Source organism: Lontra canadensis, unplaced genomic scaffold, assembly GCF_010015895.1.
Source record: "Lontra canadensis isolate GAN:19392208 unplaced genomic scaffold, GSC_riverotter_1.0 scaffold91, whole genome shotgun sequence".
NCBI classification, from domain to species: domain Eukaryota; kingdom Metazoa; phylum Chordata; class Mammalia; order Carnivora; family Mustelidae; genus Lontra; species Lontra canadensis.
Window position 1 is genome coordinate 7196718 of NW_022631085.1, and position 143797 is coordinate 7340514.

Genomic DNA, 143797 nt, shown 5'->3' on the forward strand with positions numbered 1-143797 from the left:
GTTGGCCAGAGCTGTCCTTGGTTTTTTAGCCCACGGGCCTCTCTAACGTGTTCCTTGCTTCACGGAAGCATGCAAGCTTAGAAGGCAAGAGACCCGTCTGCTAGCAGGACGGAAGTCACCCTTCTTCTAACCTACTCACAGAAGTGACATCCATTGTGTTGGTCTTATCAAGCCACCTGTGTGTCCCCCCGGCTCTCCAGGGGAGGGGATTACACAGGGGGTTTGAGCTCCCAGGGGAGGTCGGATCATGTGGGGCTGTCCTAGCAGCCTATCCACCAGTTTGTTTTCGAAGGAAATATTGATTGATTGGGAGCTAGAGACCCGCCCGCCATCCATCAAATTTAAACAGACCCGCCAACCAAAAGCAGGTTTCGATGGTCAGATCACATGCGTATTTGATCCATTTCCATCCTAACTTTCTGGATTGAGGTAATTTTCTTTCAGGTGTTGATCCTTCTTGACAAAAGCCCACACGTTCTCCATGACCTAGCCCGCTGCAGCCCCTAGTCATTCCTTGTAAGAACAGAGTCAACAGAAGTGGCAGAACCTTAAAACCTTCCAGCCAGAAAGGACACACAAGAGATGACAGAGTTCTCAGGAGACCTTGTCTCCTCTACCCCGACCCCCCACCCCCAGCCTTTTCTCACTCAGTTACTGCTATGAAACGACCAACCATGAGGCTTCGATGCACACAACAGCAGAGAGGCGTTTCTCATTCACGTGTCTGCAGCTTGGCTGGAGGAGCTCTGTGTCCAGGATGGAAGTTCTGCAGGTCATCGAGGGGAGCTCTGCTCCCCAAGTTTTTCATTTTTCTGGGAATAGTGGGCTCCTGGATGTATATTCTGCTTATGGAAAGGGCAGGAACATAAGAAGGCAAGCCCAGGTGCCTAAGCACATTCCCAGCCTTTGTGTGCATGTCCTGTCTGCTAAGAATCCCTTTGGCCAAAGCCTGTCAGTGGTGTAGCTCAAGGTCAAGTGGGGGGATGTATGCTCTGCTGGCTGTGAGGCTGGGGAAGTCAATGGAGCAGACGCTTATTTCCCTCCCCATCCCTCCCTGTACCGCATTGAGGTTTCAAGCTTATGGAAGCACCCAGAATGGAAACATTTATACTTTACAAGTGGGTAAAGGCAGGTCTCTGCCTCGAGTCTCACTGGAGAGAAAGGACTGTATTTAGAGAAACTAACAATGTGGCACAGGCAACAGGTGATCACAGGCAGGCTAGGTGGGGCTCTGGAGTGGCTTTGGGAACAATAGAGAGGAGCAGTGGATCCACTCCTTTCTCTGGGTCCTGGAGAGGCTCTCTGGTGTCTGGCCAGGTTCTTCCCACGGGGAGGCACGCCCCACCGGCAGGCGCAGGGGAGGTGGTTTGGATGATAACGATATGGGGAGGAGGCACCTCCTACCTTTGAATCAAAGTGAGAGCCAGTTTCCCTTTCCTGGTGATCTTGCAACGATTCTGATGACAAGGGGGGTCTCCTTCTGGGCTAGAGAGTCCCCGATACCTCCCAGGCTGGCTGATAGATCCAAACCTCGGGTTCACGGACCCTTTCAAACAACAGGATTTGGCTAGGATATACTAACACTGGTTTTTTTTTTGGGGGGGGGGGTAATGTTTGTGTCTGTTAAGTTTGTCCTCTCTGGTGAATGGCACTGGTGTCCTGTTTACTGGGATGTTATAGGGCTTCCTTTTGAAATAAATATAGCTAAATAAACAGAGTTGATTTAAAGAAAAAACAAAAGTGAATGCTTGTCCACGTGCCATGTCTGATAGGGCAACAGGGCAGGAATGATGGCTTGGCCATGGTTAGTGTTTGGTAAATAGTGATGTGGTGGGAACAGAAGAGTGGGGCTTGCCCCTGTCTGTCTGGGTTCAAATCCACCCTCCATGTGTCCCAAGGGGCTCTTGGCAAGTGCTTTTAAGTAGCTTCTCTCCTTCAGTTTCTTCATGTGTTATATCGAAGGTAATGTTTGCAAAGTGATGGGACACAGTAAACACTCCCCAAAGGGTAGAAACCCACCTGCCCCAGCCCTTACCTGGACTGTCCATTCTGGGAGAGGCTTCTGAGTTCCCTCTGTCCTCCAGGGGGCCATGGGACAGCAGGTTGCGCTGCCCCTGCTGGTGCGGGGGCCCCTGACCTGGGCCTCTTCTGCAACAGCCAGACCCCATTCCCCTTCCCTTTTAAAGGCAGGGTCTCAGTTCACATGACTGTCTTTCTGGCCTGCTCCAGCCCTCCAGAAAGTCCCCTGCCTCGGGGAGGGTCGTCTTGAGCAGCCAGTAAATTCCAGAATTCAGAGAGATAGCAGATGAGCCACTGGAGCAGCTGGGAAACCTCAGGACCTTGGGGGGTGGGGTGGCCCTTTAGAGGGGGACCTGGATAGCCTAAGGATCTCTAATTTTCACCCAGGGAGGCTTTTCCCATGCAGAGCTTCCCAGCAGGATTGAAAAAAGACAGGCATCAGACTGTTTATTTTTAAAGATTTTAATTATTTGTCCGAGAGAGTAGAGAGCACAAACAAGCAGGGACAGAGTGGCAGGGTGAGGGAGAAGAAGGCTCCCCCGCAGAGCAAGGAGCCGAATGCAGGGCTCGATCCCAGGACCCTGGGTCAGGACCTGAGCGGAAGGCAACCACCCAGCCATCTGAGCCGCCCCGGTGTCCTGCACCAGCCAATTTAAACATGGCATTCCAGCCCCACCAGCTAGCGCACAATGAATTAGTGCTTCCTAAAGGTGTTTCTGATTCTCTCTTCTGTAGCACAATCTTCTGCCTTGTATTTTGGGGTGTATCCAGATAGCATTAGCCTGTTAAATTAAAAGCTTAAAATACACTGTCCCGTTGTGGCCCGGTTTTGGAATTTCTTCACTTTTTCCATATACTGACCGCGGCCTCCCCTCCACGGATGGGGCTTGGGTCCCTCTGGCCTCCTTCCCCATCCTCCCCACCGCCCCCCCAGAACCTCCAGAGCACATGAGTCCTCTCGGTTTCCAAATGGGGAAACTGAGGCGGGACACGTGAAAGACAGGGTCACGAAGAAGAGCGCCCGAGAAGGGGTTCTGAAGCAGGGAGTCGGATTCCAGAACCCTCGTTCTTCACCCTTACGGGAAGGAAGGGAAGAGAAGAAAGGGGGAGCCTTGGGACCAGGGAGGGGAGGGAGTGGAAACCCGTCAAAGAGGGCGCGGGGGGAGAGACTCCTGGCTCGAAGGAGCGGCGCTTTTCTCCCTCTTTCCCCAACCCCGCGACAGACTCCGCCCCAAACTTGGCCCGAGGAACGCGGGGAGGCGGCAAGGGGGGACCGGGGGCGCTCCCGGGGCTGCGGCCTTTCCAGCCGGCGTCCCCCTCCCGCCTGCCGCCGTCCCTCCCACTCGGCTCTCCCTGCCCCTGACATCACGCCCCGGGAGGCGGGATCCGGGAAGGAGGGGACTCGGGGAGGAGGCTCCGCGCCACGGCAAGGGAGGAGGGCGAGCGCGCAGTCCCAGCCCAGAGCTTCAAAACAGCCCGGTGGCCGCGCGTCGCGCCCCAGCCCGTCCGTCCGTCCAGCCGCCAGCGCCTGGTGAGTGGGGTTCGCCCTCCCCGCGTGGCGCGCGCAGGACGCGGGGCGCCGGGGCCACGTCGGGGGGTTGCGAGCAGCGTGTGCCCTGGGGAGCGGGCCGCGAGCCCCCGCACCCACGGAGGGGCGTCTCTGCCGTGGGTGGGGGGGTAGGGAGGAGCCGAAGCCCATCCGTACCGAAAACCCGCCGCTCCTCCGCCAGACGACCCGGGCGCGGACGTCCCCCGACCACTGCGCCGAGTTCGCCCCGGACCCCGAATTCCACCTCCCCACCCCCGGACTGCTTCCTGCGCCTTTTGCGCCGAGGCGGGCGGGAAAAGTTTGGGGAGGAGTCAGGGCGGCTCCCCTCGCCCCCGCCAGCCGCGCTCCCAGGGCTCTCGGAGTCCAGGGCAGTCCGGCGTCGCGGAAAGGTCCCGGGCGCCTCGACGCAGGGTCCCCAGCCTCACCGAGCGGACGGGACCGGCGGGTCCCCTCCTCGGCCCCGGCGGCGGCTCCGTTGCGCCCCCCAGCGATGAGGAGCAACTTCCTTAGGTCTGGAGCGCTGGAGGAGCCTGGGGGCGCCGCTGGGATGATTGATTCTCGCTCCCCACTCTGGTTGGGGTTGGGGGGGGTGTTTGAAGACCCCAGCGTGGATTCCAGAGAAAGGGGAGGCCAGAGCTCGTGTATAGAGGGACTATACACTCTCCAAATCCAGGGTCCTAAACTTCACCCCCAGGGAGGTCCTAATTTGGGGCTGGCAGGGGAACATAACCAGGGGCCAGTGAAGGGTACTTGGATAGGACAGACACCTCGCAGGGCAAAGAACCCAACACCTTATTTTGGAATGAGGCAGACAGCCCAGTTTCAGGTTTGGGAAAAGCTTCACTACATCCTCCCAAAGATGTGTGTGTAGGGCGGCGGGGGGGGCGGGGATCTTTACCCTTGGCTGTGTCTGCTGTGGAGAGACCAGCCTGAAAAGGGACGGACAGAGGAGAAGTGAAGGGTTTGAGAAACGCAGCCCAGATCCTGTGTGATCCCGCTGATGGCACTGAGGAGGGCACATTTGTAGGGACAGAAACAGAAAGTACAGGTTACCAGGGCCTGGGGCAGGGGGTGGGGAGTTATTGCTTACTGGGTCTGGAGTTTTTGTTGGGTGAGAACATTTGGGATGTAGAGAGTGATGATGGTTACGTGACATTTTCGATGTATTTAATATACGTGAAATCTACAATTACAGGTGGTTAAATGATTGATAGGAGGTTATGTATATTATACCACAATTTAAGAAAAAAAGAAGTGCCGTCCCTGCTTCCGTCTGAATTAGTAAGGAGTCCCAGAGGTACTGACTGCTGCAGGTCACCTCTGCCCAGAATTTGGCCTCAGTATAAGGAAGTGGAAGGAGGCTGAGGATGGGGCAGGAGCCCAGGTTTCCCCAGGAGTCGAGAAGGGACCAAGATGAGAACCAAAGCTAATGGAGCATTTGCAGAGCACCTGGCAGTGTTCAGGGCGCCCACGCTCTCCCCTTCTGGAAGCCTCACCCAGCTGCCTCCATCCCCACTCCCAGGTGGCAGGTGGGGAGAGCCAGGCCAGAGACATGAAGTCAGTTTCTCAAGATCACTGAGCCAGTAAGTACCAAGAGCCAGACTTTGAACCCCCATGAGCCTCTCCCCAAGCCTTCCCTTTATTCACCTGGCAATGCCCTGGTGGGTTTCCTGGAATGCGGGGGAGAAACTTCTGGAGAAACCAGGGCCCAGATGCCCAGGGGGGCCTTGGCAGATGCCAAGCCCACAGTGGAGGGAGGGGCATGGGGGTGGCAGGAAGGCGCCAAACCTGTTTTCCCACTGAGGGATTTGTGATCCTCGGCCTCCACCCCCGCCAGGAACTGGGGAGTGGGAGTGAGAGTCTGAGAGCGGGCCACATAGCCTGGAGCCCCCTCTGCCCCCAAAGTGGGGAAACTGAGATCCACGTAAGACCTGGGGACCGGTGTTGGTGGTGGAAGGCACAGAGGTGGCCAGCCTGGTGGGGATGCTCTGGGGCGGCCGCTGCAGCACCCCACCCAGGGGGAGAGGTGGCACTGTGTTTGGCTGGCGTGGTCCCGTGTCCATGGCACAGCTCACGAGGGGCTAGCAGGGGCCCCGGCATGTGACTGTAAGCACAGGACATATCCGCTTGGTCACCCCGCCCCGCACACACGTGTGTTTTATAAGGCCCTCTCTTCCTGGAGTGGAAGCAAAAGTTTCGCCTAGGTTTCCTTTCTCTGCCTCGCCTGTGCTATTCCAGGCAGAAGCTCAACCCACGTGTGTGTGCGCACAGACTCTCCATTTTACGGCAACAGGTGATTCAGAGGTTGACTCGACCGCCCGATTTTCATCCCTGGGGACTCTCCTGTCCGGCTCTGCCGCCTTCCGGGTGGATGGGGAGCCCAGCAAAGGCCAGCCCTATGCCATAATAAACTCGGCCAGACACGACCAGGAGGGGAAGTCTGTCGAGACAAAAATATAGAAATGCCCTTCCAGGCCAGATGGGATGGCGTTGGATTGTGGCCACTGTCCAGCTCCGTGGACAGCTGGGGCCTCTGACACAGGCCACGGGGAGCTGCAGAGCAGGGTGGTGGCAGCCATCCCTCAAAGGGGTGACAAAGGGAGGTTGGGGTCCCAGGCGCTGGGATGGGGAGTAGAACCCTCCCAGAAGAGGCAGGTGAAAGTCCATGACGAGCCTCCTGGGAGGAAAAACTGGCTCTGGACGCATGACAGGGCTTAGGAAAGTAGGCAGTTGGCATGAGCAGCTAGAATTGGGGACAGGAGGCAGCTGGTGCTGTGGACAGACTAGAGGCCTGACTCTTGGAGGTTGGCTTCAGCTCGTCCTGGGAAAGGATGGGGGTGGGGTTTGGGATGGCGGGAAGACGAGGCTCCCCTCCTTGCCCCAGGAGGGATGGAGTCTGGCTTCCTGCAGGAGTTACCCAAAGAGGGCAAAGAGTGGAATCGTGTTCAGACGCATCTGGCTTTCGTTAGGGACAGGCCAAGGGGGGAGTCTAAAAATATCAGAGCCCGAGCTGCCACCCAGGGAGAGAAAGTGCTGCGCTAGTAACTTGATACCCGGGTGGGGGCTGAGGGGGTGTCTCTGACGCAGGAGAACCAGCGGAGCTCTGTTCCAGTCACTTGGGCTCTTCCAGGCAGCCAAGCCTTGGGCGGAGGCCTGGGGTGAGGCCTGGCGGTGAGAGCTCTCTGCATTCAGGCCAGCCATGGGCTAAGACTGGGGGGATTTCAAGGGCATGAGAACCTTAGGAAGTCCCAGTCTGACAATGAGAGACCCACAGTGGGGGGGGGGTGTCACCCAAGATCACCCACGACTTTGGCAGTGGAACCAGGACTATATCTGGATGTAGGGACTCAGTGCCCAGGAGCCCAGTGGCTTAGGACTGGTCCTTGGGATTCCAGGCCAGGTCCCCAGGGTCAGGGTCCCACTTGGGATGCTGGGTTTCCACGCTTACGTACTAATGGGAGCAAGGTGGGCAGGAAGCCATGCTTAGGCAGTGGGTCACTTCCCACTGGGCACTGGGTCACTCTCGGGCACAGACTCTCTGCAGACTCTGGAGATGTTGGCCCATCCTGGGGTAGGATGTAGCGAGGAGGGGGGCTGGAGGCGAACCGGCTAAATGAGTCCCTCCCTCTTTCCCATTTGAAGACACTGTTGGTTTTGTTCACGCAGTATCTCGTCTACCTAATGAGTCGTCATTAACCAGAATAATTGAATTGCTCTGGCCCTCACCGTCCTTGGGAAGCAGGGCTTCTGTTGATCTAAAAGGGAACTGAAGGTGAAGAGGTGGCCCACACTCCCGCCCCCCTGTGGACGGGTTGGATGACCTCGGCTTCTAGAAGCTTCCTCGCACTCCTACGTCTAGAGCTGGGGGAAGGGTCACCAGCGTGACATTCAGCATCAAGGTGATCTGGAGAAATACACGCGTGACTTGGTCAGCTGTCGCTATGGAGGATGGAGGGATGGACAGTTCCGTCCGTCAGTGCAGACTCCCTTAGAGAAGAGGCACTTTGGAGATTTCGTGTTCTGAAGCTTCTGATCACCAGCTTATGTGGCAAACGGCCTCCCCTCAAAAATAAAATAATAATAATAATAATAATAATTAATTTTAAAAATTTGCAGTGGAGGGCGCCTGGGTGGCTCAGCGGGTTAAAGCCTCTGCCTTCGGCTCAGGTCATGATCCCAGGGTCCTGGGATGGAGCCCCACATCGGGCTCTCTGCTCAGTGGGGAGCCTGCTTCCCCCTCTCTCTCTCTGCCTCTCTGCCTACTTGTGATCAATTAATGTCTTTTTCTCAGTTGCTATTTTGAAAAAAACATAAATTGCGCCCAGACCCATAATATCCCAGATACTTTTGGGTAGAGTGAAACTAAAGTGGATGCTTTCAACTTTAAAAGTTTTTAATTTTTAAATCCTTCTTTTTTTTTTTTTTTTTTTTTTTTTTTTTTAAGGTAGGCTCCATGCCCAGTGTGGAGCCAAACACAGGGCTTGAACTCATGACCCTGAGATCAAGACCTGAGCTGAGATCAAGAGTCGGACTCTCGACCGACTGAACCGCCCAGGTGTCCCAACTTTAAAACCCTTTTTTAAGTAATCGGGGGATTTCATGAATCAGCGTGGTGACCCGGGGCAAAAATCTTAGGTCTGGAGTGAAGGACATTTCGGAGTCAGCATACGGGACGGAACAGTTCACACTTAACGCGTCCGATCCAGGAGCAGCTGTGAGCTCTCTGCCCAAGCTTCTCCTTTGCAGAGACGCCCCTGTGTTCCGCTCCTAGCCCCTCAGCTTCCCAGGGAGTGTCTCCATCTTTAGTGAGGGTCATTTTGCTGCTGGGATGACCTTGGACGTTGTTCTAGGTATTGGAGACGTTGGTGCATTGATGAAGACAGAAGCGGCTTGCTTGAACTTGGGGAAGGCCGAGGGAGAGGCTGGCTAGCCCGCTTTCATCTCGATGGGTATTTTGAAGAGCTCTGTGCAGGGAGCAAAGGGCGATCTCCCTCTCTTTAAAGGAGGCTGCCGTCTAGTGAGGGGACGATGAGTGCAAGGACACGCGTGTCAGGAGCTGGGTTGAGAGATGAGGTTTCGGGGAAGCCCATGGTCGTGCGGCAGGCGAGGCTTTCCTGCAGCCCGTAGGACCGGAGGTGGGCTGGGAAGAGTCCACCAGCGATGGCTGTGGGTGTGCAGCCGGGCACAGAGAAGAGAGGCAGAAGATGCTGGCGGGCGCAGTGCAGGGCACGCGTGGGGGAGGAACAGCAGTGGAAGGTGGGCACAGAGGGACTCCAGCCCCGTCCATGCCACAGAGACTAGACTCACGAGCTTCCCCCATACCTGAAATTCAAGAATAGTAAAATGTTCTCCCCTGAATTCCGCAAGCCGCTTGCGTTCTGCAGCTTTGGGGGAGGGGAGCTTTAGGAGCTGGGGGGTGGCCTGCTGGAGGCTCTGCGGACAGAGGGCGGGGTGGGGGCTGGGCGGTCAGCTGGGGGCTGAGGTCATGGGGACTTAGCCCTTGAGGTACCCTCCAGCCCCTAGGGAGCGTGCCCCTGGGACATCCTGCTATGAACACCACGTGGGTGGGGTGGGTTTCCTGCCTGGGAGCTGGGAACAGCATAGGGGGCCACAGGGAGGACAGTGGCTGCAGTAGGGCCATTCTGAGAATGCCAGCGAGGTGTCCAGGACACCGTGGGGGATGGGAGTCTGGAGCCGAGAAGAGCATTCAGAGACACACAAGGACCCAGGTCTGGACCTGTGTCTTCAGCTGGAATTTGAGGGTAGGAGAAAATGACTTCCATGCTGCCAGTGTTGTCAGGAGCAAGAATAATAATTAGCAGTGCTGTTATTACAGGATTTGTAGGACGCAAAGCAGTCTCCTGGGCCGTGGGCTTCATAGCCTTTATCTTGTTTAAAATGAACAACAACCTATGAGGTAGAGACTGTCATTATTCCCGTTTATAGATGGAAGAGTGGAGCCTTAACATTTTTGCTTAAAACCACCAGTGGCCGTGTTTGGCTTTGAATCCAAGCCTCGTGGACCCCACAGACCATGTTACAATGGATGTATCCCATCCCTTCCCTCTCTGTACTGCATCTGTGTCCTCCTCTTGAAGTAATCCCGGCCTCTGGGGCCAGGAAATTTCCTTTGTTACGGATGTTCTGCTGGGTGTCTGGGAGGTGGGCGCTCCTCCTCCAAGGTCAGCCATCTATGCCCCCAGGGTCCCGGGCATGAGCTTGCTGCCCTCCAACCTGTCTCATGGAGGACAGACCCCTCTGTCTTAAGGGAGGTGACAGTTAGTGGATGCAGGGACCGCCATCTGTTGAGTTCACCGGGTACCCCCGGCATCCAGCCCAGAGCTAAGTACGCAGTAGGGACCCGGTAAGCTCTGTCCCATGAGAGAGGGAGGCACCCGGCCTCTTGGGCTCCCTGCATCTCAGCTGGCCCCAGGGGGAGGAGTCCCAGCAGGAGGGCCCCCTGGGTGGGCAGGGAGCCAGCTAGAGGCTGCAGGGAGTGAGAAGGGAAGGGAGAGATTGGGAGGGTGTGAGGGATAACTGGGGCCGGGCAGCTGTTCTCTCTCCCTCCTGCAGCTGGCTTTGCCTGGAGCCAGGTCAGGCCCGGGTGGCACGGTCAGCGTCCATTTATATCGATGTGACACGGGATCACATTCTTCCAGGCCCGAGCCCGAAAGTGGCTTCATCACCGCCACGCCCAGAGTATGGTCTGCTCACCCACGGGCCTCTGGCGACGGTTTCTACAAGCACGTGAGCAGGCGTTCAAAACTGGGGTGTGCTCACGTTTATTTCAAAGTGGATTACTGACATGTCAGTCCCTTGGCAAGGGGTACTGATTTCCCTTTTATGGAGTAATACCCATTTAAAGATTCAATCGATTTAAGCTAATGGTTGTAAAGACAGTGACGGGGCACGTGGAGTACAGGTGTTGACACACAGGGCAGGAACGAGAGCGGCGGTGTCCTTGCACCGTGGGTATGCATGCACGTGCCCTTTCCTCCGTGGTAGGCATCCCCCCTCCACCCCGATGCCATGAGCTTTGGCTGCTGATGATACACAGCTTCCCTTGCTCCGGAGAATTTCAAGAACCCGCACCCCCACCCCTCTGGAGGCACCCAGAAAGTCATGCTCCTGGCCTCAGGGCTGGTGGACCGCACCCCAGGGCATCCCCCCGCCATGTCCCCAAGCTTGGAATGAGCCCCGGCCCAGCCTGTCCCATGTGGGCTGCTCCCATCTCTTGGGCATTGCGAATAATGCGGCTGTCAAAATTCACGTCCCCATCTGGGCATGGGTTTTCCCTTCTTTTGGGTAAAACCCTGGGAGTGGAATTGCGGGGTCCCATGGTAACCGTAGTTGCATGAAGAGCCACCAGACTGTCATGCAAAGTGGCACCAAGTGGCTTCATCTTGTCATGTCCCTGCCAGCTGGCTCCTTAGGAGCCTGTGCTGGTGAGGCTCCTATCCATCTCCAGCAGGTTCCCGGAGGCTGGGGCCCCTTATCGAAGGCTCTGGAACCGGCTGGTCCAGCTGAGTGGGTGGAGGGGGGACGTGTATGGAAGGAAGGGGGGGCGCATGCTCTGCCGTCCCCTGGGTAGGGGCTACCCGAGCATTTCTGTGTGACTTCGGGTGGCTCTGGATACAACGTTCAATGGCATTAAAGCACTTTGTGAGAACGTGGTCCCCTTTTCAGTTCTCTTTCAACGGTTCTGATTCCACCGCAAGCACATCTTAGCTGGGGCTGACATGTTTCGTGCCTTTCCGACCTCATGTGCCTTCTTCAATCAGACAGAGCAGGTCTCCAGCTCAGCCCTTTGACAGACAGCAGCATCGAAGCCGGAACTTGTGGGCTTTTGTGGGGGGCGGGGGGAGAGGTATTTATTTCCACAATCAATCTCTATTTGTGGCAAATGATGCTGATTTTCCGCTTCAGCTTTTAAGAACACACTTATTTCTGTTAGAGAGTGGGTTTATTTAAGGACCAATAGGTGGTAGAATCCCACTGCCCACCTCGAGAAGGGGACAGGCAAATGAAGTCTCGGAAAAGCTTGTTCTGAATTGTAGGACCCAGTAATCAGATGCGGGGTCGGGAAGCAGTGAGGTCCCCAGTCCCGGGACATGTGCGGATGGGAACTGGACGCTGGGAGAAGAATGCAGGAGGGGGCAGGCGGAGGCTGCGTGATGACCCAGCGCCTTTCCACTGAGACTGCGTGAGTTCGCGATTCTCATCGTGTGGGGTCATTTTCCCAATTCCACGGCTCGACGGTGTCATAGCTGCAGACGCCACGTCATCAAAGGTGCCCCAGTCAGAAGGGAAAGGGATTTGGGGGATGGCCTTTCCTTCACAGCCCATCCTCTGCCCCCCGTCACCAGGCATCCTGGCGGGGAAATGGTACTCTGCCATTCCAAGTTCATGGCCATGGCTCATTCCCCAGTTGGCTCAGCATCTACCCTGATCTTGAGTCTTTCACGGAGGGACTCTCTTCCTGTCCTTCCCCCTCTCCCCACCTCCCGACCCCCCAGTTAAGGGGCTGGCCTGCCAGCTCTCAGGTTAGTGAATCTGTATGGGTGGGGAACCGAGATGGGGAGATGCAGTGCTGGTCAGGGTTTTCCAAGAAACAGAACGAATTCAGGACGTGCGTCTGGAGAGAGAGTTATTTTAAGGAATTGGCTTACATCGTTATAGAGGTTGGTGAGTGCAAAGTCTGCACAGTGGGCTGGTGGGCTGGAGACCTGGGGAAGAGCTGATGCTGCAGCTCGAGTCTGAAGGCCATCTATGGACTGAATGCCTTCTTGCTTGGAGAAAGTCAGCCTTTCTGTTCTATTCACGCCTTCACCTGATGGGATGAGGCCCACCGTGGGAGGAGGATAATCTGCTTTTCTCAAAGCCCCCCAGTTTAGATGTCAATCCCTTGCAAAGAACACCGTCACACAAATAATGGTGGCTCAACCAGGTGGACACACACAACTGATGATCACAGTTGCTTTAGGGAAAATAGACACATAGCATGACATAAAATAGAACCCCTTTAAAATCATCCCCTTTTGAGTTGCTTCCCAGCCTTCCAAGGAGAAAGTCTCAGTGCTGGCTGGCATGTCTTTAACACTTCCTAAACACATGTGACATCCTGTTTCAGCAAGAAGAGACAGCTGGCCTTGGTCATGAGCTTTCAGCGGCCACTGTTTCTAGCTGGGCATCTGATCACGTTTTGTTTTCATTGTAGTTCTTTTTCCCGGCACCCTCGATTAATGGCAGGCAAGGATGACTTTCCATGTGAGTCTTGATCCCGGGTCTCCTTTTATAAAGATATGAGCTTAAAAGGTGAGGAAGCCTGTCGGAGCAAGGGTGGTATGGAGATACCCCTGAGATTCTGAAGGCGGGAATAGGAGTGATGGATTTGGGAAAATGGATGTAAGCCTGGTGGGTTGGGATGGTGCCTGAAATACCCCCTATTGGTCTAAGGTTCCTCCGGCCTGGTGAAGTTGTAGGAAGTGATTTCTGGTCCCGGACTTGCCAGCAGAATGCACTTATGGAAAGGACAGCTCCTGGTCACTTAGGAGAGATGACAAGGCTGTGATCATGAGCGCCACTGATCCCCCAGGGATTGCTTGAAAGGCACTGATACAGAGTGTTCTGTGAAGGAGAACACAGCCGCAGCCTAATGGCTGTGAGGACGGGTGACTCCCTGTGTTTGACACCTGCTTCACCCCTAGCCACCGAATCCAAATCCGCCTCACCCCCAGGCTGACACGTGAGCCCACAGGGACACCACCAACCCTCTGTGGGCTGGGGTGTGGGTTTGCCGGGTGGCGTAATTATAAGGAGCTCCTCAGATGACAGCAGCCAGCAGGGAGATCTTTAACTGAGGGCTCAGGCACGGTCATCAGCAGAATGGTGGCTATTAGCTCTTCCGCAAAAGCTGCCCAAACTAGCAGACATTCAACAAATATTTGCTGAGTAGCCTTGGGCTCTGGGCGTAGGAACATGGGTAAGGCCTGATCTCTGTCCTTGAGAATGGAATCTGTTAAAGCGCTGTACCGGTTAGCTGTTGCCGTGTAACAAGCCACTCTGGAACATACTAGCTTAAAACAGAAAACGCTGATTTAGCTCACGATTCTGCAGGCGGGCCATGCGGGCTGGGCTCAGCTGGGCTCCCTCACGTGTCTGGGGTCAGCTGGCAGTCGGCCCGGGGGCTGGCTGGTCCAGCGTGGTCTTTGAACCTGCAGTCACTGAGCGGAGAGATTAGAAGCGTGTGACGCCTCTTGGCTTCAAGTCATTTCCACTGCCTTTTATTGATAGAAGAACTGACGAGGGCAGCCAGGGTTCAGTGGGTGGGGAAATAGATTCCACCCCCCTTTTGGGGGGGATTAAGATTTATTTACTTATTTAAGAGAGAGAGAGCTTGAGCAGGAGGGTCAGAGGGAGAGAGAATGTGGGAGCACGACACAGGGCTCCATCCCATGACCCCGAGATCGCCACTGGAGCCAAAGCCCGAGAGTTGGATACTCCAACTGACTGTGCCCGCCAGGCACCCCTGGATTCTCTTTCTTAAAAGGAGGGTTCGATTTGCGAAAATTTTGTTAAAATCTTTTGTGCCCGTGAACCTGAGGGATGTTGGTCGGCATTCTTCTTTTCTTGTGATATCTTGCCTGCTTCTGGAATCAGGGTCATGCCGGCCTCGTAGAATGAGAGCAGGTGTGTGGGTGTGGTGGGGGAGAACCCTCCCCTTCGATTTTATGGAGGTGTTTTTTGTATAGAGTTGGTATTATTCTTCCTTGAATGTTTGTCAGGATTCACCAGTGAAGCCATCTGGGCCCGGAGTTTTATCTTTGGGAAGGGGCTCCCGGCCCTCGATAAGTATCTCTTTCTCCTTCCAGTACCAAACTGGAGAGAAACATCTAGCTCTGTTTCTTCTTCTTAGCTCTCCAACTCCTTGAAATCTGGCTCAATGAGCTGTCCCTTGGACACATATTTATTGGGCACCGTTTACAAACTGGGCACTGTTCCGACTACTGGGAGGACTGTCTGTGCATCATACAAGGAGTCGGTCGCAGGGGAAACGAGAACACGCAGGTAAACAATGACAGCGACAGCGTAACATCAGGCCAGGACAGGTGCTATGGGAGAAGAGTAGAGAAAGGCTTCAGTTCACGTCAGTAAGATTCTCATCAGCAAGTTTGCTCAACGCCGCCTTCTCTGATCTCTCCTCTCGAGGCTTCTGCTTCTGCATCCCATTGTCTGTTCTAGGCTTTCTCCCCATCTGGTGCCCCCTTCCCCAGTCTTCTTCCAGGTGCGACTGCATACCCCACCTGCATGCCCGTGATGGGGGGCTCTGCTGGCCGCTCCTATTCTCGCTGGAGGGAAGGTCCTGCCCATATTCCCATTGCCGGGGCACATTTCCACATTGTTACCAGACTTGGCTCTCCCAGTGGGCCGTCGCCCTCACCCTTGCCCGGCAAATGTGTTCCTCCTGCTACAACCCACACACATCAGGGGAACCAGCATCCGCTGTGCTCATGCCGGGGCCCCCGATCCCCAAACCCAGTGCCAGGCTTTGTGACTCTTCTGGAGAGCTCCTGCTCTTGTATCTCACCAGGGACCTGTCCCTTTCCTGCCTGCTTCTCCTCCTTTTTTTTTTCCTAAGATTTTATTTATTTATTTGTAAGAGAGGGTACACAAGGAGGGGGAGGGGCAGAGGGAGAGGTAGGCTCCCCGCTGAGCAAGAAGCCTGATGTGGGACTCGATCCCAGGACCCTGGGATCACGACCTGAGCCTAAGGCAGATGCTGAGCTGACTGAGCCACCCAGGCGCCCCCCTTTGCCTCCTTCTAACCCATCTTCTGACTGTGGAATGCGTTTCTTCCCGAGGTAGGTCTCACTATGTTCCTCCTCGAGAGCCTTCTGCCCCTCCCAGCGGGCCCTAGGACGATGTGCAAGCTTCCAAGGCCTATGACGCTTCTGGCCCAGCCCTAGGCCATGCCCTGCACACACCCTACTCACCCTTGTGCTGCGCGGCCTCCCAGCACGCCCGTCCCCATGGCTCTCCTGCCAACCCCCCCGTGCTCCCGCCCTCCCCTTGGAGACCCAGCTCAGATGTCACTTCCTCCGTGAAGACTCGGATGCTGTCCCCGCGGGGCCGCTCCCGCTTCCTCTGTGTTCTCACAGCATGCCTGGCATCATGTCACATCGGCTTATGTACCTACCCGCCCTGGTGTTCTTCACTGACCCGGCCGCGCCCAGGGTACACAGGCCTGCCTGACTCTTCTGTGCATCACCGGGGCCCCGGACATGGTGGGTTCTCGATACGTGCTCGTTGTGGGAGTCATCGCTCCATTTTAAAAACAGTGAGCGGAAGGCTGGGGTTTGAGCCCGCTTCTGCCACCTGCTAATTTCATGATCTGGGAAAATCCTCCAAGTTCAACTTCTAGGCTGCAAAGGGGATCATAGCCCTTGCCCACCCTTCTGACGGGGGGCTGTCACCTCACTGACACGTGTTGACCCTGCGTGCCGTGAAGAGAGGTGCTTTTAGCCTGGGGGACTCTGGGTGACCTGTGCCTCACTTTGTGGGGCCTAGAGTAAAGCTGTGCAGTGCTGGCCAGCATCCAGAGCCACCTGTGGCCCCGGGATCTCGGACCCGTCTGATCAGACCTTAAAGGACTAGGACCCCAGGACAGAAAAGAAATTCAGATTTCGGGTGGGCAACATGGTAGTTTCTCTAGTGCCAGATTGCCTGGGTTCAAGTCCCAGATCCAGCCTTTACTAGCTGTGTGACCTTGGGGACGTTGCATAACCTCTCTGAGCCTTTTCTTCACCTATTCACTGAGGCTCATTGTAGCACGGACATCAGAGTGTTGTGGTGAGGAATGAGTAGGAGCTTCGGAGGCACTGAATGTTGGCTGCTGTGCTGCTGTGGTCATGATTATTCCAGTAGACGGAAAGACTCGGGCCTGCACAGGCAGGGTCAGCCTCAGTGGTTTCTGCCCCGGAGCGTTGCTAAATCCCAGCGTCCCGCCTGTTGCCCTTTCTGCCGCCAGCCCAGCGTTGGCGCTGTGCCCAGAAGCCCCAGCCACAGTGAGCGCAAAGCTGGGCCGCCCAGGGCAAAGGGGCTTCTGCCAGCCCGAGGGCATCTGGGACGCCTGGATATCCCAGTATGGCTGGTGTCCAGATACCAGGCCAGGAGGCCGAGCTGACCTCTGCCTTCCTGAAAACCAAGGCCAAAGCCGCTGCCCCTCGGAGCACTGTGGGTGGTAGGAGGAGCCTGGCTCCCTGCCAGCCAGCCCATGGGGAGCACCTCCAGCTCTGCAGCGGGCCTCCTGGCCTCCTCCCGGGGTTCAACCCAGAGCCTCCTCAGCCTTTCAAGTCAGAGCTGTGGGTGGAGTGCTTCTGGGTCGAGGGAACGACCCCAGGCCTCCAGACGCCAGACTTCTCAGGTCTGTTTTGACAAGTTCCACCCCTCAGGATGGTCCCGTGCTTACAATTCCAGGAACGGGCTCCAACTCAGCCTGAGAATGGGCCGTGGTTTAAATTGTAGGAAGAACTCCCGAGGGTGGGAGTGGAAGCGGGTGGGCCGCGTGGTTGTCCCCGCGGGAGGCTGGCCGGTGGGCTCTCTGGTTCCCTAGCACGGAATCAAGCAAGGGCTAGAGCCCCTTCCTTTGAGCCTCAGAGGCCAGGGCTGCAGTGGGGAGCGGTGTTTTTACAGAGGGGAGGAGAGGAGGGTCCCTGGGCAGGCCCCATAACCTCCTTGTCACCTGCGAGACCTCATGGTGATATCCCACCATCAGCAGCAAACCAGGTGTCGCTCCCAGGGGAGGGAGGGCTGGTGAGTCACCAGCAAGGGCTTGTCCCCACCTGGAACTAGACATGCATAGTATACACACACACACACACACACACACACACACGGTCAGGCAAACATCGGGCCGAGGCAAAGCAGGACAGCATCTCTCCCTAGAGCCAGCAAGGAGATGCCAATTTTTGGTCCCTGAGGTCTGGACATTTCGGGGAGTGCTGTCCCTCATCCTGTCCACCGTCCACACTTAAAACTCACCGAGCTGCAGATACTCCGTTCTGCGCGCGGAATTCCCAGAGTCCCACCGTCACCTCCCAGTGCTTCACCCCCCACCTCAACTCCAGGTCCCCCTAGAGGGGCTGGCCAATGGAGACCCATTTGCTGCTCCTCCTCTGCCCGTTCCTGATTCTTTTTCCTTTTGAAAAAAAAAAAATTCTTTTGCACCTTAAGTTCTCTCGTGTCCTGGGTTCGCTTTTATTTTATGTGATTATTTTTGTGGGTATTTTCTACAATGGAGAGTGTGTAGGCCTTCAGTCTCAAGACACTGTCTCGTGGTTCTCCCAGTGCATCTTTTAAATCGAGGCTGAGGGGTCTGCGAGACCCACCTGAGTTTCCAGGTGCAACGGGCTGTGTTGGGATAAATGTAGCAAATAGAGCCGAGTCTGTGTACTTTCTGAATGAATCCTTTCAGTGACCAAGGAAAAGCTCTCTCCAAGATCCAGACCCATATCCCGAGCAGATCAATAAAGACAACGCTGGCTTCAGTGGGCCCATGAGCTACTGGGATCAAAAATGCAGGAAGTGCTATTTTTAAGGCAAATGGAGACCTATGTGCGGTTCTCCATCAGGCGCCCTTGAATAACGCCCTGGTCATATCCCAGCCTGGGCTCACGGGCAAGTGCAGAGAGACGCTGCCTCCCCAGATCCCTCTGGCCTGCTACAGAGCTTGGGGGAAGTCCCGCCGAAGGTCAAGGGTGCCACACTGCCTGTGACCTCTCGCCTGAAGCAGATTGGGCCCCCGTGTGATTTTCATTAGCCGTAAACATGGGAGCAGGAGGGAGGGTAGCAGAAAATGTCCCGGAGTCCGAGTTGGAAAATCCGGGGGTTGGAATCCATCTCTGCCAACCTTGACAAATCACCTGACGCCTTTGTGAGCCTCAGCCTTTCATCTGTAAAGTGGGGATAATGATACCTTGCCCCGCCAGCCTCACAGGGTTGATGTGAAGGTCTGACACCAGACATGCCATGATTAACTGCCGCTCCGCCTTTAATCCTGGAGATCCTGTGGGGTGAGCCCTCGGAGCACCCCCTTCCTGCCGCTGGGACCTGCTTTCCGTCCTCCATGTCTCAGGGACATCCGACCGAGACAGTGCGTTTGCTTAGCACCTGCTGTGCAGCCACTGAGGGCTCAGAGTGCTACAATTTTGCAGAGAGCTAAAGATGTGTGGACAGCCCACGGAGCCCCTGCGGGGTGGGAGAGGCAGCTAGCCACGCCAAGGACAAGAAGGGTTCTTCGGGGAAGAGAAGCAGCCTTCACAGCCCCCCGATGTGCTCCGTAGTTTACAACAGTTGCATCGTCATAGGATGTCAAGGGCGGTGATCCACGTGGGGATGGCCAGACTGTGCGGGGATTGAGGGAGTGGGCAGGTGTGGGGGTTGGGGTGACGGTGACAAAGAAACTCCCCCTGAGGGCAGGAAATCACTGTTTAAGGCAGAGGAATCAGGAAATAGAAGTACAGGAATATTGTCTGGAAATATGGAACTCTGGGGAAAAGCCCAGCTGAAGGGGTTAAAAGTGACTGTGTCTGGAGGCCTGAACTGGGGTGTAGGCAGAGGCTGTGGTTTTTCACTACGTGCTTTTGGTTCTTTTATCTTTGGGTTTTTTTTCCCCCCCTTTGTCATCACATGTATTATGTAGATCGAAACGTATTTTTTTTTAAACGATTTTGTTCGTTCATTTGAGAGAGAGACAGAGAGAGCACAAGCAGGGGGAGAAACGAGGGAGAAGCAGTCTCCCTGCTGAGCTGGGAGCCCGATGCGGGGCTCCATCCCAGGACCTGGAGATCACAACCTGAGCTGAAGGCAGAAGCTTAACCATCTGAGCCACCCAGGTGCCCCTCAACATATATGTTTAAGAGAGAAGTCCTGTAAGTCTTAAGACCTTGATTTCTAGGAGCCCCTGGGGGGCTCATTCGTTAAGTATCTGCCTTTGGCTTGGGTCATGATCCCGGGGTCCTGGGATGGAGCCCTACATCGGGCTTCCCCACTCAACGGGAAGCCTGCTCTTCTCCCTCTCCCACTCCCCTTGCTTGTGTTCCCTCTCTCGCTGTGTCTCTCTCTGTCAAATAAATAAATAAAATCTGTTAAAAAAAAAAAAGACTTTGATTTCTAGACAGGAGCTTGGAAGGCTCACTGAACGCAGTCAGGTCCGTGCCCAAATCCAGGCGGCCTTTCTGAACCGGGGCTGGCTCGGCCCCTGAAGAAATGGCCCAAGGATGGCACGGCGGCTGGTCTGCCTGGTGAGGGTTGGGGGGCACAGGGCAGGGGCCACTGGGAAATGCTCACTGACATTGGCAGACTGTCTCCTGTCCTCTGAGGGGTCCCCCAGTGAGGTCGAAAGAGCCACTGGAGGGAGAGATCAGGACACGCTCCCATTCTGACCTTGCTCCTGCTTCGCTGTGGGATGGCAGCAAGCTGTGGCCCTCTCTGGTCTCAGGTCCCGCCTCTGGTCTATCAGGGCTTTGAGCTTCTCAAGAGCAGGCACAGTTACGTGTTTTTTTAAAACTACGAATGATGAGAAATAGCTTTCCGTGCACCGAGCACGGCAGCAAACGGGGAGAGAGAGAGGAATGTGGGAACAAAGGAGATACTTTGAGCCCATGGAAGTCCCTGGAAGAAAATAAGCCAGGGGGACAGGAGAGACCATATGGGGGGGGCACGTGGGTGCTTCACAGCAGGTGATCTGGGTGCCTCTCTGAGAAGGGGGTGTGGACCTGAGACCTAGACCGTGCAAGGGAGAGCCAGCTGAGGGTGGCAAGGAGGGAGTCCTCCAGGGAACTCTGCTCTGGGGAACTGAGACCGCACCTGAAGCCCACAAGGACAAGGGGACCAAGAGGGATGGGCATTTAGTGTGTCATTTTTTGGGGAGGGAAAAGAAATCTTTGTGAACGGCAGGGCTCAGTTCCGTGCCGCCTTGGGTTTGGTGGGCCTGTGTTCATGCCGCCCCCCAGCCCAGGACTCAGTGTATCTTCGGGGTCTGCAGAGAGGGTGCACAGGGGTGGGGGTGGTGTCGTGGGAAGGGGTGCTCCGCTGGGAAGGGCCCAGGAGATGGCGGAGGCTGGTGTGTAGACGCGAGGATTACGCTTCCTGCGGAACTCCGGGCGGGAATGGGTCAAAGAGGTGGCGTGGGTGCACTAGGTCACCTCTGAGAACGGAGATGGCACAGCACCGCCCTGTGAGGGTGCGCCGAGTACAAAAAGGGTAAAAGCAAAGTCAGCTGCAGGTGCACGTCCTTCCGCCCAGCACCCCCGCTTCTAGGACTCTGCCCCTCAGATACACTGACGCGAGTGTGCAGGGGCGTGAGTGGAAGCGGGGGAGCCCGGCGGGCTCAGTCGGTGGAGCTGCGACCTCTGCCCTCGGGGTCCTGAGTTCGAGCCCCACCTTGGGAGCAGAGAATAAAGGTAAAACGTGAAAGAAAGAAAGAAAGAAAGAAACGTAAGGATGTCCACTGGCAGTGCAGCTTGAAGTCGAAGAATGTTCGGAGAAGACCGCAGGGGCCATCAGTGGGAACCAGCGAGCCGCCGACCGCGGCTTCGGCCTCACAGGCCGGCGCCAGGCCGGCGGCCATTCCGGCGAGGCGGTGCAGCGGCTGAAAGGGAGTGATGCTGGAGGGTACCGGTGCGGGGAGAAGCCGGGCTGGAGCACGGGCTCTCGGCTCCACACCCCGGCCCCCACCAGCCCAGGGGGACACCCCGCCCCAAGAAAGGGAGACGCGGGGCTCCCCGTGAGCAAACGCTCCCACTACCCTCAGCGAGGGAGGAGGCGTGGGGGAGAGCACAGCCGGCAGCGCGCCCTTTAACCCCCGAGCTCCACCAATCCAGAAAGTGGACGCTGGGGCCCCCTCCAATCAGGAGCGAAGGGCGGGGCATGAGGCCAGAAGTGCTACTCTGGTGCTGTTCCCTCCACACGGAAACCTCAAGAGTGGAGAATAAGTGTTCCCACCCAGCCCCTATTCCTGGTGGGACGCACAGCAAACCTGCAGACTGGTTCCCCGGAGGAAGGGAAGTGGGACAGTGGCCTCAGGGATAGTAGCTTAAGAGAGGCCTGGTGTAAAGACGCAGGAGCAAAGGGTCCCTCTTAAAGGTTTAGGGGATCTCTTCTACTTATGAATGATATCCTCCAAAGACCCTGATGAGGTCACGAGCAATGTCCTAGCTGCACAAGTTCTTTTTACCCCCATTTTGTTTTTACAGGAGGTCCAGACGTCATCATGGGGGAGCACTAAGCTGGCATTTGCTTCTCTATGCCCTCATTTTTCTGGACATCTACCAGTTCAAACCAATCTGTGGCCACCCTTGTATGCCCCCTCGATCTTTCTCTTACACTGGACTCAAGACCTCTTGTAAAAACTTAACTCTTTTCTCTGCAGAAGCTCCTTGCTAATGTCTGGAATTCCAGGTGTTAAAGCTGTGCCTCCCAGAATTAGGCGTTTGAGAACCAGCCTCAGGACTTTTGTTAATGTTAAAGGCCACCATTCCTTTTATTTACATATTTTTCTTAAATGACTCACTTTCAAAACTTCAAATTTGTCTATAAATAGCTTTACTTTTTATAAAAAGAACCTTAAAAATGAACGTATTAAAATCTAAACGACATTGTTAAATTCTAGCTATACTGGCTTACCTAAAGTTCTGCTTTTTCTTTTCCTTCCTTCCTTCTTCTTTCTTTCTCTCTCCTTCTCTCTTCTCCTCTTCTCTTTTTTTTTCTTTTTCAAATGGCAGGTGTTTGAGACAGGCTAGCACCAAACTGGGTCTTTTTCTTTGGTGGACTCAGAAGGATTAGAAGAGGACTTTCTCACTCCGTGGTTCAGTGTTATTTAATGCCTTATCAACCAATGTTCCAACCAAAAATCATGCCCTATAGCATTTGAGTTCCACACTTTGGAGAAAACTGAGTTACAGCCTTTCCCCCTTCTTCTGGAAAGTTTTAGTTATGTGTCCATATGCTTTTATGTCATCTGAAGTGGATAACATACGAGGTCTGTTATCACCTTGGCATGTATAGCCCTTCCCGATGAGGTTGGCTTTTTGACAAAGGTCAGAAATCTGTTTGGGAGCAGCCTATGATGATATTTAAGAATGATGCAGGTGTGGGGCACCTGGGTGGCTCAGTTGGTTAAGCATCTGCCTTCAGCTCAGGTCATGATCTCAGGGTCCTGGGATTGAGTCCCCATGTTGGCTCCACACTCAGCAGGGAGTCTGCCTCTCCCTCTCCTTCTGCCCCTCCCCCCACTCATTCTCTCTAATAAAATTTTTTTTTTTTTTAAAGAATGATGCAGGCATCAATAAAAGAGTATTTGTCCTTTTAAGAAGAACTGGAAAAATCTCTGAGCTGGTTTGTTGGGTTCTTCTTATTGATGACGTGCAGAATCACAGCTGGGACCGCCCAGACTGAGCTCTGCAGCCAAGGCTCCTGGTTGGGTGTTGGGGAGTCCTGGGTCTTATGCAGTCACTCTGTGTGAGCCCACAAGAGTCCATCCCCATGAAGGAATAATAACGAGTTCCGTGAGTGAGAATAAGCATGGCCATACATGGGACAAGCCCTCATGGATGAATGCCTTTGGCACCCTTTGAAGAGCCCTCCGGCATCACTTCTAAAAACCAGCTACAACCCCAGTTGTTTTGCCAGATTTCCAATTTCACTTTGCAGTCCCTTCCTATTGCATATTATTCAGACTGTCTAGCCATAGTAAAAAAAAAATAGTAAAAGAATAAAAAAAAAATTACCCCCAAATCTCAGTGGTTTAACATCCAGAGGAATTATTTGTCCATCACTCTATCTGTCCAAAGTGGGAGACTTCAAGGAATTGGGGCTGCACCATGCTAACGATGTCATAGGGGAGGGATGTGGGAGAACTCACACCTGCTCTTCAGCCTGGAAACGACATCTGCCTGCCTTGCTTGCAGCCCATTGGCCAGAGTTAGTCACAAGGCTCCACCCTCCCCGCAGGGGAAGCTGGGAAATGCAGTCCTTTTAGGAGGCATAGGGTCGCTCTTTCCTGCCCTGGCACCTTTACGAAGCATGCTGCTCTGAAGAGGTGCGATGCTTTTCTGAATTCCAGATCCCAATTGGTCCTCACCTGTCCTCCACCACGAGGAATACTTGGCATCTAGATGCAACCAGGAGCAGCTCCCCCTGCCAGATTTTGTGTAGTAAATCCTCCCTAGACGAGGAATGATGAGAAGAGTGGTTTTCGCCTTTTTTTTTTTTTAAAGATTTTATTTATTGAGAGATCGAGAAAGAGTTCGAGGGTGGGGAGAGGTAGAGAGAGAGAGAGAGACACTCCCAAGCAGACTCCCTCCTGAGGGAGGAGCCCTACACGGCGCTCGGTCTCATGACCCTGAGATCACCACCTGGGCCGAAATCAAGAGTCGGTTGGATGCTTAACAGACTGAGTCACCCAGGTGCCCCATTTTTTGATTTTCTAAAACCCCACTAAAAATTGCCTGTTTTTCATTTAATTCTGTTCTGTCATTGACGAATGTATTTCTCTTTTGCACCCCCTTTAGTGCGTCTCTCTCTGTCTCTCTGGGCTCTAAGCGCGACTCCTCGCCCCGCCGTGCCCGGTGAAAATGTTGGTGCTTCTGGCTTTCATCATCATCTTCCACATCACCTCTGCCGCGCTGCTGTTCATCGCCACCATCGACAATGTGAGTTCCTTTTCCTTCCGGTCATCCCACAACCCCTGGATCCTGCAGTCCATAGAAGCAGGATGGAGAATTTCCCCTAGTTGATTAGGATATGGGGTTGTCCTCCTTACGGCGACATCTCTGCTCAGGCCCAAGGACTCATCCTCCGTGTGGAGGTTGGGAGCATCTCATGATCAAGTGTGGGTGTGCAGGGACCTGGCTTCCCTCATCCCTGATGCCCCCCCTTCCCCCGCAGAGCCTGGCATGGTGGCTGGGGCGTAGGGAGCTCTTTGAGGATGCTGCTTGGATTGAACCCTCCTCTAGATACATTTTTCAACTTCAGCCATTTGGGGCTGGATCATTCTTTGCTCTGGGGCCATCCTGTGGACTGTAGGATGCTTAGCAGCATCTTTGGTCCCTGCTCACTGGATGGCAAGCACTCCCACCCCTACTTGTGACAGCCGAAAATGCCTTTGGACATGGCCAGATGTCCTGAGGGGGAACAAAACCACCCTCAATGGAGGACCGCTGCCCTGGATCCCCTAGGTGACACATGCTAGGTGATCTCTGCCCCTCCTGCCCTTGCAAATCAGGAACCCAATTGAGAGCCACTGAGCTATGCCCTTCCTAGCAAAGCTCATGCTTGGAACTTTCCCGGTGGCCCAGGCTCCCCTGAAAAATGGAACTTTTTAAAGTACCGAGCTTGCAGCCATATGGCAAGGATGCATTTGATAAATGAACTATTGGTATAGATTACTGTCTGTCCCAGCAGGAAATGAAACTTTGTACTGAGGTTCTCAGTGGCCCACACCTTGATCCAAAAGCCTGGCTTCAATCCCAATCAGTTCAGCCTCAGGGGCATTTAGAGTCAGAAACATGGCTCCCAGAGCCCCCAGATGCACCTCACGAGTGGCCACCAGCTCTGCTTACGTCTGGGACCCCTGTTAATTTATCATCACATAACAAACAGACCATCACAACACCTGCCCTGTAGGAAGTGAGCCCTGTAGAGTGCAGGCGGCCGTAAGCGGCAGAGCTGGCATTCAAACCGCTCCCCACCCTCAATCTCATCAGGCAGGTAAATGCAGTGATCAGTTTCGGTTCCTGAAGGTTCTGGAAGTGAGTGTCCAGGGCAGAGCTCTCACGTTGATACTGTGGCTTGAGGCACTGGGCCTGCCATTACCCAGAGGACCCCACGGTCTGCGACATAAATTCACTACCGTGAATGTTCTTTCCGAGCCTCCTTTCAGTGTCCCTTGCCTCTACCCCTGTGGGATCCTGAAAGGGTCCCAGACACGGTGAAAGGGACGGACAGACCTTAGGGGCCAAAAAGCATCAGCCCAGGCCCCCGTTAATCCTTCGGGTGCCCTTGGGTGTTTGTGCTGCTTTGCACTCCTGAGAAGACACAGCCTTGTTTTTGCCTCTCAGGGAGTCAGCGGGTGTCGTTAGGAGTTAGGAATTGCACTTGACATGTAGCCGGCACACGGTGGGAGTTCAGCGACCGTTAGTGGACGGGAGGATGGGAGAGGGAGATTCCCGTGTTTGGGTGGGTGGAAGGCGTACAGAGGGCCCACTGGGCAGGGAGCCGCAGAAGCACAAAGAGGAAGCAGGCACTTGGACAGAAAGAGGAGGGCTTTGTCTGATCATTCCTTCTGTACCAGGCCTTGCCCCTAGATTTCAGCCTCTCTGACCACGGCCCCCCGCGACTTCACCCCTGTAGTTCTTTGGATTAACTGCGGTGCATGCCTGTGACCCTCCCTGAGCGTTGTCTGTGCTCCTGTGCCCTGCGAGGGCCCGGTCCCCGGCCCGCGTCTTACTTTTCTGCCACCCCACGCATAGGGGAACCTGTCGGAAATGCAGAACCCTGGCCCCACCCCAGAGCTCTCAGTCAGAATCTGCATTTTAACCTGACTCCCGGTGACTCGCATGCACAGGGCAGACACAGAAGCGCGGGTCCCGAGTACTGACCGGCCACTGTGCCTCGAAGCCGAGTAGGAGGAGCGTTTTCCTGGTTAACCAACAGCCCATACTGTGTTTCCGTTTGTGTTTACAGGCCTGGTGGGTAGGAGAAGAGTTTTTTGCAGACGTCTGGAGAGTGTGTGTCAACAACACGAATTGTACAGAAATCGATGCGAGATATCAGGGTGAGTGGCGAGCCGGTGCAGCGCACCTTAGCTATTCCCTGTGAATAGTGAACTCCTGTTCGCTGCTTTCATGCCCTTCCTTGCACTCTCGGGGTCCCCCAGAGGGGCCTGGCCGAGGGCTCTGTGCAAGCTGGAGACAGGAGGGGTGTGCAGAACCCAGAGGCTGGGGGCGTGCTGGGCCCAGCGGAGTTGGGGGCACCCTTCCCTTCCCTGTTCCTGGACCCAGGAGAGCTTCTGCGTCTCTCCAGGAGCCGGCAGATCAGGCGTCCGGTGAGGCCTCTCTTCTTGGCTGGTGTGCGGCCGCCCTCTCCTCGTGGCCTCACAGGGCAGAGGGGCAGAGAGCCGAACTGGTCCTCCGCCCTCACAACCTGATTTACCCCCTAGAGGCTCCATGTCCCGGGGCCATCCTGTCGGGGGGTTAGGATTTCGATATCGGCATTTTAAGGAGATGGAAATGATCTGCAGCTTCTGTATTTGGACTGCCCCTGGGGATTCCAAATACGGATTCCTGGTAGCCGCCCTGGAAGCACTGTGCCCTCATCTCAGGGAGAGGGGTCTAGGAGTCTGGTTTTTGTTTTGTTTTGTTTTTTTGTTTTTTTAGGAATCTGTATTTTTAACAAGCCTCCAGGTGATTTCTGAGATTGGGCCAATTTGGGAAACACCACTCTTAGCCAGAGGGTCACAGCCTTGGCCCCACGTTGGACTTGCCTGGGGGAACCTTACCCACCTCACCCCTGTGCCTGGTTCCAACACCAGAGATTCTGACTCACATCCTCTCCGTGTAGTGTGCTGGATTTGTATTTTTCATGCAGCTATAATTTAGAAACAAAAAATGTACTTCTTAAGGGCTCAGCTTATAGAGTTTGGACAATTACATATATGCCCACATAAGACCATCCAAAGCAAGATAGAGAATTTTCCTGCTACCTTAGAAAGTTCCCCTGGGCCTATTTCCACTGGTTTCCCACAGGCCCTGTCCCAAAGGCAACTGCTTCTGACTTCTGTCACCCTAGTCTCCTTCCGTCTGTTCTTGGACTTTGTGTAGACAGAGTCATCCGTTGTGTGTGTGTTGGGGGGAGGTGGTCAAGCTTCTTTCCTCAGCGTAAGGAATGGGCCAAGGGCCTGGGTGCCCTGTGGGTGATCCCCACATGTGGCCAGGGTGAACGAGTACCCGTTGCTCCAGCATTTCGTGAAGGATTTAGGAATCACGCTTCCCTCCTGTCAATTTCAGGCAAACGTCGGAAAAAAGGAGAAGGCTCTTTCTTAGGTTTTCCTGGGCAACTTCAGCCACTGTCCCCTCAGCTCTCTTAGCTGCGTCCTGGTGATAACCTTCAGCCCTTAACCGGGGACTCCCCTCTTGGCAGCACACCCTAAAATCCTTGCATGGATGAATTCCTTCCACTTCTCCTGCCTGAAGCGGGGGGAGCTGCTCTCATCCCTGTTTTCCAGAGGAGGAAACTGAGAACCATGCAGGTGGTTCCAGTCTGTGTCCTTGACCTTTTCTCTACACCCGCAGTGTGGGGCCTCCACTGTGTCCTCCCTGGGTGCCGTGGCCTCCATCCGAGACCAGCTCCTTTCTCTGATGAGATTTCCCTCTGCAGACCCCTGCTCTCCAAAAGGGAGCGCCTCCCTTTCTCTTTTTCCTAAATAGTGGTCACAAGGGTAACTCTCTTCTTTTCAGGGTGTATTAGGTAGTTCCCAGAGCACTTCTGAAGGTCACTCAACCCTGTGAGCCCTAGATTCCCCAGAGTCCCTCTGGAGACCCCTAATCCTGACCCGTCCATCCTGACTTCCCAAACCAGTTTGCCAGGTTGGAACCCGAGGGTTTGTACTTTAAAAAAAAAAAACAAAAAACCAAAAAACCCCAACCATGTGCTGAGAAGAATGACAGAGCAGGTGGTTCTCACTCCCTTTTCCAGAAAAAGACGTTGGGGACCCTCTGGTCCAGTGCACAGATGGACACTGGGGGAGGGGACATTGGGACGACCCCTTGGCTGTTCTTGTGCTCATACTGTGCAAACGTACTTCTGCCTCCCATCGTCCCCGACTCTGGAGCTGTCCCATCAGTCTGCCCACCGGAGGGGCCCAGGGGTCTGCGGTCCTCAGTCCCGCTGTCTTGCCCTCTCCCCACAGATTACCCCACAATGCAGGCAGTCCAGGCCACCATGATCCTGTCCACCATTCTCTGCTGCATCGCCTTCCTCATCTTTGTGCTCCAACTCTTCCGCCTCAAGCAGGGAGAGAGGTTCGTGCTGACCTCCATCATCCAGCTCATGTCATGTAAGTACAGCGACGGGCTTCCTGGAATAAGCATTCCCTTCCCGGCCACTGTGAGCAGGAGCCAGGAGCCGTGCAGCGGGTGAGGCTTTGGAAAGAAGCCGGACGCCATGCTGTGGCCTAACATTTTATACCTCAGAGTCGGGATTTAGACAGAGGGTCAGAGCAGCCGTGCCAGAGACAGGAAGCCTCAGCCAAGATCTGCAGGGTAAGTAGGAGCTGCCGTCAAGAATGTCCTATCTTGGTACGGAGGGAAGAGGCACAGGTTCCCCAGGGAAGATCAGGGTACTTGACCTCATCCTGCCACTAACGTCCGTTGATGATTCACTCAGGATGCTTTTGACTTCAAGTAAGAGGAAAATCCAACTAACAATGACTTCAGCCCCAAAGACTGTTGCTTTTCTGAAACAACAAAAAGCTTGAAGGTGGAAGGTGCCATTGTGGGTCTGGCAGCCCAGCAGCTGCAGCAAGAACCTCCACTTGATCCTTTGATGCTTTCATCCTCAGAGTGTCAGCGATGACCTCCTCATGGCCCCCAAAAGGCTGCTGTAGCTCCAAACATTCCTCCTGACCTAACAGTATCTGAAGCAGTTAATAAGGAAAAGCACGGCAACCAAAAAAAAAAGTGCTTTATCCTCCCTGTCTCTTTCCAGGGAGTAATATTTTTCACTGAAGCATTTCTCTGTGGCCAGAACTGCAACATATTAGAAGTAAACAGGAACAGGATTGCCTGGGTGCGGGGGGGACAGTTGGCAGAGTATGGTGCGCAGGCCAAATCTGGTTCACTGCCTGGTCTTGTAACATTTTACTGGACTGTAGCCCCGCCCATTCATGTGCATACTGCCTGTGGCTATGTCCACGCAGCCACCGCAACCATGGCTGAGCTGAGTAGTTGGAACAGAGGTTGTATGTGGCGCACAGACCCTGAACTATTCTGTCTGGCTGACCCGTGGCCTTAGACCAGTGATGGGCTGGGTTTCCAGCTGCCCAGGCAAAATCGGGCTCAGCTAGCCGCAAGCGGGAAGTGAAGCCATACAGAGTGGGCAGCCATGACCTGCAATGAAACAGCAGCAGTGCTCTTTCCCCTGGACTAAAATAAACACCCGCCAATAATCAGAGCTTAAGTGTGCTTCCTCTCTGGCCATGGTCCCCTCGGGTCCATGGCCCATGCTTTGACGTGGTCTGTGTCTGATTTATTTGCTTGCTTTCGGCAGGCCTCTGTGTCATGATTGCGGCTTCCATATACACAGACCGGCGTGAAGACCTTCACAAGAGCAACTTCGAATTCTACCACCAAGTTCAGGAAGGCAGCTACGGCTACTCCTTCATCCTGGCGTGGGTGGCCTTCGCCTTCACCTTCATCAGCGGCCTCATGTACCTGATCCTGAGGAAACGCAAATAGAAGCCCGGGAGCGAGGTCGCTTTTGCTGCAGTACAAAAATCTACGTTCAGATAACCGTTTTGTATATAATCAATTTTTTGTGTGCGGTTTTTCTAGCAAACATATTGTTTCCTTTAAAAGCCAAAAAGAAAAAAAAAAAAAAAGAGAGAGAAGAATTTTGCATTCTTGAGATCAGAGAATAGACGATGAAGGTTGGGATGCGGAATTCCTGCCCATCTGAAAGTCTCAACGAGACCAAACCCCCAATCCAGCGATGCTCAAGTCCAAAAACATTCAGCAGGAGGTTTCTTAACCCCGGGGATGTGATGTGATGTGACAAGAGACCAAGAACTCCAGGTCTCAGGGAGACATCCTTCCCTAGGTGTGAGCTGCGCTGAGCCCCTCCTCCCCCAGCTCAGCCTCCCCTCCCCCTTCTGTCTGTGTCAGGGTTGGAGGTGGGGTGAGGGGTGAAGCCTGCTCAGATGTTTAGCCAAGTTCCATGTGATAAACAGGTGTCACCCCTGTGTTGTGTCTATATCCAGACCAAAGCCTCCTGTGCTGGGCTGGGTCAAGAAAGTGCCACCCACCTTTGGTGACACTGTTACCAGCTTGCCTTAGGGGAGGCAATCTTTAACTTGGGGTCGGATTTAGGCTCACCTTCCTAAGGCAAAGAATCTCAGTGTGATCCCCAGCAAACAGTAGTAATGGGGGCCCTCCCTAGACCTGTGGAATCAGAGGCTTCAGGGATGGGGCCTGGGCACCTGCATTTCTAACAAGCTCCTTGGGGACACGAAGCTCCTTGAAGCTGAGGACCACGGCCCTGGGGCCAGGCGAGCAGAGCCACCTCATAAATGTTAAAGATCTTGTGTCCAGATGGTGAATGCCGGCCTCTGCTGGCCTCCATCACCCCGGCCTTCCCCATCTGTCCCGCAGCTGCTCACAGGTGGGCCTTCCCAACAGCGGCCCAGCCCTGCACCCCCACAGCCAGCCAGACAGCCTAGGGGTGCTGCTGCCTCCCTTCTCCTCTCAGTAGGAAGGCCCCGCCCTCCTCCCCCTGCCCTGCCTTCTAAGGCTTGCTGGCCTCAGTGGACCCACCCACCGTTCCTTCAACAGCATAAATTGCAGAGGGTTTGGTGCCTGCCCAGCACCAGGGATGCCATGTGGGCAGGCTCTTCTGGGGCTCGCCGTCCCGTGGAGAGGGCAGCTGGAAACTTAGGAACAGTAATCGCACAGTGAGGAAGGCGGCAGAGAACACAACCAGGGGTTCAAAAGCGAAGTTCTTGGGTTGGGGGAAGCCTGCTCTGTCCCTGCCCTTCCCAGAGGCACTTAGATGGGCTGAAATACCACTCCAGCCAGCCACGCAGAGTGCCTTCACTGGGCGGTGTGGTCTGGGTTACCCCCAGAGGACACTTCTCGGATCTGGAGGGGCCCGGCGTCCGACTGCAAACGAAGCCAGTGAGAAGCTTCCAGATGGCCGTGGCTTTCCACTTCGGTGCGCACACTGCCCCCCAGGGAACGTGCTTTGGCAGGGTCTGGGTGAAGGGCGCTCTGGGCGATTCTGAGACCGTCTTACGGGGTGCCAGGGTGGTGGTGGCGGGGCGGAGGGGGGGATAGTTTGCCCTCAAGTGTGGGGGCACTGTTTCCGTGTGCGGCCAGGCAGGTGACCCCAGGAAGGGCCCGTGGAGAAGCTCTCTGCACCTTGCTGTCTATAGCCTCCCAGTTGTTGAGTGTGCTGCTGGGGCCGTGTGGGGGACCCACCCACCCCCTCTCTGTGCTGGTGCCATATACGTGCTTTTGCCCTGGACCTTCATCAGCCTGGGTCCCGTGGAGCTGGGAAGATGTCTGGTTTGAGTGATTTAGGGTCACCACGGACACCAGAGCAGGACTGGGTTCTCTCTCCATCCACTCATTCACTCGCTCGTTCATTTTCAACAGACTAGTCAGTGCTTACTATGTGCCAGGCACTGGGTGAGGCTCTCAAAACACAGGGCAAGCAAATTTAGACAGCCTCTCTGAGACAGGACCCCAACACTGTGCAGGGTGACATAGGGACAGAGACAGGACCAGTGGCCACCTTGTGCCTCCACGGAAAACACCCGTTAGCCCTGCTGTGGGTAGGGAGGGTCGGTCACACCCCTGGGGTTTGCAAGATGCTACGTGAGCCTCAAGGAGGAAGGTGGGGCAACGTGCCCCAGGGCTTCTCACCCGGGTGGCTTTTCTAGATTTTTCTTGTAGCCACAGTGGAAACAAACAAAAAGTCTTAGAGCCAGGAATCTGGAAAGCCTACTCTGCCAGGCAGTGTGTGAATATCATTCCCCCAAACTTGAGCATCTGTGACGACCCCATGGATTTTTCTAGCTGGTCGCCACATCCATCTGTGACACCAAGGTTTTGTGAAATATGAGAGCTGCTTTCCCCCGCGAGCCCCCGACCCCGCCGGTGGCGTGACCTGCACCGGGAAAGCGGGGAGGACAAAACTGTCCGAACTTCTGACCTGTTGGTAGAACCAGCCCTCCCTCGGTGCTTGTTCTCAGTTACCCAACACAGCAAATTAGCTGAGACACCCAAGAAGCAAATATTAGGACCAAACATGTTACTCATAACAACCATATTTGAAGGAACTGTAGTTTGCGCCTTTTAGAACATTTTTATAAAGTACTGTAATTCTCGCGTGGAGGGGCTACGGATGGAGACAGACTAACTTGTTTTGTTACTTGCATTAAAATTACTTTGGGTCTCTGTTCAGATGAGTTTGGAGGACTGATTTGTTGCCCTGAGTGAATGTGTATATTCAGACCTGAATACAGGAGAATTGGGGATGTCCCCCACCCCCTACACTCCCCTCTCCCCCATCCCGCCCTCAACACCACATCCTCTCTGCTGTAGGTTGTGTGCCTGTGCATATGGGAGTCCTGGGATGCTCTGTATTTACTGGTGATGGAGAAACCCTGATCCCGAGGCCATAGGCACACACACTAAACATAGCTGGAAAAGCCACAGGAGCTGTGGCTTCGTTTAAAATCTGTCTGGGTTGGGGTGCCTCGGTGGCTCAGTCCTTAAGCATCTGCCTTCGGCTCAGGTCATGATCCCCAGGGTCATGGAATTGAGCCCTGCATCGGGCTCCCTTCTCCATAGGAGGCCTGCTTCTCCCTCTTCACTCCCCCTGCTTGTGTTCCCTCTTGCTGTGTCTCTGTCAAATGATTAAGTAAAATCTTTATAAAAAAAATTCTGCCTGGATGGGGAAATGACTTGCTAATAGTTGAGAGGTTACTTCATAATACGACAGGTGACAGTTTTGTGTACTGGGGGGGGTAGTGGTTTTGGGGGGAAATGTGAGGGAAAGGCCTCAGAGATAAATTTGAATCTTGGTTTGGGGACAAACTGTGATTTTAGGATAGTTGGGTACGTTCTGTTTCATGTGCCTTTAAAGTAGTCTATTTTCTATATTTTATATAATGTGAAACTGTATGTGACAAAGTTTGGAACCAGATCACCTAGGCCATCAGCCTCTAGTGTTCCAACCGTCCCAACAGTCAGGGGACAATGCTGCCATTTCGAGTGACAAGGTGCCATGTGATTTCTCATCAAGACAATCGTGTGAGGTCTTTGCAGGGAGCAACTGATGTCTGACAACTCATCACAGGACAGCCTCCAGCGCCCTCTGCCTCTCATGGAACCGGATTCCTGGAAGAAGGACCCGCAGGGGTTCGGGACCCCATGCTTGGTTAGTGATCTGGTAGTACCATCTGAAAGTTCTCCACGATAGCAGAGCCAGCAGCCCCCCATTTTGTATTTGCAGTGGTCTCCAAGGATTGCAGAGCCAGCCCTGTTCTCCAGTTTGCTTGATAAAGACTGTTGCTTTAAAGGGGTTGAGTGATGATGAAAATCAGACTATCTTCACGGAACACTCTGCTACAAAAATGAAAAATGCAGCCAGAAAGAAGATGATGCTGGATACATAGGTAGATAAGTAGGTTGGTAGGAAGGTAGGTCGGTAGGTAGGTACATAGATAAATGAGGAGAGAGAGAGAGAGATCTTGAATTTTTACCTAAGGAATGCCAAAGGTAGTAAAAGCAATCTATCTGGGGAACCTACGTTCCCTTGTCTCTACACGGGAGTTGCAAACTAAAACCTTCAGTGGTTACTGTCTGTATTCTTGGTGTTTCTAGGGTTTCCTGTTGCTTGGCTTGGCTTGGGATTTGGTCCACGTGGCAGGTAGATGGTGGTCTCCCCAGAGAACTCAATTTTATCTATTTCTTCCATTTGGAAGAAAGCTTGTCATTCATTCATTCACAAAATCTTGGTGACCTAGCCTGATTCATTCTGGAGAATGTTCCACACGTGCTTGAGAAGACTGTGTACTCTGCTACTCTCGGAGGGAATGTTCTGAGATGTCTGTCTGGTCCACTTGGTCTAAAGTCTGGTTCCAATCCAATGTGTCCTTAGGGATTTTCTGCCTGGATGATGTATCCCTTGCTGATGGTGGGGTTCGAAAGTCTACTACTATTACTGTATCCCTCTCTTGAGATCTGTTAATACTGCTTCGTGTCTAGGTGCTCTGATGTTGCATTAATGATGGTGCATTCATTTTTACGGTAAAGGGATCACTTCATCATGAGGATGTCATAAATATTTATTCACCAATTATGTGTATATTACGGCCTAAGCATTGTGCTCGATGTTAGGTACTGTCTCAGCCCTGCTCTAGACTTCCCTTAGTCCCATTAAAAAAAAAAAAAGGGAAACGAGGCATACTTGGTGACACATGAAATTCGAATTTCAGTGTCCATAAATAAGGTTTTATTGGAACACGGCCATGCCCTCTTGTCTCTATCACACTGGCTGCCTTCTTGCTTTGCGAGCAGAGTCACCGTAGGACACGCACAGCCAGCAAAGCCCTAATACTATGTGGCCTGTTCCAGAAAATGTTTGCCATCCCCTGGTCTAATACAAGAAGGGAACTGTCTCTTTGTGTGTCTCTTTTTAGGAACAAGAAGAGTTTTCCTAGAACCCTTTGGCAAACTCTTCCTGATGCCCTTGGTCTGAGGATTCCAGTTTTCATGCTTAACCCAGACACTGGCAGAGGTCATTAAAATGACCACGCTTAGAGCAGTGACATCTTAGCTGGGGATCAGATTCCTTCAGCGAGGGATATACTCAGGAAGCATGCTCTTAGAGAAGAGGCGACGGACACTGTGTGCCCCAGTCCATCCCTGGGCTGCCCCACATGCAGACATAACTCCGTAAGAATTTTTAAGATTCTTATATATTCATGAAATAAACTAACCCCTTCCCAAGAGGTAAACAGCCTGAAGCCCAAACCAGTTAGTCCTTCCAACTCGGAGGTCAGGGGTGGGGGGGCATTTGGTGACACTGATTATCGTCTTTATCAGATGTGGCACCTCATGGCCTGGCAGCCTGTGACAGGAAGCTAAGTCCTAGACGCCCGATGTCCCCAACATGTAACGGGGAAAAGGAACAGGATGTCTATCATAAACGATCCTCTTTGGAAAATGCATGAGAAGAAGAATCAATGCCCAGGGGCTGAAGGTTCCAGTAGCAGCAGAGCTGGGTGCTTCTGCCTTATGGTCTTTTAGGAGGTGGGGTAAACTTTGAGCTGGAGAACTCCTGTCTCCTCGACTGGTGGCTGTGTCTCCTGAGGCCATAACGTCAAGCTGGCATCGTCCAAGCTACGTCCCTGGGCTTGGCCCTTTGTCTGGTGAAAAGGCTAGGACCTGGCCTATCTTTTCTAGTTATCTCCCCCATTCTGTTCGGCTTTCTGCCCCCACGCCCCTGAGCTGTGGTTTAGCGCAGGGCTTGGCACCCGAAGGGCTCGCCGGCCGAAGGCCTGCTTTTTTAAGGCCCCAGAGCGAAGAACGCATTTTGGTTCTTAAAGAGTGCTAAAAAAACGTGGAGAGGAATGCAGCAACGACCTTGGGTGGCCCGGGACCCCTAAGCTCTTTACCGTCTGGCCCTTTACAGGCCAAGGCGCCGACTCCTGGCTTAGAATTGGAGTCGTCCACCCCTGCCAATCTCTGAATCCTTGGACTTTAGACTGTGGGCTTCAGGCAGAAACAATCTCAGTAAAGCCCTATTTTCTTCCACTTCTGCTATTAGATGAACCAAGTTTCAGCTCAAATAGACGTCTTCTCGCAGGAGCTTAGTGGAAACTCTAGGAAGCTGCACAGGGCACCAGCCCCGATATGGTTCTAAAACTTTCCCTGATATGACAACATCCGTCAGGATCCCGGAGTCCTGGCATCGAGCCCCGTGTCGGGCTCCCCGCTCAGCGGGGAGTCGGCTTCCCCCTCTCCCGCTGCCCCTCTCCCTGCTCGTGCTGTCACTCACTCTCTCCCCACAAAATAAGAAAAATCTTAAAAACCCAAACAAAAGAACAGCGGCAGAGATGATTTGGTTGTCAAAGAGACCACACCAGCCTGGAAGCGCGGATCCTCACCGCCCTCGGCTCGGCCGCCTCCGCCGGCCAGCGGCTCCCTAGAGCGTCTGTGGCTTGGAGCGCCCACGTTTAGTCCCATCACTTAGTCGCGAGCCACAGCGACTCGGGCTGCTGTACCCCGAACAGGAGTTCCGTAAAAGGAAATCAGGCAGCGTACGGGCTTCGGAAGAAGGCAGCCAAGCCCCCTGGGCATTGCCTCAGATCCTTCCAGAGAACCGATTGCCAGGGAGACCACTACGTGCCCCACAAGATGGTGCCCTGCGCTGAGAACTTACCTTACACAGCCCGTCGCTCGGCCGGAAGACATCCTCTACCGGCGCGAGCCTCACTCCTTCCGGCGCAGCGCGCGGCATGCTGCGTCCACCTGATTGGTGAAGACCGCGTCATGTGACCACGCCCTCGCTGCAAGGGAGGCTGGGAAATAGGCAGCGGGCATTATCAGCGTCTGCAGGGGGAGGTCAGGTCGGCCCCCCACCAAGACTCGGAAGGAAGGGACTTCCCCAGCAGAGGAAGGAAGTTCCAATCCCGGGCGGTCGAGCCCAGTGCGAAGCGCCTGCTGCATCCTACCGGAATCCCGTTCCCCATTTAGCCGCTCGTGCTTCCCAAGCTTTATGGACGCGTCTCTCAGCCACGGCTCCTTGCTCGTAGACATGTACAGTCTGCACTATTGTTTGCCGAACTTTGTTCTTCCAAGCAACTATTTTTTAACATAAATGCATTGATTCCGAAGGAAAGTATCGGGTAAGTTGAAAACCAGCATCGGTTGTCCCAAGTGACCCGGATATGATTTAAAATGAGAATGCTATGAAGAGTGTAGTCTGGTGGGGGTTTTGAGCCCGAGGACTGGCCCTTTCCAAGGAAGAAGGGAGGCTAGGAACAGATGGAGACCTTAAAATGGGGTCGGGACCATAGCTGCTCGGTCAGAAGACGGTGACTGTCCCCCACGCGGTGTGACTGTAGGTATCACCTGATCTAGCTGGGTAACACTGGGGGTATTTGCCTCGTAATGGCAATATAGAAAACCGTAAACCGATGCTCTTGCTGGTGTGAGGGAATTCACAGGTGCGCCTTGTTCCTCCCGGTCACGATTTCCTGAGTCTCCTCTTCCAAGCTGGCCTAGTGATACGGCCCAATCCCACACAGATGTCAGTGAGGCCATACCTGGATGTGCACGATCAGAGGTTTCCAGCCTCTGAGGAAGCCTGACACACCCCATATCTCACCCCCACTTCTGACCACACGCCCCACTCGAGCTTCTGGGATGGCAGTGACCCAGGAGGGCGATGTGTAATCCCCCGCAGATGGCTAATTACAGAGCGTGTCTGGCTTTTTAAGGGGCTGAGGTTTCTGACTCATTGCCTCTGGGGCCGGAGCTTTGATTTGTCTTCTCTGATGGCTGCATTTCTCCCTCCCACCCAAGGCCATGGCCCTGGACTTCTGCGATCAACTAAACCCTCCCCGGAAGGCAAAAACCAGGCCACCTAAGACCCTTGGGCCTCAGAACCAGACAGGCCCAGGTTCCAATCTGACTCAGCAACTAGTTGCATGGAGGCTTTGCCAAGTGACTAAGATGCTGCAGACCTCGTGTCCTAATCTGCAAAATGGGGTAATGCTCCAGCCATCTGGTCTCCTGTTCTGCCCGTGTGTTGAGCACCTACTATGCACCGTATAGTGGGGTAGGCACAGAGACACAAGGATGGACCAGACAGGTCCCACACACTCATGGAGACCTCACTGTAGCGAGGACAAACAGACCGCAAGCAAGAAAAATAAAATTACAAATTGGGATACAGCCCATGAAGGAGGCAGGGTGATGGGAAGACAGCAACTCGGGAGGCGAGGACTCATTGCTGGCGTGACGCTGACACTGAGACCTGCGTTAGGAGGGTCTGAGGACGGAAAGGACAGGGCTACGGGACCCGCTGTTATGCAGGGTTGTGGGGATTCAGTGAGGAAGCCCACGTGCAGAACACGGTGCGGAGGACACCCAGTGCTCGTGGAGCCACCCAGAACCCCGGCTAACAGAGCATCTTTCCCACAAATTGTATCATTACATTTGATTCTCATGGCAGCCCGTCAAACAGAGCAGACACCGTGCACTCCTGTTACTGGTGGGAAAGCGAGAAGAGCAGGTAAGTACAGGAAGGAGGCAGAGTGGTTTCCTTTGGTCTCTCTTCTCCCCCAAACCACCTCCTTTGATTGATGGTGGCCCCTTGCAAGATGGGAGTGGATGAGCTAGTGTTTGGTGTTCGTGGGTCTGGGCTCAGTGGGAGGTGGGCTGGGCAGCTCTGCTCATCCTGGGTGGACTTGGCCCCATGTCTGGGTGTTGGTGGATGAAGACTGGCCTTGTCTGAGATGGCTGGGGCACTCAGCCTTGTGTTCCGTAGCTCTCGTGTCCTGGATCAGACTGGCTCAGGTATAGACTTACGGTGATGTCAGAGATGCAGGAGAGCGAAGGGAAACATAGACATTCTCTCGGGCTTGCAGTTGGGATGCCACTCCTGCTGCCTCGTATCGGCCAAACGGGCTACAGATCTTAACCTGGTGCAAGGAGGGGAAACCAGCTCCCTCCTTCAGGGAGTGGACCACACAGTCACCTGGCGGAGGATGGGGTGAGAAGGTGAGGGCGGGAGGGAGCAAAGGATTAATATAACAGATTAATATAATCTGTTAGCACAGACTTCTGTTCGGGGCCATAAAATAGAGAACGTGTGTGTGTGTGTGTGTGTGTGTGTGAATGGAACCACCCAGAGCACACACCATTTAAGGCATACTTGTGCAAATGCAGATTCCAGACCTATTAAATCTTGAAGGGACTGGCCCAGTATCTGAATGTTAGGACTTCAGGTTTTTCGGGTGATTCCAAAGTTTGCAGATCGTCATTTTCAGGGAGCAGATCTAGGTATAAAGCAGAGGAGTTTAAATTTTACGTTTGGAGGTAAACGCTAGAACATGTATATGAGTATCTCCTCCACCCCTCCAAAAAAAATGTGTATCCCAGATGTATCCTGTTTCCAGTGCGTTTGCTTTACAGACTTCGGGAGGCGCAGTGGCCAGAAAATGAAAAAGCGGGTACTACTACCACCCCCTAGTGGTGAGTGGCCGCATAACCACATAACATAATAACACCACCCCGCCCCCAGCAATGATAGATCTTTTTCAACATTCAGTTTAGTCAAATCCTACACAGCCGATCAAAGGTAATGTGTGTATTCCTCCTTACTGAACAGTTAAATCTATCCTACCAGAACATTGCTATGTGCCGCTTTTCATTAGCTCAATTCATTAATTTTTAGCTGTGTGATTTTTTTGAAATTCAATTAATTAATATATAAGGTATTATTAGTTTCAGAGGTAGAGGTCAGTGATTCATCAGTCTTATGTAACACCCAGTGCGCATTACATCACAGGCCCTTCTTAATACCCATCACCCCGTTACCCCCACCCCCGGACCCCCCTCCCCTCCTGCAACCCTCAGTTTGTTTCCTATGATTAGGAGTCCCTTATGGTATGTTTCCCTCTCTCATTTCATTTTGTTTCATTTTCCCCTTCCTTCCCCAATGCTCCTCTGTTTCGTTTCTAAAATTCCACATATGAGTGAGATCGTATAATTGTTTTTCTCTGATTGATTGATTTTGGTGAGCAGATTACCCTCAGATTCCAACCATATCATTGCAAATGGCAAGATTTCGTTTTTCTCAGTGGCTGCATAGTATTCCATTGTGTATATAGACCACCTCTTCTTTATGCGTTCATCTGTCCATGCACATCTGGGCTCTTTGCATATGTGATTTTTGTACCCTCATTTTTAGTTGGCAAGATAGTACCACATTAAGAGAGATTTGCTGCTTACAACCGGATGTCAGTATAGAAGTTACCTCTTCTTACATGAGACCAGAATATCTTTCCAGTGCAAAACCACTTCGAAGTCATTTTAAATAATTGTTTTGAAAAGTACCTGTGAATGTTTTCTTTCAAAATCTGTCCTTGTAAGAGCTCCCTAGTATGGACCAAAGTTTCTCAGCGTTGGCTCAGTGGGCATTTGGGACCAGATAATTCTCCATTGCAGGGGCTGTCTTACACCTCTCTGGCATTTACCAGCGTGCCTGGCTTCCAACCATTAGATGCCAGGAGACACTCCCCCCACACACATGAAATTATGGCAGAAAAAAGGTCCCCAGATCCTGCCAGATGTCCCCTGGGGAGGCAGAGTTGCCCTCAGATGGGAACTCCCTACTGCTGTAGGGTTTTATATACCAGGAAATACGGTGACGGGCAATCCTCTGGGAGGTTGCAAGGGCTGGAAATTCTGAGGGTGGCTGGCCCTGCTGCAGCTCCTCCTGGGACAACAAGGCAAAGCCAATGACAGCCTGCCCCACTGTGGCCCTTGGCATGTCTTTACCCGCAGGAGAACAGCACAAGATGTTCCTGGTGCCCAGGCTGCAGCTGCACATTTGCTCAATATTTGTCATCAGCTGAAACAAACAGAGACAGGAGGAACCAGGAAGAAATTGCTGCTCCGTGTTTGTAGAAGGATAATAGCGTAATTTCACCGGAGGCTTGGACACATGCGAGGAAAGGGAGGTGTGACCGGACCTTGGCACAGGGTTACCTTGAAAAACAGATTTTGCGATTTTTTCCAGAAGGGGAAGTTAAATTGCCAGGACAGGCTGCTGCCTCGTCCAGGAGGGGGTGACGGCTGAGGGAGCTGCTGGAGACCAGAGCTCTGCCAGAAGACCAGCCACCTCCCTCCTTCCCCATCCTCTGTCCTCCCGCGGCTGCCTGGGATGGGTTGACTTGGGTCCAGGAGAAAGGATCCTGAAAGCCCCCCAGCCATTTTTCGGATAAGGTGTGACAACCGGATCTTGAGAAAGTAGCTCTCTGGGACCAAGGGTTGGGGTGACCCCGCGGAGCAAGCTGCCTCTGTCCCAATTGTATCATAGCCACTCGGTGCTGTGTGCCCTGCAGCTAGCTGCTGGATTTCTCTGGGCCTCTGCTTCCTCTAAAATGGGACTGGTGGTGGCAGCAACTGCAGGGGGCATACAGTTGGTGCTCACTGATGGCTGTTAATCTCTTACTATTGTCAGGGCCACCTGCCTGGTGCGTGGTCGATTCAAAGCTTGAACCTAGATTGTCTGACCCCGGATCCCGGGTTCTTGCCCTTGCCACGTGCCAGAAACCCCTGGGATGCTTCTGAGCCCGGATCCCACAGAAGGGGTCATTCACTGGTCTGGGGGAACAGTCTGGGAGTGGAAGTTGTTCAAGTTCTCCAGGTGATTCTAACGGGTAGCTCGGGGCAGGGAACCTATCCTGGTCCACGTTGTAACCCAGGTGTGACGCAGTAAGTCAGGATGCTAAGTATTTGACCTTCTGCGATGGGCTTGTGTGACTTAGCATAACGTCCTTCGGGTTCATGCACAATGCGGCCTGTGGCCACGTCTCCTTCTTCTTGGCGCCCACATTATACTCCATTGAGTGTACACCCCGTCTTCGCTTTATCCACCGGGCTCTGTGGATGGGTCTTTACTTTGTTACCGCCTCTTGATATCACTTGACCTCTAGGAGTCAGACTCAGGAACAGACAGTGGAATGTGCGTTGCCAGCAGCTGGGGGAAGGGGGTACGGACTTGCGCTCATGCAGCTTGGAAGATGTTCTAGAGATGTCCTGAACGCCGGCGTGCTTATGGTGAATGATAGCAGACGCTCAAAACTGTAAGGAGGTAGATCTCCTCTGTTTTCTTTTTCACCACGATTAAACAGTTGGGTGGTTCAAAGAAGTGTGAAAGTCTCCCGAGTGGGCAGAGCCCCCAGGGAGCAGGACTGAATGAATCGGAAGGGGCTTCCTGGAGGAGGTGGTGGCCGAGCTGACCATGGAGATGGACCTTCAGGGAGGAGAGGCTCCCCTGGGGAGAGCAGGAAAGCGTAGAGCCAACATGCGGAGCAGCCGCTGGAGTGGAAGCTTTCCCAGGGAATTAATGGGAGCAGCAGGCTGCTGGGAGCTCCAAGCAGGGATCTGGAGCCTTCGGTGTGAACCCAGACATGGGAGATCCGAAGAGTTGCGGGTCGCACCTCCCCACCTCTGGGTGAGTTGACACAGTAACCAGAGTATCTAATGAAGGGTGATGCTTCAGGCTCGCCCTCCAGCCTCTATCTTCCTCCACTGGTTTTCTCAGCAAGGGAGGCAGAGGCCCAGGAGGCAAGATAGGGCCAAATGGGGCAAAATGTGTGACTAGCCCGATGGTGCCCGCAGCTCCCCTGATTTCAGGTTTGGGCTCACAACTGCCTGCTTGTATGGGAAAAAGTCTTTATAATGGCCCAGGGCGGGGGTGGGGGGTAAATGGAGGTGGGAGGTGAGGAAGAACCTTTCTTAAAGGGTCCGTAGACTCGCTGCTAGCTTGGAACTCCCTGCTGGGGGGAGGCGTGCGGAGCTGCACATTTCTCAGCTGCACCCCCAGCTTTGAGTCTGTCCCTGCAGGGGTGGGGCCCGGGAGTCCTCGCAGGGATCGATATGGCAGGGTGGCAGTGGTGGGGCTCAACTGGGAGTGTTTCACAGGCTGTTGAGCTGGGTCTGCTAAGGCAGCCAGTGCTGTGGCCCTGAGATGGCTCAGCCTGCCGGGATTTCCTTCTTCTCTGCCAGTCTCTGCTCAGTGAAATGCAGAGCAGGCCTAAAGGTGGTTTGGAAGTGCCTTGACCTGACTTCAGTGTGGTCCGACCAAAACTGAGAAATTAAAAAAAAAAGAAAAGAAAAAAAAAGGGAAATATCCCCTCCTGTGCAGGGTCTGCTGATGGTTGAAAAACCTAGTAACTGTGTGGCTATTTATTGCCTTTTTTTTTTTTTTTGTGGCTAGTTTGCAGTCCCCCTCGCTTTGGTAATAACACCCCAAATTCCTTTTGGAGAATCATCTCTCCTTCCCTGTGGGCAAATCTGATGGGCAAGTCAATGAGGTGTCTTGTGCTATGGGACCCACACCAGACCAATCAACCTTTCTTTCTTAGAAAACCTCCTGGGCTCGGGGCGGGTGGAAAACCCTGTGGATGTTTGTTCCGGGGAGCAGGTGGGTCTTTATCTTTGCCCCCTTCTGAGCCTTCCCTAATTCGACACCACAACTGAGCCAGTTGGAAATCCCCCTCCTCAAGTTCTGATCTGCTTGACCACTCTGAAGGTGTCTCTCGTTATCTCTATCTGGGTGCAGCTGCAAAGTTGTGGAAAGCTTCGTTTTATTTTTATCTTTATCTTGGCGTGGGAAAGGGGAGGAGCTGGGGTGGGGATGATAACGGGAATCATTGCTGTGCGATTCCTCTGCCCTATTCAACATAGTCCACCAGAAGAGGGTCCCATTTTCATGGCAGACAACATAGAGAAAGTTGCTTCTAGAATCTTCCTGAGATGAGTCTTTTTCCCCTCGTGTTGGGTTCAGCTTAAGGGAATTAGTTTTAATCTACATCAATCAATGCTAATGTGACAAAAGGGGAGGAGGAAGAGACCGGAAAGATGATAAAATCCACCCTCCAGGGCTTTGTTTCTAAGTAGAACCGAAGCTCTAAAATCTAAAATCGAAAACAGGGAAGGGCTTTTGAAAAACCAATTGACTTTGGCTTTTTTTAATAATTTGTGAATGAAGTTCAAAATTGAAATCAACTGAATACTGCCAGAAAGCAAGCATTTTCCCTCTGCCCTTCTTGTTTTGTTTTTGATTGGTCCAATAATCGAATGAGCATAGGACAGATGAACAGGAGCAAAACAAATTTAATTAGTACGTACTGGAGCCCCACAAAGACAGTGAGACCCAAGGACAACCCAGGCAGTTGAGGCTCACATGTCATCTGGAGCTAAGGGATGAGCTAGGGTCCTGGGGCTTCAAAGCAGAGGAGGGTGACTCACAGGACAAAAAGGGCAAATGTCTGGTAATTAGGTGGCTGACTTGCTATACAGATAGGTCATTCCGATTACAAAGCTGTCTCTTGGTAGTAGCTCTCTTTCTGGGCCAAGCTCCCTATCTAAATTCTCTTACATCGTTTAAGGAAGAGATAAAAGTTTCTCTTGAATCTGCTCGGTCTTGATTGCCTTCAGCTCAAAATAGTCCACATACCAAAGTGGCACATTTGCGGGGAGATTTGCTCTGAACCCGGGCAGAATCAATGTGGAGGTCTGGGAGGTAAGGACCATGTCGAATCTAGATATTAAGTAAGAGACTTGCCACACTGGCACCATATTTCAAGTATGTTATTTTGTAGGGTTGTGACTCTTGGCTTCAACGTGAAAAGGACAAAAAAGTTTAACGTCCGTTTCAGAAAGGTGGGAAAGAGGCCTCCTGCCACCTGGTGGCCAATTTTCCAAATTGTTTGCTGGGGCCTTTTAGGGAAGAAATTTGTGACATTGAATGTAGGAGGTGAAATGCAAAAATTCCAATGCCCTAGACCTGGGCATCTAGACCTTGGCTCTCGACCTGGGATAGATACATCTCTATATTCAACTAAAATCTTCATTATGAACCAAAACAATTTGGTTTGGTCTGGTAAAGATTCTTTTTTAAAAAATCAGATAGTCCCCAAGGAAGAGAAATGAGTCCAGTGATTTCTTTCATGGTCATTTGGCATTTTCCCCTGCCAAGTTATTTTTCCTGGAGGACGGACTGTGTGCGTGTTTATTCTGCCCTCCTTACTGGCCTCAGGGCAGAGTAAGTGGATCCTGAGGTCTGCCTGGTTATGTGCCTTCAAGGTTCCCAGGAAAGGGTTCTTGATTCTCCTGCCCCTGGACATCACTTCCACAACCCCAGCCCAGCTGCTGTCCCTTGTTCTGAACACGGCAATAGACTTGTAATTGACTAATCACAAGACCCCGGTTTCCTGGTCTACCTGTCACCCGCACCCATTCTCTAGGTTAGTTTCTACACGGCAACCGGAGTGATCTCAACCTTGTCTTCCCCTGTTACCATCTTGATTGAAATCTTCGCTGGCTCTCCATAACGCCCAAGATACTGACCAACTTTTTATTTATTTATTTATTTTAAGTTTTATTTTTAATTCCAGTATAGTTAACATACAGCGTTATATTAGCTTTGGGTGTACAATGTAGTGATTCAACACTGCCATATGTCACCCAGTGGTCATCATGACAAGTGCCCTCCTTAATCCCCATCCCCCCAACCCCTCCCCTCCGGGAACCATCAGTTTATTCTCTATAGTGAAGAAGAGTCCGTTTCTTGATTGGTGTCTTTTTTTTCTTTGCTTGTTTGTTTCTTAAATTGTACATGAGTGAAATCCTACAGTATTTGTCTTTCTTGGGTTGATTTATTTCGTTTAGCATTGTACTCTCTAGCTCCATCTGTCATTGCAAATGGCAAGATATCATTCCTTTTTATGGCTGAATAATACTGTTATATACCTGTAATGCATCTTCTTTATCCATTCACCAATCAGTGGACACTTGGGCTGTTTGCACAGTCCGGCTGTTGAAAATAACGCTGCGATAGTAAGGAGGTTCCTCCAAAAGGTAAAAATAGAACTACCTGTGATCCAGTAATGGCACTCCTGGGTATTTACCTAAAAAATACAAACACTAATTCAGAGGGATACATGTACCCCTAGGTTTTAGCAGCATTACTTACAATAACGACCCAGCTTCAGTCTCTAACACTGTCCCAGGTGCGGTTGCTGCCTCAAAAACAAGCCCCAAATTTAGAGGCCTCGAATAACTTTCGTTTTGGTTAGTTTTGTGGGTTGGAAGTTTGAGTGAGTGGGGCTCAGCCGAACTGTTTGTCCCATCCCCCTGGCTTCCGCTGGGGCGTTTGAAACCCAGGATCTGCTTCAGAGACGGCTTCCTCACTCACGGGGGGCCTCCCATCTGCCACCATGTGACATCGTGTCCTCCAGGGTCTCCTGAATGGGCTTCTTGCAGCAAGGTGACCTTAGGGTGCTTGCACTTTTTAGTCGGTGGCTGACTTCCAAGACTCAGAAAGTAGAAGTTGCCAGGCCAGCTCCCGGAGCTGCCGCAGCGTCGCTTCCCCGTGCTTCATTGGTCAGAGCAGTTCTAGACCTGCCCAGAGCCAAGGAGGTAGAGACAGACTGTCCCTCTCAGTGTGGAGCCGGGGGAGGGGGGAAGGGAGGCCAGGCTGAGCTGCAGGAGACCAGCGAGGTCCTCTGTGCTCTGCTGTCCACGGTCTAGCCCCCCACAGCCTCCGCGGGCCTCCCTGAACTATCCTGGCGCCCCTGCCTCGTGCACATGTTCTCTGTGCTCTTAACCTGGTGAGCTCTACCCGTTTTGCCGATCTCCCCTGAATCAGGAGTTCCAGACCCTCCATGGACTGTAAGAGTCCAGTGACCCATTGTTTTGTCCCCCAACTTATTGTGAAAAGTTTCAACCTACAGAAATGTTGCGACATGACACCCACAGACTTTCCACTTAGATTCTCCAACTAATAACGTTGTGGTCAATATTTATTTTGGCCTTTCTGTGTGTGCATGTGTGTGTGCGCGCACGCAAATCTTTTTGAGCCATTTGTGAGTCACAGGCGTCAAGGCATGGAGTCAAATGTCCGTCATTTAACGTGGACGTGGCACTATTACCTGTACAGTCTGTAGCTGGGGCTTAGCCTGTTGTCCAGATGATGGCCTCTAGAGCTGTTTTTCTGAATCAGGATCCACTAAGAATTATGCAGTGGGTTTCGCTGGCCCTGGGATCCCCTGTTACACCCAAATTCTCTTGCTTTAGAAGACTTTCTTGAGTGAGGGTTAAACCCCTCGACCTGGCACAGACCCTTCCCGTACACATCCTCATGCCTTGTTCCTTCTAATCCTTCAAGCCTAAGTGCCTCCCTCGCCAAGAAATTCTCCTTGACCAGCCTCCCCCTCCACCCCTGCCACCATCATGCTTTACCGTATCTCCTGCTCAGTTTCCTCATGGATTGCATTGTGTTGTTCTCTGAAAATCTTGTGTGTTTACTTTTTACTTGTTAATGTCCTTAGGTCAGTTCTAAAAGGGCAGGGACAGTATCTACTTTTTTTTTTTTTTTTAAAGATTTTATTATTTGAGATTGAGGGAGAGGGAGGGAGAGGTCGAACGAGTGGGAAGGAGAGGCAGAGAGAGGGAGAAGCAGACTCCTGCCAAGCAGGAAGCCTGATGTGGGGCTCGATCCCAGGACCCTGAGATCATGACTGAGTCCCAGGCCAGAAGCACAACTGACGGGGCCAGCCAGGCACCCGGGAAAGTATCTGCTGGTCCTCCTTGTTAGTCCCTGGCCTGGTGTCTGGCATACGGCAGATGCTCTTGGGGAAAATTTAATGAATTGGTGAAAACAATTTTGGGTTGGCTGAACTTCATGTCCCAAACCTTTTTACCATGTCATAAACCTCTTGGCACGGCTGCTAAGAATTTCTACTCTGTCTTGGGCTATCGCCCAGCCTACCTATGTCTGCCCTCTGCTTTGCTCAGAGGTATAACCTCTGCCCATAAATTTACCAAATTGGCTTTATACAGAGCCTATTTGGGCTGAAACAAAGTCATATCCTACCGCTGAACCACCCAGGTATCTCTGCTTGCCACTCGTGGGTCCCCATCTGTGAGCAAGAGACAGGTGTGTCCCTAGCTATGGGACAATTCCTTTTCCATGGATAAAAAGAGCATAGTTCACCCATGGGAGCTGACCTTGGGCTGTGGTGATCGGGTTCATTTGCAGACAGGCCAGAAAATACCCCATGACCCCAAGTAATTACCCCCATGTGTGGCTCCCCCCGCCCCCACCCCTTGCTGTATCTGTACCCTCTCTTCAGGCCACTGTGGACATCAGTCCCACAGGCTGCACCTACCATTAGGTACTCCCTCCCCCAAACCGAGTACTCCCCTGCCTCCAAGGAGTGAAAACGTGCGATTGCAAAAATTAAGTATCCTCTGCCTCTTGTGTTATGCTGGCTAAATTTGTTCCACGCCCCCTGTCCAACTGCACACACTAATCCAAGGAGAGGGAACTGGGTTGGAAATAGTTTTAACTATTACTCTTGAGTATAGAAATATTATCTTCACAGATCAGATGTTATTTCCCTCTCTCGAAGAAAGGAAAAGAACTTCCAGATGGTCCTTGGCCCAGGGCTTGCTAACGGCAGACCACAGCTGTGTTCCTTGAGATCGGCCTTACTGCAATCTTTACAAAAGCTGAGGTGACAGAAATTCAGAGATCGACACTTTTACACTTGACCTGCTACCACAAAAATCCAGAGGATGGAGGGAAATTGGACTTTAAAAAAGCCTGTCATGCAGCCAGTCCAATTCTATCAGTTCCTGTCTTTTGGCCTCATATGAGAGTTCCGTCAGGAGAGATGGAACTACCTGATATTTCCACTTGCTGGAGGAAATCCAGATGTGCTTGGGCATGAGGGTCACATTGAGTCAAAGGCCACCGAGAAACAGGCACCGAGGACCTCTGTGCTTTCACGCTTCCTGCCCAAAGTCAGGGCATCCGTTTCCATTTGTGTACGATATGATCCTATTAGGTACCAGATCTGTGTCGTCCTTATGCTGGCTCTCTGCTGGTGCCACCGAGGGGATAACACTTGAGGATCTCGCCCCTACACTTTGCAAAAAGCAAGAAACAGTGTTGCTTGAGGCACCAGCCCCAGTGCTTATTGTCAGCCTTCCTCCCTCATCCTGGTATCCTGAAAGCTCGTAAGACCTGTGCGCCCACCCCCATTCCAGAAGCGGGCCGGCTGGGGACGGAGTTTCACTTTGGTGATGCACACCCAAATCTTGTTTAAGGTGTCAAGTCTTCGGGCTTCGCTTGGCACGTACCTGAGTATCTGGTCTGCGTCCCCCCCCCCCCCGCCCCCACAGCGGGTGCAGTGGCCCCGCAGTGAAGGCCTTGTCCTGAGCCGCAGGGGGCTCGCCATTGCTCTGAGCTGGAAACCGGGCCTCATGGAGGACCGCTCGTCTCATCCATTCAGTCGGAATCTGGCTTTTCCGGGGGCAGTGATTTAGAAGAGAAAGACACAGGAGACTGAAAAATAATAGCTTTACTTTGGACTGAAGCTGTGAAGGCATTCATAAAATGCCAAAGAAAAGCGCTCCTCGTTCAGTTTTTGCAATCTCGGAGCCTCCGAGGACTGCACTCTCACCACGGACCCAGAAAGCCCCCCTCTAGGGAGCAGACTGTCCCTCCCACTAGCAGTGACATCCCTTTGCTCAGCAGCCCCCGGCCCGTCTCACACTCACCCAGTCTGCTGGCCCGTTGAGTTCCCAGGCGAGCCGGGCTAGCCACAGCTTCCGTCCCGTGCGCCGCAGGCAGACGTGTGCCCGGGACTCTGCTCTCGGGGCCTTTACTGCTCTGTTCCTCTGAGGAACGGCGGCACCAGGAGAAGAACAGAGCAACACGAAGAATCAACACATGAAAGCCTTAAACCTATGGCAAGCAACTCCGTTGTCTGGAGCTGAAACAGTGGGTTGGATGACGGTTTTATAAGACATACTCCAGGTTTTGTGTACACAGCACATGGTGTTTAACTGATTTTATTATGTACCTAAATATACAAACAGATTTAGGGAAAACCTCCAGACTCGTTTTCCAAGTGACTGGGTAGCCAAAAAAGAAAAACAAGGGAGAGGGCAAATTCATGGCCCTTAGATTTTGAACAGAATGAGAAGACACTTATTTACATAAGATCTTGGGGAGATGAACCCCACAGACGAGCCTGCCTCCGAAGAGCGGGTTTTTCACCAACTTGCACTGACCACAGACGCAGGTGCCCGACAGCGGACTGCCGGCCGAGGCTCCGGGGGCGGCTCATACGCCAGGGTTCGTGGGCAGCGGTACTGTGCACAGCACTGCCCAGCGACAGTATGTTGTAGAACATACCCACTGGAAGTACTTACGGGGTGCAAATCAGAAATTCATGAAACGAGAGGCCACTTTTGACACAGGGAAGAGGATGGTCCCTATACAAAGGGTTCACAATCTGGACTGGCCCTTGAAGATGGCAAACAGTGTTAGAGGAACATTGTAAACCAACAACTCAAACATGAAAAAAACAAACCAATGCGGTACAATGTAATTACCAAAGCCTTTTTTTTTTTTTTTTTTTTTAGGTAAGAGTTTCAGAAAACCCAGGGATAGATTTTATATCACAAAATGGTCCATATCGCCCAAAAATGTCTTTTGATTGGACAGTAAAATAATATTTGTTGGAAGCTAAAAACTGAGATAAAGTACAGGCCATGGGGAGGGGCAGAGCTTTAATTTCTCCAATTTTCTTCCAAATCAACTTGTTGCTAGGGTTCTCGTGGCAGAGGAAGAGGTGATAGCTTTCCACGGGAGCACATTTGGGGTTGATTTTGGCGATGTTCCAAGTCAGGGCGATGCCCTTGGGTCTCAGCACCCGTTTCACTTTGAGCTCGGGCTTCTGGGGAGGAAGCGTGTCCCGGATTTTGTCCACCAGTTCAGGGAGTAGTGGTGGCGGCTCTGGGAGAGGTGGCAAGTGCTCAAAGGACTCAAGAACCTAGAAAGACATTTATAAAATTTAGCAAGCTGGACTGGCCGTTTTTGATTCAAGTTCTCAACTGCAGTTCTAAATACACTGCCTGTTCTCTGACCCATTTACCGGAATCACGAGAACATTCAAGACTATGTGGGTCTGGGTCCAGTCTTCTTAACCATCAGCTTCTTTTGGCATTAAGATCTCCATGCTCTGGAACCACTGATCCAGAATGGGTTAGGTCCCAGACATGCTGGATAAATATTCCATCATTTCCAATTTGTGTCCCCAAACGTTGTGCTAATTTGCATGAAAAGTGTGAGTGTCCAACACCCATTTCCCTCCACCCTCATTGACCATGGCTACTACTCTTAAAAATCTTTTGTTGGGTTAAAAAAAAAATACATATTTAACCTCCAGAGTTTCTGGAAAATTCAATTAAATTATTTTGGTTCCACAAGTAAGCAGAGGCACAATAGCACATCTTGGAAAAGTACAAGCTGAAATGTGACCCAGGTGTTTCTGTGCGAGTACAGTGGGTACGTCCACTCAATCTGGAATGCGTATTCCTTGACAGAGCGGCTCCGATCCATACCTTGGCTGCATTTTGTGCCACGGGGGTTGTCTCCTTCGACATCAAAGCAGCTTTTGCAGGTGACTCCACGGCGGATGCTGAACTTCCTGTGAACACAAGATTTGAGAAGTAAAATCTATCTGAAATGTAATCAGTTCCATAGCCTTTAAGCAAAACTAGTTTACGCCTTAGGTGGTAATTAAATATGAACTATGCGTTGAGCAGTCTACAAATGTCAATTGGGGGGGCACCTGGGTGGCTCAGTGGGTTAAAGCCTCTGCCTTCAACTCAGGTCATGATCCCAGGGTCCTGGGATTGAACCCCGCATCGGTCTCTCTGCTCAGCGGGAAGCCTGCTTCCTCCTCTCTCTCTGCCTGCCTCTCTGCCTACTTGTGATCTCTGTCTGTCAAATAAATAAATAAAAATCTTTAAAAAAAAATGTCAATTAGGTTCTGTTGGGTAGGTAGTGTTGCTCGGGTTTTACACCTTCTGTTTCTGTCTACATGCCCTATCCATTACCAAGAAGGGAGTGACGGAACCTCCAATTATAACTGTTTATTTTTTAATTATTTCATCCTATCAGTTTTTGCATCAGGAATTTTGAAATTCTACAATAACATGCCTACACATGTAGGTTTCCTTGGGTCTTCCTGATGAAATGGCTTCTTTATCATTATGAAATAGGTTTTTCTGTTATTAATTTCAGAGGTAGAACTTAGTCATTCATCAGTTGCATGTAACATCCAGTGCTCATCACATCACGTGCCCTCCTCCATTCCCATCACCCAGTTATCCCTTCCCCCCACCCACCTCCCTTCCAGCAACCCTCAGTTTTTTTCCTAGAATTCAGTGTCTTTATGGCTTGCCTCCTCTATTTTCCTCTTATTTTATTTTTCCTTCCTTTCCCCTCTGTTCATCTGTTTTGTTTCTTAAATTCCACATATGAGTGAGATCATATGGTATTTGTCTTTCTCTTACTTACTGCGCTTAACATAATACTAAGTTCCATCCACGTCATTGTAAATGGCAAGGTTTCATTCTTTTTGATGGCTGAGTAATATTCCATTGTAGATATAAACCACATCTTTTTTACCATTCATCTGTTGATGGACATCTCAGCTCTTTCCATAGTTGGTTACTGTGGACATTGTTGCTATAAACATTGTTGTGCGTGCACCCCTTCGAATCACTATGTTTGTTTCTTTCCGATAAATACCCCACAGTGCAATTGGTGGGTTGCAGGGTAGCTCCATTTTAAACTTTTTTCCAGAGTGGCCACAGCAATTTGCATTTCCATCAACAGTGTAAGAGGGTTCCCCTTTCTTTGCATCCTCACCAATATCTCTTGTTTCCCAACTTGTTAATTTTAGCTTTTCTGACCGGGATGATGTAGTATCTCATTTTGGTTTTGATTTGTATTTCCCTGATGCTGAGTGATGTGGGGCATTTTTTCATATGTCTCTTGGCCACCTGAAATGGTCTTCTTTGCCTCTGGTACTGTTCCTTCTTCTGAAGGGTTTTACGATAATACAGTCACTCCAGCTTTGTCATGATTAGCGTTTGTGCGCTTTTGCGTAGTTGTCCTCTTCCCTCCTTTTAATTTTAACCTACCCATATATTTATACTTAAAGGGCATCATATAATTATCATATAATTTGGTCTTGTTTTTTTATCCAGTCCAACTATGTCTGCTTTTTCATGTTAGACCATTTATGGTTTTCTAATTATCAGTTTAGTTGGGTTTAAATCTACCATCTCGCCTCTGTTCTCCATTAGCCTCATTTGTTCTTCGAATTTTCTTGTGGCTTCTCTTGGATTACGTAAAATATTCGCTGTCCCCACGTCTTCTATAGCAAAGAGTTATCTGGATGTTCAACTAATGGCACCACCCAGGGGCCCCCTTTTTTGATAATGAAGGTTTGCCCATAACAACTTTTATATGAAAAAGTCTTAATTTTGTTTCCACTTTTGAATGATACTTGGTGGATATAGAATTTTAGGTTAAGGAATTTTTTACCCCAGCCTTTCAAAGATACCATTTGACTGACATTTGGTTTGCATAGTTCCAACTGAGAAAACTGTGAATTCTTTGTTCTTCTCTATATTTTATGATATAAAACATTTTTTTCTTGAAAAATGTTTTGTTTTCTGTTCACTTGTAAGATTTTTCTTTTTATCGTTTTCAGGAATGGATTATGGTATACCTCGATATGGTTTTCTTTGTATTTATCCTGCTTGGAATTTACTGAAGTTCTTAATTATGTGGGTTTGTACATTTCATTAAATTTAGAAGACTTCTGACCATATGTGTATGTCAGACCACTTGATATCATCTCACAGTTCATTGAAAATCTGAATCCTTTTTTCCAGTCTTTTTTTTTCTTCTCTTTTATTTTCTTTTATTATTATTATTTTTTAAAGATTTTATTTATTTATTTGATAGAGAGATCACAAGCAGGCAGAGAGGCAGGCAGAGAGAGAGGAGGAAGCAGGCTCCCTGCTGAGCAGAGAGCCCGATGCAGGGCTCGATCCCAGAACTCTGAGATCATGACCTGAGCCGAAGGCAGCGGCTTAACCCACTGAGCCACCCAGGCGCTCCTTTTTCCTTCTCTTTTAAATCCTTCTTTAATTTGGGTAGTTTCTTTCCAAACTATTGGGTCAGGTACTATTTCCTCCAGTGTACCATTTTTTTTCCTTCTTCTTTGTATAATATGCAATTTGTATTCCATCCATGGAACTTTAAGTGTTCTCTTTTTTAAAATTTGGTTCTATTTTGTATCTTTTATTTCTATTATTCTTTCCTGTTCACTTCTTATCTTTGAGCGTATTACTTTCTTTTTTTTAACTTTAAAAATTTTATTATGTAATAATTTATTATGTAATCTCTGCCCCCAGTGTGGGACTCGAACTCACGACCTCAAGATCAAGAGTTTGCACGCTCTTCTGATTAAACCAGCTGGGTGCCCCACTTTGAGCATATTTCTGTAAGTTCCTTCAAAGTCCTTGTCTGTTAATTCTGTCATCTCTGTCATTTCTAAGTTTATTTCTATTGACTGATTTTTCTCCTGGTTATAGATTCCATTTTTTGGTCTCTGTATCTCTGATATCAGATATAATATCTGATGGGTATTATAAACTTTTAAAAAAGATTTTATTTATTTATTTGACAGAGAGAGATCACAAGTAGGCAGAGAGGCAGGCAGAGAGAGGAAGGGAAGCAGGCTCCCTGCTGTGCAGAGAGCCCGATGCGGGGCTCGATCCCAGGACCCTGGGATCATGACCTGAGCCGAAGGCAGCGGCTTAACCCACTGAGCCACCCAGGCGCCCCCCATTCTCTTCTTTTAATAGAACACAGTGGGCTTTGTGTGATAAGCTATCAAGTTATACGTAGTTCAGCTCAATCCTTTCAAAGCCTTTCGGTTTTATTAGGGTAAGGCTTACAGCTGCCTTTGTTCTAAGATGAGTTTATACCCAGATGGTCCGTAAGAAACTGTCACTACAGCTGTCACTGCAGCTGGTCAGAACTGAAACATTTCCCACCTCTGAGCATAAAGCTCTTTGGCCATTCTTTGCCAAGGCTTATGGGGTTTTACTCTATGTATGTGTGGCGTAATACTTCAGCAAGGACTCAAGAGGACTCTGTGCTAGAGTCCCGGAGCCCTTTCTCTGAGTGGCTTCCTCATTCTGCCTCTATATTCTTCCCCTTCATTCTGGTGGCCTCAGTCCCTCTGAATGAGTGTCTTGTCTCCTCACCTGGAATGGCAAGACGGCCATCCTCTGCTTGGGATTTCCTGCACTGGACCACAGTCTAGGAAGAAAGCTGGGGCAGTCCGTACAGCTCATCTCACTCATCCCCCTCTCTAAGGGACTGTAGTCCTATACTGCAGTATCTGGAATTTTTTAAAAGTTAAGCCTGGGCCCTTGACTCCATCACTACTCTCTCTATGTGCATTTATGACCTGTTTCTCATTACACTACTAAGACGTTACATCAGCACACACTTCTTCTACTACATTCTTTTTTTTTTTTTTTTTAAGATTTTATTTATTTATTTGACAGACAGAGATCACAAGTAGGCAGAGAGGCAGGCAGAGAGAGAGAGAGAGAGAGAGGAGGAAGCAGGCTCCCCACTGAGCAGAGAGTCCGATGTGGGGCTCGATCCCAGAACCCTGAGATCATGACCTGAGCCGAAGGCAGAGGCTTTAACCCACTGAGCCACCCAGGCGCCCCTACTACATTCTTTTTAATGGCTGAATACTGTTATACTTTATGAATCTAATTTGCGCAATTAATCCTTTATTTCTAGAAATTTAAGGATTTCCAGACTTATTTTTCACAAACAGCACTGCCATGAGCATTTTCATACTTCCCTCTATACTTAACTTTAGTTTCTTTAGGTAACTAGTCACAGAATCTTGGGGTCAAAGTCTTGCATATTTGTAAAGCTTTTGATGTTGACAAAAGGTCTCCCAGAAAGATTTATACTCCCATTCACAGTATGTGAACTTACATTTCCTTTAAAACTCTTCAGTGGAAAATATGCATTAATTCAGTATTTTGGGGGGGAATGTATACTATGTGTTAAGCATTGTGCTAAGAGGATGGAGACTTACAGATTAATAAAGCCACTGACGCTGGCCGGAGAGAATGGAGTCCTTTCAGGAAGTGATACGTAAAGAAACAATGACAGAGCAATGCCATACAGCTATAATACAGGTGTGCCCCAAATACCAATGGTAAGGGGAGCCTGGAAGGAAGAATCCAGCCTAAGAGTCTGAAGTGATTATGAAAGAATGAAGAGTGGGGTCATGAGACATACCTGGGGAGACACAGTAGAATGAGGCAGACCCAAGAGTCAAAAGCGACTCATGTCTAGCTTGGGAAATTGGGTGAGCTGGTGATACCATTCATTAAGGCTGGGAATAATGGGAAACAGTCCAGGTTTGACCTGATACCTTTATTCAGAACTGGACACTCTACAAGGTGAACAGATTCACATTATCATGAGTCAGCAGCATAAATGAGCACGGTCCAGCTGTCCAACTGCTAGATTTGAAACTGAAGCCCCCCCAACTTAGAGGTCTGACTTACTTTCTAAAGCACTGAATGAATCTGTGTTCTTTTTATTTTACTGTATCTCAAATCCTGTACCCTATAGTTTAGAAATGACTTAATAATCTTAATTAAAAAGTAACTGATTATTATAGGTTCCCAATTCATCTTTCAAATTTATATTTCTAATCTTCATCTTGGAACTGGAAATGGAAGGCTTTTTAATTCTATCATGGGGTACCTGGAGATTCCAATGGTTCTAACCTTTGTTTGGATCCCCGTTGAAAGGGGAGAAGGAACTGGCTATATATTTACTATGCTACTCCCCGTTTTTAAATAGTACATAATTTTCTAATGCTTAAATAAGTTACATTCCCAGATTTTACTAAGAGTAACAAGAACACTCAAGTGCAGTTATTAAGAGTTGAAACTTATTTGTAACTGATGACTAGCCCCAGATGACTACATTTTACTTCTTCCTGTTTAAATCTGAGAAAGAGGGCACTGCTGTCATTCTTCCTCTACATTTCCATGCTCTGCCCTAGTACCCTCTCACAGGGCTACTGATACCAAGAAGAAAGGTGTGTACTGGAAAAGAGATTCGTAATAGTCCCAGACAACCCAGCTATCTTTCAGCGAGTGAAAACATCAACCATTATACATCTGCATCATGGAAGACCACTCGACCATAAAAAGCAATACTACTGATAGGCAGCTGTGATGACCCGCAGGGGAATCACGCTAAGTAAAAGAAGTCAGTCTCAAAAAGATACATACTGTATCATCGCATGACACCCATGCATAATTGTAATTTGATTATAGTGACCATTACGTGAATACATTATAAAATTGCATAGAGCTATACACACACACTAACACACTAAAACAGACTTTATAAATGGGTCAGACGCTTTCTGGACTGTTCTTTTCCCTCTTTCTTAAAAAGGAAAGACAGGGTGGGGGGCAGGGACAGGGTGGCTGGGTTATGGACATTGGGGAGGGTATGTGCTATGGTGAGTGCTGTGAAATGTGTAAGCCTACTGATTCACAGACCTGTAGCCCTGGGGCAAATTATATGTTAATTAAAAAAAAAAAAAAAAGGAAAGACAAATCCTTTACCTGTGTTGCAGTTTGATAGGGCTTCTTTCGTCAGATCAATCACAGAATCGAATTTCTTCTTCTCTACAGCCTGAAAAATTGTTAGAAAATGAAGATTTGCCTCCATAGCAGAAAATATTCTTTTTAAAGATTGTATTTATTTATTTGAAAGAGATCACAACTAGGCAGAGAGGTAGGCAGAGAGAGAGGAGGAAGCAGGCTCCCCGCTGAGCAGAGAGCCCGATGCGGGGCTCAATCCCAGGACCCCGGGATCAGGACCTGAGCTGAAGGCAGAGGCTTAACCCACTGAGTCACCCAGGCACCCTGCAGAAAATATTTAAAAAAAAAACAAACACTATAGCTTAATTGAACTCTTATTATTAGGAGAGAGGGGCTGAGGAAATACTACATGGTTTCTGAGAATATGACTAAGGAAAGTCCGAGTTAGTCTGGTAAATAAGTAGGATTGTGAAATATGTTTGTCCCTAACTGTTTTAATATTTAAGCTAGACTGGAAATCTGGGTATGCTCACTAATCAGGCATTAATGTTACAGAGAATGAAGTCACCCCCCCACCCCCACCAGGCTGCAACACTAAGTTCACAGAACTAACATACTCAGATGAACAACATTCAGAGACAAAATTTATTACTTACTGTAACTTCTGTTTTAGCACCAGGTGAAGTACTAGAATTTCCTGATGTGTTTTTTCCAGTATCTGAAAGAAAAATACCAACATTTGACAAATGTATTAAACTATTAGATATTTATGAACTTTGTAACATATGAGTGCTCAACACAATGACGATGCTCATTAACCGTTTATTACATAATCACAAAAAAGGAACTCAATTGACATGACTCATTCCAAATACCGAGGAACCAATTCAAATAATAAAAAAAATCTAATTTGGGTTCAAAAGATTTTGTCCTTCTGTAACTTTACAACTATTGGTAACTCTTTTTTGAAAATCCATCTGTAAATACATATGGCATTTGAGGAAACAGACTTGGAAATAAATGTACATATTCTTTATTCACAGTACCTCTAACCCAGACTCTGGAGATGACTGAGGAGCATTCAATTCAGAATAGGAGAAAACCTCAGATAAATGCTTACTGTCCCTTGTAAATATCTGATTCACAATCTGAACAGTCTGAGCCCTGGGGGCAACTGAGTGGCTGTGTAAGTGGCGGCAAAGCTTTCCGAAATCAAGATGCAAATATACTAAAATGTAAAACATGAACAGGAAATGGGGAGTTTTGATGAGAACTTACAGGCCAAGAAGATAGCCATTTCAAGAGAAAGGAACTTTACTTGAGATCTGAGGGTAAAGATTTTTACCTAAGTTGATTAAGATAGAAACTCTAAATAGAGGAACAACTCAAAAAACCAAAAAGTTCAAAAAATCAAAGATGCTAAAGAATAGCCAAACTTTAAATCTTAAGATGAAACAAAAAACCAAAAACCAAATCCCTACCACCAACACATGCCAGGGCAAACAAATATTTCATGTAATGAAATATATGAAAGGTTAAGTAGTTTTGTAACTTACAAATCCATTAAACACTGAAAACAAACAAAAGGCCATAAACTAAATAAAATAAATAAAATCACGAGGTTAAAAAGAAACCTCAGTTAAATTAAGAAATCATTCATTTATTCAGATAATATTAATTATGGATTAGAAACATTTTTGAAAGTAGAATTAAAATTTTTATTTTATTGAACGATAATATTCAATTCTCCATTTTAATACAAATACTGATTTGAGGCTTTCTAATTTCATAGATCATATTTTAATCAACTTAAGATACCTGTTGGATTTGATGTATTTGGAGTTGTCAAATTAGGACTTTCCACAGAAATCAACATAACATCATCATTGTTACTAAAATGATAAAGAAAATTAAAAACAAAAATAAACTAAATATGCATTATCAGGCTGAAACATGCAATCAATGGTTAGAATTCTCTGACTTAACATTTCATAACTGACTTGTTTAATCTAACAGTTGTGGCAGGAACTGGAGATAAACCGAATACCCAAGAAACCCTGTGTGTTGCCAGTTACATGACTGTAAGTGTCCAATAATGGATCCTTAAAACTTAACAAAGACCCATTTACAATGAATCCAAATATATAACCTATAAGTATACAATATACATAAATATACAATATATAAATGTCACTCTAGAACATATACTCGCCTTGATGAAAATGAAAAGTATAACTGAATAAAACACCAGTAAGACACTTGGACTCTTACGGATATAGGACTGTGACAAATAAGGCTATTAAGAAATTAGTTCTCGGGGCACCTGGGTGGCTCAGTGGGTTAAAGCCTCTGCCTTCGGCTCAGGTCATGATCCCAGGGTCCTGGGCTCGAGCCCCTCATCGGGCTCTCTGCTCAGCAGGGAGCCTGCTTCCTCCTCTCTCTCTGCTTGCCTCTCTGCCTACTCGTGATCTCTGTCAAATAAATAAATAAATAAAATCTTAAAAAAAAAAAAGATTAGTCCTGCCACGATTCTACATTACATCACTGTAGTAGAAAAACCAACCACACATTGACTAAACTGAAAAAGATGGTAAATGACACTCATCATGGTTATCGCTCCCACTTGACCTTGACTCCTCTTTCATGAGTTTGACATTTACATCAAAATCTTTCTTAAGATCTTGACACACATTTCTTTGAGCCCATAAAATGTCTAAATGAATTTTCTATGCACAGTTATACCACTTTTTTATAGATTATTTTAATTTTCAGGTTTTGCATTTAGGTCTGTGTTCCATTTCAAATTATTTTTGTATATGGTGTGAGGTGAAGAGGGCAGGTTCGCTTTTCCCCTCTGGCTATTCCTGTAATAGTTGTTGACGGTCTTTTCTCCAATAAATTACCTTGGCCTCTTTGCTGAAAACCAACAGACGATATATAATAGTCTCTAATCTGGCCACCAATTTATGGGCCTATCCTAAGACAACACCATTGTCTTAATTACTATAACTTTATAGAAATCTTAAACTTAGGTAATGTGTGTCTTCCAACTTTGTTCTTCTAAAACTACTTTCATCTTCTAGGTCTTTTGCATTTCACTTAAGTTTTCAATCAGCTTGTTACTTTCTATAAAAAAAGGCTGCCAGGAGTTTGATTGAGACTGCATTAAATGTACAGAATGATTTGGGGGAAGTGACACTAATAATGAATTTGCCCATATACTTACTGTCCCTAACCAGCCTTCCCACCCACACCTCCCCACCAAAATCCTATAGCACGGTGGTATGCTTGTTATAAAGGATAAACCTACACTGACACATCATTATCACGATCGAAGTCCATAGTCTATAACACAGTTCACTCTTAGTGGTGTGCATTCCATGCATTTTGACAATATGTAATGATACGTATCCATCATTACGGTATCATCCAGAATAGTTACACTGCCCTAAAAATTCCTGTGCTCTGCCTGTTCATCCCTACTCATCAGCCCTGGAAGTATTTGATCTTTTTACTGTCTCCATGTTTTTACCTTTCCTAGGATGTCATGTAGTTGGAATCATACAGTATATAGCCTTCTCAGACTGACTTCCTTCATTTAGTAATACGCATTTAAGTTTCCTCTGTTCTTTTCCTAGCTTCAAAGCTCATTTCTTTTTTAGTACAGAATAATATTCCTATTGTCTGAATGTAATGATTTATTTATCCTTCACCTACTGAAGGAGATCTTGGTTGCATCCACATTTTGGCAATTATGAATAAAATTGCATTGTATATGACTTTATTTTCTCTTCTTCTTCTCCTTTTCTTTTTAAGGTTTTATTTATTTGACAGACAGAGATCATAAGCAGGCAGAGAGGCAGACAGCGGGGTGGGGAGGCAGGCTCCCTGCTGAGCAGAGAGCCCGATGCGATGCAGGGCTTGATCCCAGGACCCTGGGGTCATGACCTGAACTGAAGGCAGAGGCTTTAACCCACTGAGCCACCCAGGCGCCCCTTTATTTTCTCTTCTTAGCCTATCAATTATACTTTTTTTTTTAGGTGGTTCCCTTAAAGTCTGCAATATAAATTTACAACTAACTCAAGTCCACTTTCAAATAATACTATACTGCTTCACAAGTAGTACAAGTACCTTACAATAACAAAATATTTCTAATTTCTCCTGCCTGTTCCTTGTATCATTGCCGTTACTCTTTTCATTTAAGCACACACACACACACACACACACACACACAGTGTTGCTATTATTTTGAACAAACTCTTGTCAAATCAAGAAAATAAATGTATTTCTGTTTTACTTTCATTCATTCCTTCTCTGAAGATCTTCTTGTCTTTATGTAAATCTGATTTTCTGACTTATTTTCCTTCTCTGTGAAGAATTTTTAACACTTTGGATGGCAGGTCTATATACCCTAAATTTTTGTCTGAGAAAGTGTATTTCTCCTTCACTTTTGAAGGACAATGCCATAGAGTACAGAATTTTAAACTGATGGTTTTGTTCTCTCAATACTTTAAAATATTTCACCTCCACCCTCTTCTTGCTTGCGTAGTTTCTAAGGAGAAGTTGGATGCAACTCTCACCTTTGCTCCACTCTGGGTAAGGTGTTTTTCCCTCTGGCTTCTTTCATTTTCTGAATTTTAAATATCTTATGCCTAAATGTAGTTTTTTGATATTTAGCCTGCTTAGTGTTCTTTGAGCTTGGTATTAACATTAATTTGGGGGAAATTCTTAGTAATCATGGCTTCAAACAGTTTTTGTTCCTTTCTCTCTACACATCCGCACCCTTTCCCCTTCTGGTGTTCCCATTATGCTTAAGTTATTTCCTTTGTAGTTTGTCCCACGTTCTTGTATTATTTTGCTGTTGTCTTGTTTCTGTTTACTTTTCTGAAGTTTCTGTTGTCAGACTTTCAAGCTCAGTGATGCTTTCCTCAGAGGTGTCTATTCTACTAAGTCAATCAAAGGCATTCTTCATTGTTACTGTTTTGGTCTCAAGCATTTCCATTTCTCTGCTTATTTATCCACCCGTTTTTGCATTTTTTTCTACTTTTTTTTCCACTGAAGTCTTTAGCAGATAGTTTTTCAAAATCCCTGGTCTGCTAAGCTGAACACTTCTGTCATATCTGAGTCTGTTTCTGATACTTATTTAGTCTCTTCAAATCGTGTTTCTTGCCTTTTAGTACATCTTGTGATTTTTTTGTCGTTGTTGACAGGTGGACATGACGTACTGCGTAAAAGGACCTGTGATAAACAAGCCTTTAGTAACGAAGTGGTTTTACTAATACTATGACTAGCTCTCAGTCTTTCAAGTAAGCCTGTGCCCCTGGAGTGTGAATTTCACTAGCACTTCTTAGTCACTCACCCCCTTTAGGTGGTACAGATGGCTGGAGCCGCTGAAGTTGGGTATTCACTTTCTCCATATGGAAAGCTAGAGGGAGCAGGAGTTGGGAATTTCATTCAGTCAGGTCGGTTTAGTAGTGGTTTCTCCTAGGACAAGGCCTTATTAAGAACAGAGTGGTGTGGAATATTCGAAAACGTTCCTTTTGCCAACTGGCTACTGCAAGCATGAAGGGACTTTTCTCCAATATTCACCATCAGGACCTGGTAGAGTTCCTGGAGGTAAAACACAAAATTATGGGTCTCCCCCTGTAGTTTTTTTTTTTTTTTTTTAAACTCTTGATTTGTCTGTTCTGAGCCTCCGGCAATTACAATTTACATCTTCCTAAACTGGCATTGATTCCCACGGAAGCTTCTGCTTTTCTGCTCCAGTTCCCCGTGTTGTGATTACCACTTCTGCCTGTTCGTCTCTCCGGTTTGGGGAGCAGTATTTTGCTCTGTGGCCTCACTTGTCTAATGGATCTAAGAAGAGGTGTTGATTTTTTGTTTGTTGAGCTTTTTACTTGTTAGAATGGAGTGATGACTCCTTACATGCTAGATCATGAATCTGAAATGTACCTCGTAGTTCTGAAGTTAGGTCTTACAGATGTTTTGGTAATCATATCCCTTTGTATATCATGTTCTTTGACATTATTGTAAACAGTATTGATTTTTAAATTTGAAATTCTGTTTGTTGCCCATATGCAGAAACACTATAAGTAGTATGACTTTATTATATATATACACACACACACATACTTACACACATGTACAACATAAGAGGAACAGTATGAGATATATACACATATGTACCCTATGTAGAAGGACAGAAAAATATTTTATATTACACACATATTTATTATAGCCAGTACTTTCATCTCTTTACCTTTGGACAGATCCAAAATTCCTCTGGTTTTATTTTCCTTCTGCCTGTAAAACTTCCTTTAACATTTCTTGCAGTGCACGTCCGCTGCTGATATATTCTCCACACCCACCCCAACATTTTTTAGTTTGAAAAATGTCTGTTTTCCCCTACAATCTGAAAGATATTTTCACAGAGTGTAGAAATTTTAATACATAGTTTTGCTTTCAACACTTTAGAGATGCCTTTTAGTTTGCAGAGTACGCAGCAAGAAGTCTCCTGATTGTATTTGTTTGTTCCTTTCTATGTAATGAGTTTTTTTTTCCTCTGGCTGTTTTTAAGATTTTCTAGTCACTACTTTCACCTTTTTTTTCCTTTTTAAACATTTATGGGTTTTGAATTTTCACCAAATTTGGAAAAATTTTAGATGTTACATCTTTCCTCTCTCCCCACCCCCACAGCCTGGTGAAACTACAGTGATATATATATCTATATATTAGACCACTTAATACTGTTCCAAAGGTCTCCAATGCTCTGTCCATCTTCTTTGTTAGTCTTTTTTCTCCCCATGCCTTTGTTTGAACAGTTACTATTGCTATTCTACTGTCTTTTTAAAAAAATCAATAATTATCCTAATTTTAATGTTAATCCTAACCAGTATACTCTTCACACTTAGTTATTGTCCTTCAAATTTCTAGAAATTCAACTTGTTTTTTTTTTTTTTTTTTAATCTGTTATTTTCACATTTTCCTTTATATTGTTGGGACATGAACACTCAATGATATAATAGCTGTTTTATGTTGTTGTCCATCAAACATACTGTTTCTAAGTCTGTTTCTAGCATTTTAGTTTTCTCCTTGTTATGAATTATATTTTTTGCTACTTTGCATGTCTGGTAATTTTTGATTAGATGTCAGACATTGTAAAATTTACACTGTTGAATGATGAATGATGTTTCATTCTTTCAAAGAGTGGTGGACCATGGGCACGGGGGTGTTTCATTTGGTTAGGTGTCTGCCTTTGGCTCAGGTCATGATCTCAGGATCCTGGGATCAAGCCCCTAGTTGGGCTCCCTGCTTAGCGGGGAGCCTGCTTTACCCTCTCCCTCTGCCTACTGCTCCCCCTGCTTGTACTCTCTCAAATAAATAAATAAAATCTTAAAAAGAAAAGAAAAACAGTGCTGGACCCTGTGGAATGCAATTAAATTACTCAGGATTACTCGCATCCTTTGTGTCCTTTTAGTTTTTTGGGAGCAGGCCCACTGAAGTTTTTAGTCTAGGACCAAGCCAGCCTCACTACAGCTACACCCACCTAAGGACTCTCTACCTGTTATTCCATTGTTCATTATAGTCAGTGGGAAAGCAAAATGTTCCCAGCCCTGTACAATATCCAAAAATGTTTGGTCTTCTTTCCAATGGGTCTTTCCCCTGCCTCTTATAGTTTCATCCTCTGCAGGCACAGATCTGCATTCAGCCTATGATTCAAGAGGTTCCCTCTGCAGATCATCAGAGCTCTATCTTTACACAATTTGCTTTCTTTATTGTTCTGCCTCATAAATTCTAGCCAACTCAGAGCCCCCAATCTCTGATCTAAATGTAGCAAGACCTCTAGAGGCTATTTGAGCTCCTCCTGCCCCTGCCCTTTACCTGCAAAATGCCTCCAGGCATTAAGCTTGAACAATGGTAGGGTGCATTTCACCTGTTTCCCTTCTCCCAGGGAGAGAGTCTTGTGCTCCCTGTTGAACAATGTCTGCACACAGTTCTTTTTCTTTTTTACTTTGGTCTTCTGTTTGTTGACAACAAAAGAACAATTCCTGTAGCAATTCATACTTCATGGGCAGAAGCAGACATTTCCTACACATTCATTTTAGAACTGTTTTCATGTACATTTTAGAACAGATTTAATTCAACAATTTTCCCCAAATTTATCAATAAAGAGATTCTAACAGCCATTATTACTAAGTTCAGTAAACAAAAACAAATGTTCAGATCTAAATTTTATCAAGAATATTTCATTCTTCTTTCCATTTTTTGTCTCTAACAAAACCTAAAGAGTTTATTTTGTATATTTTTTCCTACTAGTAATAGTCATCATAGATTGATAACTGTATTTAGTTTGTTACTTAACCATAAGCAGTTCTTTTCAGATGTTCACTAGAGTCAAAATCTCTTTATCAATCTCAAAATTCTCCATTTAACATTTCTAAAATATTTCTAACTTTTTGTTTTTAAAAAGTTCATGTATTTAAGTAAATTCCACCCCCAAGATGGGGCTCGAACTTATGACTCGAAGATGAAGAGTCACATCCTCCTCCGACTGAGCCAATCGGGCATCCAGCCAGGCATCCCAATATTTCTAATATTTTAAGTATTTCTCCTTGCTGCTATAGTACATCAAATATAGCATTATTCAGGAGTTTAAGAAACCAAGCAGAAAGACTTTAAAAAGCAGAGTGGAATTTTTGGCTTTCTCATGGGGATGAGGCAATAAAGATTACAAATTGGGACCCACCAAGGTGGAGGGACCCTAGTGAACACTCCAAGCTTTCAGCTGGGAATCCATAGAGGTCTGTATCTTAAGAAACACAGTGAACTAACTAGAACTAACTAGAAGGAGCCTTACCACATTAACAAGCCTCGATCTCTACCAATGTCTGAGTACATCAGGTGACCAGGTCCTGCTCAGCCAGAGAGAATAAATATTGTGTACAGGAAGATGATATTATTCCAGAGCCTCACCAGTTTTTCAGAAATTATCAAGCAGGCCAAAAGACAGAGCCAAATGATCAGAAACTGACAGAAAAACAATGGAAACAGTTATATAGATGACCCAGATGTTGGGGTTATAAAACAAAAACATTAAAAGAACTATGATTAATACTTTTTAGAATACTGAGGAAAGATGGATATAGTTAAACCACATGGAACATTCATCAGAAAAGTAGAAACCATGAAAAAAAGACTATAATGAAATTAAGAAGTCAATTCATACAAACACACTATTACAAAAGTGGAAAGACTTGGAGTGGAAAAAGATATTTATAGTACACATATCTGACAAAAAACTTATGCCAGGCAACTCAAAGGGAAAACATGCAAAAGTCTTAGAGAAACTTCATAAAAGGTATGAAAAAGGCTAACTAACATAAAAATGTGCTAAACTTCATTATTAGAAGGAAATACAAAATTAAAAACAACACATGATGCTATAAACATACCCATGTGGTTAAGCAAAAAAGGCAGGTATTAACAAGCAGTGGCAAGGATATGGAAGGACAAAAACTTCATTATACTTCCTAATGGGAATATAGCTTTGGTATGACCTCCTTGGGAAAGTGTTTAGTAATATCTTATTAAACCTGAAAATACATACACTCTATGACCTACCAATTCCATTTCCAGGCAAATGTTCAACAGAAATGTATGTACATTCACCAAAAAACATGTAAAGGAATGTTCATAACAGCACTACTCCCCAATCTGCAAACAGCCCAGATGCCCATTAACAGTTGTGAGTAAGTAGAATGAGGTGCATTCGTGTGATGAGCACCATACAGCCACAAGAATGGATACATGGATAAATGGATAAGCAACAGCACAGATGAACCTCACAATGCGTAATGGTGGCAAAAGAGGCAAGACACCGAAGAGTTCACTGAGTATGACTCCATTTATATAAATGTGAAAATCAAACAAAAACAACTTATGGTGTTAAAAGTTCAGATAGTGATTCCTCAGGTCGGTGTGTTAGGGATGGGATTAGTGACCGAGGGTGAGGCATGAGGGAGACTGGATGCCACTGATTTGATCTTGAAGATATTTACAAAATGTGTTTACTTTGTCCAAATTTGCCAAGCAATACACTTGTTTGTGCAGGTCTCAGTGGGCATTATGTCATTTAACTTAAAGATTATATATACATAGATAGGGCATGTCTGTGGAGGTAAAGTTGTTAAGTAGGTAAGTTGTTAAGTAGGTAAGTTTCACTTACCGTGAAAAAGTCATCTATCTGCAAACTAAAGATTGAAATTCTGTGAGCATTTATTGACACATTACTTTTATAAAACTATTCCACTGGTTGCTACCAACGATAGCTGGGTTTTGTTTTGTTTTTTAAGATTTTTAAAGTTTATTTTAGAGAGCAAGAGCAAGCTCTCTAAAAGCTTGCTTTTAGAGAAAGGGAGACAGAAGGAAGAAGGAACAGGAGAGAGAGAATCTCAAGCAGACTCCCCCATGAGCTTGAAGCCCGATGGGGGGCAAGATCCCACGACCCTCAGATCATGACCTGAGCCAAAATCAAGTGTGAGGCACCCAGGTGCCCCAGTGATGGCTGTTTTTTAAATGAACCATATCTGGGAGGAAACTGAAGACATCGATGATTTTCCTGTTCATCTGGATGTACCTAACCTATGTTTTCTACATGCATTTTACCCTTGGAAAAAAATTTTGTGTCTAAAATTATTAATTATAATTCTCCAGGTAATGTTATAATGTTGTAATTTCAGTTTATGGGTTCTGGAGACAAACTTGTCTGGGTCTGGGTCTAAATTCCACTGGTGGCTTTAGTGGCTTGGTTACTTACTAACAGGGTTTTGGGGGCAAGAAACTCTGCCTTGGTTTCTTCATCTATAAAAGATGGAGAAGTTTTATAAGATTAAATTAATGTTAATGAAGAATGAGTAGGAAGGAGCACGTGCAACACTGTAGGAAATTTCTTAAAATACCGTGGCTGGTAACTGCTTTTCCCCCTTTGATCTCTACAAATAGTTCTTCACATGAAGTTCAATGCCAGGCTTATGTTTTAGACATAATTAATGTTTCATTCAATCAAGATTGGTGGAATAGTCTGTTCCTGGGTGCCTTACAACTTGAAGCTTCCTTTCCCTTTTGGAAATGATTGCACATAACGGCATTTTCTTCCTATTTAAACAAGTTCCTTTTCTTCAAACATGTGTTCTGGTTCATAAGCCTTCTCTTCTATGAACTTGTTCAGCTCAGCTGTTACTGCCTTTCCCATTTCCTACATATTCTCAAAAGAAAAATTTTAAACTTCTAAATCCAACCATTACTATAGACATAGAAAGTTAGTTGTGGCACTAATTCCTTCAATACTTGGGATTAACAGAAAAAAAACAATTATAAAACCTCCTGGCTTTCTTTAGAGTTTTAATAATAGTGGGAGCAACATGTTTTTGCTTTCTTTTTAAAAGTTCCTCTATTTCTGGGGCGCCTGGGTGGCTCAGTGGGTTGGGCCTCTGCCTTTGGCTCAGGTCGTGGTCTCGGGGTCCTGGGATTGAGCCCCACATCGGGCTCTCTGCTCAGTGGGGGGCCTGCTTCCTCCTCTCTCTGTCTGCCTCTCTGCCTACTTGTGATCTCTCTCTCTCCGTCAAATAAATAAATAAATAAAATCTTTTAAAAAAATAAAGTTCTTTTATTTCTTAAATATTTTTTGAAAAATTTTAAATAAATTATATGTATAAAGAAGTACATAAACTGCTACGTAGAACAGCTATGACAGAACCCCCACACTTGAACAATTTGAGAAGCTATTATTTTTAAAAATCTTAAGAAATTTAATATATACATACGTATATATACATATATATATGTGTGTGTGTGTGTGTGTGTTTGCTTGATATATATATCTTTGCAGACAACAGAAAGCTGTGGTAGAAGCCAGGACTTAGGGAACTGAGATCCCAGAGAGAAAGAGGGTATACAGAAGTGGGCTAGACAATTGCCAATGGTGTTCCTCTTAGGGCATCTGTCAATGAAGCCTTTCGGGAATACTGAGAAGCCAAGCAGAAGGTGGCTGATAGCACAGTGGATTGTATCAGGGAGACAAAAACTGGAATATACAACCAGCAAAAGGAACCATAGGAAACACTCCAATCTTTCTGGTGGAGTCTTAGAGGGCTATGCCATAGGTGGAGTAAAATCAAAACAGACCGAGTCTTATAAGGGTTACAAATAAGCCTCAGTTGTGCTCAATTCCTGATTAGATTTAAGTTTATTATCTAACACGATGGCTTAAAAAATAAACATTTATTATCTCAGTTTCTGTGGGTAAGGCAGTATGGAGCACTATAGTTGGGGGTTTTGGCTCAGGATCTGTCACCGCAGTCAGGATGATGGCAGGAGCTGTAGTCATCTGAAGGCTCAATGAGGGCTAAAGGTCCTACTTCCAAAATGGTTTACTCCCATGGCTGTTGGCAGGGCACCTTACCATATGGGATTCTGCACAGGCTGTCCTCTTAAACTGTGCTTGCTGCCATGTTAATATGGCAGTTAACTTGCCCCAGAGCAAGCAATCCAAGAGAAAGAAAGGAAGCTATGATGCTTTTTATGATCTAGTTACATACTGCCACTTTTGCCATATTCTATTTGCTGTCACTAAGTATAGCCTAAGACAAAAATTAGACTCCAATTTTTAAAGGAAGAGTATATTGAAGAATGTGTGTCCATATTTTAAAACCATCAACAGAGCCTATGTCCCTCTCTCTGCTGCCTGCCAGAGTGTAGGGTGAATCTGTTCTGATGGAAGATAACATCATTTAGAATCTCTAAAATTTTCAATACACAGTGTCCAAGATTCACACATAAAATTAGCAATTAAGATAACAAACAGGGCAAAAATTAAAAAAAAACAGCAAATAGAAACAAAGTGACCTGCATACAAGGGTCATGAGAAATGGATCAGAAAATACAGTGATTAAAATGTTCAACACATGGACAACAAGATAAAGAATTTCACCACCTCTGTCTACAGAAAAGAACACAAAGGCAGGGTGCCTGGGTGGCTCAGTCAGCTGAGAGTCCGAATCTTGATTTCAGCTCAGGTCATGAGCTCAGGGTTAAGGGATGGGCTCAGCACTGGGTGGGAGCCTGCTTAAGAATCCTTCTTCCCTTCTCCATTTGTCCCTCCCTCACTGCTCATGCATGTACATGCCCTTTCTCTCTAAAAATAAGGAAAGGGGAGAACTGAAAATTAAGCAAACGGAAATTAACAATTCGATACAATGGGTTTAACAGCCACTTGGATCCAGCTGAAGAGAGGATTCATAAACTGGAAAATAGGTTGGTAGAAAACATCCAGACTGGAGGATGGTGTGTACCAAGATGCATGTAATGGAAAAACTGCAGGGAAGAAGAGATGGAATGGTGCTGAAGGAATTCTTAAGAGATAATGGCCAAGAATTTTCCAAGATAATGGAAGACACAAAACCTGACTCATGAAGAACTGTGAGCCCCTATCAAGATAACTTAAAAACAAACACTAAACCCAAGACTCCACAACTAGCATCATATAGTATACTAATGAAAACCAAAGAGAAGTAGAAGATCTTAAAAGCAGAAATACATTATCTTCAAAGAAGCCACAATAAGACTGAAGCTAACTTTTCAACAGAAATTATAGAAATCAAAAGACATGTAATGACATCTTGAAAGTTCTGAAAGGAAATTACCTACAATTCAATGCTCCTGTTAAAATATCCTTTAAAAATAAAGACAAAAAGGAATTATTTCCAGACCAAAAAAACCTGACAATTTTTCTTGAGCAAAACTAAAAAAAGAAATAACAAAGTTCTTCAGGCAGAAGGAACATTTTCCCAGATGGAAAGATGGAAATAAAGGAATAAATGGAAGAGCAACAGGAGGGGTAAATATGTGGGTAGCTCTCAGCGAATAATGACTCTACAGGATAGTGGTTTCATCTTGTGAGATTACAATACAGCTGACCTTGAACAACAAGGGTTTAACTGTACAGGTCCACTCACACATAGATTTTCTTCAATAAATACAGTACTCTTAAGTGTATTTTCTCATGATTTTTAACTATTTTTTCTCTACATTACATTATTGTAAAAATATAGTATATAATATATTTATACAAAATGTTTAATTGACTCTTTATGTTATCAGTAAGGCTTCCAGTCAACAGTAGACTATTAATAGTTAAATCTGGGGGAGTCAAGAGTCATGTGTGAATTTTTGATCGTGCATGGGGTAAATGCTACATTATTTGACAGTCAACTGTAATGTAAAATTAAAATGTGTGAAAACACAAAAGAGGGAGGGGGAGCGGTAAGTGGAGTTAGAGGATTCTAGGGTCAAGCATTACCTACAAAAATGGTAAAAGTACTAATTCATATTGGATTCTAATTATTAGAGTCAAGAATCTAAATCATGATCTTTAGGACAACTTCTAAAGAAACAATGAATGATGTATAATTAGCAAGGTAATGGGGAAAGAAAAAAAAAAGATTAATCCAAAAGAAGGCTAAAATAGTGATAGACACACAGACACAAATAGGGGAAAAGGCCCATTAAATAGAAGGGATAAAAGAAAACAAGTAGTAAGATTGTAGTTATGAGCCCACGTATTTCAGTAGGATTACATTAAATATAAACTAAGTTTTCTGGGGTGCCTGGGTGGCTCAGTGGGTTAAAGCCTCTGCCTTCTGCTCAGGTCCTGATCTCAGGGTCCTGGGATCGAGCCCTGCATTGGGCTCTCTGCTCAGCAGGGAGCCTGCTTCCCATCTCTCTCTCTCTGCCTGCCTCTCTGACTACCCGTGATCTCTATCTGTTAAATAAATAAAGTTTTTAAAAAAATCTTAAAAAAAAACCCCTAAATTTTCTAATAAGTAGTTAGCTATTTTTGAATTAGATTAAAAACACATGTAGGGCACTGGGTGGCTCAGTTGGTTAAGCAACTGCCTTCCACTCAGGTCATGAACCCCAAGTCCCGGGATCAAGTCCCGCATCGGGCTCCCAGCTCCATGCGGAGTCTGCTTCTCCCTCTGACCTTCTCCCCTCTCATGCTCTCTCTCTTTCTCTCTCAAATAAATAAATAACTAAATAAAAATCTAAAAAAAAAAAAAAAAACCATGTGTAGTTAATAAGTAACTACTAAGGATGCAGCCGCCGCTCACGTAAATACATTTTATATGACCAGCACTTCAAAAACCCACATGCCTCTATCCTATATCATAAGTCTCCTCCATAAATGGCATTTGTAGTGCTAATTTCTTTGTTTTAGTCTTGAGATTTACCATCTACCCCTGACTTCCTATATTGTTTTTTTTTTTTTTTTCCTGGCCACTTCTGAGCTTTATTTGAATGGAATCCTACTATTTGCATCTGCTCTTCCATAATATTTTTGTGGGAGTACCTTGTACAGCTGCACGTGACTGCAGTTTTTCCGTTTCCACTAATACACAGAATTCCACTGTATGGATTTACTGCAATTTATTCTTTTCAACTGTAGATGGGCTTTTTGTCCTTCTGGTTTTCGACTGTTACGGAAAATGCTAATAAACATTCCTCTACATATGTCCCATTGGACATTAGAGGGTACATATCAAAGGATGGGGCTGTGAGGCCAAAGGATATTCAGATCTTCAGTATTTTTAGATAATGCCAAGATTTTTTCTAAAGCATTATACCAATTTACCGTTGTAACAACAAACTGTTAAATAAAATCAATTCCCTTTATTTCAAAACCTCACCAATACACCTAGTATTGTCAGATTTTAAAATGTTTTACTTTTCCTTACCTGATATGAAAAGGTATCTCTGTGACTTTAATTTGTGTTTCTCTGATTACTAATGTAGTTGAGCACCTTTTCTATGTTTAATACTGGTCATGGAATTTCTCTTTCGTGAAGTAGATGTACAAGTCTTTTGCCCATTTTTCTTTCGTGTTATCTGGCTTTTACTCGTTGATCTGAAGTTCCTTCTATATCCTCAGTACTGTGCTCCTAGAGGTTCTGTGTGCTGCAAGTGTTTTCTCCCACTTGATGGACTATCTTCTCACTAAAATTTTAGTAGCTTGAGAGAAGTTTCTAATTTTAATATGGTAAAATGGATCTTTATTATTTTATTGCAAAGGTATTTGTGAATTTGTGAAATCCTTCCTTACTGCAAGTTCATGAGGACGTTTTATATTCCCTTCTGAAAGTGTTGTAATTCTCCTTTAGATACTGAGTTCCTTAATCCACAGGAGATTGATTTTTATGTGCCGTCTGACAGAGAGCCAATGTCTTTCATATTTTTCTCAACATGAATAGCAGAGTAACTACACCATTTACTAAAAGTCAATCATTTCCCAGATGGTGTGACATAAAATCTCCATCACATATCACATATACTATGCATGGATTTCTGGATTCTCTGTGACACTGCTCTATTTGTCTGTCACTTGAATTGAATAATATCACATTATTATAAGTGCGGCGGTTTTGTAGTACCCTGATACCTGATGGCAAATTCCTTCCTTCTTGTTTTTCTAGTTGATGTGTGTCTTGGTCTCTTAATCCCCTGTATTTACATACACATTTTAGAATCAAATCAGCTTGTCAAGTTCCATAAAATTATAGACTGGAAAACTGATTGAAACTGCATTCTATAAATTAATTTGAACAAAAGTGAAAATATTCTATAAATATGGCATTGTCCAACCCATAAACATTGTTCATTTTCCACTGAATTCTTCTTTACTCTTAAAATTTTATAAGTTTCTTCAGTTATTATATATATTTCAAAACCTCACCAATACACCTAGTATTGTCAGATTTTAAAATGTTTTACTTTTAAATATTATTAAAATATTATTAATAATATTTAAAAATTTAAATAATAATTACTATTTAATAATATTAATTACTATATAATAAATACATAATATAATATTAATTAATGATATATAATAATAAATCGTTTAATAATAAATAATTATTAAATAAAATATTTAATATTTTTAAATATTATTAAATATATTCCTAGGTTTGGTGCTGCTGGATGGGTATCATATCTTCAAGATATTTTATCTTTAAGATATTTTTTAAAATATCTTTTAATTCCCTAATTGTTTGTATCTGCTATACAAGAATATAATTTCTTACATGTCTGAGATTGGCAACCTTATTAACTTCTTGTTAAATCTAATAATTTATGTGTAAGTTACTTTGGATTTCCTACATTATATACCTACCCCAATCATCCAAGAATAGTAATATTTCTTCCTTCTTTTTCAATCCATTCTATACTGACCTCTTTTTCTTTCATTAGCCAAGAGATCCAGTATAATGTTAAAGTGGTAAGAGCAGGCATCCTTCTGTTTTGTAGCTCAAAGAAAATACTTCCAATATTTGGCCATCAGATCTGTTTTAGAGTTTTTGTAGATCTCGTTATCAGATTAGGGAAGTTACCTACCTATTCCAAGTTTGCAAAGAATTTGTTTTTAATCATAAACAGGATACTTTATCAAATCCTACCTCTGTTGTGAGTTAATAATGATTCTTACTCTGGTACATTACAGTAATTGATTTTTTTTAACTATTGAACTAACCTTGTAGCATTCCTGAGACAAACTCAACTTTTATAGATTGTTGGACTTGGCTTTACTAGTATCTTGTTTAGGATACCTGCATCTATTTTATGGGTAAAAATGGACTGTAATTTTCCATTTCTGTAAAATGTTAAAATTGATTTTAATACCAGAATATCACAATCATACTAGATTTTAGTATCTAGTCTCATAAAACAAACTGGAAAATATTCCCTCTTTTATTTTTTGGAAATTTGTTTAAAACTGGTGTTGTTTCTTTATTCTGTGTTTTGTAAAACTCACCATTGAATCTACCCATCATGGTCAAGTTATATATACTTGTTAGCATGGCTGCCTGGCAAAAGTTTCATAAATTCTTCCTTCATTATAGAATATAAGGTAGATTGCTCATGTCATAGATAGAAGCCATTGATAAATTTGACTTATTAGTAGTCTAAATACTGCTATCTTAATGGGGTCTCTACTTTTTCACTTTTTTTGGTAAGCTATTACTGTTGTTACTTTTTTATTAACATATAATGTATTATTTGTCCCAGAGGTACAGGCCTGTGAATCATCAGGACACTTTTTCACTTTTATCACTACCATTTTATTTTTCCTTTTTGCCACTTCATGAGTTTCAGCACACACATGAAGAGGGGTAACAACAAAGACTCACTGAAATGTGACTCTTGCATTCACAAACTGAATAAATGCCTTCTTCATAGCAGCTTCCTGGTTCAAAACTAAAATGCAGAACTCACTATCATGCAATATTAGGGCTTCTTCAAAGAGTCAAAACTGCATGTAAATTCCCCCAAACCAAGGATCCACTGCAAATGGTACAGATTTGTAATGTCTCGCCTTCATTTTGTGGCCTCCTTGAGTATGCATAGCTATTTGGGGAAAGGGTGGTGTTCTTCAAATAATTTCTTATTTTGAGTTTTGTATTTTCCACCTTTTAAAAGCTGGAGTACAATTTATCACATAAAAGGAAAACCTGAGGACATTCTAAGGAGTTAATGGTTAAGAATAAAAAAATAATACTCTAAAGCTCCAAAACTTGCAAATCACTAGACCAAAGAAAAGAACTCATTAAAAAGCCCCTCCCCCAACATTAATCAAGGCAGGAATCCCCACTCATATCAGTTAAACTAAATGACTTCTTCCCTAACAGCCCTGGATCTTTTAGACTAGATCAGAGGTTAGAGGTCTTGGCTGCTTTTCGACTCAATTAAACAAATAAATTAACCTGTTCACTGTCATGTGAAGTTATGATTCATGATAATGCTTTCAACCTATAAGAATCAAATACTTTTAGGCACTTTTTTCCTACTCTTACTTTCCTAGCCTTACTCTCCTCTGTAACTTTTGTAAGCCACTATATTATAGAACCTTGACTTTTCCATGTATAGATCACAAACCATGGGAATGACGAAGGGATCACTCTGCTTACCATACCAAAGTTGGAATAAACCACAATGGAAAACCCAATCCCCTAGCCAATTCAAAACTTTATTTAGTACTGGTGGGGTTTTGTTGTTGTTGTTGTTGTTGTTTTAAGTAAACTCTACCCCCAGTGTGAGGCTCAACCCACTGCCCAGATGATCAAGAGTCGCAGGCTCTACGGACTGACCAGCCAGGCGCCTCTATTCGTTACTGTTAAAACCACCATGATCTAAGCTCTGGACAACCAGTTCCATTCCTTCATAACAGACAAGAATGAACATGAACCTTTAAACTGTTTCCATTCTTAACTGAGAAATGGTATGTTTACAAGCACATAGTTAGGTAACTTTATGCATTTTTGTAGAAAGGCCTACCTTTCCGAAACAGCCTCATCATGATCCCGTGATAAATTAACCTTTTCACTTGCTGCTTCTGAAGGGTTAGAAGGTTCAGAGCTCACAGAATTCTTTCCTTCATCTGGACTACTGACTGACTCTGAATTCTTATCCAAATTCATGGTCTCTGAACTTGTAGCCTGTTAATTGGATGAAGAAAATGCAGTTAAAGGGGCTGTTACCACTTGTGTTCTTCCACACAAATTTGATAGGTAAAATTTCACTTGGAAAATGTTCTCAAAATATTCTTGAACACATATGGCAAAACATATGTTAAATTATATGTATTTCAATGGCTCTTGACAATGCAGGCAGCGTCTTTGCCAAAATGAATTTAAAAAATATTTATAAGAAATAAAAATAATGACAGTCCAAATCAACTTCCTAGCTTGGGTGGAAAGGAAAAACAAATACTGAAGTAGTTAGACAACATTTTGTTCCTATGAGACTGTTTGAGGAACTCAGAAACATTCGACTGTAACAAGCACACTTTTACTTTCACTATACTAATAATGAGTGAAGACCAGAAACAAATCAAACTTCCAACTTGTTCTTCCAGTTGAGTTTTGTTTAAAACTTGACGTTTTAGTCTATGCTTTGAGAATGTGCAGTATTTTAAACAATTTGTATCTTAAACAATACAAAAGGGTCAAACTGGTTGCCCAACTCATGAGCTTTTCTGGTGGATAATGTGAACAAAGATGCCTGTACACAAAGACAGACTTCTGAAATGTTATTAAGGTTGCAGATTCTATATGTAGAAATAGGTTCAAACAACACTGGAAAACAATGGCAAAAAATATGTGGTATCCTTTCAGTGCCAGCACAGACTGGCTCACTTTTCCCTGCTACTCTCATCTAAGCATAATGAAAAACCCTGGAAATAATTCAAACAGATAATCATAAAATGCCTCTGAAAGGTGGAAAGAAAAGGGCAGACTGCCCGAGGATCCTGAGATTGCAGAGAGGAAGCACAGGGAGCCCCCTCGGTTTTCTTTTTGTCATCTATGTATCTTCTACAACAGGTGCCACAAATGTCAGGGACCCATTCTTCTCCCCAAACCCAGAGCAGGGGTGTCTGATGCTCCACTCCACACTGCAAAATCAGCAGCCATATTCACTGCAGTGCTAGTGTCATCTTGGTCCCCACCGGACATGTGGGGCAGCGGTAGATGTAACCGGCTGCAGTAACAGTATCGGCCAAGCCCAGCCAGGGACCACGCCCCAGGACTCCACACCTGAAACAGCAGTAGGACCATCATCCCTCATTTGGGACAGCCAGGGGCAAGGACTCCTCAAGGACCAGCGTTGCTGCGGGGCTGCATCCTTTCTGGAGGTTTCAGGGGAGTGGTTCCTTTTTCCCAGCTTCTAGGAGCTGCCAGAATTCCTTGGCTCATAGCCCCTTCCTCCGTCTTCAGGGCAGTCATCCCAACCTCTGCTTCCACTGTCCCATCTCTTTTTTCTGCCTCTGACCTTCCTGACTCCTTTTTGTAAGGACCCTTGTGATTACACTGAGCCCACCAGGATAATCTCCCCATCTGTGAGCTTCTTTTAGCACATAAAGCAACACAGTCACTGGTTCTGGGGATTAATCCATGGATTTCTTTTGGGGTCATTATCCACCACTATCAACCTCTGTGGCAAAATTAACACAAAAGTGACATTTACACATTATATCCAGCATTCAAGGATGCAAGGACCATTCACCAAGGAAAGCATATCTTGGGTTACAAAGTAAGTGTCAATAACTCTCGACACAGAAATTTTACACAGTGTGTTCTCAGATCAAAATAAAATTAAATTAGGTATCAATAAAAGATATTTAAAAAGGTTCCAAATGTTTGGAAATTAAACACACACTTCTAAATAATTCATGGGTCAAAGAACAATACCATAAGGGAAGTTATAAATTATTTTCAACTGATGAAAACCAAATGGATGTCTGCGTGGCTCAGTTGGTTAAGCACCTGCCCCAGGTAAGGCTCCCTGCTCCGTGGGAGTCCGCTTCTCCCTCTCCCTCTGCCCCTCCCCCTGCTTCTGCTCTGTCTCTCAAATAAGTAAAATCTTAAAAAACAAAAACCAGTACATCAAAGATTATAATATCTGTAGTCAGAAGTGCAATGTCTAGGGGTGCCTGAATGGCTCAGAGGGTTAACGGTCTGGCTCTTGGTTTCAGCTCAGATCGTGATCTCATGGGTTGTGAGACTGAGCCCCAAATTGGGGTCCATATTCACCATGGACTCTGCTTGAGGTGCTCTCCCTCTGCCCCTACCCCCACTCACACATGCTCATGAACTCTTTAAATAAATGAATCTTTTAAAAAAGATTTTATTTATTTGTCAGAGAGAGAGAGAGAGAGAGAGAGCACAAGCAGTGGGAGTGGTAGTCAGAGCAGGCAGAGGGAGAACCATGCTCCCTGCTGAGCAAGGAGCCCCATGCAGGACTTGATCCCAGGACCCTGGGACCATGACCTAAGCCAAAGGCAGCCGCTTAACTGACAGGGCCTCCCAGGCATCCCTCTAAATAAATAAACCTTTAAAAAAAAAAAAGTGCAATGTCTAATCACTGAGAAGATGCTTAGAAAAAGCAGTGCTTAGAGGGAAATTCATAGCTTTAAATGTTTTCTAGTAGAAAAGAAGATTAAAAATTAATGCTCTTTCTCTTAAGCTGGAAAAAGAAGAACAAATCATATCCAGTGTAAGTAAAAGTAAGGAAATTATAAAAAACAGAAAAGAGACATGGAAGAGAGAGTAAGATTTTTAAAACCCTAGTCAAGACTGATCAAGAAAAAAAGAAAACACAGATTACTGGTATCAGAAATGAAATAGTGTATCACTATAGATATACAAATGTTAAAAGAACAGGAAAATTTTGTCAATAATTTATGTCAACAAATTCAACAACTTAGATAAAAGGAACACATTCTTTGTGAAGATAATTTACAAAACTGATACGAGAAGAAATAGAAAAATCCGAATTGCCCCTTACCTATTAAAGAACTGAATTTCAAGAAAAAATCTTCCTACAAAGAAAGCTCCTTGCCCAGATAGTCTTCAGACATGGATTCTATCAAACATTTAAGGAAGTAAGAAAATCTTACACAGACTCAAAAAACGGGAGAGAATGCTTCCCAATTAATTTACTGAAGCTAGCATAAATATGGTGCCAAAGCAAATAAAGACACTATGAGAAAAAAAATTCAGTGAATGTATAATAAAGATTATACTTACATTTTATATAAAAATATTAACAGATACCAAACTCTAATAATACCCCTGCTGAAATATTTTAGAAGTGTATGCTACAAAGTGTATTTTGATACAAAAAATACATTTGTACTTGTGAATGCACCAAACATAAAGATGGCTTAGGAGATGAACAGATAGACAGATATATGACAAAAATATTAAACATATTAAAAAAAGTAAAGGTAGAATTTTGGTGCTGTGTATACAAATGTTCACTGTAAAATTTTGTCAACTTTGTTGTAGTATCTGTTCAAAACATTTTATCATGATAAAATTGTGGGAATCACAAATTACCTCTCTACTCTCTTGATGAAAGAAATACAAGTGGCATTTACTTTTGGCCACCTAAGCTGATCTTCTCCAGAGACAGCATCATAGGACATTCTGAATATAAATTTTTCTTTAAAGCCTTCTTAGTTTGGAAATATATTCATATCTTAAAATCCAACTACCTATAATGGTGAGTCAATGAGACAATTAAAACTCCTATGTGTTTATACCAACCTTGCAGGCTGTATTACTGGCTAATACATTTGGTTCCAAGCAATTCTTCTGAGACTGCAATACTGCTTTAATACGTCTTTGAAGTTTTGATATTTTTGCCTAGAAGAAAAAGAGAAAAACAAATACAAAACCAGAGTACTAAATAATATATAAAGAGGGAGGAAAAACTATGTATCTGCTAACGGAGTGTTGTAAGATTTAGGCATCTACCCAAATAAATGAGAAAATCTTGGGCGCCTGGGTGGCTCAGTGAGTTAAAGCTTCTGCCTTCAGCTTGGGTCATGATCTCAGGGTCCTGGGATCGAGTCCCGCATCAGGCTCTCTGCTCAGCAGGGAGCCTGTTTCCTTCTCTCTCTCTCTCTGCCTGCCTCTCTGCCTCCTTGTGATCTCTCTGTCAAATAAATAAATAAAAATCTTTTTAAAAAATTGAGAAGTTCTTATAGAAGCAACAATTTAAATGTGTGATGCCAGTATGGCATACAAGAATGAAAGATAAAAATATCAAACTTTTAATTGAGCCATAATAAAATTAATGTTGGTGGAAACACCAATCAGTGAGTAGCCCTAGGAACACAGAACAAAAGCCCCCAGTTTGAAATACAGCATACAAGCTCTAATATAGAACATATTTCGAATTAAAAGGAACTGTCTATATATTAAGCCTATTAAACTGACACAGAATATTGACAACAGAAGAACACGGTCCAAAAGTATTGCTAAAAATATTGCTAATAGACTCTATTACCTACGGCATGGTACATGGAGCTTGCCGTCAAGGATGATGTGGGTCTGCTTTATTGTTTTCCTTTCGTAACACGTAAAATATCACCAGATTCTACTTCAAATGAAATCAGAAACTTACGAAGAGTTCATCCGCTATGGCTTCATGTTTACTCCTGCACTGTGTCTTCCCGATGCGTTCAGTCAGTTCTTTCAGCTTATTATCAAATAGTTTGTAATTTATACTACAGATCTCCTGTCGAATCAAATGTTTGACCTAGAATTTTAAAATAAAAACCAGAACACCCTACGTTTCAAATGTAAAAGCAATTTTATTTTCTACTCCTTAAAAATAGCTTTGTTCTTTTCTGGATTTACTGTAATCGACAAGATATACATTTTTCACATTTTTATGTTTATATTTATGTTACCAGAAGTCTGAATATCAAATTTAGTGAAACACACCCAGTATCTAAATATATGGATACATTAGAACATACATTTATTCTCCCAGTGCTAATTTTTATTTGCTACCGTTTCAGTTAATTCCATAATACGTATTAAAGAAAAGGTTTAAAGCCCATATTGCATTTGTATTTTTTAATGAGCATAATTGAAACCAAGTATTCCATCAAAAGGAGCTCCACTTATCTGAAAGCCAAAGCCCAGTGAAAACGGTTGGTTGGCCTATAGTAGATATGAAGCAAATTATGAAAGTCTGAGCCTTGACCCAGCCATTAACAAAGCTCTATGACCTTTGGGAAGTCACACCTCTCAGCTTCATCTTCCTTGTCCACATATGGGGAGGTAATACAACATTTTGAACATGTGATGCTCATAAGATTTTTATATGAGTATAAAAGGTTAATATTGGAAAGAGCTCCAAAAAATAGAAAATAGTGAATTAATATAAAGGAAATAAATGTGCAAGATAATCTGCTTTACTTGCATAGGTTTTTTTTAGGGGGTGACTTTTTTATTGCTAAAATGGAGGGAAGTCAGGGCTAATTAGGTAGTGACTAATGCTATTTGGTATAATGCACGCTGTTCTAACAGTGTGTAGTAGTGATTACATGAATCATTAATGCATTTTCATTATCTGGCTATGTTTTAGAGAATAGACAGGACTGTTTTCAGGAAGCATAATTAATCTCAATGCCCATTGATATGAATAGCTCTCCTGAGCCATCTATTCAGAAATATCCACTGTAATTTTTTGCTGAATTGGTATTCTCCAGTAAGCTGCTTTTGTAACATAGTAGGTAATGTCTCATAATCTTAATGTCATGATACACCCAAGGTATTTATTAGCAATATTTGTATCCTTCCCCTAAATTCCTGCTTCTCGGTGTTTGAAATTGGAACACAAAGTTTCTAACTCTTTTATACTGGTTATCATTGGGAGGATTAGGGGTTTTCAGCAATTTTGATTATTCCCCAGGTTTTTCCTTCTCATTTTCAATTGTTCTTGCTTTCCAACATTATCATCTACTTGATTTCTTCTGTAATGCTTAACATTTCTTCAGTGATTTCTCAACATTAGACATGATCACCATTTTTACTGTCAAACTTTTAAGTATTTGATTCAACTAGTAAGTGCTCAAAATAACATACTATTTTTACTGACAGGTGACACCTGTGACCCATGTGTGTTTCTTATGGAGTACTATAGGCTTGCCAGTTCAGTGGCTGGGGTCAATATGTAAAGCTCATACTCAGATGAATCTTGGAGAAACTTTGTAAATATTTTGAATGTGGAAATACTGTTTTGCTAATAAGCAGAGATCACACAGGGTTTATGAAACTTCCCTGGTAACACATGGGGTATTTGTTAAAATCACAGATTTCTAGGCCCTAGCCTGGATTCACCAAACAGAATTTCCTGGAAAAAGGCCTAGAAAGCTAATTAACAGGTACCACCAGAAATTTTTATTAGGTAAGTTTGAGAAAAGAGTAGCCTAAAACAACAGTCTTCAATTACTAGTGAGCTCAATAAACCACAATTTAAATAAGTAAGTACTCTGGGTGATTCAGATGGAGGCAGACTCTTAAAACTTGGTTATTTAAAAGGACTAAATCTCCATTCATAGGTTGTTACTTTTGGTTAGAGTGGACATGTGTTCTCATTTAGTGGCAGTGTTACTCATAAAGAAGGAAGACACAATAACCTCCACCAAATACCTCATAAATGTCTTCTGCTGATGGTACTGTGTCCAAAATTATGGTAGCTGATGGAAATCCTAGGTACAATCTGCAGTTGGCAGTGAAAGTAGCCTAAAGATTGGAGAAAGACTAGCAAGTATATATTTTTCAATCTGCCTCAACGTTCTAAGATGGTGGGTAGAGTGAGTAACGTGGACTTTACAAGAAAAACTCCTCCACTTCAGTAATTTAATTGGAATCAATGAGGCCAAGATCCTTATAAAAACCTTAAAAAAGAAGAGTCAGCGGCTCTGGGACTCTCTCAGGGAACAATAATGTCAGAATGGTAGGCCCTATTCCACTGGGATTAAAACCACAAAACAAAACAAAACCCAAATAGATGTGGTTTAGAGAGTTAACTGCATAGGAATTAAAATATCAAATGATGGGAAGCTAGCTATTTGGAGATAGGTAAAACCATAGTAATTAGCTAAAAACCAAGATGTCTCTGAGGAATGTGTGAGAAACTTTGCGGACGGGGAAGGTGGTGGTTGAGAAAACAAAATAAACCACATTCCTCAAACCTCGTTGGAGGGACCATTTTCTCTGTCAACTCAGACCAAGTGTTTTGTGAGACAGATTATAGTAACAAATGAAAAGTGTGATTTTTCCATGCCGGTGACACCAAAATACTCAAAGATTAAATGTTGTCTTTATATGTCCCTATCAGAATTTATTTCTAAATTCAACTACTAATCAATGGGACTAAGACACAGCTGGAATCCCCAACTTCTTTCTTAAGCTAAATCTACGCTCACCATAATTCTGCTACCCCTTTCCTGCCAATAACAGAATATTGACATCTTTTTAAATTAGTGTTTTCTTTGGTCTTCCTGGAAGAAGAGACAAAGTAGAAAGGGAAAAACTGCTGACTCACCTTTCATGCTGGTTCTGCATGACTCTTTCAAAAAGGTTTCCATTTAATTATTATGTGAATACATATTCATATAATATGTAACTATATAACTGTAATGGTCTGCTTTAGAAAACAGTAGTGTTTCTGTTTCTGAAGCAGAAGGATAGTTTGGCTTCAATTAAGTCCATTATATAATGTTGATAAGACATTAATCTACCACGTAATAACTTTCAGTTGAATAATTCTAGTGGTAGTAAAATAGCAAAACATGATCATTAAAACAGGTCCTCATTACAGGACCTATTAAAATTGAAGTTCATTACACTTAAACTCAAGAGTTGATCAAACATGGGAAGTTGTCTGACAGTGAAATAAAATAGGGCAAAATGAAAGGAAAATGTGCATTTGATGATGCTATAAAGTGAAGTACCAGAAATCCAACCTCTCTCTGTAAACCTGGAAGTTAGGGCAAGTAAATCCTAATGCAGCAGGACTTCTGGGTTGTCTGAGTCTATGAAGTAGAGGTCAGTTGTGATGAGATACACAAAACGGCTGTAGCAGCAGATCAGAGGACCCCAAGAGCAGAACAGAAGAGATTGAATTATTCAGCAAAGCTTCAGGTCATGCAGTGTCTGGCTTTCTGGGAGACTGCAATGTAATAGTGACTAAAAAGTCCATTCTCTTTCTACTATAGCACTCTACTTGACATGATTCTCTAGGCTACTCTGTATCTGTGTTGCTAATGTAAACAATTATCTTTCTTTAATACCTCTATCGGTTGGTTCAGTTTTCATGTATCACCTTTGCACCAAGTGAAAATCTTCTGTACTAAATCATCGTGGAGGTCTATGAACTTTAATCATTTTATACTAATCAAGTTTCTGAAGCAAATATATAAGCACCAATGTTTTACCTGTTCCAGCAATGCTGTTTGCTTTTCCAGAGCTACACAAATATTTTCATTAATTTGCTCTGAAGTTTTCACGCGCTTAACACTTTCTTTGTTTTCTGAAAACATCCTCTTCTTTTGATTATGGCCTTGGGGAAATGAAAAGATCAGAAAGTAAAAATATTCCTTCTAAGGAAGGAATCGGGAATTCTCTAATCCAGGGACTCTCTAAGGAAATAGAAAAACTAAAATGTGGCCAAGGCAGCATTTTTAAGAAATGTAATTGTCTAAAAAACTGTGATAAACCTAACCTTAACAAAAATTATTATCTTAGGTTCATAGGTAGGATTCTGGTATCAGATACACCTCCCTTTCAACTTTATTTAATACCTGTTTAATTCTGACAAAAACTGAGTAACTTATAGCACTTAGACCTCTAGTTACTTAAGTGTTCTCACGCTATTTTTATACAGTTACTTAGGCAGTCTGACATATTTTTAATAGGTGATGCTGTTATTTTTAAGCAATTTTAAATCTACCTTATTAAATAGTCACTGTGTAGCCTAGATAAGAACACAAATAAAATTTATCCCATGAAATGTTTTTTCTTATATATCATTAACTTACAAAAAATATTCTACTTTGAAATTTATTTTTGCTATTTTAATGATTTTATAACTCTAGAATTTCATTGGTTAACTATTTGATGTTTCTGTCCCTCCAAGCCTACATGTATGTATGTTTACGTATATAAATATACATATTATCTATCAGCTTACACTTGGCATATGATACAGGTCAATTCTATGGAAAGAAATGAGTTTACTAATAATTAAAAAAACACTCTTTCAGCTCGCCTCCTTATTAATATACTAAATAAAACTTCAAAATAAGAAGACATGTAGATGAAATAAATCAAACAATTGCCGTAAGTCATGTTTTGATTTTCTGTACTCTCAAGGGAAAACGACTGATTCTTTCTTTGGCAGAATTTACTTCCCTTCAGATATGGAGGATACCATTTCCCCCTCCTCACCCTAAATGGTTTGGAAACAAGATACTCCAAAATGATTATTGTCATCATTTACTTTTTTCCTGGCTTTATATACTCTATGGTTTCTATATCTGAGGCTAAAAAAAACCCACAAAACCCAAAAGGAAAGTTTACTATGACTATTTTAGTTTCCCCAAAAGATGCTTAAGTATACACTTACTGTTATTACTATCAGTGTCAAGTGCTGACAGCCGTGTTGAGTCTATACTTTCACAATTTGAAATGTTGGAAGGACAGGTTCTACGGGATTCTTCACTTTTCAAAATGTCGGTAGCACAGTTACTGGAAAGGACTGAATTCACCAACTTGGGTATTTTATCAACAGACACAAAACGGGTATCTGAACTTAAAATGTCACGTTGTCTTCTATCACACGACTCAGAATTGGAATTTGTTTCTAAATAGGAAACTATCTTGTCAATTCTCTTATCATCCAAAGTATTGTTTACTGTAGTTTTGGGCATTTGAACCATACCACTCAATACGTTGGATGGACAGCAAATGGATTTCAGATTACAGTCTTCTTTGTGTTGTTCAAAACAGGATTTTGTTACATCCGTCTGACATTCAGTATCATTTTCAGAAGTATTTTGTGAATCTTTTGCCTTTTGGGTAAAGAGTTTCTTGGAAGATTCTACTGTTTTACTTGGCTTTTGGTAAGGGCACACGACTTTTTCTTCAGTGTATTCCAATCTTGTTCCTGAATCAACAATTTCTAGTGGTTTCCTTACTTTTTGAGAAGATGCTTTACTTTTCTCTGAGCATACTGAATTTTTGTTAGAGTCCAATAAAGAAGCATCATTTTCAGAATGTCCACGTTTGCTGTTTATGACACCAGTACTTGAATTCTGATTACCACTTGACAAATTATTCCCGTTTGCTGTTTTCAGTGCTTCGGCATTCTTTGACTTACTCAGCATCTCTGCTTGCTTCCGGCAACTTGCAGGCATTGTTTTTTTGGCTTTTAGTATCTTCCGCTTACTTCTATCTGGACTTGCCATCTTTTATACCCTAGAATTTAAAATGCCACATTTAAATGCACTTCTCTAACAGACAAAAGCTTATTTATTTGTAATATTAATGTTCAGATTATTTCTAGAGATTTAGATAATTATTTTTCTTGAAAATTACATCCATTTTCATGGGTCACTGAAAATGTACAAGTAATTTTATTTTTTTTCTATAAATCTATTCTATATAAATTCAAACTTTATATCACCAGTAAGCCTCTACTTGATACTAAGCCTGTTAATTTTATCTGGCCACGTTTTTTATCACCTCACTGCCATAACCATTAAAGTCTGGTTTCAATTATCCAAGCAGGCCATACCTTACATAACCTAAAGATTTAACTGCATTTCTTCATAAAAACAAAACTCAAGGTTTTGTGAAGAGTTTTGCATTTTCTACACCTAGTGGCACCTTCATAAAGCTTTCCTAATGTTCAAATTTCCAAAATAAATGGTACTGCAGGCGTAATTCCCAATAGTTAGGAGTATAAAATGAGAGCTTAAAGATACACAACAAGAAAGCTAATTTAGCTTTTAATTATTTTTCATAATTTAATAAAAATCTACATGGCAGAGAAAAATATTTTACTGTTTATCTCTATATCAAGTCTGAACTAAGCTGTAGCTAGGTAGGTAAATGGTTTAAAGGAAATAAAGTTACAAGGCAATCAAAGGCATAATAAAAACAACAAAAAAAGAAAAAAATACATAGGTACAGGCATGATAGGTCAGTTATCTAACAAACTATAGAGAAGTTACTAAACTGAAAAGACAGAATCTAGGACCTTTGAAGGCACAAATAACCCAGTCAAAGGCTACCTGAATAATTTTTTCATTTATCACTATATCTTACTTGAAGCTTTCCTTTACTATATCCTTTTAATTTACCATGTCATTTGATCAGGAACAGTTCTAAGATTTGTGAGACCTGAAATTGAGGTGAATATTTATTTAGAACAAGAAAAAAAAAATCACAACAAATTCAAATTTTAGAAACCTGTCTGTCATGTCTAGGAGTGCCTGGGTGACTCAACTAGTAAACACCGACACTCTATCTCAAGGTCATGAGGTTCAAGCCCTGTGTTGGGCACCATGCTGGGCTTGTAGCCTAACTCCAAAAAACAAAAACAGACCTGTCATGTATTAAAAAAGAAAATCACAAAATCCAAAAAAATAGCATACCTTCATTAATTAAGGGCCTGACTCAATATAAGGTTTTCCCCTCTAGGACTACATATTTGATTGCCTCTTCATGAACACAATTTTTGCAGTATTTCCCATAGAGAGAATGAACAAACTAAGTTTTTCTTCTGGCATGGTTGATTAATTTTTTTCTTTTTAAGTATGCTCCATGACCAGCAGTGTGGAGCCCAATGAAGGGCTTGAACTCATGACCCTGAGATCAAGACCCAAGCCCAGATCAAGAGTTTTGAGTTTATACTTCTATTACGTTTTACATTAGTTTCATTATAAATGTGATGTGTAAACAATCAAGTTTTATTCTGCTTACTTTTGAGCAAACTATAGAGTTTTCTAACATGTCTTCACACATATCCCCAGACTCATTCATAAAATTGTGTATAGCAGTAATTCATACAGTGTTAATGGCATCATAATGATCCATTGGGCCAATATAAAAAAAGTTACTTATCTCGTTCTCTATAAAGTATATTTGAGTCACTTCAGTTTTCTTTTTCTTACTAACATTTCAAATTGTGAAAGTATAGACTCAACATAGCTGTCAGCACTTGACGCTGATAGTAATAACAGTAAGTGTTACTAACATTACTGCTATGACTACTGTTTCAAGGAGCATGTCTACAAACATTTTTTGAGTGGATTTGTTGGGTAGCAATAAGATACACAAATGTTCAAATTCTCAAGATAGTTAAATTATTTTCCAAAGCAGGTGTTATCAGTTTACATGCCTATGGGCAATGTTTGAGTTACCACTATCCACATGCTCTCAAGGCTTTGGTGTTGCCAGAATGAATTTTTACAAATGTACTTGGATATAGATACATCTCTCACAGTCTTAATTTGCATTTCCCTAACTAGTAGCATCTTCCTATGTTTATTGGCTATACATATTTCCTTATCTGCTAAATTCCTGGTTTTATCTTGCTTATTTTGTTTTTGATTGGGTTATCTTTTCTAATTTACTTTTTAAGAGAACTTATTAAGAATAATAATCCTCTGTCAATCATTTGTTGTATGAGTTACAAGTATCTTCTCTCATTTGTGGCTTGTCTTTGGATCTTCCTAATTTTAATATAGAGAGATTTCTTTTTTTTCTTTAATGGCTCAAGTTTAATCTCTCTTGAGAAATCCTTCCCCACCCCTAGGTAATATGTGAAATAGTGAGGCCAACTGATGGTACAGAAGCCTTCTGATCTAAGTTATCTCAGGACACAGACCTGCACCACAGTTGTGCAATTATAAAAAATACATAAAAGCAGACATGAGTGAATCTCTGATAGGAGTACTTGCTCAGAGATAATTATTTTAAGTTTATAAACATGAGAAAATTGGTCATAACAGCGTACAACTTGTTAGTTGGTAAAACTCAGGGCACTATGGAGAGGTCTTTCACTTGGAAAACCTCTGCATTGGTATGCTTAGGGAAAAATAAGTAAAACTTCCAGTAAAAGGGAAGTTAAATACTGGTAACTGCCTAAAAGGCAAATGACAGTTGACATACTGTAGAGAGGTTTAGTGAAATTTATTATTGGGAGAATAAAAAGAAAAAGTCTAACTGGGGATCCCTGCTATCATCAGAACTTCTGACTCTCTCCAACCAGCTTGAATCCTTTGCTGTCAAATAAGCAACATTTCACACAGATCTTTAGAATCATGGTACTGTCCAGCAGCACAAGGTAGGAAAGAGAAGTCCTCTATATTTTCTCAAGTTTTAAAGATCTGTCTTTCATAATTTAAGTCCTTAATCCATCTAGAATTGATTTCAAAATATACTGAGAGGAAGGGATCTAATTTCATTTTGCCCTCAGGTGTATAATTAATTGTTAGACCGTATCCTGTTAATTTTGAATTTTAAAAATGTTATCTTTCATTTATCTGATGATGTAAATCTTGCTGACCATACTGTTGTCCATCCCATCAATTTTAGAGGTCTCTTGTAAGTTACTGAAAATATTTTAGCCTAATGAATCTTTTAATAGAATTTAATCCATTTACGTTTAATATTGCCACTAAAGCTTTAACTTATACTTGGTGTTATGCCTTATAATTTTCATAGCTTTTTGCTATTATATTTACTTTCTATTGGTTGTTATCTCCACATTTTACCCAAACATGAAAATGTCCTTTTTATACGGTCTACATATGCTTCACAATTCCATGAATTCTAGTATATTTAGAAGTTTTCTAAAAGCATTTCAGCCAGGGCACCTGGGTGGCTCAGTTGGTTAAGTGACTGCCTTCGGCTCAGGTCATGATCCTGGAGTCCTGGGATCAAGTCCCACATCAGGCTCCCTGTTCAGCAGGGAGTCTGCTTCTCCCGCTGACCTCTCTCCTCTCATGCTCTCTCTCTCTCTCTCTCTCAAATAAATAAATAAAATCTTAAAAAAAAAAAAAGCATTTCAGCCAATGTTTCAGTAACTACGGAAGAGTAAACCAAGATTATTTAAATATATATTATCTTAAAGTGTTCAAGGGATACCTGGCTAGTTCAGTCAGAAAAGCACGTGACTCAGTCTCTGGGTTGTGAGTTGGATCACCACATCGGGTATAGAAATTACTTAAGTAAACAAAAAGGATTTGAACTTTACATCTCAGATTTTACCTTTTATGTTAGATATACTTCCAAGAATAATTTTGGATATTTAAATCTACTTCAGAGCCAAAACAGGCTATTATTAATGAATCTGCTATAAACATTCACTTTTAAGTTTCTGTGTGATCATTTCTCTTGGTTATATGCCTATATGGAACTGCTGAATCATACTGTAACTCCATATTTAGCCTTCTGAGGAACAACTGTTTTCAAAAACATCTGGACCAATTTACATTCACAACAGGAGTGTATGAGGGATTTTGTTTTAATCTCTTCATCAACACTCATTATTATGTCTTTCCAATAGAGTCATCTTGGTAAGAATGATGTGGTATGTCACTGTCATTTTGATAAGCATTTCCTTGATGGTTAATGATGCTGCTTATTGGCCACTTGTCTTATTTATTCAGATCATTTGCCCACTTTAAAATTGAATTATTTGCCTTTTTATTATTGACTTGTAAGAATTATATATATATTCTAAATTTCAGTCCCTTTTCACTTATGATTTGCAAACCTTTTCTCACATTCTGTGGGTCTTTTCTACTTCTTGGTCATATGCTTTGAAAAATGACAGTTTTTAATTTTTTAGAAGATTTACTTATTTATCTTAGGGAGGGTACAGAGGAAGAGACAGTCTTAAGGAGCTCTGAGCTGAGTGTGGAGACCAACAAATGGCTTTGTCTCATGACACTGAGATTACAACCTAAGGCGAAACCAAGGATCAGAGGCTTAACTGACTGTGCCACCCAGGTGCCCTAGTTCTGTATTTGTAGCTTGAGCTTTTGGAGTCACATCTAAGAAACCACTGCTTAATCCAAGGTCATGAAGATTACTCCTGTCTCAAAGTTTATAGCTTTGATCCATTTTAATTATAAATAGTGTGAAGATCATCCATTTATTGTTTTATATGTGGACAGTTGTTCCAGCACCATATGAAAAGGCTACTCTGTCCCCCTGTGAATTGTTGTGGCACTATTGTCAAGACCAATTAATTTAAATCTTAAGGTTTACTTCAGGATTCTCAGTTTTATCCCACGGATATGTAGGTTTCAATTACTGTAGCTTTCTGTTTAGTTTTAAATTTAGGGTATCAGTCCTCAACTTTGTTTTTGAGGATTGTTTGGGCTATTCTGAGTTCCTTAAATATGTATGTGAATTTCAGGATCAGATTAACAATTTCTGCAAAGAATCCTACTCGACTTTGATAGGGATTTGTTGAACCTAGATAGATCAGTTTAGGGTGTATGGCTACCTCAGTTTTATCAAGTACTCTGATCCAAGAACACGGAAGTCTTTCCATTTACCTCGATATGTAGTTCTTTCAAAGGTGTATTGTAGTATTTAGAGTTTTGCACTTCTTTTTGATACTGTTGTAAATGAAACTATTTTTCTCGATTTCATTTTTGGATTTTTCATGTCAAATACATGGAAATACAATAGAAAACTGTATATTCATCTTGCATGCAACATTGTTGACCTTATTTTTATCTCTAGCTTTTTTTTGGGGGGGGTGTTCCTTAGGATTATCTACAAATAAGAGCCTGTTACATGTCAGTAGTTTTATTTCTTCTTTCCCAGTCTTGATGCCATATATTTAATTTTTCTTGCCTATTCTGACCAGAAACTCCAGTATAATAACAGAGGTGGCAAAAGTTGACATCCTTGTCCTGTTCTAACTTAGGGGAAAAATCTTTAGTCTTTAACCATTCTGTATGGCGTTAGCTGTGGATTTTTCACAGATAACCTTTCAGGATAAGGAATTTCCCAACTATCTCTACTTTGTTTAATGTTTTTATTGTAAAGGAGCATTGTATTTTGTTAGAAAATATTTTACCATCTATTAACAAAATCATATGGCTCTGTTTTCTATTCTATTGATATGGCAGATTACATTAATATATTTTTGGATGTGAAATCAGCCTTGCATTCCTGGGATAAAGTCATGATCACAGGGTCATGATCGAGTCCCAGGTTGGGCCAGCAGAGAGTCTGCTTGGGACTCTCTCCCTCTTCCTCTCACTTGGCTCCTCCCCCCTTTCTCTCTAAATAAATAAATTAATAAAATCTTTTTTAAAAAAGCAGAGCTAGTTTGACAAAACAGATTAGAAAACAACAACCATGATCCCACTATATGCTGTCTAAGAGACTCAGCTGAGATCTAAAGACACAAGTAGATTGAAAATAGATAAAAATAGATATTCCAGGCAAACAGCAACTGAAAGAGAAGTGGGGTAGCTATAATAATATCAGACAAAATAGATTTATAGTCAAGAACTTTTACACGTGACAAAGGAGGACATTATACATTGATAAAATGGTCAATCCATCCAGAAGATAGAACAGCCATATACATATTCCTGGGATAAATATCACATAGTCATGGTATATAATCCTTTCCCTTGGTTGCTGGATTGAATTTTTTAGTATTTTGCTGGGGATTGTTACATCTATATTCGTAAGAGATACTGTTCTGCAGTTTTCTTGTGAGGTCTTTGATTTTGTTTTCAGAAGAATACTGGCCTCCTGGCCTCACAGAATGATTAGGGAAGTGTTTCTTCCTCTCTGTTTCTTAAAAAAAAAATTGCAAAGAGGGGAGCCTGGGTGGCTCAGTTGGTTAAGGCCTCTGCCTTCAGCTCAGGTCATGATCCCAGTGTCCTGGGATCGAGCCCCGCATCGGGCTCTCTGCTCCGAGGGGAGCCTGCTTTCTCCTCTCTCTCTGCCTGCCTCTCTGCCTGCTTGTGATCTCTGTCTGTCAAATAAATAAATAAAACCTTTAAAAAAAATTGCAAAGAATTGGTATTTTGGGGGCACCTCGGTGGCTCAGTGGGTTAAGCGTCTGCCTTCAGCTCAGGTCATGATCTCAGGGTCCTGGGATTGAGCCCCACATCAGGCTGTCTGCTCAGTGGGGAGCCTACTCCCCCACCCCTCTGCCCACCTCTCTGCCTACTTGTGATCTCTGTCAAATAAATAAATAAAATATTAAAAAAAAAAGAATTGGTATTTTTTATGTTTTGTATAATTCAACAATATAGCCATCTGATACTGGCCTTTTCTGTGTTCTAATTCAGTTCCTATACTTGTTATAGGCTTGTTCGGATTTTCTATTTCTTCTTGGGCAGTTTTGTTGATTTGAGTCTCTTTAGAAATTTGTCTATTTCAACCATTTATTTGATTGGTATGAAGTGAATTGTTCTACAGAATTCTCATCAATTTATTTTTTTAAACTTCTGGAAGGATCGTAGTAATGCTCCCTCTGTCATTCCTGATTTCAGTTATTTGAGTCTCTTTCATATTCAGTCTAGGTAAAGGTTTGTCAGTCTTTTTGAAAAACAACTTTTTGGTTCCTTGATTTTGTTTTTTTTTTTTTTCTTTCTTAATTTTATTACTTTCTGCTGTAATCTTTATTATTTCCTTCATTCTTCTGACTTAGGTTTAGTTTGCTCTTCTTTTTGTATTAAGACTAAAGGTCAGGTTATTGACTTGAGATCTTATTTATTTTTTATCCTTTTTAAAGTAGGAGCCCCATGCTGGGCTTGAATTCAAAACCCTGAGATCAATACCAGAGCTGAGACTGAGTTGGACACTCAACCACCCAGGTACCCTGAGACTTTCTTTTTTAAAATAGGTGTCCATCACTGTAAGTTTCCTGTTTAAGAAAAAAAAAAATTGAGCGCAAGAGAGAGCGTGAGCACACACAAGTAGGGGAGAGGGAGAAAGAGCATCTCAAGCAGACTCCCTGCTGAATGTGGAGCCGCTGCTGGGCCCCAATCTCACGATCCTGAGATTAAGACCTGAGCTGAAACCAAGAATTGGACATTCAACCGACTGAACTACCCTGGCTCCCTGACTACAAATTTCATTCAAACAATTGCTTTAATTTCACTTCAAAGTCTTGGAATGTTATGTCATTAAGTATTTTCTAATTTCTCTTGAGAAATTTTTCCAAAAGCTCCACGTATACTTGAGCAGAACATGTCTTTCAACACTGTTGGGTGTGGTGGTGTTATACGAAAATGCCAACAAGTTCAGTTTCTTTGACCCATAGGTTATTAGGAGTTCTTTAATTTAGGTACAGTTGTGAATTTCTCAAATTTCTTCTTGGCACTGAATCTTAATTTCATTCCACTGTAATCAGAGAATGTACTTCATTGATTTCAATCCTTTTAAATTTGCTGAGGTTTGTTTTATGGCTTAGTATGTCTATATCGGAGAATGTTCTACGTACATGAGAAGAGTGTGTTTTCTGCTGTTATTTTGACTGCATGATGTCTCCTAGGTCTACTTGGTTCACAGTGTTACTCAAGTCTTTAATGATCTCCTGCCTAGTTTTCTATCCATTATGAAAGCATTGTATTGAAGTCACCAACCATTATTACTAAATTGTTTATTTTTCCTTTCAATTCTTGTATTTGCTTTATGTATTTTGGTGCTGTTATTGGGTATATATAACGTATACATACACACACATATATGGACATATATGTAATTGTTACAACTTCCTAGGGGACTAGTCCTATATACATACATATATATATATACAAATATATATACGTATATATATATACACGTATATACGTATATATATATACACACACACACACACATATGTATATTTATTTATTTATTTGACAGAGAGACTGAGATCACAAGTAGGCAGAGAGGCAGGCAGAGAGAGAGAGGGAAGCAGGCTCCCTGCTAAGTAGAGAGCCCGATGCAGAGCTCCATCCCAGAACTCTGAGACCATGACCTGAGCTGAAAGCAGAGGCTTAGCCCTCTGAGCCACCCAGACGCCCCAAGGGACTAGTCCTTTTATTATAAAACATCCCTTTTTACATTTAGTAAAATTTTTATTCTAAAGTCTATTTTGTTTGACATCAGTATAACCACTCTTTCTTATGGTTGCTCTTTGTACTACAGATCTTTTTCTATCCTCTCACTTTCAATATATTTGTATTTTTCAAACTAAGGTGTATCTCCTGTAGACAGCACATACTTGGATGCTGTTTTTCCTCCAGTCTGAAAATCTCTATGTGACTAGATCGTTTAATCCATTCACATTCGACATTATTGATAGTTCAATTTATGTCTACATTTTACTTTATATGCCTTGTATATTTTGATCCTCTATTCCTTCCTTTAATGCCTAGGTATCAGCTTCAAATGCTTTATAAGTGGCATTTTAAAATTTCATACTTATGGGGTACCTGGGTGGCTCAGTTTGTTTAGCATCTGCCTTGGGCTCAGGTCATGATTCTGGGGTCCTGGGATCAAATCAAGCACTGGACTGAGATTCCCACACAGCGCAGAGTCTTCCTCTTCCTCTCTCTTTTACCCTCCCTACTTATACTCTTCTTACAAATTCATTCTCTCAAATGAATAAAACATTTTTAAAATTTCACGTCTGCCTATTACAGAGAAATATAAGCACTGTTTTAACTGATCACATCTCCAATTAAGTCATCAGATTCACTTGTTTGAATTTTCTATGAAGGCGATGTCATGATTTTTCTTGCTAATCCTTATTTTTTTTCTTTTCTTGTCTTCCTACATTTAGAACCTCCAGTATATGAGTAGGTATGCTGTTAGTGCACATGCTTCTCTCATTACCAAACTTGGGTAAGGTGTGGTATTTCATTATATCACCACTAAGTATAATTTTTGTAATAACTTTTAGAGATACACTTTATTAATAATTATCCTTTCATTCCCAGTTAAGATTTTACCATGATTGTGTTTTCAAGTTAATCGAATGTCTTTTCATATGTATTTAGAAGAGCACATAATCTCATTTTTTTCTATTAATTTGCATCATGTTGATATTTTAAAATATTAATGTAGCTTATTCCTAGATACTCTCCCATGTTCTGGATTCGATTTTGAATTCAATTCAATTGAATTTTGTTTGGAATTTTGTATCAGTATTATGAGAGAAGAGCCTATAATTTTCCTTTATCATGTTTTGACACCAAGGTTATGTATGGTGGCTCCATAAAACTGGAAATTCTTTCAGTTTGTTTGCAAATGGTATTACTTCTTCCTTAAAGGTTAGAAATAATTGACCATAATACCATCTGGATTTGGAGTTAACTTACCGATGATAAAGCTTTTCAGTAATAATTGAATTTTTAAAAATAGACACAGGACCATTCATATTTTCTACATCTCTTTGTTACCTTTAGTTGTTTTTCTCTTTCAACAGAATTTCAAATTTATGAAGTTCTTCATTGTATTCTCTAATTATATTTGTAACACTTGCAAGATCTGTAGTACTTTGCTTTTTAGAAAATGTATGGGGGTGGTGGCAGCCCAGGCCAGGCTCAGCTTCCAGCTGTCTTAGCACCTGCACCAGCTTCTTAGCGCATCTGGGCAGATGTCAGAATGGTAAGTGAAGTATATTGGCACCCACTGGCCCTGGAAGTTGGTTTTGCAGCAAGCCTGGCACCAGTGGTTCAGGAGGCTAAAGTCACTCTGGCCCATGGCTGCCTGGCACAGGGACTCTGTCCGCTGTTGTTGCTCCCACCGCTCCTTCTTTGCCCTTGTAGCCAGCCAGGCTTCTCTGAGCCTTGTGTAGTGATCTTTTTAATCTCGATATTAGTGATTTCTTCATCATTCTTACTGGAAATTTATCCACTGAATCAGTGTTTTTGAAGCACTGACTTCTGGCTTTTCTGACTTTCTGTTGTACTTAGTGTTCATCATTTCCTTTTGGCATTTTAATTCCATTTTCTTCAGGCTTGATTTGTTGTTCCTTTTCCAGCTTGAGATGAAAACGCAGATCTTTAACTTTCAGTTCCTTTCCCCTTCTCACTTTGCATTTAAAGCTGTAAAATTTTCCTCTACTTCTGCTTTAGTTGAATTCTATACCTTTTGATAAACCCTACCTCAATTTTAATATTTGGCTCAAACTATTTTCCCATTTCCATTACAATTCCTTCTGTCACTTGTGAATTATTTAAAACATTAATATCCAGGCAATTGCAGATTCCCATTTATATTTTTTGTTGGAAGTTAGCTTAATTGCACTGTAGTCAGAGAATATCCTCCCAAGTGATTTCAATCTTTTATTTGTTGAGGCTAGCTTCATGGCCAATTTTTCCAAAAGCTCCACGTATACTTGAGCAGAACATGTCTTTCAACACTGTTGGGTGTGGTGGTGTTATACGAAAATGCCAACAAGTTCAGATTGTTTTTAGCTGTGCTGTTCACAATCTTCCAGCTATTCAAAACACTGATTGTGGGTTTGTCTATTTCTTTTGATTTAATCATTGTGCTTTTTTCTTTATATAGTTTGAAGCTTTGAGTAGATACTGATTTGAGTTTCCCTATTCCTAGTGATGGACTGGTTTTCTTCATTATGAAATCTCTCATAATGCTTCTTGTTGAGACAGTTATCTTAATACATGTAAGCACTAAATAAATGGCAATTCTCGTTATATTTTTTAAAAATCCAATGAACCAGATCTTTACTTTACCTTTTCTAAAAGTGAAACTGAAGAACAAACCAACCTGAACTACGTTATATAACTTGTTCTAGGAAACACAGTTTGGAGCCAGCATTTAAACTCAGGATCTAAAGACACAAAGAAATCTTGTACCACAAGTACAAATCAGGTAAGCAATTATGAAGAGACAGGGTTATCTTCAAGGGTACATAAATGATCAACAAAATGACAAAACTTGATCATGTGCCAGGTGATAATCTCATAATGAGCACGAACTAATCCTTACTCCTCTAAGTGGTCCATGGGCCAGCTGCCATCAGCACCTTCTAAGTGCTAGTACAATTTTGCTTTTAAACATTTTTATCAATGGAATACCATAAAATGAAACATTATAAAGTGCTCCTAATTAAATGAAGTAGATGCTTGTCAGCATTCCTTAATGTCCAGTGGCAGACAATTTTAACTAATTTAGCAACTTGTTTTTTTTTTAATAGCTCAGCATTTTGAAGTAATATGCTCACACTAGTTATTTGTTACAAATTCTAACCATTATCAAATTTCTATACTTAAAGATGAGATTTAGCTCTCTATACGTTTTTATCAGATTTGTAGCTAAATCAGTATTTAACTTGTTACAGGCAAGTATTTTCTACATAATCAGACTAGCATGATTGGATTATCTTTCCTGTATTTTCTTTTTCCTGAAGCTATTGAATTTTATCTCATTTCCTATAAACCTTTCACTGTTTTCAAATTTATCAGAACTGTCATCTATCGATGTTTTTCCCTTTTTCCTCATTCCTTCAAGGTCATGTTTAAAGATCACCTCTTTAAAAAAGCTTTCCCTCAAGAGAACAACTTTATCTGAATACCCTATTACAAACATATATTTTTAGTGATGAGCTTTAAGGGCAGAGATGTGTGTTTACTTTTATATCTTCAGGAAGAGGACTTTCATATAGCTATATAAGATGCCGCTTAAACGTATACCCAACTTACAAAAATTAACTTCTGGAAAGCCAGCCAGGGTCATTCTTTCCTTAAAGTATCAAAACAGGCCTCAGCAGCTTTTGCCATAGTTATCTCTAAGCTATTTCTTATCAGCAGCACTATACACAGTGTCACAGAGGTACATTAATGGTACCGTATTTAGTAGATACATTTAGTGCATCTACATAATTGTTAAATTTAGTAAGATCTGTTCATAAGAACATCCCTTACATCCCAAGAAATTTAATCAGAAGTTCAAAAATGCCAACTACATCCGAGTATCTGCCCTACTCAGAGAGACAGTTATTTCTCTCCAAATACAGCCTGACTACAATTTTTCTGGCTTACTGAGATTGGTAAAGCTGAAGAATGATAAGAAATTAAGTACCTGAGTCTGTAGTAATGCATTTTAAAGGTATCTATCAAGGTTTAAGACTCTTAGAACAGGGGTGCCTGAGTGGCTCAGTCAGTTAAAGAGTCTTAACTCTGGCTCAGGTCATGATCTCCCTGTCACAGGATCAAGCATTAGGTGGGGAGTCTGCTTGTCACTCCGCGCCCCCAACCTGCTCATGTGCTCTTTCTCTCAAATGAAATCTTAAAAAAAAAAAAAAAAAAAAAAAAAAAAAGACTCAGAGAGCAGAACATTTAAATGGTGCAATAATATGAGACAAAATAAGAAAGTTTTATATTTAATGTAATCTCACTCAATTCAATGAGAACACTCTTGCACATTTAAAGTTATAAAGTTTATTTTTATTGGTAACAACTACCCTGTATATTACTTAAAATTTGATTACATGAAATGAAATACATCTGTAAACACCCACTAAAAGAGAATTACAGGATATGCACAAAGATGGGAGGGTCACACAGTATTTTCATACCGGAATTCAAGATACAAGGATCAAGGAAATACAGTGAACTGAGAGCTGAGGTGAGGTACGAGAGCCAAACAGAGCAGAAAATTCAAGATGTACGTAGACACACTAGTTCTTAAGAGACGTAAATCATTTCCGATAGGGCACTGTTCTTGCATTTCTGTTGAGGCAGAAGTCAGTCTTAGGATGTAGTCTGTACAAATCTGCAGGTAAGACTGAGAATTAAGTAGATTAGTTTGATTAGGGTGAGACTCGGCATCTCTAAACGCCGGACTGAAGGATAAACTACGAAGGCATACTTGACAAAAGCTGAACTCGACGTAATTATTCCTTGATTGGGAGGCTTCATTTTTGCATTTTTCAGTAGCTCTCCTGTGACACAAGTTACCTTTGTCTTGACTGTTCTTCACCACGTTTTGCAAATCCCCACGTCTCGGATCGGTTCCTGGCTACCAGTAAACACAGGATAAAATCCTCATGGTAAGTGTATGGAATCCCAGGCTGGCGTAAACGAAGTCCGTTTACAGTGGACAAGACGCAAATTCGTCCAACGTTTTCCTTTACCGGGCCACCGAGCACCCTCCTTCTTCTAGATCTTGACCACGTGACGTCTTTAAGGCAGGGAAAGCTAGCTCGTCCTGGAGCCCACGGCAGATGCCGGCTCACCACGTCCGCAGCTTGGTCTTCAGGCCCCGTAGCAGGCAAAGCTGGAAGAGGTCAATTTTCCAAGTACAGTCGGACCGGAGTCGGAGAGACAAAAGCAAACTAAACGCATCCTCTACCGCACACATCCTCCAACTTTGCCCAAATGGGAGGGAAAGCCGGTCAGAAGGAGAAGACGGTCTCCTAAGTAGATTCGCACCTATATTCAAACTTGGGCCCGAGAGGGAAAGCCACCTCCGGGACGACTCGGCGACAGCATCCCCAGCGCCCCTAAGTGCCAAGAGGTGTCCGGCCCACGTCTGCGCGCCGGGCCCCCCCAGGACCTGGGTCGCTGGATCTCTGGGGATCCCCTCTGTCCCCGGGCCCCCCGCGCCACGACAGCCTTCCCGACCCCCGGATCTTCAGCCGGCCGCTCAGCGCCGCGCGGGGTCCCACTTAACCCCGGAGCCGCTAAAAGTAGGCCGGCCGGGCCCCGATCCCGTACTTACTCGGAAGGACAAAACCCTGTGGCGGCCGTCGCCGTGTCCCTTCGCAGCCGCGACCCCCACGCGGGGCGCACGCCGCCGCCGCCGCTCCCCGCACCGCCCCCCTTGGGAAGCGCCGCGGACGCGTGCTCTCGCCCGTCGCGGGCGTCTTCCCGGCCGCAGCCCCGGAGCCACTCTGCGGGCGCCTCTCGGTCGGCCCCGCCGCCGCGACCGCTTTGCTTGCGCGGCGTCCCGGGGCTTCGGCCCTCAGGCGCGCGGCGCCGCGCAACCGCCGACTCGACCAACCGCCGCTCGCGCGGGGCTCTCGCCCGGCCCCAACGTACCTCCGGCGGCACCGCGCCGGCCGCTTCTCTCAACAGAAGCTCAACGAACAGCAACCGCCGCGCACATTAACGCTCCCGCGAGGACCTGTGGAGGTGAGTCTGCCCGCGCCCGCCCCCGCCGGCCTCTCGGCCAATGGCAGCGTGAACGTGAGGCGGCCCAGCCAATCAGGGGCGCCCTGGTGGAGTTGGCCGGGCGGGGGCGGGGAAAAGCGACCGGTAAGTGGCAGTCGGCTGCGGGGTGCGGAGATCTCGCTGGCGGTTACGCTGTCTCTTTGTCCGGCTGTCGCCCGCGTTCGCCCGGTGGTGGCGCCGCGAGCCGGGGCCGTTGCTCTGAGGGACTCGCGCGACGCGGTGGAAAGTTTTCCGAAAGTCGTGACCAGGGAAACTTTGTTTGCAAAAACCGACTTGAATTTTCAGAATATTGCCTTTAAAATCTCAGTTACCTGGGTTACGGAGTTTGGGGGCGACTCCTTAAATTTTGCGACCCAGGCGAGTGGGCGTAGCCCAGTTGTGTTTTCTTGAGTTTTCCTAAATTCTCCTGGGATCCTGTCACCTTGGGCTGCGTCAGATTTCGTGAGGCACATATTGGCCCGCGTAGTGATTGCTGTGTGTTCAGTCAGTTTTGAGTGCCCTCTCTGTGCTCAAGGCAGGGAACGAACTCAACCGTCACTTGTGAGATAAAGCCCTTCTGGTTGCTGAGGGGAGTGCTGTGGGCCTTTATAAGAGCTGTTGGCTCTGAGAAGAATGAGAGGAGGCCATACATTCCAGAAAACTCCGCCATGAACACAATAACGTACCCAGTGGGTTCCCAGACTGTGGTCCGGGGATTTTGAGGGGTGCGCAAAATTAATATTATTTTAATAATAGACGTTATTTGCCTTTTTCATTCTGTTGGTCTCAGGTGCGTTCCTGGAATTTTCCAGAAACTTCTGGAAAAGTGTCACTGTGATATTGCAACATGTCAAACGCAGAAACAAATACACAAATCCAACTGTATGAAGTCAAATACTAAGGAAATTGGCAAAAATGTAAAACAATGCCAGTATTTACACAAGTTTTTTTGCTTGGAAAATAATTTCTAATATGGTTGAAGGGTGTACATAGAGTTGCTGAGAGAAAGGGTGTAGGAGGCAAGTGAATTGGAGTCAGATGAGAATTTAGACTTAATACCAGTGAGAAGTAGACTTTAGAAATGTAATTTTCATTTAGGGTAATATTATATCTTGCGTGTTTGTTTGTTTGTTTGTTTGTTTTTCCTTCCCTTCCCTTTAAAGTAAGCTCCATGCCTAATGTTGGACTTGAACTCACAACCCCAGGAGGTCAGGAGCTGCATGCTCTATGGGCTGAGTCCGTTGAGCTTTGGACTTATAAAACTATGACACAACTGAGTGTTGTTTTAAGCTGCTAACTTTGTAGAAACTCGTTGTGGAAATAGTAGAAAATGAACCCTAGCATTCTTTCTCCTACTCCTCTTAGCAATTCCCAAGGCTGGCCTGGAATCCTGGGAGCTACATTTCCCAGATGCCCTATGGCCAGTGTTCTGGGTTCATTGATATTTTGCCAAGTCGGATGTACTTCCTGAGGTTTGGAAGAAGAAAGATAAATTATTGTTCTGTGTATTTTGTTTGAGCTTTGGCTCTCTTCCCTGCCCGACCCTGCTTCAGTGATATAAGGCAGCTGTGACAATCAACAGTGTTTTTTCTGAACTTTTTTGACAGCAGGAGCAACTTCCCTACTTTTTGGACCACAGAAGCCAAGGCACAACTGAAAACCATTGTGACAATAGCTCCTCCAGCCTTTCCATAGGGTTTCCACCCCCTCGCCCCCACCCAAAAGGCTTTTAAGCCCCTAATTCTCTGTACTAAATAACATTATGCTTGAAATATCTACATTGGTTTCTATTTTCATGACTGTACTCTAACCAATACCTCAGTTTCCTTATCTGTCGAGTGGAAATTACAAATAACACAAGAAACATGGTAAAAAGTAACCTCTTAGAAAAAGACAAAAAAAAGTAACCTCAGAATTATTGCATGAATCAAATTACATGAGTTGAGTCCATGTACAGTGTTTAATAAAGCATTTAACACACAGTAGGTGCTCAATAAATGTTTATTTCTGTTTTTTTGTAAAGGGCCATTCAGGTGATTACCAAACGGGTACTACCAAAACCAGTTTATTCTCTCTTTTTCCTAACCTACCATCAACATTCCTACCTTAAAAACATATACACATTGGGGCTCCTAGCTGTTCAGTTGGTAGAGTGTCCAATTCTTGGTTTCTGAGTTGTGGGTTTGAATGCCACGTTGAGTGTAGAGCCTACTTAATTAAAAAAAAAAAGAAGATTAGAAAAAGACATAAACACATTGTCACTATTTTGTGTTTTGGAGAGTTTTAGCAAGCATAAAGTACAACATTAGAAGCCAAGATTATAGGGGCACCCAGGTGGCTCAGCTGGCTAAATGTTGGACTGGTAATTTCAGCTCAAGTCATGATCTCAGGGTGGTGAGATCAAGCCCTACATCAGGGTCTACTCTCAGTGGGGAGTCTGCTTCAGATTCTCTTCTTCCTCTGTCCCTCCCCCCACTCTTGCATGCTCTCGGTCTATCACTCTCTCTTATTCTCTCTCTAAAATAAATAAATAAATCTTAAAAAAAAAAGAAGTCAGAATTATTTATAGTTCTCAGCACTGTCAATTGTGAAAAATGTCTCTGGAGTTAGACAATCTTTTATTATCTTGAAGTTTTGTTTTGTTTTTAATGTGATTATTTTGATGGTTAAATTCTATGGTGTCAACTTAGCAAGGCTGTGTGCCCAGTTGTTTTGTCAAATACTATTCTAGATGTTGCTGTAAATATGTTTTTAGATTTAATGACAGCTCTGAATCAGTTGACTTCAGGTAAAGTCAATGTGTAAGGATGAAATTTGTGTTAACATATAGGGGCAAGGAAGGAGCAGTGTAAGAGCAAGGTTTCTGTATACTACTGAAGTTAAGATGATGATAATACAAAGTAGATTGTAATAGCTATAAGAGTCTAATTGTAATCCCCCCAGGGTAACCAGTAAGAAAATAACTTTTAATGTTTCCAGAGAAGAGAAATGAGAAAGGAATAAAAATGGTACACCAAAAAAAAAAAAAAAATCGTATAAACATAGAAGAAGGGAATGGAGATATTGAAGAACAATAAGGAAAAAAAAAAAGAAAAAATAGCAAGCTGAGAAGAAGAGCAAATTGAGAGCAGTAAGATTTTCCTTGTCAGTAGCTACTTTAAATGTAAATGGATTAAACTCTCTTTAAAAGTAGTGGTAGATTGGGTTGCCTAGGGGCTCAGTTGGTTGAGTGTCCAACTCTTGGTTTCAGCTCAGGTCATGATCACAGGGTCATGGGATCGAGTCCCAGGTTGGGCTCTGTGCTCAGCAGAGAGTCTGCTTGGGACTCTTCTCCCTCTTCCTCTCACTTGGCTTCTCCCCAGTTTCTCTCTAAATAAATAAATAAATAAAGTCTTTAAAAAAAAAAGCAGAGCTAGTTTGACAGAACAGATTAGAAAACAACAACCATGATCCCACTCTATGCTAAGAGACACAGCTGAGATCTAAAGACACAAGTAGATTAAAAATAGATAAAAATCGATATTCTAGACAAACAGCAACCGAAAGAGAAGTCGGGTAGCTATAATAATATCAGACAAAATAGATTTGTAGTCAAGAACTGTTGCAAGAGACAGAGGAGGACATTATATATTGATAAAAGGGTCAATCCATCCAGACAATGGAACAGTCATATACATATCCATACCTTACAACAGAGCTAAAAAATAAATGAAGCAAAAATGAGCAGTACAGAAGGGAGAAATAGAAAATTCTGCAAGAATCATTGTAGACTTTAATACACCATTTTCAACAACGGATAGAACAACCGAAAGAAGGTCAGTAAGTAATTAGAGGGCTTGAGCAACAGTATGAACCAACCAGACTTAATCCAGACCTATTAAGCGTATCCCATACCAATACAGCAAAATAAGCATTTTCAAGTGCACGTGGGACAGTTCTGCAGAGCAGACCAGATGTTATGCCACAATACAAGCCTCAAAAACATTTAAGAAGATTGAAATCACCAAAGTATCTCTTCTGGCAACAGTGGGAAAAAAACTAGAAATCAGTAACAGCGGGAAAACTGGAAAAATGCACACATATGTGGAACTTAACCAACATGTTCTTAAACAACCAATGGACCAAAGAAAAAATCAGAAAAGAAATCAGAAGACACTTTGGGATGAGTAATAATGAAAACACAATATACCAACACTTAGGGGATGCAGCAAAAACAGGGCTTTGAGAAAAATCTAGAGCTCTAAATGCCTGCATGAAAAGAGAAGAAAGATCTCAAATAAAGAACCAAACTTTACACCTTAAAGAACTGGTGGAAGTTCCTAAACTAAAATGAAAAGCCAGCCGAAGGAAAGAAATAATAACAATTGGAGCAGAGATAGATGAAATAGAGAACAGAAAATAGAATTATACAAGGGTATTGGGGCTATAGAATTGTCCTACTCTTATGCTTTCCTACTGACTTCCCAGACAACAAAGCATACATATTTCAAGTCTAATCTTGATCAAGGATGATCCGTTTAGCAACTGAAATAGAACGAGCTTAGATATGTTTAGGATGCATTCAGCCTGCCAATTCCAAAATTATTCCATTCCTGTCAAAGTTCTCGTTTGTTGGGGGGGATTCACCACACATAGGTATCAGAGTTAGGGAGAGTGATGGGATTAAAAGATGCCCACAGATAGTGTTACAGAATGTAAGGTATCTTTGATGAGGAAGTTTATGGAAACACACGCAAACAGGCAAAGATACCACGGGTTGGTTCCCTGGCCTTCCTGTGGTTGTATAGCTGTGAATGATAAGGCCCCCACTAGAACGAGGATTCTACCAGGCTTTTCTTTTCCCCTCTCCTGACCTGAGAGACTTTTTATACCCTTATGGCCCTCCCTAGAAGGAAGACTTACATTATACGTCTGCCTGTTTACCATTTGCTTCTTCTGTCTCTGATCTCCAGTGTGTTTGATGAGAAATCTAGACAGCAAAACCCAAAACATTTACGTTATTTTATGCTTGTCATTTGGTAACTGGCACAAACCAACTCCGCATTCCTGACCAGTGTCTTAATGAAATCGAAGGTTAATCTCCAAAGTGCTTATATCACAAGTAGGTTTCAGAACTGAAATCCATTTCTGCATAGATGATTGCAAGTATTGTACTAAAGTGCGACCTTACTTTAATATTTATTTCTGTTGTATGAGTTCAAGTTTGAGTCATTCGCAATGTTTTTTTTTTTTACTTTTTTTTTTAAGATTATTTATTTATTTGGCAGACAGAGATCACAACTAGGCAGAGAGGCAGGCAGAGAGAGAGAGAGAGAGAAGGAAGCAGGCTCCCTGCTGAGCAGAGAGCCCGATGAGGGGCTAGATCCCAGTACTCTGGGATCATGACCTGAGCTGAAAACAGAGGCTTTAACCCACTGAACCACCCAGATGCCCCTTTTTTAATTTTTAAAATCAACTTTATGGATATAAAAATAACAAAATAAAATACATACATTTTAAGTTACAGTGAGTTCTGAGATATGTAACTACCACCATGGTCAAGAATACTCTACTCCCCCGAATTGCCTTGTGCCCTTTGCAGTCACACCCTAACTCTCTGATCCCCAGTCTCAAGAAACCCCTGAATTGCTTTCAATAAAAAATATATTAGTTGTTCCTGTTCTAGAATTTCATATAAATAGAATTACATAGTATATACTCTTTTATATCATTCAGCATAATGTTTTTGAGATTCATCCAAGTTGTTCATGTTTAATATTTTTTTTCTCTTTTAATGGGGCGTAGCATTTATTGTATGGATGAACTGCACTTTGTTTATCCAGTTACCTGCTGATGGGCATTTGGGTTGTTTCCAGTTTCATCTATTATGAATACAGTTGCCCTGAACATTTGCATACAGGTCTTTCAGGGAATATGTTTTTTGTCTTTTGTTTTTTTCCTATCTGGGAGTGGAACTCTTAGGTCATATAATAAATACATGCTTAACTTCAAAGATCAGCAAAAGTTTTTTCTAAGGGCCAGAAAGCAAATATTTTTAGGCTTTGTGGGTCGTATGGTCTCTTGTTACGACTGATCAAGTCAGCTATTGTAATGTAGAAACAACTATAGACAGTACAGAATTGAATGCGCATGACTGTGTCCCAATAAAACTTTATTAACAGAAATGGGTAGTGGGTCAGATTTGGTCTGTAGTCCATAGTTTGCTGAACCCTGGCAATCAAGGTTGCAAAGATACACTCCTATCTTTTCTTTTAGACCTATTATAGCTGTAGCTTTGTATTTAGATCTAGATCAATTTTCCGTTAATTTTTGTATATGGTGTGAGATTAGGATCAAGGGTCATATTTTTGTTCAGACTGCTTTTTCGTGTTTCAGTAACATTTGTTGAAAACACTGTTCTTTCCTTCTTTGAATTACTTGGCACCTTTATCAAATGCAATTGACTATATGTATATGGATCTATTTGTGGACTCTGTTTCTATTGATTAATGTATTTATTCTCCTGCCAATATCCCACGGCGTTGATTGCTATGACTTTATAATAGGCCTTAAATATAGAGGGTATAAATCCTGAAAAATCTGTTCTTCTTTTTCAAAATCGTTTGCCTATTCTGGGTCCATAGACATTATAGAATCCACTTGTTACTTTATGTAAAAAATAACAAAAAACAAAACTGCAGTGATTTTGATTTTGATTGTATTGAATACATAGGCAAATATGGGAAAATTGATATCTTAACCATATCGAGTCTTTCCAACCATAAGTAGTTAATGCTTTGACAAGTACTGTTTATCATGTATATGTATAATTTTTATTAAAAATAGTAATAGTGGTCCTCTGAGTGCCAGGATTATAGAATACTTTTGTTCTTTTTACTTTTCTGTCTCAAAAATATTATTTTAAAAATATTTAGCTAGACCAAAAAAAGATACTAATTTTGGTTATGCAACAGCTCAATTTAATTTGAATGATTCAGAGACAAGTAACTATATTAGAAAAAGAGAGGATAATTGTTTCTGTCTTTCCAACTAAAATAGAAGATTCATTACCACAAGAAAAAATTATTTGATGGTGTGTCCTTAGCAACTAAGCTTTAAAAATACCATTGAAAAAAGAATGGGGAACTGCCTATTCATCTACCTCATGAAAGCACCTTCGTCCAAATAGCTTTTTGTACACTATGAATTCATAATGTTTTCTTTTGAAAACAAAAGAAATAATGTATTTCTAAATTTCCCCATAGAAAAGCCAAGAAACAATGACCAATCCGGTGGCATTCTAGAACGAACATCATCAATCCAGTGTTCATTCTATAATTTCCCACTGCAAGAAACCAGAGCTTCTTGGAGGAAGAGCTGATTACAGGTCTATGCAGAAGAGTATGTTTTAACCCGAATCATCCGATATGCATGACGCAAATTAAATTTTACCTCTTAAATGGAATATTCTAGAATTTGTAGGCTTCTTTTCTTTTTCTTTAGAGAGAGAGTAAGGGAGAGAGAGGGAGTGAGCGTGGAGAGGGGCAGAGAGGGACACGGAGAGAAAGAATCCCAAACAGGCTTCATACCCAGCACAGAGGCGAGGCAGGGTTTGATCTCAGCAGCCATGAGATCGTGACCTGATCTGAAATCAGGAGTTGAACGCTTAATCAGCTGTGCCTCCCAGGCACCCCGTAGGCTTATTTTAAAACCACTACAAAGTCCGTTTTATGCCTTTGATTTTTTAAAAGTTCCCAGTTATTATTCATATGCATCCTTATGAAATGCAAGCTATATAGCACTCTATATGATAAAACATTGAAATCCCTTCTTCGCCACTGAACTTACCCACACCCCTACTCTAACCTTCCAGATGACTTTCCAGACTTTTTCCTATTTACATAAATGCACACACTTCTATACGTAGACACATGCAAATTTAGAGTTTTTATTATTGCATGAATGGGCTCATCATACCATTTATTTATCAGTCGAGACAAAATATGTTTCGAAGCTCTTTCCACGTCAATGTAGAGCTAGCTCATTCTTATTAAAAACTGCATTATGTTCTATTGTGTTGACATAATTTACTTAACCAATTACTAACTGGAGGATGTGAAATAATGCCCTCTTTTTTTCTATTTTAATAAATATCTTTTCAGTCTTCTCCTCCTAGTTCTAGAAATTAAGGACCTATGAGTAAAAAAAATTGTTCAGTTAAATGTTATCTGTACTTCAAATTTTGACAGTAATTGCCAAATGATGGGATTCATGGGAAGTTGCTCTAAAAAGGAAGTTTTTCCAGGAAGAAAGACAGATTTTTATCAGTTGGGATGTTTTGCAAGTAACAGAAAAAACCCCAAGGTGCCCCAAATTTAGAAAAAGTTAGGAATTGCAAAATAGTGTATGACTTTCCAGACTTTTTGCTATTTACATACGTGCACACACTTCTATACATAGACACATACAAATTTAGAGTTTTTATTATTCCATGGAAGGGCTCATCTTACTTTTTATTTATCAATCAAGACATAATATTAAAAAAAAAAAAAGATTGGGACACCTGGGTAGCTTAGTCTGTTAAGCATCTGCCTTTGGCTCAGTTCATGACGCCAGGGCCCTGTGATTGAGTCCCAAGTCAGGCTCCCTGCTCAGCGGGGAGTCTGCTTTGTCTCTGTCTGCCAGTCCCCCTGCTTGTATTCTCTTTCTCTCTCTCGCTATCTTGCTTGCTGAGAAAAAAAAAAAAAAAACAAAAAAACAACATTTTGAAGCTCCTTCCAAGTCAGAGTGTAGAGGTAGCTCATTCTTCTTAAAAAATGCATTGTGTTCTGTTCTATTTTGTTGGCATAATTTACTTAACCAATTACTGGAGGACATGAAATGATACCAAAACTGGAGGACATGAAATGATACCCCCTCTTTCTTTTTTTTCTATTATAATAAGTATCTTTTCAGTCTTGTTCTAGTTCTGGAAATTAAGGACCTAAAAAGTGTTCAGTTAAATGCTATCTGTGCATCACATTTTGACAGTAATTACCAAATGATGGGTTCATGGGAAGTTGTTCTAAAAGGGAAGTTGTTCTAAAAGGGAAGTTGTTCCAGGAAAAAAGACAGATTTTTATTAGCTGGGATGTTTTGCTAGTAACAAAGAACAACCCAAAGTACCCAAAATCTAGAAAAACTTAGTAATTACAAAATAGTGTTCCTGTAATTGAACCAAATAAGACCTCCCTCCCCCTGCCCCATGTTGCTTAGTACACCAATAAAAATTGAAAACTGAGCTTTTGCAGTGAAGAAAGGTAGGTTATTTATTGCTGTGGTACCATGCCACTGGGAGCTAATACTCAAAAGTCACAAACTCCCCAATGATTTACAATTGAGAGGTTTTTAAAATTTTAATTTTATTTTTTCAGTGTTCCGAGATTCATTGTGTATGCACCACACCCAGTGCTCCATGCAATCTCTGCCCTCCTTAATACCCACCACCTGGCTCACTTATCCCCCCACTCCGCCTCCCATCCAAAACCCTCAGTTTGTTTCTCAGAGTCCATAGTCTCTAATGCTTTGTCTCCCTCTCTGATTTCCCCTAATTCACTTTTCCTTTCCTTCTCCCCATGTCCTCCATGTTATTCCTTATGCTCCACCAGTAAGTGAAACCATATAATAATTGACTCTCTGCTTGACTTATTTCACTCAGCATAATCTCCTCCGGTCCCATCCATGTTGATACAAAAGTTGGGTATTCATCATTTCTGATGGAGGCATAATACTCCGTTGTATATATGGACCATATCTTCTTTATCCATTCATCTGTTGAAGGGCATCTTGGCTCTTTCCACAGTTTGGTGACTGTGGCCATTGCTGCTATGAACACTTGGGTACAGATGGTCCTTCTTTGCCTAAATCTGTATTTTTGGGGTAAATACCCAGTAATGCAATTGCAGGGTCATAGGGAAGCTCTATTTTTAATTTCTTAAGGAATCTCCACACTGTTTTCCAAAGTGGCTGCACCAGCTTGCGTTCCCACCAATAGTGTACGAGGATTCCCCTTTCTCCACATCCTCTCCAACACTTGTTTACTGTCTTGTTAATTTTGACCATTCTAACTGGTGAAAGGTGGTATCTCAATGTGGTTTTGATTTGAATCTCCTTGGTGGCTGATGATGATGAACATTTTTTCATGTGCCTGTTAGCCATTTGTATGTCTTCTTTGGAGAAGTGTCTGTTCGTGTCTTCTGCCCATTTTTTGACATGATTGTTTTTTTGGGTGTTGAGTTTGAGGAGTTCTTTGTAGATTTTGGATATCAGCCCTTTGTCTCTAGTGTTATTTGCAAATATCTTCTCCCATTCCCTGGGTTGCCTCTTTGTTTTGTTGACTGTTTCCTTTGCTTTGTAGAAGCTTTTTATCTTGATGAAATCCCTAAAGTTCATTTTCACTTTTATTTCCCTTCTTTCAAGACATGTCTCCAAAGGCAAAGGATACAAGTGAGAGTTAAGGGCATCATTTGGGGCAGGGGTCTCCTGAGAAAGTAAACGTTGTTGATTGGAGGCTCCTAAAGTCGTGTTAGTAGATATTAATTAATAACTTCTGATGCCACTTCATCTGGTCATAGAGAGGTCTGTTCCATCACAAGAGACCTGGAATCTGAAAAAATATCTTTGTTCTTTAGGTTAGAAGTTTCATTAGGTACATGTGCAGATTATCTTTAGGGTAGTGCTGATTACTTAAGTGGGTAAGCTAACTAACTATACATGCCTAAGCTAGTGGGGTTGTGTTCCTAAATGTTCCTTTAAATAAGCAGGCATTCCTGTCTGGTGAACCAAGGCCTACATGTTCCTTGGCAGGTCCTGTTGAGTCTGAGGACAACATGACCTTTAGTGTTCATTCCTTCCTTGGGTCTGACCACATGGATGCCAGTTTCACTTCCTTTCACTTCCCCAGTGTAGTAACTCAGATCCTGCAGACTCAGAGTAATTCTAAAAGGTAGGGGTAGACACACAAGGTCATTTAATGCTAATCACTTTAGCGGAGTGTTGTTTGCTCTGTTGCAGTTGAAAAAAAGGAACAATAAGGATGCCGATTTTGGGCGCACAACACGGTGGGACGCGAGGCCTGCGCCTGCGGTGGCCAACCCTCCACCCCATGGCCCCCCAATAGGCCGCTCGTGTGGATTGGGCCACCTGGGATGCAGTGTCTTTGGATGGCATGCGTGGCCGGGAGCGAAACGGAGACGCAGGAATGCAGGACAGAGGAGAGGGCGGGTCTGGGCCACAAGCTGGGCCACCTGGGTCAGGCCAACAGGTTTGGCCTGATGCCTTGGTCCCATTCGGACAAAACAAACCTCTTAATAGATTGCGTGGATAGACGCCTTCCGGCGAGAGGCAAACAGGTGTTTGGCAACAGCCGTTGGAACCATTGGTAGCATCCAGTGGCAGAAGAATGCAGCACCCTGGGCCTGTGGGGAGGGCCGCTGTCCTCAGGAAGGTCTACTGGCTGGTTACAGAAGGCTGTGCCTGAAAGAGGAAAAACCAGCTCTTCTGTTCCCCTCCCCTCTCCCCAATTTTAAAAGAAAGCTTCTGCTGCCTCCAGGCCTTGTTAGACCATCTCTAGAAGCAACATCCCTTGGGACACTCCTCCATGTCACTCCCTGGTTGGAGGACAGGGAGCTAAAGGCCACAAGGAGAAAGAGAAGAAACTTCTAGGTCAGGCAGGCTGTATTCAGGAAACATTGTCACATTAAAGCCATTGTTCCATATGTAGCTCATTTTATTCCTCACTGTATACAATCGATAGCACTAAGTAGTTTATTATTTTTTTTGAGATATCTTTTCTTTCTAGATGTCTGGAAGTGCCTAATAAAGGTTAAGACTAAAGTTTGTGCAATAATTCATTACGTCAATTTGTCTGGTTCAGATTTATAATATGAAAATAAAATGAAACCTCAGTAAAAGGGAGACAAGAAGCTAGACAGGGGAGCTCATACCGTAGCTGAACAAAAGGAGCATTCTTCTGCCTAACGCATGGCGAGCCAAAAAAAAAGGAAACTGACGCTGAGCTTTGGCCGCAAGGAAAAACTATTTATTGGGGCGGAGCCTTCCAGAAGAATGGGGATTTCGTGCTCAAAGTCCTGAGCTCCCTAATGGTTTGTGAGGATTTTAAAGGCACCATTTGGGGTAGCAGTCTCCTGAGGCCCATGTCAGCTGGGGGCTCAGGAAGTCATGTTAACAGATGTGACTTCGTAACTTCTTGTGCCACTTCCATCTGGTCCCAGAGACGTCTGTTACATCTCAAGAGGCTTGGAATCTGGGCGTGCCTGGGTGGCTTAGTGGGTTAGGCACCTGACACTTGATTTCAGCTCAGGTCATGATCTCAGGATCTGAGATCATGACCCGAGTTGTGCTCTGCACTCATTGTGGAGTCTGCTTAAGATTCTCTCCCACACCCTCTGCCCCTCCCCACCCCTTCTGTACGTTCTCTCGCTCTCCCTCTCAAAATAAAAATTAAAAAATAAAAATTAAAGAGGTTTGGAATCTGAAAAATAGCTTTGTTCTTTGGAGATTTCGTTAGGTACACGTGGAGATTTTATCTTTAGGGTAGTGTTGATTACATCCATAAGCTAGTGGGGTTGCATTCATTCATGTTCCTTTCCATTCTAAACAAGCACTCCTGCCTCGGGAACGTAGGCCTACAAGTTCCTTGGCTAGTCTAGCTATGCCTAGGGACAACAGACCTCTAGGGGCTGAACTAACAAGATGATGTTGGGATCAGTATTACTCCAGGTTGATTACAGTAGGAATTGTCAATTATACACCCCAGCAGAAAAATTGTCAGCAGAAAGGAATCAACAGTTAGAGACCCCAACAGGAAAAGACGTCATTTCCTCTCCTATAAGAAATAGACTACCATGCAGGCACCTGGGTGGCTCAGTGGGTTAAGCCTCTGCCTTTGGCTCAGGTCATGATCTCAGGGTCTTGGGATCGAGTTCCGCGTCAGGCTCTCAGCCTGCTTCCCCATCTCCCTTCACCTTCCTCTCTGCCTACTTGGGATCTCTCTCTCTCTGTCAAATAAATTAAAAAAAAAAAAAGAATAAGAAAAGAAATAGACTACCACAACTACTCAACCAATGAGAAACTGTCCTCACCCAGAACTCTTGCTTTTCTCCAACGGACTTTTTTCAAAACAACCCTTCCCAATTGCCCTTTCTTCTACAGAGAATAAAGTTCCTCTCCTTTTTTTGCCAGACTTGCCTGTGGTTTTGCTGGGTCCTGGATTGTGATTCTTTGCTATTCCTGAATAAACCTGTTTTGCCTATAAAAGAAAAGGAAAAAAAAAAAAACTGGTTGGCTTTTTGTTGTTAGGGTTAACAATGAGAAATATTGGTTGGTTGTTTTGGAATGGCCAAAACCCTTCCTTGAGTGCACACTGTGTTTGTGCACTGGTTTGTTGGAAGAGAGGGGAGAAGCAAATAGAAAGTCCTCTATGCAAGTGTCTTTATCCTTTGGCAAGATTAACCAACATCCCTGTGGTTCAGACATTATGTTCTGCGTTGCTGTATATGTAACAGTGCCTATAACAGACAAATGAGTCCTCGTTTACAGCATCTAGTCTTTGAGGCTGTTAAAGAGGTTGGCAGTTCATGACAAGATTAAAGATGTTAGACTAATACATTTTGTATGCTTTGTGCTAAAATTCCTCGGAAAGATTATCTCCCGAGATTTTGAACATTATAGCCCACTTAGAGGCACACTCCAGTGTCCTCTAAGTCAGGACTGAGTGATGGCCCAGCGAGACCTAAGAAGTGACCTGGAGACAGCCATGAAGACAGGTTTATTGGGGGAATTTATGTACAGGGAGTCCAGGGATGGCAGACTGGGAAAAAAAAAAAAATCTGCTGTTGGGATCTACATGCAGCAAGTTTTATACTCTAACAACTAGCCTTGTAAGTTGTCTGTATCCTTTTCCCTCATTGCACGGCCAGCCAGCATTCCAGTGAGATCAAGCCCGGCCATCTGGGCATTCTTTGTTACAAAGGAGATGCTCTGGGTTGGCTACCCCCAGAGCTCCTGACCTTGAACTGTGAATGACACCTTTTTCCACATAATCTGCTTGATAGGAATATAGATGGAGCTCAGGATACTTACATTCTCAAGACAGTAATTAAGAGGGGCGTCCAGGGTGGGCTTGTACAAACCAGCCATCTAGCTTTTACCATACACTGGGTGGGTGGGGCGAGGGAGAAAAACAAAGGACTCTAGGTCAGAACCTAGAAGATACTTTCAGATTATAAAGGTTGTTGTATGTGTGCACTTTACTCAGAACTGCTTTATGTAGTGGCCAAATAGCATCCTTCTTTGAAACAGCTAGTCTATGTGAATGGTTTGCAGTGTCCAATGCCATATGCTTAAAGTAGAAGTAGTGAAATATCACTCTGTAAATATCTTTGTGCTAAAATTCATAGGAAATGCTGTCTTTTAGAAATTTAATTGCCAGACTACCTCTGTGAGTAGTGTATTACTGTCTATCCTTGTTTCATAGTTTTGAGGAGGGAAAGAAAAACAAAAAGTAATATGCATATGACATATGCAAATATGTCCATATTTGGATAGTTGCAGACAAGACTGTTTTATATATGTCATATGTATCTTGTTTTGCTGTGTACAAACTGTGTGTAATAGACAAATGAGTCCTAATTCTGTGCCGTCTAGTATTTAGATATAAAGAGGTTACCAATGTATGACAAACTACACTTAGTAAAATTAGCACATTTTATACAGCTTGTGTTGGAATTTATAGGAAAGCTTACCTTCTGTAAATAACTTTTGGATATGAATTTGTTCAACCACTTCTAAGCTTGTACTTGTCCACTGGATTGAGGTGGAGAGAAGGAAGTCAGGAGGGAATGGTTCAAGGCCCAAATGGTCGTATTTAGAAGATACCTCAGTTGTAACCATTGCTATGTGTGTGCACTTCTATTTAATAGTACTATGTATATATAGTGTATAATTAAGTCCTTATTTGAAATATCTAATGTTTCTGGATGTTTGGAAGTGCTTGATCTAAAATTAGAAGTAGTAGAATAATATTTGTAAATAGCTTTTTAAAAAATTTATTTTTTTTGAAGATTTTATTTATTTATTTATTTGACAGAGAAATAGAGAGTAGAAGTAGGCAGAGCAGCAGGCAGAGGGAGAGGGAGAAGCAGACTCCCCACGGAGCACAGAGCCCAGTGGGGGTCTCGATCCCAGGTCCCTGGGACCATGACCTGAGCCAAAGGCAGCGACTTAACCAACTGAGCCACTCAGGTGTCCCTAAAAATTTATTTTATTTTATAAGATTTATTTATTTATTTGAGAGAGAGAGAGTGAGCGAGAGCGTTTGAGAGAGTACAAGCAGGGGGAACTGCATAGGAAGAGGGAGAAGCAGGCTCCCCATTGAGCAGGGAGTCCGATGCAGGTCTTAATCCCAGAACCCTGGGATCATGACCTGAGCCAAGGGCAGATGTTTAACTGACTGGGCCACCCAGGCACTCAAAAATTTATTTTATGTTATTTCATTTCATTAATTAATTTTATTTCATTTCATCATTTCATGTAATTTCATCTCCATGCCCAGTGTGGGACCCAACTCAGGGCTTGAACTCATAGCCCTGAGATCAAGACCTGAGCCAAAATTGAAAGTCAGATGCTTACCCAACTGAGCCACTCAGGAGCACCTGTAAATCCCCCACCCATAAATAGCTTTTAAATATTGATGGAACATTAGATGACCCTACTTATATGAGGTACTTAGAATAATCAGATTCATAGAGACAGAAGGTAGGATGGTGGTTATCAGGGGTTGGGGGTGTGCTACTGGGAATTCTTGCTTAATGGGTATAACATTTCAGTTTGGGATGGTTAAAAGTTCTGAAATGGATGGTATGATGGTTGCACAAGAATGTGAATTCACCTTAGGCTACTGGACTGGAGAATTAAAGATGTTTACATGGTAAATTTTTTAAAAAGTGTTAATTTTTAAATTATCTGCCTACCCAGTGTGGGACTCAAACTTAAAATTCCTAGATCAAGAGTTGCATGCTCCATGGGGCACCTGGGTGGCTCAGTGGGTTAAGCCTCTGCCTTCGGCTCAGGTCATGATCTCAGGGGATCTCAGGGGATCGAGCCCTGCTTCAGGCTCTCTGCTCAGTGGGGAGCCTGCTTCCCCTGCTCTCTCTGTCTGCCATTCTGCCTACTTGTGATCTCTCTCTGTCAAATAAATAAATAAAATCTTAAAAAAAAAAAAAAGGAGTTGCATGTGCCACTGACTGAGTCAGCACATGCTCCAGACTTTTATTTTAAGATGTGGCAAATTTTATGTCATGTGTATTTTACCACAAGAAGCAGTTTTTAAAAATTGTTGGGAAACATCATCTTTGCAAATGGGATTCTTACACTACCTCTGTGAACCATAGACTCTTTGTACTTATTTATTGGGTTGAGGGTCGTGGGAGAGAAGAAATTGCAAGAGGTGTTTTCCTGGAATGTACTAGAAGATTTCATATTTCATATTGCCCAGTATGTTATGTACCTTCCATTTAACTTTGCTGTACTGTGTGTACATTTAGGAATATCTTCCTCAAGGGCCTAGGAACCATCCGATACATAACCTTCATGGGTGGTAGCCCCAACGTATCAGAAAACCTTCCAGCTCTCCCGCTATGTCCTTTTCCTTTACTTTCACAAAGAACTCTTCTGTCATGACACTTCTGGTCACCAAATTGTGGGTCCCCCACCACACTAAGCAATTCTGCAACAGCAGCTGGGTGTCCTACAATTCACTGTCTATCTAGAGTTAGCATCAGATCATACAGGTTAAGGGTTCAGTCTTATGAGACTGCCCCGGAATTAAGATGCCAATGGCAAGTGATATGTCCCCAGGTTACCTCCAAATTCAGCGCAAGCTGGCCACAAATTGGAGGTTCCCGTGACCTCCTCCCCCTTGGGTTCCGATAGTTGCTGGAGTATCTCACAGAATTCAGGGAAGCATTTTCAGTAATCCTCCCCTCGTTTTCAGCAGTTTCAGTAACCCATGGACAACCATTGTAGGCAAGCAGAGCATCCTTCTGAGGGATCACCAGAAGCTCAGTGGTAGCCTAAGGCTACACCACAATGTCTTCAGCCATCCCCTCACTTCATCTCCTCACGTAGGCATTTTATCCTCTCCCGCCATCACAAGAAAAAGGCCGTATACCATGCATTAAGATATTTGGAGAGAAAGACCACATTCACATAACTTATATTACTGTTATGGATGTAATTGTGCTATGATATTATTAGTTATTGTTATTAATTTCGTACTGTGCCTAATATATAAATTAAACGTTACCGTAAGTACATATGTATAGGAAAAAGCATAATATATTTAAGGTTCTGTGTTTTCTGGGTTTCAGGTACCTAGTGGGCATCTTGGAACATATATCCTGCGGATAAGGGGGGATTACTGTGTTAATGTTCACCAGTTCATTGAAGGATACCATAAAGGCTACAGGTGAATAACAAGGTGATGAGATACAAAGGGCCAGATCTGGGAGGGTCCTAAGAGCAGGATCTTCTGCCTCCATGGAATTGGGTTGCCTTATCCTCCCGGTATGTGGATATATTCACCCAACTGGAAGTTCCCCAAACCCTACACTGGCGGGATCTCATGGAGGCTGCCTCACATAGACATGCTCAATGACTAACTCCATTTCCACCCCTCTTCCCTCTCTGGAGGGTAGGGGATAGGGCTGGGTCTTCCACACTTCTGATCTTGGCTTTGTCTTTCTGGTGACCAGCCCCATGCAGGAGCATTTGGGGAGGGCACCCAGAGTCACTTAGGAATTTACAAGGGTTTTAGGAGCTCTGTGTCAAGGACAGGATTAAAGACAAATCTTAGAACAAGGGATGTTCTTATGTTCTCACCACTTTAAGAAACGAAAAGGTTTTAGGAGCTCTGTACCAGGAACTGGGGGCAGAGACCAATATATATTTTTTCTATGATCTCACACCACATCTCCCAGTTTCTGTGGGAGGGTAGGAGCCTAGCTTCAGTGGGTGCCTACCAAGTTGCAAAACTACCTTCTGTCACAAATGCTCAAAATAAGTTTATTTTTCCTCTGGATAAAGCCAATTAGCACACCCAGATGGCCACCTCAATTACAGGTGAATCTAGGATGGACTGTGTGTGACAAATGGTGCTGTCAGGTCCTCTTGCTTGAGCATAATTATCGTTTATCTTTAGAACATGTAAGTCATGGGTTGTATCTGCTCAGTGTGAGAAGGGATGCCAGGAAGACAGGGTAGGATTTCTTCCTGTCTTTTCGGGCTCTCTGTGGATTGTCTGTGACGAGCATCACATCCTAGGTTCATCCTTCTTGAGTCATAAAACTCTTTTCTTTCTCTAAAACTTTCGTGGAGAGGATTTCTGGGTTGGGAGGAAATTTTGTTTGTAATTCTGTTTCCCCAACAGTGAAAACAGTAGAGTTAGTAACCTAACACATTTTATTCACTGTGTTGTTAGGAGTCCATAGAAAGATTGTCTTCTGAAAGGGTTTTGGGAGTGAAATTGTAAAACCACATCTTGTTCGTTGGGTCGTTTTTGGAGAAAAGGAATCAAAGGATTCCAGGCCATAGCATCCCTAATCAGAAGTCACCTTCAGATCTAACCATAGTCACCGGAGTGTAGTTTATCCAACACTACTGTGTACACAGTGGATAAATTTAAGTCTTTATTTGAGACACGTAGCTTTTCTAGATGCTTAGAAGTACATAAAGTATGTTAAAAGCAGAGGTAGTGAAATAACACATTTTATAAATATCCTTTTGTTAAAATTCACACGAAATGGTATATTTTGGAAATGGAACGGTCAGACTACCTCTCTGAGCAGAACACATTGTGTTCATGCCAGTCCAGGGAAGAGGGAAGAGAGGAAAGTGCCAAGAGCTCGATGTCAGTCTGCTTATAGTTAGACGGGAGTAACCATCATCCTCGTGTTCCGTGCATTGTTTTAATTTGCCATGTACGTCATATACGTAAAGGATCAACACGTTCCAATTTACAACGTCTAGTCTTTCTAGGTATTAAAGTGTGTGACAAAAGTGGAGTTATGAGTTGGATTTTGGGTTAACCCACCCCTTGGCACTAGATGAGTTTCTGTCCTTGAGTCATTGCAGTGGTGGGAGAGGGATGCTGAGAGGGCTGCTTTGCTACTGTCTCTGCATCTGGAGGACAGTTTTGGATTAGGTCTGTCGTTCTGTGTGTGTGTCTTTTATAAAGTGCCTATGGCTACTGGGGACAAAGTTCAGTATTTCGCAACTTTGCAGCTTTTTAGATGTCTCGAGGTGAAAATGTATGAGAAAAAGTAGGACAGTGAATTAACCAATTTGTATATATCTTTTATACAAGAGGAGCCCCCTCTAGGCAGGGAATGCTGGGACTTGTGCATTAGGTCGGTGGCAGGGAGAAATGTAGGCATGTGTGTTCATAGTGTTTACACTTGGATGATAACCATTAGTGCATGTGTATAACTCCTTCAGCTATACAGCAGGAATATATTGTTAAATAATTCAAAGGAAATGTACTTTCTTGATAGTATTTTAATAAAATATCTGATAATTAATTTTCTTAAAGTCATTGTACTCTATTGCTTTACATCTCACTTAATACTGAGCATTGGGAATGCGGTATTTTCATTGTAATTCTGTTAATACACTTATCTAAAGGCTTGTTCCCATTTTTTAAGTTTTTATTTTAATTTCAGTTAATTAACATGCAGTGTTAAATTAGTTTCAAGGATACAATTTAGTGATTCCACCGTCCCATACATTACTGAGCACGCTTCATGAAAATTGCCCTCCTTAATCTCCATCACCTATTTTACTCATGCCCCACCCCCCCAATGACCATCGTTTGTTCTCTATAGTTAGGAGTCTGTTTCTTGTTTTGTCTCTCTCTCTTTTTCCCCTTTGCTCATTTGTTTCTTCAGTCCCACATATGAGTGAAATCATACGACATTTGTCTTTTTCTGGCTGTCTTATTTCACTTAGCACTATGTGTTCTAGTTCCAACCATGTTGTTGCAAATGGTGAGATGTCATTCTTTTTTATGGCTGACTAATATTCCATTGTGTATTCATACCACATCTTTTTTATCCATTCCTCAGTCAGTGGATACTGGGGCTGCTTCCGTATCTCAGCGATCATAAATAATGCTGCAATAAACATTGGGATGTGTGTATCCCTTTGAATGACTGTTTTTGTATTCTTTGGCTAAATACCCAGAAGTGTGATTACTGGGTCATAGGGTAGCTCTATTTTTAACTTCTTGAGGAACCTCCATACTGTTTTCCACAGTGGTTTCCCCAGTCCCTTTTCCCACCAACATTGGGAATTCCCTTTCTCCACATCCTCTCTGACACTGGCTGTTCCCTTTGTTGCTGGATTTAGCCTTTCTGACAGGTGTGAGGTGATTCGAATTGTAGTTTTAATTTGCATTTCCATGATGATAAGTGACAATGAACATCTTTTCTTGTGTCTTCTTTGGAGAATAGAGGCCTGTTGACTTTTAAAAAAATATATATTTTATGACATTTTTGTTCCCAAGTGTATTAGGGAATTACTAATGACTACTGTTAGTAGTAGTGTTACTCCACAGAAAGAGAACCAGGACTGACTGATTGTTTGAGTGATTGGAATTGGTTCTGTAAATACCCAGAAATAATGTTTATTCTGGGAACCCTATTACCAGTCAAGTTAACACATAAAATAATCCATCATACCAAGAAAATCAGGATTTCTTTATTTCTTCCTTTTTAAAAAAAAGTACAGGACTTGAACTCATGACCCTGAGATCAAGACCTGAGTTGAGATCAGGAGTCGGAGGCTTAACCAAGTAAGCCACCCAGGTGCCCCTCTTTCTTTTTTTTCCTGATTCAGTTGGTATAATATACCCTTGGCTATCAAAATACTCATAAGATTTTATTTATTTACTTGAGAGAGGAAAGAGAGAGTGAGAGAGCATGAGAAGGGAGAGTGTCAGAGGGAGAAACAGACTCCCCGCTAATCAGGGAGTCCGAAGCAGGACTCAATCCCAGGACTCCAGTATTGTGACCCAAGCCAAAGGCAGTCCTTAACCAACTGAGCCACCCAGGCACCCCCTCGTGGCTTTTTGACTTGGTATTGGTAACTGTTCATGATCATGATGTGTGAAAGTGCAGACACATACTGTATAATCTTAACCACAAAGAATCATTTGCTTAGTTCTGTGTATATACACGTAGGACCTAGAAGGACATATCAGAGTCTCAAGTACTTATGATTGTTGGTGGGGTTTGTGTTCTTTCTTTCCTGGGTTTTTCAGTTTCCTATAATGCATACATGAACTTTTTAACAACTTAAAATAGGGTACCAACATCTCAGTGACTAACAACAAAGGCTAATCACTCACTTGCTCATGCTGGCCTTGGCTGGTCGATCAGTTTCCCAGAGCTGCCATAACCAAGTACCACAGACTGGGTGGCTAGCCAGCAAATATGTTCTCTCACAGTTCTGGAGGCCGGAGTTCCAAAACCAAAGTGTTGGTTGTGTTGGTGTCTTCTGGAGGAACTGAGGTCCGCTCCTTTCCTAGCTTCTGATGGTTGCTGGCAGTCATTGGAGTTCTTAGCTGTAGCTGTAGCACTTGGATCTCTGCCTGCATTGTCATATGGCCTCTGTCATGTGTCTCTCTGCGTTCTCTCTTCTTATTTTTTATTTTAATTTATTTACTTATTTTAGAAATAGCAAGAGAGTGTGAGCCAGTGTGGGGAAGGGCAGATGGAAAGGGAGAGAGAGAATCTCAAGCATACGCTCAGGTAGCCCAGTCTGGGGGTTGATCACAGGACTCTAAGATCATGACCTGTGTTGAAACCAAGAATCAGATGCTTTTTTTTTTTTTATTATGTTATGTTAGTCACTATACCATACATCATTAGTTTTTGATGTAGTGTTCTGTGATTCATTGTTTGCATGTAAACAGTGCTCCATTCAATACGCCTTAATACCCATCACCAGGCAAACCCATCCCTCCACCTCCATACAATCCTCCATTTGTTTCTTGGAGTCCATGGTCTCTCATGGTTCATCTCCCTATCTGTTTCCCACCCCCCTTTCATTTTTCTCTTCCTTCTTCTAAAGTCGTCCATCCGTACTATTCCTTATGTTCCACAAATAAGTGAAACCATATGATAATTGACTTTATCTGCTTGACATATTTCACTTAGCATAATCCCCTCCAGTCCCATCCATGTTGATGCAGATGTTGGGTATGCATTCTTTCTGATAGCTGAGTAAGATTCCATTGTATATATGGACCACATCTTCTTTCCCATTCATTTGTTGAAGAACTTCTTGCTCTTTGCACAGTTTGGCTATTGTGGACATTGCTGCTTTGAATATTTGGGTCCATATGGCCCTTCTTTTCACTACATCTCTATCTTTGGGGTAAATACCCAGTAGTACAATTGCAGGGTCATAGGGTAGCTCTATTTTTAATTCTTTGAGGAACCTCTGCAATGTTTTCCAAAGTAGCTGTACCAACTTGCATTCCCACCAACAGTGTAAGAGGGTTCCCTTTTATCCACATCCTCTCCATCATTTGTTGTTTCTTGCCTTGTCAGTTTTTGCCATTCTAACTGTTGTAAGGTGGTATCTCAATGTGGCTTTGATTTGAATCTCCCTGATGGCTGATGATGATGAACATTTTTTCATGTGTCTGTTAGCCTTCTTTGGAGAAATGTCTGTTCATGTCTTCTGCCCATTTTTTGACATGATTATCTGTTTTTTGGGCGTTGAGTTTGAGGAGTTCTTTATAGATTTTGGATATCAGCCCTTTGTCTCTAGTGTCATTTGCAAATATCTTCTCCCATTCCGTGGGTTGCCTCTTTGTTTCATTGACTGTTTCCTCTGCTTTGTAGAAGCTTTTTATCTTGATGAAGTCCCAAAAGTTCATTTTCACTTTTGTTTCCATTGCCTTTGGAGCCAGGTCTTGAATAAAGGCATGTCTTTATTGGCTGTGGCCGATGTTGAAGTGGTTACCACCTATGTTCTCCTTTAGGATTTTGATGGATTCCTGTCTCACATTGAGGTCTTTCATCTATTTAGAGTTTATCTTTGTGTGGGGTGTAAGGGAATGGTCCAGTTTCATTCTTCTGTATATAGCTGTCCAATTTTCCCAGCACGATTTATTGAAGAGACTGTCTTTTTTCCATTAGATATTTTATCCTGATTTGTCGAAGATTAGTTGATCGTTGAGTTGCAGGTCCGTATCTGGGCTCTCTACTCTGTTCCACTGGTCTATGTGTCTGTTTTTGTGCCAGTACCATGCTGTCTTGGTGATCACAGCTTTGTAATATAGCTTGAAATCAGGCAATGTGATGCCCCCAGCTTTGCTTTTCTTTTTCAAAATTTCCTTGGGCATTCGGGGTCTTTTCTGGTTCATACAAATTTTAGGATTGTGTGTTCCAGCACTTTGGAAAATGTTGTTGGTATTTTGATCGGGATGGCGTTGAAAATATAGATTGTTCTGGGCAGCAGAGACATTTTAACAATGTTTATTCTTCTAATCCATGAGCATGGAATGTTTTTCCATCTTTTTGTGTCTTCTTCTATTTCTTTCATGACTGTTCTGTAGTTTCTAGAGTATAGATTTTTACCTCTTTGGTTAAGTTTATTCCAAAGTATCTTATGGTTTTTGGTGCTATGGAATCTATTCCTTATTTTCTCTTTCTACAGTTACATTGTTAGTATGTATGAAAGCAATGATTTCTGTGAATTGATTTTGTATCCTGCCACATTACTGAATTGCTTTGTGAGTTCTTGTAATTTGGGGGTGGAGTCTTTTGGGTTTGCCACATAAAGTATCATGTCATCTGTGAAGAGAGAGAGTTTGATTTCTTCTTTACCAATTTGAATCGGTTGCTAGGACTTCTAGTACTACGTTGAACAGTAGTGGTGAGAGTGGGCATCTTTGTCATGTTCCTGATCTTAAGGGAAAGGCTCTCAGCTTTTCCCCATTGAGAATGATATTGGCTGTGGGTTTTTCATAGATAGATTTTGTGAAGTTGAGGAATGTTCCCTATATCCCTATACTCTGAAGAGTTTTAATCAGGAAAGGATGCTGTAGTTTATCAGATGCTCTTTCCGCATCAATCAAGAGGACCATGTGGTTCTTCTCTCTCTTATTAATGTATTCTATCACATTGATTGATTTGCGAATGTTGAACCACCCTTGCATCCCAGGGATAAATCCCACCTGCTTGTGATGGATAGTTCTTTTAATGTACTGTTGGACCCTATTGGGTAGGATCTTGTTGAGTATTTTGGCATTCATATTCATCAGGGATATTGGTCTGAAATTCTCCTTTTTGTTGGGGTCTTTGCCTGGTTTTGGGATCAAGGTGTAATTCTCGTCTCATAGAAAGAATCTGGAAGTTTTCTTTCTGTTTCTTTGTATTGAAACAGCGTCAGGAGAATAGGTCTTATTTCTTCTTTGAATGTTTAGTAACATTCCCCAGGGAATCCATCAGGTCCTGGACTCTTGTTTTTTGGGAAGTTTTGGATCTCTCCTTTAGTCTCGTTCTAGTTAGTGGTCTATTCAGGTTATCAATTTCTTTCTGATTCAGTCTTGGTAGTTTGTAGGTTTCCAGCAATGGATCCATTTCTTCTAGGTTGCTTAACTCATTGGCATATAACTGTTGATAATAATTTCTGATGATTGTTTCTATTTCCTTGGTGTTGGTCGTGATTTCTCCCCTTTCATTCATAATTTTATTAATTTGGGTCATTTCTCTTTCCTTTTGGGTAAGTCTGGCCAGTGGTTTATCAATCTTATTAATTCTTACAAAGAACCTGCTTTGTTGGTGTGTTCTACTGTATTTCTGGTTTCTAATTCATTGATCTCTATTCTAATCTTAATTATTTCCCTCCATGTGCATGGATTAGGCTTAACTTGATTCTTCAGTTCTTTAAGGTGTAAAGACAGTTTGTGTATTTGGGAATTTTCTATTTTTTTGAGTGAGGCTTGGATGGCTATGTATTTCCCTCTTAGGAGCACCTTTGCCATATCCCATAGGTTTTGGACCAAAGTGTTTTCATTCTCCTTGGTTTCCATGAATTGTTTAAGTTTTTCTGTGATTTCCTGGTTGACCCAAACATTCTTTTTTTTTTTTTTTAAGATTTTATTTATTGGAGCACCTGGGTGGCTCAGTGGGTTAAAGCCTCTGCCTTCAGCTCGGGTCATGGTCCCGGGGTCCTGGGATCAAGCCCCGCATAGGGCTCTCTGCTCGGCAGGTAGCCTGCTTCCCTTCCTCTCTCTACCTGCCTCTCTGCCTACTTGTGTTCATGAGAAGTGACCCGAGCCGAAGGCAGAGGCTTTAACCCACTGAGCCACCCAGGCGCCCCGACCCAAACATTCTTGAGCAGGATGTCCTTAGCTTCCAAGTGTTTGAGTTTCTTCCAAACTTTTTCTTGTGATTGAGTTCCAGTTTCAAAGTACTGTGGTCTGAGAAATGTAAGGAATAATCTCAGTCTTTTGGTATTGGTTGAGACCTGATTTGTGACCCAGTAGGTGGTCTATTCTGGAGAAAGTTCCATGTAGACTCGAGAAGAATGAGTATTCTGTTGTGTTAGGATGGAATGTTCTGTATATATCTGAGGTTCATCTGGTCCAGTGTGTCATTCAAAGCTTTTGTTTGTTGATTTTCTGCTTAAGATGATCTGTCTATTTTTGAGAGTGGAGTGTTGAGGTCCCCTACTATTGACATGTTATTATCAATATGTCTCTTTATTTTGATTAACAATTGGCTTATGTGGTTGGCTGCTCTCATGTTGGGAGCATAGGTATTTACAATTGTTAGATCTTCTTGTTGCATAGACCCTTTAAGAATGATATAGTGTCCTTCTGTATCTCTAACTACAGTCTTTAGCTTAAAATATAATTTGTCTGATACGAGACTTGCTGCCCCAGCTTTCTTTTGAGGTTGGTTGGCCTGAAAAATTGTTCTCCATCCCTTCACTTTCAGTCTGGATGTATCTTTAGCTTCAAAATGAGTCTCTTGTAGGCAGTATAATGGATGGGTCCTGTCTTTTTATCTGATCTGCAACCCTGTGCTATTTTATGGGAGCATTTAGGCTGTTCATGATGAGAGTGATTATAGAAAGATATTATTTTATTGTCATCATGTTGCCTGTGAAGTCCTTGTTTGTATAGATTGTCTCTGTAAATTTCTGTTCTATATCAGTCTTGGGGTCTTTCTCTTTTTTAAGAATCTGCCTTAATAGTTCTTGCAGGGCCAGCTTAGTGGTCACATATTCTTTCAGTTTTTGCAGGTCTTGGAAGCTCTTTATCTCTCCATCCATTCTAAATGACAACCTTGCCAGATAAAGTATTCTTGGCTACATGTTCTTATCACTTAGTACCCTGAATATATCTTGCCAGCCCCTTCTAGCTTGCCAGGTCTCTGTGGACAAGTCTGACGTTATTCCGATGTTCTCTGTACGTAAGGAATCTCTTCCCCCTAACTGCCCTTAAGATGGTTTTCTTGAATTTAAGATTTGCAGGTTTTACTATTACATGCCTGGGCATCAGTCTGTTCTCCTTGATCTTGGGAGGAGTCCTCTCTGCCTTTAGGACACAAATGCTTGTTTCATTCCCCAGATTAGGGAAATTCTCAGCTACTATTTGCTCAAATATATCTTCTAGTCCTCTCCACCCCCCCCAGGGGTCCCAATAATTCTGACATTGGAACATTTCATGGTGTCATTTATTTCTCTAATTCTATTTTCATGGATTTTAAGCCATTTGTTCTAGGCCTTCTCCTGTTCCTTCTTTTCTATCAGTTTGTCTTCTAGATCACTAATTGGTTCTTGTGCATCATTTACCCTAGCTGTTAGAGTATCTAGATTAGATTGGGTCTCATTGGTAGCATTTTTATGTTCTGCCAGATCAACTCTCATTCCTGCCCTTGGAGAGTCTATGTTGCCATTAATGGTGTTCTCATCCTAGCTATTTGTATACTTGTTACCCTGAAGTCTATTTCCAACATCTTACTTGTATCCATATCCATTAGTTCTACGGCAGAGGTCAGTCTCTGAATTTCTCTTGAGCTGGGGGTTCCTCCTCTTAGTCATTCTGTTGAGAGGTGGTTGAAGGAATGTACAGAGTCCAGATTATTGACCACAACTGAAGCAAGATGCACCTGCTTTATAGGGACCTTAGGATTGTCGACCTCTTGTTTTTCCAGCCTGTCTTCTGGGGAGGGGCCTGTCGTGCTGTTACTCAGGCAGCCCTCTTTGGGCATAGTTGCTCTGCCCCCTGGGGTGGGGTGGGGTGAGTGAAAACTGGTTTTAGGGGGGTTTTGTTGTCTTGGGCCTTTCCCTGGCAGCTTTCCACGTCTGTTTGAAGAGTCAGAGCAGAAGTGACCGTATCCAGTCTTCTGTCTCACAACGGACAGACCGCAGTCTGTTCTCAAGAGAGCCCTCCAAGCCACACTAACTCCATTTTTGTCTATGCTGCTAAGAACTGGAGTGTCCTGGGTTGTGCGCCCCATGGCAGCACTCCCAGCCTCACTTCCAGGTTCAGGCAGGTTTCTGCCCTTTGTGTTCCTAAAACTGTGGGCTGCCCCTAGTTTGCACTCACGACCCCACAGCTCCAGGTATCAGTCTGGGGGCTGCCCAAAAGTCCTTTCCTTGTTGCTCCCAGTCTGCATTTAGAGGACGGGGTACGAGGCCATGTGACCACAGCGTCATGAGTCCTATATGCCAGATCACAGTGGTCTGATCTGGGGCAAGGTGATTAGATTTCATTTTAAAGGCAATGGGAAACCATCGGAGTACCATAAGCAGAGATTAGTTCTGACTTGCACTGTGCCCACAGAGGAGGGCCTCATTTGTCATTGCTTGCTTTACCCAACTCCCTTATTGAGGCAAAGTATAGCAATGCTCAGAACCACCAAATTCTCATGGTTAGCTGTAGCTGACAAGCACATGGTTACATCTACTTCCATGATTCGGAAGTGTAATTTCTAATCAGTTTTTCTTTAACACTCACTTCTTCCTTTCCTAACCAGAAGCAAACAAACTAGCAAACAGACAGGAAGGAGAGTCTCAACAGAGCTCTTTAAGAAATCTGTAGGGCTCGAGGGGACTTTTCAAGATAATGGAAATATTCTGTATCTTGATTGGGGTAGTGATTACGCAGGTGTATACAATTTGTCAAAACCCATCAAACTCTAGACTTACAATAGGGAAATTTTATTGTATGTAAATTATACCTCATTAAAGTTGATGTGAAAAAGGAAATTCTCTGAACACTGTAGGCAAATAGAAAGGAGGGGTGCTCTGTTCTGTTTCCAGAGTGCCAGCATTGTCTCAGACACAATGATGTTGGAGCTGCTTATTGAAGAATGAGGGGGTTAGTGTGGCCATTTCAAGCAAGGCTTCAAAATTCTGGGACACTCCTCCCCTGAAGATCTGTGACTAGTGTGCAGCCACACCCCCCACAGACACCAAACCATGGGTGGTCAAGGACTAGCAAGATCGAAGAAATGGCCTGGAGATGGTGACCGAGACAGAGGTTTATTGGGGGAGCTTACGGACACGGGCGTCTGGAAGCAGTAGACTGGACCCAGTTTCCGCAGCTGGGATCTACACGCAGCAAGCTTTTATAGTCAGCAACTACCTGTAGCCTCTCCTTCCTTGCATGGCCAGCCCTCCAAGGAGACCAAGACCTGCCATGCGGGCACTCTTTGTGCAAAGATGGTCCAGGTTGGCCACTCCTAGAGTCCCTGACCTTGAACGAAGAAAAGCATGTTTTTCTACATATCCTGCTTGATGGGAATATAGAGGAAGGATGGGATCCATACATTCTCAAAACAGTGATTAACAGGGGCGCTCGGGGTATGCTTGCAGAAACCTGCCAGCCAGCACGTACCGTGTACGTCCTGACCACCAGAATAAGCTGGAAGTGATGCTGTACCAGTTTCTGGGCGCAGCTTTAAAAGTGCGTACCTTCTGCTTCCTGTCCCTCACACACTTAAAACCCAACTGCCATGCTGTGAGGAAGCCTGCGCAATGCAGTCCATGGAGAAGGCTGGGTGGAGAGACTCCTGTGGAAGGGTGCTGAGGGTCCCCCCACCCCTCAGCCTCAGCTGAGTTCCCAGCTGGCAGCCAGCCCCACTTGCCATCCTGGAAATGGGTCTTCCAGTCCCTGTACCTGCTGCCCGAGCTGATGCTGTCTGGAGCAGAGGCAAGCTTTCTGCTGAATCCTGACCCAACTGCAAATGTGTGAGCTGAAGAAATGATTGTTTCAGCGCCCTAAGCTTTAGGGTGGTTTGTCCTGCAGCAGTAACTGCTGATCAGTTAACCAGATAAAAAGGGGACTCTGGGCCCCCATAAGTTCTAATAGCTGGTACAGGCCCACACACAATTACCCAAAACCCTTAGGGTGAGCTGTATTTCAGAATTCAGGATTTTTGACTTTAGGATTCAGAATTTTTGATATGGTGCTTATACCATATTTTCATAACATCCACAGTATGTATTTAAAAAAAAATCAACTGAAATTTTAAGGATCTAATTGGCTTTATTAAACAACTCCTGAATCAAGCAGCGTCCCATCTCGAAAGTAGAAGAGAGCTCCGAAGGATCACAGAAAGGGAAGTGTTTTAAAAGGCAGGATAGGGGCACCAGGGTGGCTTAGTCGTTAAGTGTCTGCCTTCCACTCAGGTCATGATCCCAGGGTCCTGGGATTGAGCCCCCCGCATCAGGCTCCCTGCTTGTGTTCGCTCTCTCGCTGTGTCTCTCTCTGTCAAATAAATAAATAAAATCTTAAATTAAAAATACCAATAAAAAATAAAAAAATAAAAAACAAAAGGCAGGATAGAGAAGTCATAAACAGGAAAAAAAGATTATTTCAAGGGAGCTCACCTTTCTTTAGGGACAAAAGGTCTTAGTAGACTGATTGCCTCAGCTTTCTTGGGGGAATAGGAAGTGCCTGTGTGACAGATTACTTTATTGTTTCTTTCTTTCTTCCTTTTTTATTTTTAAAATTTTTAAAATTTACCTTATTTTTTCTGACCAGGAAATTCCTTACTAACTGGTCATGACTACATTTCTAGGGGAGGTGAAAGTGTCATTTGTTTAGTTATTAAGCCCCACTTTGATTATGAGCCTTAGCATAAATGTCTCCATTTTGAGCCTGTGATGTTCATTTTAACATGAGTAATGCAAAATGCTAACTTACCCGTAGAAAAATGTATAAATATTCACACTCTATATGACAATTAAGACCATAAATAGCCCCAAGTCAGGCTTTGCTACCAAATGAATTTGCTGTGAAAGAAAAGAAAATTTTTAGTTCTTACAACTATTTTGGATTTTAATTTCGAAATTGCACTTATGGGATGATTGATGGGCCTGTAGCTTGGCCTGCCTAGAAAGCATGGAAATAGTGTGTAGGGAAAGAAAGGGGGTGAGCAGGAAAGGTTAGCGGGTAACCTGATTTAGTGGCCTGTGACTTTGAAGTTTAATCCTGTGGCCATCAGGGTCAGGGGAAGGACGCTGGCTCTGGTGGAGAGCAGGGGTTGCCAGCCATCCTGAAGCAGAGATGTCACATGGTGGGGACCAAAGTCACAGTAACTGTGGAGAGAGAAGAGAGGACACATCTTTTTTTTTTTTTTTTAATAGATTTTATTTATTTATTTGACAGAGATCACAAGTAGGCAGAGAGGCAGGCATAGAGAGAGGGGGAAGCAGGCTCCCCACTGAGCAGAGAGCCCGATGTGGGGCTCAATCCCAGAACCCCAGGATCATGACCTGAGCTGAAGGCAGAGGCTTTAACCCATTGAGCCACCCAGCCGCCCCTTGGACACATCTTTTTAAGTGGCAGAGCACATAGAAAAATGACAATATCTATCCTACATGTTTGGGGTACTTGGGGGACACAGCTCACAGACTGAGGTCACTGTAATGAAAGTGAAGGAGGGTTCCTTCCCTCAATGCACAGGAAACCAATAAAGAACAGACATCAAGCTTTTGCAGCCAAGAAGGGTGGGCTATTTACTGGCATGGTATCAACCAGGAGAAGCAGGATCTAATGTTCAGAAGTCCCAAACTTCCTGATGACTTGCAAGTGAGGGGTTTTAATTAATTAATTAATTTATTCATTTAATTTATTATTTTTTTTAAAAAATTTATTTTTAAATAATCTTTCCACCCACCATGGGTCTCCTATGTACAACCCCCAAGATCAAGAGTCACATGTTCTACTGACTGAGCCAGCCAGGTGCCCCACAAGTGAGGGCTTTTAAAGGCAAAACTTGGGGCAGGGATCTCCTGAGAAGGTGGACTCCATTGTTCGGAGACTTAGAAGGTCATGCTCTTAGCTGTTCCTCAGTAACTTCTAGCACAGCTTCACCTCTGATCAGGAGCTCTGTTTCATCTCGAGAGACTTGGAATCTGAAAAACATGTTTTTTCCATATGTTTGAGATTTCATTAGGTGTATCTGGTGATCATATCTTCAGGGTGGTGCTGACCACTTGTAAGCTAGTGAGGTTTCATGCCTCCCATGTGTTCCTTTGAACGAAAAGCAAGAAACCCCCTCCTTGAGCCTAGGCCTCTGTGTTCCTTGGCAGGTCTGGCTGAGCCTGGGTTATGATGTGAACTTCATGTAGGAAAGACCTGAGGGTTCCGAGCTGATGGCCAAGAAAGAATTCTGGAGACGTGTTTGGTGCAAAAAAGGTGGTTTTATGAAAGCACAGGGACCAGACTCTGGGCAGAAAGAGCTGCCCTGGGGTCATGAGGAGTGGCCCAGTATATACTTGCAAGTTAGGAGAGGGTGGGGAGAGCCTAAGTTGCTAAGGAATTCTGGAAGCAAGGTTTCTGAGGAACTTGAGGGGACTAATTATTGTTGGGAAAAGGTCGTTTATCACCGTCTAATAAAACCTGAGTCATGAGATCCTTCAGGTGTATACTGGTGGGTCTTATGCTTGGGTGATGATTGCCAACACGTATCTTGGGAGTTTAGAGATAAAGGAAGTTTCAAAAGGAATTTTTATATGTTCAAGTAGACTTACAGGATCCTGGAGGTTGGCCCAAGGTTGCCTTTTGCCTTAGCAATGTATTAACATCCAGGCAGTTGAGTCCCTAGAGGAATGTAACTCTGTCTGTTTCAGGGACTTGTCAATGGGCTGTAGGTAGTAAGGAAATTTAATCATTTTTCTTCTGCTTTTGTTTTCCACATCAACCTCTAGTGTTCATTCTTCCATCTGAACTAGCAAGATGGATGCCACCTTCCCCACCGGCCCTAGGACTCTGCCCCTCCCCTCCAGCTGCCCCATCAGTAACCCTCACCCAGGTCAGGGGATACCAGTGTGCAGGCCCACTGGATGGGGCACTCTGGATGTAAGAGCTGTCAGGGAGGAAGAAACCTGTGGGCTTGATAGCTGCTTTGACTGGGAGACATGGAAGAGGGAGATGGGAGTGATGCTCAGGCTTCTGTTTGGACAGTAGGGTAGATGGTGGCGCCACTCTTGGTGAAACACATCACGGTCACTCTTGGCTGTTCAGTCAGATCACAGGGCAAAGGTTTGGGGTCATAGCATGAAGGTGATAATTGAAATCTCTGGAATGTGTGAGATTGGCCAGTTAGGTCTCCAGAAAGAAGGGAGAGAAAGGGTTAGAAAATAAAGAAGGGGAAGAAAAGAGCCATCCTTAGTGTCTTTAAATTCATCACAGTTCATCTGAACAAGCCCAGAATCCTGACCAGACCCCCCCCACCCCCGCCCCCGCTGCCCTCCCCATCCTACCACCACAGACAGCGAGTCATTGGTCAAAGAGTGGAGGTTTGTGTCTGGCCAGGTCTGTCTTTCAGGTCAACTTCCTTATAAATAAATAAAAATCCTCACACCAGACGCAGTCTTCAGTGCCCTGAGGGCTTTGATTTGAGGGCAAAGACCAGCTTTGAGGTGCAAAAGATCCAGGAAGCCAGAGGATTCTACCCAACCTGTCAGACCACTTTGACCTTTGTTTCTTGCCATGCATAAAAAAGGCACCGAGTCTCTTCTGAAGGGAGAAGTAGAAGTGGGGATGGGGGGCTGCAGATAGGGGTTGGGGGGAGAAAAGACACTCTATCTATAAATTCTACATATTTATGTATTTTTAGAAAAACTTTACAGGAATGTATTTGTTGTGCCCAAGTTTTCGTGTCCGAGAGACCACCAAGGAGCCAAGACCGATGTAATCACACGAGGGTTTATTTGATAAGCTTAAGCTTGGGCCCAAGTATACCCGACACAGTGGAATAGGGACTTGGACCCTGAACCAGATTACAGTCAGAGTTTTTAAAGACAGTGTAGGGGTGGACTTGGCCATAGGTGGTTATTGGGCCACGACTGCTAGCCCTATGTTCCTGTTTTTTTCTGACATGATTTATTACAACGTTAAGCTATCCTATTCCTGATTGATCTTTGGTATGGCGTGTCGTTTTCGAAACCTTTGGTCAGCCTTCCTTGAACCAGGGGTAAATGAGTTGGGTAGGTGAGGACAAAGGGGATGTTAAGAAGGGCTGTCACCGTAAAGAAGACTGTCAGGATATTGGAGGCCTGGTATTTGTCAAGCCAAGGCTGTTTTTCCCCTCTAAGGGGGCACTAACATGAAGACAATTGGGAGTTTACTGGTGGAATGTCACATATCAAACATCCTTGTCAGTGAGTTTTAGGTTTAGAAGAAATTTAACTTTATTTACATTTCCTTCTACCTCAGTCTCCTTCAGTTTTATGGAGGGGAGGGTGACATTAGGACTTGAGGAACTGAGTTATTTGTTTCTAGAAGTTGGGCTATTGATAAGATAGCTTCTTTGTCGTAAATTACTAGGACATTTATAAACCAAGGGAGACTCCTGTCTTGCAGGATTAACTATTTGTTTTAACTATTGTTAACTATTTGTTAACTATTTGTTTTTCTTTTAGGGCAGCCAGGGGTGCCTGAGGAATGTCACACCTATTACCGAGGGGAGTGGGTGAGAGGGGTGCAAGGTGCCAGCTTTTGCTTTGTCCTCAGCCAGACTCCTGCTCCCTCATCATTCCCCCACTGAACAATTTTGACCCTTAAATCTTTAAGGTAGTTGAAGGTGGAAGGTCTCATCTTCTGTAACTTCTTCCTGCTGAACAGGGGCGTAGAGTTGTCCCCACCTACTCGGGTCAACACTGGTCAGTTGAGGAGTGGGTAGGGGAATTAGGAAAGACAGAGGCAGCTGAGTCTAGGGGAGACTGCTCAGGTGATCTTCCCAAGTGGAAAGGATCAGCTGTGGAAGTTATGACAGCAAAGGAGTTGAAGTCAGGTGAGGAGACATGGGAGAAAATAGCAAAACATGGTTAGTGTAACAAAAAGAAAATGAAGCTCAAATAAGTTTTTTTGCTGTTTGACAAAAAACCCTTTTCCAGTCCAGGAGTTTAAATCAATCATTAAAGGAGAAAGGGACTATTTAAAGTGCCAACTTGAGTAGGTCAGAACCCAAGGAATATTTTATGATAATCTGGAACATCAAGATGGCTGCGTTTATGTCAGGGCTAGACTCCAGGTGGGTACAGCCTTGTTTTTCTTGGCCTCCACAGTATTCTGTTTGCGTGTATTCTGAAAATATATATAAAAAAACACGCACTATATAAAACAGGTTCTGGCAATTTTCTTATGATTTGTCTTACAACATGATTAATAGCAGTCGCTTTAGCAATAACTGTTGCTGTATTTTTGACTCCTTGGCCCACTGAGGAAATGTATGATTTCCTCCTCAGTTCCCCCTTCACATTTTCTGCATGAAGAATGGCCTGGTGTGAGTTTCTTCATCAGGGTTTGGGAAAGTAGAGGCCAAGGTGAGGGACTTCGGGGTAGGGCGATCAGACTTTTTCTGCTTAATGAAGACCAGGGAGGTGATCGCCTCTGATGGAGCTCAGGACGCGCTACCCCCAAAACATGGCCCCTTCATGTGCTGAATATTTTACGCTGGAGGAGTTTGAGAGAACAGCGAAACAGGAAGGTCACTCTGGTCTTCTCCCCGCTGCCTTTCTTCCCCAAAGCAACCCCAAAGTGGGTTAAAGCCTCCATAACATTTTCCTGTGAGGGACATCCTCCTTCTATCTGGAGGAAAGCAGCATCCTTCTCTGAAGTCAAGGGACACAGAGAAGAATCCTAACAGGTCTTGTTAATTTCCCTCCGTGTATCATACTCTCCTGATCCCTAACCTATCCTGTTCCTCCACTCTTCATCAAGCTTAGCATAAAGGTGCTCATGTCTGTTTCTTGGGGTCCTCATTTCCCTATGAAGGCTCCTGCCTCGTGTAAAACAGACGTTACAGCAGTTTGTATGCTGCCACTGTGTTGAGGACATTTTTAGATCCAGCCAGACAACGGCTCTGATGATGAGGGAACAGAAGGCTTGGTGAGGACAAAGCAAAAGCTGATCCCCTGTGACCTGCACCCCCCCACCAAGTGTAACATTCTTCCAGGAATCTCCCAACTATTTTAATGTTAATACCTTGCTAGAGAGGGAAAAACAACCTTAACCTGACAATGGCAAGGTCTCTGGTATCTTTCCATCCTCTTTAGCATATGAAAGTTCTTTCAAACCCTCCCTTTTCTTTACCTCCCCCAACCCACAGTATATATCCAGCTGCCCCTCACAACCCCCATGTGGCAGCTCCTTCTGCCCAGGGGTCCTGTTGCCACGTTTTAATAAAGTATTTTGTACCAAAGACATCTCAAGAATTCTTTGTTGGTCTTTGGCTCTGGACTCTACCCCACCAAACCTCACTTACATTCTAAAACTTCATCACTAAGAAGGTCTAGGAAAACTCTTGCCTCTCTTAAACCTCCTCACCATTCCGCATTAGGATGTATCGATGCAAATTGGCTGGAGAGAACTCCAGTATAAGAAGAAAATACAGGGGCGCCTGGGTGCCTCAGTGGGTTAAAGCCTCTGCCTTTGGCTCAGGTCATGATCTCAGGGTCCTGGAATGGAGCCCTGCATCCGGCTCTTTGCCCAGCGGGAATCCTGCTTCCTCCTCTCTCTCTTTCTGCCTACTTGTGATCTCTGTCCATCAAATAAATTTAGAAGGAGAAGTAGAAGGAGGAAGAAGGAAGGAGGAAGGAGAAAAAGGAGAAAGGAGGAGAATCGGTTTTTTTTTTAACATAAAGAATCATAAATCAGTATGTCAGAGGTACATTGTAAAAGTTCAAAAGGATTACAGATTAACATGTAGGCAGGAATCACGAGTTTTAATGTGATGGAATGCAAGGAGTAGGGGCGACTATCAATATCTGAAGGACAGGATGTCCCCCTTGGGCTGCTCGTTTGCAAAGCGGATGCATAGCGCATGCTTGGCCAGCCATAAATCAGGGTTTTAGGTGAAACAAAGTTTATATACAATCATGTTGATTTAGGAAGAAATCTGAAATGGCTTCCCTTATGTATCAGGCCTTTAGAAAGTTTTTTTTCTCATTTCCCCCTTTCTGATCAATAATCTTTTGATTGAGGGGCACCTGGCTGGCTTAAGTCAGTAGAGCATGCAGTTCTTGAACTCAGGGTTATTAGTTCAAACCCCATGTTTCATGCAGAGATTACTTAAAAATAACATCTTGGGGCGCCTGGGTGGCTCAGTGGGTTAAGGCCTCTGCCTTCGGCTCAGGTCATGATCCCAGGGTCCTGGGATTGAGCCCCACGTCGGGCTCTCTGCTTGGCGGGGGGCCTGCTTCCTCTTCTCTCTCTCTCTCTCTGCCTGCCTCTCTGCCTACTTGTGATCTCTGTCTGTCAAATAAATAAATAAAAAATCTTAAAAAAAAATAACATCTTAAACATTTTTTTTTTCGCTAGAAAGCATTGATGATCATTATTTTGTCCCTGGATGCTGGGATGATGGCTTTTCTGCCCTGGTTGCATCGTGTCCCTTGATACTAGCTGTCATGAGCATGCTATCTAGGAAGACACACACACACACACACACACATTGTATCTTTCCACAACATCAGCTTTATTCAGTCCTATAGCAAGGTTAACATGATTATAAAGTAGGTTCAGGATTCCAAACTCAGTGACTTTCGCGGGGTGTTTTCACTTGGCTTCTTATGCGTCACGCAAAGCAAAGGACAAGTCACAGAACAAAGAAGATAAGATAGAACGGGGTGGGCGGATAAGAAGTTAACGAACCAAACTCCAAGTTGGTCTGTGAGCACGTAATTGAGCTGAAGCCTCGGCTGGTCTGGGTGGTCTGGCAACAGAGGATCTCTGTTGTGTTCAGAGATCAACTGGGCACAACCTTCAGCTGCCTTTTTGATGTGGTCAAATGCAAAAGGGTCAATGTCTAGAGTGTTTGCCAGTTTTCTGCATAAATCCTCCCTTTTTCAAAGGGATTTAGTCAGTACTGGGCTTTGCAGACCTTCTCTGATTCTGTTGGTTTATCGGTTCTGAGTGTGTCCTTGGCTGGTGCTAGTTTCAGCACCACATCTGGTCTTAGCTGCAGTGCCCTTGGTTACTTGCGTCATTGCTTGACTGAAGTCACTGCTTGACATGAGTGACTCCATCTTGCTCTGCCCACTAGGCCTGGCGTAGATTGCCCAGGAGTACGTTGGGGAGTCAACAGTGTGGTCTTTCATAGGCTATGCAATTGATGATATATTTTTTCAGTGGGACCGAATTGTCATGCAAACTTACTGTGCTTTGCGGTGAGTTTTTGCCTTTGCATTTTTGTAACATATGTTTGAGGGGGTTAGTTCGGTTCTCACAGGATGCCTGGAGGCCAAAAAAGAAGTCAGGGGCGGCTACCCCGGAAAGTCAGAGGCTTGTCTTGGTAGCACTCTGAAATAAAACCTTAAGTAGCCAGATGAAACCGGACAGGCCCAAGATGGCTGACGAAGTAGGCAGAAGCCCCTGACCAAATATGGAAGAAAAAGCACTAAACTCCGCTAATAATCCTCACCCTGAGTAACGAATATTCCACCCCCTCCTTAACAATTGTCCGTAAAAGATAGAAAGCCAACCCCCAGGGCATACAGCTTTCTCTCCTCCCTCTCTCCTGAGGCCCCTGCTCTACACACCTCAAGGGTGTACCTTCCTGCGGTGTCCTTCCCCTGCCTTGTCACCACTCCCTTGAGTTCTTTCTTGTGACAAGACCAAGAGCCTTTGGTGATGTCTTTGCAACTGGCTGGGTCGAGGCCTCAGGGCTCCTGGGGTCTCTCCAGTTTACCCAGCAACACATTTCTAGCATAAATATAGAAATAGTAGTAAAAATCCAATTAATAATATTTGGAGCAAACAATGGGAAGTAGATACAGAATTAGAAAGAATAGAATCCAAAAAATCCATTACAGGTATTTTAATTAGTTTATCTGTTTGCCTCCTTTATCTAGTTATTTGTGCTTTGTGATCTGTTTGAGCTGATTGGCTAAAATGGTAAATAAATTTTCTGTTACTATCTGTAACAGTTTCTCTGGCCAGTTAGTTTCTATAGAAAGGACATCTTATAGTGGTTGTAATTCTGTCTCCCCAAATATTTGCTCATCAGTATCAATGTTAGTCTAGTTTTTTTTTAGCATCTGGCAGTTTGAATTGCAAGTATTATACCATATTGCAGTAGTGTTATAATAAAAAGTACTCGTTACAAAATAAATCAAGGAGTATTACAGAAGCATTTTGTTCTGATTTGAGTGGATACTGTCAATATTAGGTAATGGTTTAGTGTTATCAACAGTCACTTTAATTGGAGTTGTTGATTTAATTTTTCCAATATCCGAAGGAGAAGAAGACCATCGTTTTGGGGAGATTTGTAAAAATCAGTGGTTATCTTCCTGTTGGGTTGTTGGGTCTGCTTGTTTTATAATAATTAAGTTTTCAGAAACTGTATCGTGGTCTTCATCAGTGTCTTCTAAATCTAAAAGAATTTCAGGGAAGCCTGGGTGGCCCAGTCAGTTAACACTGCCTTCGGCTCAGGACGTGATCCCAGCATCCTGAGATCAAGTCCCACATCTGGCTCCTTGCTTGGTGGGGAACCTGATTCTCCCTCTCCCCCTGCCTGCCACTCTGCCTCCTGTGTTCTCTCTCTGACAAATAAATAAATAAAATCATTTTTAAAAAATCTAAAAGAATTTCACCTTTTTGAGAAATGTTTGAGCATTATATATTTCTAAAAGATCTCACCCTATAAGATGATTTGGCACACAATCAGCCCATAAAAAGACATGATTTCATAACTGGAAAATTACTGGTTCTGATTCAAATGCTCGAATTGTCAGATTTGAAATCCCTACCATTTGAACTGAATTGTTACTCCAGGGAGAGGGCAATGAGGGGAGGTAAGGCTGATAAAGGTTAAGGTAGTCCCAGTGTCTGTTAGGGCCCTTGAAGTTTCCCCTCCAGTAGTGATTTTTATCTTCTCCTAAGGTATTAGTGAGGGGAAAAGGGAAAGCCCTCTGGTTTTCCTGGGAGCATCCCTATTCTTTTTTATTTTATTGTTCTCACTGTTCCATTTCAATATGTAATAGTCTCCCCTGAAATGCCCAGTTGTTTTTTTTTTTTTTTTTACAATAGTAGCAGAGGTGGTCTTCTCAAGCCTTTGATTGGATTTTGGAAAGGCATCTCAGTGGGACCACTAAGCTTTTGTAAGTGTACATTCATAACTTTAATGGCTTTTCTCTTTTCTTTCCTTTGTAAAGTCTTGTGAAGACTCAGTTGGTTGAGCATCCAACTCTTAGCTTCCCCTCAGGCCATGATATCCAGGTTGTGGGATGGTGGGTTCAAGCCCCGTGTAGAGATCCACACTCACCAGGAAGTCTGCTTGGGGTTCTCTCTCTCTCCCTCTGCCCCTTGCCCCTGTGTGCTCTCTCTTTCTCTCTCTCCATATTAATCCCTTGAGTTTTGGGGACTTCTTCCTTTGAGAAAGGAGGTGGAAATAAAGTAGGTACATCAGGATAGAGGAGTTCAGAAAGAAGAGTACATAAATGGGGCTCCTGGGTGGCTCAGTCAGTTAAGTGTCTATCTTTGGCTCAGGTCATAATCCCCAGGGTCCTGGGATCGAGTCCCGCGTCAGGCTCTCTGTTCATCTGGAAACCTGCTTCTCCCCCTGTCTCCCATTCTCTCTGCTTGTTCTCTCTCTCTCTGTGACACATAAGTAAATAAAATCTTTAAAAAAATAAGAAGCGGATCTAAAGGAGCAGAGAGGAGTGAAGGTGGGAAAGAGCTACTGGCAGGTGTTTCCAAAGTTTTCTTCAATTTAGCAATGGATTCTAAAAGTTTTTTAATTAGTTTCCTGTAAGGAAGACACCATTGCTGCATTTTAAATACCAATTAAAATAAGCTTCTCATTCCATTTGTTTAATTTTATAGCTGGCTTTGTTTCCAGTTGTGCTTTCGAGAAAACTATTTTTGGTAAATCAAATTTTGGCCATTTTGGCCATCTAGCATTTAGATTCTCTTTTGTTGAATTTTCCCGTTCAGTCAAACACTTGCAAGTAGAAATTCCATATGTGTTATACGTAAAATCTGCCGGGGCTTCTGTGGGTGGCTGTTGTGCATTTGGGAGCTGTTCAGCTTTGGAAGCATGATTCCCTGTCTTCTTTTGGTTTTAGTTTTAGTATAAAATCTGGACAGTTCTCTTGGGAGAGGAGAAGAATGTAATGGATCCAAGCATGCTGTTTATGAGTGTGAAACACTCTCTTAGGTATCTCGGTGTCTCCCGTCGGTCATCCAAAATCAAATTGGGGGCTCTGAGCACCCAATGACGAATCTTTATGTGTGCATGTCTGCATAAACCAAACTTTATTTACTGTGTGAAGAAGATGGAATTCCCTACGGGACTGCTTGTCTTCAGGATAACCTCAGATCCTTCCACTAAGTTCTCAGTCACCCAAGGACAACTTTTGACTGGAAGGAGCAAGTGTTCTTTATCTTTGGAGCTGAATCATTCAGTCTCTCATTTTTCAACCAGTGGCCACTGTCCAGTCTTTGAAGTTTTATTGCTAAGTCAAAACCAAATATGAATTAGTCAACCCCTGTTTTAGCCCCCCCAAATTTCCTAGTTAGAAAATTATGCAAAAAATCAGTCTAAACTAGTACAAACAAAATCAGTCTAAAAATGGCTCAAATAAAAGTCAAGACCGTCAAGTTGAAATAAGGATATCTGGATATCAGGAGAACTTACCAATCTACCAAAAGGTTGCTGAGAAGCTGGAGGGGCACACGGGAACCATGCTGGTACCACGTGCCAGATTCCTGAGGACCTCAGGTGGTCTCAGGTGGGTTTCTGTGATATCCTGCTGAGTATGCCAAGAAAGGTTGACACAAACTGACCCAAAAGAACTCTAATATAATAAGAAAATACAGAGTTTTATTTGAGCCCAGATAGGACAGCTGCCCATGAAACACAATCTTCAGAGAGAAGAAAGCGCTCCAGAAAATGAACACTTTTTATAGGGCTATATATACTTTTTACAGAAAGAGCCATAAGT

The 143797-nt window shown here is 44.1% G+C and overlaps 2 protein-coding genes and 1 long non-coding RNA gene across 10 annotated transcripts; 1 reads left to right on the plus strand and 2 right to left on the minus strand.

The window, feature by feature from the left end:
- Window positions 1-3431: 3431 nt before the first annotated feature.
- On the plus strand, window positions 3432-30233 carry EMP2 (epithelial membrane protein 2). Of its 2 annotated transcripts, XM_032836333.1 has the most exons (6): window positions 3433-3550; window positions 17247-17248; window positions 24139-24279; window positions 26312-26402; window positions 28536-28682; window positions 29894-30233. In XM_032836333.1, exons 3-6 carry the CDS (start codon window positions 24202-24204, stop codon window positions 30079-30081), a joined length of 504 nt encoding a protein of 167 aa, XP_032692224.1. In that variant the 5' UTR covers window positions 3433-3550; window positions 17247-17248; window positions 24139-24201; the 3' UTR covers window positions 30082-30233. The 2 variants fall into 2 exon arrangements, with proteins under 2 accessions (XP_032692225.1, XP_032692224.1); XM_032836334.1 differs by lacking the exon at window positions 17247-17248 and having other exon boundaries at window positions 3432-3548; window positions 24141-24279.
- Window positions 30234-31955: 1722 nt separating this feature from the next.
- Window positions 31956-42606, minus strand: LOC116854452. The gene is made up of 3 exons (XR_004380162.1): window positions 42596-42606; window positions 32928-32935; window positions 31956-32034 (listed from the first exon to the last, which is right to left on the minus strand). It is a non-coding gene; the product is annotated as an uncharacterized LOC116854452 (long non-coding RNA).
- A 7972-nt stretch (window positions 42607-50578) lies between these two features.
- On the minus strand, window positions 50579-102251 carry ATF7IP2 (activating transcription factor 7 interacting protein 2). Of its 7 annotated transcripts, none has more exons than XM_032836337.1 (11): window positions 102167-102251; window positions 86740-87590; window positions 85550-85674; window positions 81721-81855; window positions 80859-80957; window positions 77086-77246; window positions 59518-59591; window positions 58356-58417; window positions 57721-57790; window positions 51571-51656; window positions 50579-50999 (listed from the first exon to the last, which is right to left on the minus strand). In XM_032836337.1, exons 2-11 carry the CDS (start codon window positions 87578-87580, stop codon window positions 50586-50588), a joined length of 2067 nt encoding a protein of 688 aa, XP_032692228.1. In that variant the 5' UTR covers window positions 87581-87590; window positions 102167-102251; the 3' UTR covers window positions 50579-50585. The 7 variants fall into 7 exon arrangements, with proteins under 7 accessions (XP_032692228.1, XP_032692226.1, XP_032692231.1 ...); XM_032836335.1 differs by lacking the exon at window positions 102167-102251 and adding an exon at window positions 101847-102129; XM_032836340.1 differs by lacking the exon at window positions 86740-87590 and having other exon boundaries at window positions 102167-102196.
- Window positions 102252-143797: the final 41546 nt, after the last annotated feature.

Coding starts and splice junctions, on each gene's coding strand:
- ATF7IP2 (XM_032836337.1), bottom strand. CDS start 87,580: ATGGCAAGTCCAGATAGAAGTAAGCGGAAGATACTAAAAGCCAAAAAA. Junction 85,675..86,739: donor TGACACTGATAGTAATAACA/GTAAGTGTATAC, acceptor CATTTCCCCAAG/GCCATAATCAAAAGAAGAGG. Junction 51,000..51,570: donor TGGCACAAAATGCAGCCAAG/GTATGGATCGGA, acceptor ATGTCTTTCTAG/GTTCTTGAGTCCTTTGAGCA.
- EMP2 (XM_032836334.1), top strand. CDS start 24,202: ATGTTGGTGCTTCTGGCTTTCATCATCATCTTCCACATCACCTCTGCC. Junction 24,280..26,311: donor TCATCGCCACCATCGACAAT/GTGAGTTCCTTT, acceptor TTGTGTTTACAG/GCCTGGTGGGTAGGAGAAGA. Junction 28,683..29,893: donor CATCATCCAGCTCATGTCAT/GTAAGTACAGCG, acceptor TGCTTTCGGCAG/GCCTCTGTGTCATGATTGCG.